This window comes from Notamacropus eugenii, chromosome 3 (genome assembly GCF_028372415.1).
Source record: "Notamacropus eugenii isolate mMacEug1 chromosome 3, mMacEug1.pri_v2, whole genome shotgun sequence".
NCBI lineage: Eukaryota > Metazoa > Chordata > Mammalia > Diprotodontia > Macropodidae > Notamacropus > Notamacropus eugenii.
In genome coordinates, this window is record NC_092874.1 from 43,495,051 (window position 1) to 43,639,229 (window position 144,179).

The 144,179-nt window shown below is 39.1% G+C and overlaps 2 protein-coding genes across 4 annotated transcripts; one reads left to right on the forward strand and one right to left on the reverse strand.

The window, feature by feature from the left end:
- Positions 1-459: 459 nt before the first annotated feature.
- Positions 460-64,538, reverse strand: KIF15 (kinesin family member 15). Of its 3 annotated transcripts, none has more exons than XM_072651413.1 (35): positions 64,310-64,538; positions 57,932-57,974; positions 57,060-57,246; positions 54,167-54,243; positions 52,948-52,985; positions 51,589-51,686; positions 50,590-50,769; positions 47,047-47,256; positions 45,682-45,807; positions 45,396-45,518; positions 41,742-41,850; positions 38,897-38,973; positions 38,458-38,667; positions 36,832-37,009; positions 34,242-34,383; positions 33,521-33,662; positions 31,453-31,650; positions 30,144-30,251; positions 29,661-29,766; positions 24,712-24,877; positions 21,575-21,725; positions 19,526-19,611; positions 18,978-19,047; positions 18,517-18,603; positions 16,054-16,158; positions 15,184-15,306; positions 11,486-11,632; positions 10,883-10,984; positions 10,188-10,352; positions 7,320-7,426; positions 6,474-6,549; positions 4,938-4,975; positions 3,435-3,600; positions 3,031-3,162; positions 460-1,146 (listed from the first exon to the last, which is right to left on the reverse strand). In XM_072651413.1, exons 1-35 carry the CDS (start codon positions 64,326-64,328, stop codon positions 1,060-1,062), a joined length of 4,179 nt encoding a protein of 1,392 aa, XP_072507514.1. In that variant the 5' UTR covers positions 64,329-64,538; the 3' UTR covers positions 460-1,059. The 3 variants fall into 3 exon arrangements, with proteins under 3 accessions (XP_072507514.1, XP_072507515.1, XP_072507517.1); XM_072651414.1 differs by having other exon boundaries at positions 57,932-57,970; positions 64,306-64,437; XM_072651416.1 differs by lacking the exon at positions 64,310-64,538 and adding an exon at positions 59,787-59,807.
- On the forward strand, positions 64,204-101,333 carry KIAA1143 (KIAA1143 ortholog). The gene is made up of 3 exons (XM_072651417.1): positions 64,204-64,794; positions 71,566-71,707; positions 100,148-101,333. Exons 1-3 carry the CDS (start codon positions 64,402-64,404, stop codon positions 100,357-100,359), a joined length of 747 nt encoding a protein of 248 aa, XP_072507518.1. The 5' UTR covers positions 64,204-64,401; the 3' UTR covers positions 100,360-101,333.
- The last annotated feature ends 42,846 nt before the right edge of the window (positions 101,334-144,179 follow it).

Consider the following 144,179-nt stretch of genomic DNA (forward strand, 5'->3'; position numbering starts at 1 on the left):
CTTTAAGGATCTATTTCCAGACAAGAGGTGGTAGGATGAATATATCCATTACCCCAGATCTCTGATTATGTTTCACAGTTAACCATACGAATCACAGAACTGTAGCTCTATATGAATGTTTGAGGAAAACAACACATATGCACCCTGCACACCCATTTTTATATAATGAGCCTCTTATTAAGACACCTATATTGGTGTCAAAATCACAGATATTTTCCATTAAAAAGATGACAGGATAAGGTACACTAAAGGGAAGAAACAAATTCTGTCTCAGGAAATTTATTTCTACGTTAGAGTATCAATCAAGTGGTTCCAATTCATATGTGAGAAATTATTCTTTAAAAGGCAGAAGTCTGGATTTCGGGGGAGAATAGTACCTTTCCCCCCATTCTCTAAGCCATTGTCAGGTACCATCTTTGAAATTATTTTATTCCCACATAATTGAGAAAAGTATAAACATTTCCAAAATCTTATTTTATTATGTTCTACCAGATATGCTTTGCTAGTACACAGTGCTATAACAAGTATTTTCTGCTCAACAGACTATACAGTATTCAAAACCTCATCAAATTTTATAAACATGTCAAATATTTGGTTCAATGACACCAAAAGAGTCTCTAAAAACAGAATGTGATGCTAAAATAAGTAATTAGAAAAGCTGCTTTTGAACACTCATAGGACCAAATACTACAGAAAAGAGTAGAGAAGAATAATGACAAACTGAGGCACACCAAGAGTGACTCCTCCAACCTGTACACCAGGAGCCTCAAGTAAAATCAAAAAGCAACGGTAGCACCAGAGTCCCCATGTAAACCACAGTTACAGCTTGTACTTTAATTTCAAAATGGAACCAAACCAAACCAAACCAACCAACAAAGAAGCCGAACAAACAAAGCAACCAACTCCCTCCAGCATTTGCAGCTGGAAGGTCTTTTCCAGGAACCTTGGAATGGCACCAGAAGGTTGTTAAATACAGGGAGACAAAAAGCTCCATTACACGTTGAGCTGCCACTTCATTTTTTATGTCAAAGGAAACAGACACCAAAACCACGATGACTTTTAGGGGATTTGACTAGAATCTCGACAAATGTCATATTTTCTGCTTTCTTTTAAGAAGATATTTTCAACACGTAATTTTTCAGCTTCCTGCAAAACAGAGAATAAAAAAATAAAGCTCTAATTTTCAAAGACATACATATATTTCTGGCATCATTAAATTTAAAATATTGAATTAGATTTAGCAAAACTTTCAGTTTTTCAAACTACTTGCTATACAATTAAAATTAAATGCCTGGATTCCTGCTCAGAGCAGAGATTGCAGTTGGAGCTCTAGCCCCCCTGAGAAGTCTCCTGGAAGGACCTCAAAGGAAAAGGCAACATACAGTGTTTACCTTCACTTTGTCAACCAAGCAGAGACGTTTCAGAACTCCCAAAGACAAACTGAAGAAAGAAGTGAGAAGGTTATGGAAGGGGGAGAGAAGGAAGGAGAATCACAGAAAGAGGAAAAATCAAGAAACCAGCCTAGAGATGATGAAGCCTCAATCTCAGGCTCCATGTTGACCATAGGTGCCACCATGACAGTTTACCATGATCCAGAGAACAGTGGGAGTGAACAGAATGCTGATGAAGAATTCATCTGCTTTCTTGGCCCCCTCAGCTTCTCCCAGAACATCATGAAGACCTGAAAGATACCCTTACGGGTGCTAAGTTCTGACCTGCCTACCAGAGTGACAGCGCTGATGTTAGTGATGGTGATAATTCTGATGAAAGCAATGAAAAGCATGACAGCAGCAGTGATCCCAATGACAATCACAGCCATGATGATCACGTCAGTCATGTCTACAGCAATGACCATGTGAAAGTTCAAGAACAAGGAAGGCACCCTGGTGACTTCCACCTTCACAACATGCAAGCTGAGTTAGAAGACACATACACAAGTGCTATAGGGAGAAGTGGAAAAGCTGTAGAAGTGAAAGAGGAAGAGGAAGAAGAGCGCCAAGAGAGTGAAGCAAGAAGTCAATGGAGAGATCAGGAAGTCCCACTGCCAGGCTCCACTTCAGGTGATGGTGACACTATGTCTACTTCAATTGACCCAAAGAGCAATGGAAGTGAAGGGAGTTTTGATGAAGAACTATCTATAGCTCCTTTGGCTCCCTCATCTGTCCCAGGACAATTAGATGATTTTGAAGATGACCTTATGCATCCCAGGCTCCCACCAGGAATCATTCTTTGGATGTATGGGGCCAGGAAGGTGTCCCAGCTGCTTTTTCCCTTTTGATCTTTCCCTGTGTAGGTTGAGCTGAGGGACTCCAAGTGCCAATTTCCAATGCCAGTAGGAAACCCCATACAGCCAATGTGCATTCAGACTCAAGAGTCTGCCAGTGACCAGAGATGCTGCAAGAGAATGATGGGGCATTTCCTCAGATTCTCTCCCTCTTTCTTTCTGGCTTTTCTTTTTCTCCAGTGGCTAGCTGGACATAAGGGAAGTCTTTACACTAAGGAAGCCAGTGTAGTATGGTGCACCTGCCTACCCTCTCCCTTCTTGAGGCAGCTTTTAAGACTATTAAGAATCCCATCTCAAAACTTGGCAGATATGGGAGGTTTGGGGCTTTATGTTGGTGTTTTTTGTGGTTGTTGTTGTTTTGTGTGTGTGTTGGTCATTTGAGGTGACTTCCCCTTTCACCCCCTGAAGAAAAAATCACTGGTAATCTGAGATGACTCTCTGGGACGGGATGAAGGAGGAGTGTGGGGTAATTCTGGTGATGGAGAGAAAGATTTCGATAAAATTTATTTTAAAAAACCAAATAAATAAATAAAATAAAATTAAATGCCTGATAGTTATGTAACCAAAATAAACTAGACAGGAGGCATATTTGTTGTACAGTATGGCAAGGACCTACATATTTTTACAATTACATATTTTTAAATGCCTTGAAGTGAGTGGGTTCTTTTAGTCTACACCAGTTCAATAACAGAACTTAAACATGCATGAAAAATCAGTGTATTAATGATCTCAACATTAAAACATACTTCAGTTAGTCTGGCATTGTCTTTCTTCAGTTTCACTAGGTACTGAATCTTCTGATTCGGATTTGTGTGACCTACTAATTTGCCATTTTCTTCTGCAAGAAACTCCACCTGCTTCCTTAGCATGTTAATCTCCTGTAATAAAAGAAGAAAAAATGAGAACTGGTTTTTGCCCTGTTATTTATGCCTCGAGTATTGTGAGGGGCATTTCACTAGAAGACAGAAGAGCACATAGACCTGAAGCACCAAGTATGGGTAAGGTCCTTCTCTCTAATCAGAAGCTTTATTTATTACAAGTGCTACAGCAATTTCCAACCATGGAAAAATGAACACAATAAACAGAAACAGAATACAGAATACAGAAGAGTTCTACAAATGCAAGTGGCCCAGATAATACTGACTCAAACCTGTAACATTTTGTCATTTCCTTCATAGAGTTCTTCCAGCTTGGATCTCAACTGTTCCTTCTCCTGGAAGGCTTTCGATTCCAGAGCTCTTGTCCTTTCTACTTCCTCCATCATTTTAAACCAGTCAAGCTCTTTGCCTGTAAGGACATCTTTGACTTCTTTTAATCTAAAAGGACAAATGTGGTTTTATGAGTAAGTGTGATGTTAGAAATACTGGATGGTCTTCATATGTGTGAGTTCCCCTCAAAGGGGCCTCCATATCAAACCAGTCACAAGGAATGTACACTGAAGATCCTTGCTTACTTCAGGCACCTGTGATTTCACTGGTAGCTTCTCTGTATATAACTTAAGATATTCATGAACTGTTATGACTGAGAAAACATCATTATGATTGTTCAAAACTCTGGTGATTGACCTTGATACACTTAGCTGGTCTGGTCCTTAATCAAAGTTAATTAGTAGGCCCCCAAGTGAAGGCCCAGAAGGAAATCACTTAATGCCAAGTACAAGTGAATTCTAGTCAACTAAAGCATATTTCTAGGGCCCCCTGATGAAGAAGCACAGGGTTCCTCCCTTCCCAAATCTATTTTATCCATAGAACCCCAAGAAGTCTTAGTACCGAGTGTTGGCAAAGATATAGAAAAACCAAAATTCTGTGAAACTGATTGAAGATAATGAGAACTCTCACACATACATTAAGGGCATGGGTGCCCTAGAGAAGAGGAGTCACCCTCAAACAGAAACGGGAGTCATCAGATTATACTGAAGGATCCCTTTGGGCTGTATATTGAATTAACTATGTTCTCATGTATTCTTTTATTTGACTAAATATTCCCCAATTACATTTTAATCAGGTTCTGGTGTGAGTTGCATGTTTGACAAGTCTGGTCTACAGGAAACCATTTTAATAATAACCTAATTTACAATGTTATTTGAAGGCTCAGAAACAGGTAAGGGGGGAGGGAGTGAAAAGGAGGCTAAAACGCTACAGCTACAGGAGGGCATTTGAGAGCCAACCACAAGTGTTCTTTTAGAATCAAAAAATCACCATCATTTTAAGGATAAGTCAACTTAGCAATAATTTGATTTTAATTTTTCTGAATACAAACAGCAAGTGACTAGAATGAAGATATGACACTTTCCCAAGTTTTTAAAACTCTAACACTGATCAAAAATCTCCTTGTTTTTGACTAATAGGACATTGAACTTGTATTCTTTCTGACTAGTAAAAACATACTGGTATGACTGTGCAAGAATATTACATATAACATATATGTAATATAAATATGTAAATACATATATATAATTCCTCTTTAGTCACATAGGAAGACACTGTATGTTATAAAATCAGATTTTTTTATTACACAAAAAGTTGCTGTATTGCCAAAGTTCATACCTTATTAATCTAACAAATGCTTCTTCCTCCTTTATGACTGAAGAAGGAAAATAAGGAAAGATCTAGAACAATTAAGTTTTAAAATCATGAAATAATATTTAACTTACTCTGCTTTTATTTTCAGCATTTCTTCAATTGCTTTATTCTGTATAAGACCAAAATGGAAACATTACTTTGGTTAAGTTTCTAAAGACTTGTTTAAAATAAATTTTTTATAAAGATAGAAAAACATAGTCTACTTTGTCCCCAAAAATGCAAAGGAAAGCGAGTCTTTGCTCTAATGATCACACGCTATCATTTGCTGAGGGCGTACTAAAATTAACAGTGCTATTTACCTGCAGAAAAATAAAAAATAGCAAGTAACTGAATAACCACTTCCTTCTTCCATTGGCTCCTTCTCTTCCTGATCACGCCCTCTGTGCACCTGTCTCTCTCCCAGAACAGGCGTTCCCGAAGAAGGGATTGTTTTTGCTTTTCTCAGCGCTTTGCACAGGACTTTGCATATATTCAGTGCTTAATAAATATCTGATTCTTGAATGATTCCAAAAGCAATATCAAACCTTTACTTCACAAACTTGGAACTCAGATAACTTAGAGATGAAAGGGCCCTCTGTGGCTAGCTAGTCCAACCCATATCGGAAAAAGAATCTCATGCAACATGTTCAACAACCCTCTTTTACTGCTGTGATCATTGTGAATGCTACTGGCTTGTTTATAATCAAGATAAAGTTTATCAATACTCAATTTTAAATGGTCTGAAATGACTATCACTTCATATCTAAAATGTGGTACCAAGAAAAAGGAGATACTTTAATTATAGCCATAAAATTACAGACAAGGAAAGGGAAAAGACTTCAAGTCCGCTAGTCCACCTCTTGGGCAAATCATGAGTCGGACTAACTCCAACCTTTCCAGCAAAGAGCCATCCAACCAGCCTCTGTATGAAGGCCTTCAGGGCCATCACTTTGCTGCCCATGAGGTAATCCTCATCTGAGGGCATCTCTAAATATGTTGAGATAGGCCTGCCTTTGTAACTTCTGCTCTTCTACACTGTCCCTGCTTGGGCTTCTTTTCTCTAGGCTGAATGTCTCCAGCTCCTTCAGCTGATCCTTGAACAGCATGGCTTCAGATCTACATCCTCGCGACCTTCCTCTGGATGCCCTTCACTTCATGTTTGTTCCTTACGAAATGTGGCTTGCACAGCAGAAATAACCTTCCCAAGGAGGTAATAACAGTAGACTATGGCAGGAGAACGTGCTACTTCATTCTGGATTCTACTATTACGGAAATAATTTTCCATATCTACATCACTGCTGTTTATGGCTGGGCTGGCTTTTATCCTACAACAGGCCATCAGGACTGTACATGTAACATGCAATTAGGATCCACTGTACTTTTCCCACAAGAAGTGATTTCTACTCATCTCTGCTATTGTTCCATATTCATGTAGTTAATTTTAGAGACCAGGTGTGGGTGGAATCAAAGTACAGTTCAATGAAATTATTTTTTAAGAGTTAGCAACTGGTAGTTAATATGCAGGAAGAGTAACTTTCTAACACCAAGTGAAAGCAATAAAAATGTTTACCAAAACAAAAAAGAGGCTTTTGGATTTTTTTCCTGTCTTAAAAAGATGAGGTACATACCTTAGCGAGCCTTTCTTCAGCAATTTCCTTTTCTTGTTCCTTTTTCAGTTGATAAATATCTGGATATTCTTGATCACTATGTAAAGAAATGACAAAAAATACTGAAAAAAATTTATGAAGTGTAATTTTACATACTTCCTAAAATCAAAATTGCTTATCAGTCAATTATTAAGACTATCAGTGGCAATTTTATGGGTGGTGATGGGGGAGAAGGTCTTGACCATGATTTGATTGGTGTGGAAGATTCTCTGGTATTCAAACTTCCTCACAAAGTCAGATAAGCAACTCATCTGTAACCTGTAGTCTTACCAAGTCACCCAGCATATTGAGAGGTTACGTGATTGGTCTATGGCAGGGGTAGGAAACCTGTGGCCTTCTAGGTCCTTAGGTGTGGCCTTTTGACTGAGTCCAAGTTTTCCAAAATAAATCCTTTTATTAAGAGGATCTGTTCTGTGAAGTTTGGACTCAGTCAAAGGGCTGCACTTGAAGACCTAGAGGGGTCACATGTGGACCCTAGTCCCTTACCCTGGCCTATGGTCATACAACATATATACAAAGTGGAAGAGCTGAACTCTTGTGTTTCTGACTCCAAATTTGGCTCTTCTATACACAATAGTGTCTCTCACTAATAACAACTAAATTAAAAATTCATATTAGCAGTAAACATGTTTCAATAATTTCCAAGTACCATCAATTTATTGAAGCAGTTTTGGAAACTGCTAAACTTTATTAACTACTGCTCATAGGTGGGTGAATTAAAATTTCCTATGGAAAAAAACCTTCATTCTTTAAATAATCACAAGTAACAAACAAGGAGACTAAAGGGTTTTGTATACTTTTTCTTACCTGCTTTCCTTTTGCTTCTTAACATCAAGTTGGCTCTGTAGACTGTGATTGATCTCTGTTAATTGCTGAAGTTCTAAGCGTATGTTTTCTAATTCACATAACTGCTCCTAAAGACATATAAAACATGCCTTTCAGGCAGAGCCAAGATGGCAGGTTAGGTGCAGCCCCCCAACTCTGTCAACATTGCCCTTCAAACAACTTTAAAATAATGCCTCAAATCAAATTTTGGGGTGGTACAGCTAATAAAAAGTTGGGGGGAAATATTTTCACAGCTTTAGAAAACTAAAGAGGTACTCAAGAGAAGTCTGTAACACCTGGGTGGAGGTCTGTCCAGAGCCTACACACACAGCCACAACAGCAGAAGGTTCAGGAGCTCTCAGCCCAGATACAGTAGAGGGTTGGAGGACTGGGCAGAATGAGATTAAAGAGAATCCTTTGCAGGCACTGGGCATAGCTGGCACTGATTGACAACTACTGCCTACATGCAGTTTTAGGTTGCAGTTTCAGGGCAGAGAGGAGGGCTGGTGGTCAGTTACAAGAGAGCAGGGGTTCTGGTTCAATTCCAAGGCAAAGGAGACCCAGCACCCTTCCTTGGTGGAGACCAGAGCACAGAATAGAAGAGCAGTGACCATACTTCTCCCAGATCACACCACCTTGGAAGCACCCAAAACTTGCAGACCCCCCTGAACAAGTTCAGAAAACAGAAGCATGAAAAAGCCTGAAGCTTGGGACGACGCCACAACAACAAGCAGAGCTCAACCTTAACATAAAGTTCAAAGGCAGGAAATAGATTGGAAAACAGCAAATAACTTAGAAAGAATTTGACCATAAAAGCTACAATGGTGGTAGGGAAGACCAAGATAGAAACTCAGAAGAAGATAGCAATATGAAAAAGGCTACAAAAAAACCTCAAAGAAAATTCCTAATTGGACCCAAACCCAATAAGAATAACTGGAAGAGATAAACAAAAGGCTAAGAGTGATACAGGAAAAGAAATGAAAGTAATGCAAGAAACTTAAGAAAAGAAAATTAACAGCTTGGCAAAAGAGGCACAAAAAATACCGAAGATAATGATACCTTAAAAACCAGAACTGACCCAATGGTAAAAGAGGCACAAAAATTCACTAAACAAAAGAACTCCTTAAAAAGCAGAATAGGTCAAATGGAAAAGGAGGTACAAAAATTTATTGAAGCTAATAATTCCTTAAAAATCAGAATTGGGCAAGTAGAAACTAATGACTCCATAAGACAGCAAGAAACAATCAAACAAAGTCAAAAGAATGAAAAAATAGAAGAAAATGTGAAATTATCTCATTGGAAAAACAACTGACCTGGAAAATAGATCAAGGAGAGATAATTTAAGAATTACTGGACCACTGGAAAGCTGTGACCAAAGAACGAGCCTACATGCCTACATGCCTACTTTATTAAGGAAATTATTAAGGAAAACTGCTGTAATATCTTGGAGGGTAAAATAGAAATTGATGGAATTTGCCAATCTCTTCCTGAAAGAGATCCCAAAAGGGAAATTCCCAGGAACATTATAGCCAAATTCCAGAGCTCTCAGGTCAAAGAGAAAATACTTCAAGCAGTATGAAAGGAACACTTCTAATGTTGTAGAGCTACAGTCAGGATCACACTAGATTTAGCAGCTTCCATGTTAAAGGGGCAGATGGCTTCGAATATGATACTCTGGGAGGTAAAGGAGCTAGGATTAGAGCCAAGAATAACATTAAATTTAAAAAATGGATGCTTAATGAAATAGATGACTTCTAAGCATTCCTGGTGAAAAGACCAGAGCTGAAGAGAAAATCCGACTTTCAAACAGAAGACTCAAGAGAAGCATAAAAAGGTAAACATGAAAGAATAATCCTAAGGGAGTCAATAAAATTAAACTGTTTACATTCCCACCTGGGAAGATAACACATGTACCTCCCAAGGACTTTATTTATCATTACTAGGGCAGTTAAAGGGAGTTTACATAGAAGGCATAGGGGTGAGTTGATTATGTTGGAATGACTGCCAATAAAGATGAAGGGGTGAGAAAGGGATGTACTGGGAGAAAGATGAAGGAGAGGTAGAACAGGGAAAATCTCACATAAAAGAGGCATAGAATGGAAGGGAGAATGGGGGTGGTGGTGGTGGTAGAGGTGGCAGGCAATGAATAAACCTTCCTTTCATCAGAATTGGTTCAAAGAGGAAAGACCACACACACACACACACACACACACACACACACACACACACACGATTGTGTATAGAAATGTAACTTGCTCAACAGGGAAATAGGAGGGGAAGAGAATAAGAGAAAAGTGTGAAGGATGATAGAAGTGAAGTTGGGGTAAGGAAGGCAGTGGTTAGAAGCAACCACTTCAAGGAGGGACAGGATAAACAGAAAGAAAGAAGAAACAAAGGATTAAAAACATCACCAGGCCCCAATTCAATCTTAAGTCTCTCCTTGTCCCTTGAGGATGCTCAGGTCTCCAATGTTCTTGATCTCGTCCCCTCCTGATGCTGGCATCTGCACTCTTTCCCAATTCATTACCCACTCAACTTCTTGTAATCTGACTTTTGTCTCCATTGCTCTATGGAAACTGCTCTCTCCCAGGTCACTGAAGACCTCTACATGTCCCAGTCACATGGCCCTTTCTGAGCTTTCATCTTTCTTTCTTGTTTCCCTAGTAGTACAGTACAGTATAGAAGAGTGGTATAGACAATTTGTCTGTAGTATAGAATAGGAGAGCACCATCATCTTCTTGGGGTGATCCCTCACAGGATTATAAATATGAGATACTATAAAAAAGTAAGCTGTTCTTCTGCCCTCCAAGGATGGTCCATGTACTGTTTTTAATAGGAAAGGACAAGTACCTTCATTCTAAGGATTTCCATGTTTTTGACATCTCTTTCTTCATTCAATTTTGTTACAAGATGCTGCAAGGAGATTGTGGAGGCTCTTCTGTCTTCTATTTCTTGTTCTTGTGTTTCGAGGAGCTTTGCCAGATTTGCTTGAAAACTAGGTGGAGTTTTAGGACTCTGCAAGATATAGTAGATTTTTAATTCTTAATTTTAGTGATTTTAACAAAAATTTAATTTTAACTGCACTAGCACCACATACCCAAAAATGTCTTATTTGGTTATTGCCTTCCACTTAAAAATCTAAAGAAGAGTTTGTTCTATCAGCCAAAAGGCACAGAGAAAATAGTTTCATTACTAATGATATATGTTGTTTCAAAGTTTGCAAAACATTTTATAAACACTATTTCATTTAGCCTCATATCAACCCTGCAAGGCAAATTCTACAGATATTACTATTCCCATTTTACAGATGAAGGAATAGAGGATGAGGGAGGTTAAGTGCCTTTCCCAATAGCACAGAGCTACTGAGTGTCAAGAGGCAGGACTTCAGACCAAGGTTGCCTCTGAATCCAGCACTTTCCTGTGCTGTCTCTTAATTGTGTATGAACAATTAAAAAAGATATTTTCTAACTCTAATTTTCAAATGGGCACTTTTGTCATCTCTGAAGCTGTTATCTCTGGAAATAAAACTGTTGTTCTAAAAGTACCTGTGGAAAAACAGAAGCGGAATCCATCACACATTCTAGGTGCTTCATTTTCAGACTATATGCTTTCTTCTTCTGTTCCAATTCTTGAACTTTTTGGCTTAGCTATGAAAATAAAACAAAATATTAACTTTGAAAAGAATACAGATTTCATGTCCCCAAAGAAAATGTAAGCTTTTCAGAGGATGTGAAAATTCTTCACAATTTGAAACCGAACAAAACGTCAAATATACTACATTCATCCTCAAAAGTCCAAAGTCCTACTAGAGTTGCTGTTCCTACCACATGGTTTATTCCAATCGCTGTTAGTTGAAATTATGTTTTTTCATAACCTTGTTACCATCCACTAAACGAATAAACCTTTTATCTACTCACTATCAAGGTATTTGACACATTTCGAATGGCCTATTGTTAGCAAGAACAAAGCTGCCTTTATATTAGAAAATCTCCATGTTTCCAAAGATTCAAAATTCGATATTCTCCAGTTTCACTTAATAATTTTCTGGAAATTATCTAAAAGCTGTCCCCGAGGCTTATGTGAATTAGCCAAATTTAAATTACCATTTCATTTAGAATTCTTACAGAGATGGCCTCATCTAAGTATACCTGTTCCTGAAGTTCCTGAATGAAAGCTTCTTTCTTTGCAAGCTCTTCTTGGGCAGACTGAAGCAACACAGAATGTTTTGTGGAGGCTTCTGTTAATTTGTTTAGCTGGTCAGTGGCGTGTGCCAAATCTTCACACAACATGTCTCTCTGTTAGAATACAATACCCCACAAGCCCAAAGGAAAAATGCAATGTTATCTGTGCCAACACCACAAGGAGTCAGTAATCATTACTTTATATATTCTATTTAAAAAGTTAAAATTAAATATTACTTTAAATTTTTCTTTAATTTTTCCACATTTTAAAGCCATTTCATTTCTTAATACAGCTCTTCCCACTTCCCTAGTCAGAGTGCTACCTGATGTAACAGAGAATGAAAAAGAAAGAAGAAAAATTAAATAACACATCGATTGAATCTGGCAGCATATAAAATGCCCCACATCCACAGTCTTGTATCTCTGCAAAGGAGAGGGCACATTTTCTCATCTCTTATTCACAGACAAGATTGGTTAATATAATTACACAACATTCAGTTTAAAACATTTTAATACTATGTTTCAAAAAGGTTTTAAAGTCACAGTCACAAAACCAAATCTCAGCTAATGCAGAAGAGACGGAATGCCTAATTCTCATAGGTTAATGACCTGAAAACGGCAGAACAACGAGCACCTGGGGCAGTCCAACTGACATCACCAGTTCTATCTGTGTTTCCTGACTTTTTAAAGCTCTTGCTTAAAAAAAATGTAATTAAGGGCTTTGACAGGAACTTAAGCTCCAAAAGGACTGGCCAGCACTTCATTTGAGGCTTTTCTCCTGTGAGGAAGCATGAACCCAATTACTGAGGCCAAACTGCCCCCTGAAACTGCAATCTGTTCCAGCATTGAGGGTCGAAAGAGGTAAGTTTCCAAATTAGGCTTGAGGTAGTACAGGAGTGCTTGCTTAAAATACAGTCCAATTCTCCTCCTAACTAAAACCAAGGAATGTTTTCATTTTCTTGGCATTTTCTAAGGCACTTCAGATAGTCAACAAGCACCTGGTAAATGCTCACTATGTGCATGGCACTGTGCTGAGAGCTGAGGTTACAAAGACATCCAAGAACAAGATCCCTGCCCTCAAGAGCTCACATTTGAGTGACTCATTTGGAGAGGGTTCTCTGGTGTAGAGCTTAGAGTTTAGAATCAAGGTATCATCTAGCCCAGCCCCTCTTCTGACTCATGGGGAAACTGAAGTCTGAAGAGAGTTACTGTTCAAGGCCATGAGAAGCATGACTAGGGCTAGAACTTAGCCTGATCAAATGCAGTGTTCTTTTCACCAGGCTATCTCTTTTATGTTATTTGAATTTTAAAAGAAAAGAAATAACAAAAATCCAGAAATAAAAAATAAGAAAAAGGCTATGACAAAATAGAATGCCATTAGCAGCTCTACCAGAGATAAGAAAATGCAGATGACCTCAAGGTGCTGGGGTGTGAGACCTGGTCCCCCAAAGCCCTAAGACTGTATCTAAGTACCCCACCCCCACCACCCTGTGAGAAAATTTTCCCTTGTTGCAGAACACATTCTCTTGTCAGGACACAGGAGAGCCTGGTCCGAGGAGTGTTGTCCCTGGCTGGCCCAAGGACTCTCTTGGCATCAGATTCCCAAGGTCCACGCCTCTGGCAACTAAACAAAAAACTGTCTTTTCTCCCTCAATGTTTGGTATCAACAAAGTTATCTCTGCAGACTCCATGTATTTTCCCTTCCACAGATCACTGACACCTGTTCCCAAAAGCACCTGGGCCCCTCGCATTACCTAATTAACATCCTTAACATTCCTCTCCCTGACCCTTTTCTATATAAACTTTAAATTCACTCCCATTAAGTTGCAGGTTCCCCAAAGGAACTTTGCCCATTACTATTGGCATTGCAATAAAACTTTTGCCACTTGACTGAAAGAAGGCTTGAGTGTGTGAATTTGTTCCAGGCAATTCTTCTTAGGCATTCTAAGGGTCTCAGCACCCCAAACATCTTCAAAGGCAACTCAGAAGCTAGCATGGATTCCAGAAAGTCTAAGGGGAGAATGTTACTTTTTTAAAAATTCCTATGAAAAATCGATTTATAAAAAATTTCTGTTAGCCATGTTGCAAAAACAAACAAGAAACCCCCTCCCCCGCAAATATAAAAGAAAAAGCAAGAAACAGTGAAAAAAGTATGCTTCCATCTGCACTCGGAGTTCATCAATTCTCTCTCTGGAGATCAACAGCATTTTTCATTATGGGTTCTTGGAACACTGCCTTGATCAGAGTGGCTAAGTCTTCCAGAGTTGATCATCATCACACTACTGCTGTTACTATGTACGATCTTCTCCTGGTTCTGCTCGCTTCATTTTGCATCAGATCATGAGTCCTTCCAGGTTTTTCTGAAACTACCTCCTTGTCATTTTTTATAACGTATAGTATTCCATCACAATCATATCCCACAACTTCTTTGGCCATCCCCCAACTGGTGGGCCTCTCTTCAATTTCTAGTTCTTTGCCACCACAAAAAGAGCTACTACCAATATTTTTGAACATATAGGTCCTTTTCCCTTTTCTCTGCCAATCCTACTGCACAAACCAAAATATCCCTTCTCCAAAATCACTAACCGTTATTTGATCCTGGTGCCACCTCTTCCAACTCTCCAAGCATTAGTCTCCATTTTCCTTGTATTTCTTGTCTTCTTGTAAGTCTGAGCCAACAGTCCTGAGTCCTTGGCCAAATTACTTTAGTGATTTAAACATGTTCTCTTGCCTTACCATCTACTTAAAACTACTTGCCCTCTGGCTTCTGATCCCACCAGCACAATGAAATTTACCTAATGCCAGTCATGGCCTCTTTCTAGTCAAATCTAAGTCTTAGGTGATATAGGGGATAGAGAGCTGGAGGCAGGAAAAACTGCTTCAAATCTGGCTTCAGGCACTCGCTTGATGTGCAACCCTGAAGCAGGCATGTCCTTTCACAGCCTCAGTTTCATCATCTGTAAAAGGGGGATAATGATAATAGTATCACCCTCAGAGTGGTTTTGGGATGAAATGATTGGCAGGACTTTGCAAATCTCCCCGGGCCTGTGATTGTCTTGCCTCTATCCCTCCCAGCTCTTCCAAGACTCTGCTCCCCTAACAGGTTTTGGTATTCTCTATCCATCATCTCCATCAAACATTTCCCCAGATCTACATGTCCAGTCTAACCACTTGTCCTAACTTCCAATTCATGTTTTCTGCTGCTTATGGCATATATTCATTCAGATAACCTATCAAAAGGAAATTCAACAACAAAAGCTAGACTATTTATTTCCCCCTTCTAATCCATGTATCCTTCTCATTTCCCCATTTCTGTCAATAAGATAACTACTTATCCAGTCATGAAAACTTGAGAACTTAAAAATCCTCTTGGAGACTCCTTTTTGTTTTCTCCAAACTCAGTCTAGAGTCACACAACTAATACATGAAAGAAGAGTCTGGGTCATCCTGACTGAGGCTAGATCTCTGCTCAATAGGACATCTTGCTTCTCTTGTTTAGGATTATAAAATAACCATCAAGATATACATTTTCCATGCAATCAATGTTAAACATTTCTGGAAAGAAGTTATCTGATTTAAATAAATTAACAGTAGCTGATAAAAATGGGCATATATATTGTAAGTAATCTAATAAAAAAACCCATATACAATATATAAAAATTTACCTCAATATCATCAGACAATTTTCTCGAATTAAGGGCTTGTTTCAGTTCCATAATCTGTTCTTCTTGTTTCTTTAAATCTGCTTTACAGTCATCTTTTTCAGTCAAGGTAGAGTTATATTTGCACTGAAGAAGAACATGTTATGATCAAAAGAGCTATTTATCTGAACACAATGCAAATTAAAATGTTTTAGTACGTAATGAAAACCCAGCCTGACGACCACATGAGATTACCATGTATCTGGAAAACAGAAAACTATAGGTGGCGAGAGAATGGGACATTCTGTATTGAAGGCAAGTGGTCAGAGGGATACAAATCATCACAGGTACAAAGAGACCCCTGAAGAGTCAACAGAGGGAGAGATATGAGGCCAATACAGGTGTAAACTTTTCCTGACATCATATTACAAATGAGGGCTTTTACTGTACTTAATTGCCAATGCCTACGTACTGTTATCTTGTCTATTTTGTATTATATACCATTTATATACCCCACCCTGCCCTGCCCCAATAAGAGCTATGGGCGATTTCTCATTATTACCATATACTGTTTATGGCTATAGTTTTCTCCTAGCTTACGTGAGACACATAGTATGATAATCCTAATCTTAATAACAGATCTCTGTGAAGTTTAAAGGTTAACCATGAATAAAAAGTTTTGGTTAAGACAAGGCAAAAAATGCAGCGGATGAGCAGACTGCTGGGGACAGAGGCTGCAGTCTATATAAATGAATGATATTAGAAAACCATCCAAGAAATATAAAGGAAAAAAAGGAAAATACTAAGTACTAATTTTCTATGCAGAGAATTGTAGTAAAAAAAATCCAATCCAATTTCACACAATAATAATATTTCATTATTAATAGAACTTACTGTAATGTCCTCTAGTTCTCTTGTTAACATATCTATACTCCCATTTTTCTCACTAACAGATGCTTTCAGGTCCTGGATCTGACTCATGAGATCAGCTACAGCTTCCTACAAAGGAAAGAAAAATATCATTTTGTGAAAATGAATTCATCATTCTTTGTTAATGGTAATGACCAGGAACTCCTAGTTCTGAGTTGTCTGTTTTCATTTAAAAGGAGACAGTTCTAATCTATACCTCACTTACGTTCCACATTATTGTACCCTGCTGTGTACCAAGGGTTCTGTAAAGTTCCATAGAAGTGCCTTAGATGTGAAAGACTGTACAGGCTAGAAGAGCTTACCCAACCACCAAAATTGGTGCATGTGTCTACTTCTCTCACTGACAACTTAATTATTAGTACAATTCAAGGTTCTGAACTTCAGATGTAAAGACAACAGTCTCTCCAGGATCTCACAACAATGAAACTGGCCACCTGAGTAAAGCCACATGACCTGCAGGTGCTGATTGGGAAAGTGACTACTCTCGGCCTCAAAACACAACATCGATGGTGGAAGTTTTGAGAAGACATAGAGTATCTAATATTTCTTTGGTCTTTCATATAAACTCCAACCAATTAATTAATCAACAACCATTTATGAAGTGCTTGTTATTTGTCAGGCACAGGGGACATAAATACAATACATAAAATAATTCTTATTCCCAAGCAGTGTTTAGCAGGGTTGACGTGTATGTGTGTGTGTGTGTGTGTACACACGCACACGTGCACACACACGCATGCACACACACATGCGCACACGCACACACACAGACACACGCAGACACACACGCGCGCACACACACGCGCAGACACACACAGACACGCGCACGCGCGCGCACACACACAGACACACACGCGCGCACACACACAGACACACACGCGCGCACACACACACATGCATATGCGCACGCACACACACGCATGCACACACGTGCGCACACGCAGACACACACGCGCACACACACGCAGACACACACGCAGACACACACGCGCGCACACAGACACACACATGCGCACGCGCACACACACAGACACACACGCACGCACACACAGACACACACGCACACACACATGCGTGCGCACACACACGCACGCACACACAGACACACACACGTGCGCACACACAGACACACACATACACACATGCACACACAGACACAGACACACACACACGTATCTCTAGAAAAAATAGTTAAAGAATAAGTACAAAGCAGAAATATGAGGTAGCTGGAGAGAGAGGACACCAGCAGTTGAGGGGCTGAGGAAAGAGTTCAATGGTGAAACCATTTTTGGCTTTGTCTTAAAGGAAAAGAGGACGTCTTTGAGGTGACGCATTCCAAGCATGTCTGGGAGAGAGAGTGTTGTGCTCTAGAAGCAGAAAAGGCCAAGGGCCCGGAATGCATAGGAAGGAGAGGAAATAATGCGGGGGAAAGATTGTGAAAAGCTTTAAAAACTAAACAGAAATGTTGATATTTGATTCTAGGGCAAAAAGGAGACACTGGAATTTATGGAGTAAGTATGTGACATTTTTCAGTTCTATACTTAAGAAAAATCACTTCAGTAGCTGTATGAGAAATGGGTTGGAGTGGGGAGACCCTTGAGAAGCCAGTGCAATTTGGAGGCCACTGCCTCAATAACTGAGATTTCCAGCAATCAATATCCCTCTAGAACATATCACCACATGCTGTGAAAATGATCACTGGTAATTTGTAACAAGGCCCTGATACTTAACTCATTAAGCTCAAATACACTCTAAAGACCACTCCTACCTAAAAGAGAATTCTTAATAAGCTTGGGTGTATGATTTCTTAGCAAAAAAAACCAAGAAGGTGAAAATCTGAAAAAAATAGAGGTTATTAGGGATGGAGGCATACTTAATTATAATTATATATATTATATAATATATGATAATAATTATATATAATTATAATCACAATTAATAAAATAACCAGGTTCTTTGGTCTATGCTTTTTTTGTTTCTTAGCTACTAAAACGGTAGCCACTCGACACTCCACAAGTTAGAAAAGGGATCACATCGTCAGTATTAACAGCATATGAAAAGCCAGTCAGTTGACAAACATGCATTAAGTGCCCACTACATGCTGGGTGCTGTGCTAATAAGCACTTGGGGATACAAAGAGGCAAAAGACAGTGCCTATCCTTGAGAAGCTCACATTCTAATGTTGAAGACAACAAGCAAACCACGTGTTATTCAACAGGAGAACTAGATAGAAGACACCAGGACACCTTCTAAGTCCACTCCATGTCCCTGCTTTACTGCATTCGAGTAGCAGTGTTTCAATACTTGTCAAACTTTAGAAAAAGAGGAAATGGAGTCCTGGTTTGCACTTCATCAGTATGACTATGTCAGGAAGGATACAACTTCACTTTCAACTTTTATGGGGTGAGAAGCCCTTCGCCTTCTTACCTGGTCAGCGGCCTTAGTTTTTTCCAGAGAGATGATGGTCTTCTCTGCCGTGGACAAGCTCTGTTCTAGCTTCTCTATTTTTGCTGTCTGGGGAGTGAGGGAGAAAACATAGGTTCTTTCCAGAATTTAAATTTTCTTCATGGATAGCATCATACCTAGATTCTATTTTAAAAGTACAATGTTTTCTAGAACCCAGATCTATTTACAAAGTTAACTGAAAATAAAACGTGACTATTGGTGCAGAGATGCAGCTGTGATCGTACAAATGTGCACAAAAGGGAAACCCTCTAAGAGACCACAGCTACATATTATATAGTATCTCTGAGTCATGGAAGGTAGGCAGCTAATTTAATAAACTAGAACGGCTAGAAATCCTACTTCCAATCTTCTAAAATGTCCTCCCAATAAACCGATCAAGAACCACAAAATCTCTAATACCGATGTAATAACATGCTAGTTACCTGCTGCTCACACTTAGCGATCTCTTTCTGTTTCTCCTGCTGTACTGAATCAAGAACTTCTAAGAACTTCCTGAAAAAGAAATATATTTCATAGGTGACTTATTTCAAACAAATATTCTATGAATCTAAGCAATCAACACTTAAAAAGCTAATTTAAAGTTACATCCCCACTATGATCATGACATAATTTATATCAGATCATATAAAGATATAGTTATAGATTAGACATTTTAATAACAACTGTTTTCAATCTTCTAAAATTCAATTTTGAATACCTACTTAGAGAAACTCAGAATACTTGAAAGATAATTATTTATCCTGGTTACGGTTTTTAATTTCTTTTTAACAAAAACAACAATGACTAAATGGCAAATATTGGACAAATTAAGTTTATTTAAACTTTAAATGTTTAACAAAAAGGATCTAATATTTACTGTGAAAATTTTTAAAAAGTTACTATTTGCAATCATCAGAAATAAAAATTTAATAAAGGTATTAAATTTAAGATATTCTATAATTGTGAAGAAAAAGTACTAAACAGTACTCACTTAGAATTATTTTCTTTGTCTTCTTCCAACTGCGATATCAACTTGTTATTACGTTCTTTCTCTGTTTCTAAAAGCTCCAACACATTCTAAAGGACACAATTTGTAACGTTTAATACCAGGCATATTAACACCAATAACACCTATTCAGTCGATCTGCTTTTTCTGGTGCCCACCATGTAAAAAGTAGGGAAAACAGATGCAAGATACTCTTTATCGAGTGGGACTTCATCTGAGCACTGAACACAAGGGAAGGATTCAGATAACTGGGGCAAGGTAGGAAGAAAGGACTTACAGATGGGAAGAAAATAGTGTGAGCAACACTATGCCCCAATTGAGAAACAATGATTGGAATAGTCTGGCTGCTGCTAAAAGAAAACTTTGGAGGATAAAGTTCAAAGTGGGGTTAGGGCAGAAGCCCCCAAACTGTCTAGTTATAGAAAACAGATACTATTTCATAAACAACAGGGCACCATGGATGGTGTCTAAGGCAGGGGAGTCACTGAAGGTTTTCAAGCTGGGATACAAAATGATCAAAATGGTCACAGAGCTATATGAAATCTAGTCTCTCAGTTCAAGAAAAATTTCAGTGATTTCAATTTAGATCTATCCATTCAGCTACAGTCTCTCCTAAAACCAGTCTTGTATCACTGCCTACTGGACACCACCATCTTCCCAGTCGCCCAAGTCTGTGACTTTGGAGCAGGACTTGACTTACCTCATCTTCAACTTTTCTATCTAATCATCTAAGGCTCTTCTGTGTCTTTACTTGCCTTTCAGCTCTCCCCACCCCCTCACAATCCACTGGCCTCCACACAACTGTCAAATTGATAATCTCAATGCACAGTTCTGACCGCTGCTCAAGAAGCTCTCAGGGTGCCAGTGTCTCTAGGATAAAAGATAACCTCTTCTTTTTGGCTTTTAAGTCCTAAATCATTTGGCTCCAGGCACTTTTTCAAGCTTTCCTTCACATTCTCCACTTATAATTAATTAAACAGGCCCTCTGGCTGCACATGACCAAATAATCCACCTTCCACCTTTGTGCCTTCACACTGGCTAATCCCAATGCCCAGAATGCACTTCCTCCTCCCCTCCACGACCCCCAAATTCCTTCAAAGCTCATCTCAAGTGCTATTGCCTAGAGAAAGTTTATTTCAAGTCCTGAAGGTGCTAGCTGCTTTCCTTTAGGAAATCACTTTGTATATATTGTGTATTTTAATTTTTCATGGGCATGTTGTTTAACCATTTAGACCCTCAGGTCTTTTAGGGCAAGGCCTATCTCATTTAAATCTTTGCAGCCCCAGGGCCTGACACACACTAGGTCCCTAACAAACATTTGCTAAATTGTAGTTATTAACAGACAAGTCTAACTTCTGTAAGCACGAAGGCATAACAAAGACAGTCCATGTGTGCACGAAGATTCCCTTTCCTTCAAACCATCGTTCATTCAAGCACCTCAGAAATGAGAGCAAGAAATCACCACATGAGAACCTTGCTTAGAAGGCCGTCTGGTCTCCATGCTCAGCTCAGCCGTCATGTGACCTTCTTAACGGCAGCTAAAAAGTATATAGAACTTGGCAAGTCTTTTCCTACGTACTTTTCCATATTTATTCAAACAGCAATAATATTTCTCTTCATTTTACAAGTCTCCCAGGGCAATTTCACACATAAAAACAAAACGAAACAAAACACGGTCTTTGTGTGCATGGCAATACATAATGACCCCTAAGTGAATACAGCGGCTACAACCATCAAGCGTCTAGTAGAGATCTCTCCAATGAGTTACCATTCAGAACCTTAGCACAAGGCAAGGCTTCAAGAAAACTGTACACTGATGAGATTTAGCTTTAATAACACTCCAGTTAATTAGTGCATTTTAAGAGCCAACCATGATGGGGATGACTGGTTGTCAATTTAGCCTGAAACTCAAACTGGCAATAACATTCCAGGACAAGGGAGGAGGGTAAATGCCAGCTCCTGAATGGGACTGAGCATTAAAGATTCAGATCCCATCATCAGAGGCGATAACTAAAAACAAAAGCACGGCCTTACGCTGAGTTCAACCTGCAGAGTCTTATTTGCTTCTTGGCTGTCCTGAAGCTCCTTGGAAAGCTGATCCGTCTCAAACTTCATTACTTCCTGAAGGTTATCATAGGAGTCCTGCAGGCAGGCTTTGGTTTCAAGCACCTTTTCATGCTCTAGTCTTCATGGTGAAAATATTTTGACAATGTTAAATAGGGACTTCCGATGCATTTTAGTTACTCAGATAATTGAGGGGTATGTTATTTGCAATTTAATTACTCCAAAGCAAACACAATTCACAGTGGAAGGCACCTAATAATTTCATCTGAATTACAATTTTAAAAATATCTCAACTCCATCCAATTACTCTGTACCAGAAAATATTTGAGAGGACAAAACTTGACTCATTTTGACAGAAAGCTATTTCCAGGAAGAGGATGAGCAAGGAGATTGGCTGAGAGTCAGCTTCTTCACCACCTCCCAAGTAGCCTCCAGGGTGGTTTCATTACAGGTAGGACTTGCTTTACAAAATAGCTAGGTTTGTAAAAAAAAAAAAAAATTCTGTTTTGAAAATTAAATCATTAAGCATCCTAAGCTCACTACCAAAGAATTTTTTGTTACTCAAAATTAATATGCTTGAATCAAATGGTTTCATTTACTCACTCTTCTGGAACTCCCTTAGCTTAAAACAGCCTTTGGCCACCCAAGATAAAATCCAAAATAAAAAGTCTGTATACTTTTCCACCACAGAGCCCCTCGATTCTTTATTCAGAACCTACTTGGATTTACTCTTTCTTCTGATACAGTTCCAATAAGGTTGCAATTTGATTTTTTTTTTCTGATTTATTCTAACAATGAATATTAGAAAAAAATGGAGAGTTCTGCTAAAGAAAAATACGTCAACAACAGCATGAAATGACAAAGGACAGATGAACAGATGGTGATGAAAATATTATAAAAACGCAGACAAAAAAAGCAGATGCCATTTTAAATAGCTCAATACTATGAGGTCACTTCATATAGGAGCAAAGAAGTTTGCAATTCTCAATAGCCCCTGAAGATATTACTGTGTATGGCACAGGGTCGCAACTGATTTTCATAATAGGATGCTGAGTCATCAAGCAAAGGCTGCTTTAAATTATGGTTAGTATATTCTGCTTAAGAATTAAAGCAAGAAGATAGGTAATACTTAACCAAAATCATTAATACAATGTTTGTTTGATTTAAACCTAAGAGTAAGCTCCAGATCCTTCACCCAACGCCCTCTTAAAGGAGAACCCATCGGCATTTAGGTTGAAGGAATTATAAATGCAGAGATGCAACAGAAATCAAAGGTCACTGGAGCACAGGCTTAGAGTTAGAAAGGACCTTGGAGGTCCACTGAGTGTAATTCCCTCTTTTTACAGAAGAGGAAACTGAGGCCCAGAGAGTAAGGGGCTTGCCCCAAGGCCACACTGGCAAGAAGTGGCAAAATGAGCACTCAGGGACAGGTCTTCCAAATTCTGCATGCTTTTTACTCTGCTGGCACAACAGGATCACAGACACAGAGCAAATGACCTAAACAACTGATCAGCTAGTCCGATTCTTTTAGAGTCTTTTAGAGAGACAAGTTTACAATGATATATTAGGTGACAGAACTAGGATTCATCCCAGGGCCTCTAACATAAAATTCAGTACATGTAAGAAAGAAAGGATGGTGGTGGTTGATGTTGTTTTTAAATATTAGAAAGCTCCAAGGAATCTTCACCCTTCTTCAGCTTACAGATAGTTGTAATTATATACATTTTTTATACTAAAAGTATACAGGACTGAGAACCAGGACACCTGGGTTTGAGAAGTTCCACTTGGGACAGATACTCACAGGGTAAACTGGTGCACATTGTCTCACCCTCTCAGCATGTTTTCCAAACTGTAAACTGGGGACAAAACTTGCATTTCCTATTTCACTGGTTTTCTGAGTGAACATTTTTTTCAGGTTCTATTGGATTTCCAGGTGAGTATCTGTCATCCTAAGAAAGCCTTGAGTTATATGGGAACACACTGACTTGCAACAGGCCTCTACCAGTGAACAGGACCCACTTTAAAAGGGAAAGCAAATTTTGCTTTAATGTACTAAATCCACTGTTGTGAATAAACTAAACATAATTGTTACAGCTCTTAAAAAAATCAGACCCATTTCTCTCAGTGATAAGTCTAGATTTATAGTTATCAAAATAAAATTCCCTTTACATTTCTTTAAGCAAAATATGCATAATGAATAAGGGGTGCAAAAGCCCACAGAAGGTAGTCAGAAGGTACACAGAAAGTACTACAGCTAATTTATGTTCAGTAATACATGGCATCTATGGAGGCAGGACAAAAACTAACCCAGCGAAATGTGAAATGATCACAGTAAGAAATTCTGCCCCACAATCCATCTCCCATCCTTTACCTTCTCTTTGCTCACAGCGTCACTGCCCTAGTTTAGGCCCCTCCCATGGACTACTGCAACAGCCAAGTCTTACTCGGTTTTCCTGCTTCCAGTTTCTCTACTTTCCAATGGATCGTCCACACAGCTGCCAGACAGACATCTTTCCCTAAAGCACAACTTTGGCCATATCACCCCTTGCTCAGGAAGCTCCAGGGACTTCCTCTTAGAGACTCTAGAATAAAATACACACTCTTCTGCTTGGCTTTTAAAGCCTGTCCCACTGCTCCATAGCCTCTATCTTTTCAGGCATATTACTTAGAACAGAGTTGGTAAAAAAGAAGGGCTTGATGAATGAGGTACATACTCTTGGATTTACAGAGTACTCTGCCAAGTCAGCAATGCCAACTTATTCTGATGTCATGCAGTGAGAGTCTCCCCATCTTACAGAGGTCCCAAGGCACTCAGGCAGGAAGTGTGAGATCTAGGCCTTCATACTCTAAAGCTAGGCACCTTTCCACCACATTGGTACCTGTGTATTCTTCAAAGTAGCACAGAAAGTAGATGCAAAAATAAGACACATAAAACACAGCTTATGACAGTAAGCTATGGAAATGGCTGACACAAACAACACAAAGTTAATGTTCAAGTCATTTACAGACAAAACTTTGACAACTCTACACATAATCTCTATGATAAACTTTGGATAATCAGTCATGTAAATCATCAGGCAACTTTATCGATAACAGGAATGCAATACCTGACATTATCTAGTTGGAGCTGTACATTCATGTGTTTTTGGGAAAGTTGACTGAGCTCTTTTTCCTGATTTTCTCTTAATGAACTATATTTCAGTTTCATTGAAGACAGCTCCTTGTCTGCAGACTGAAGAACTATACGCAGGTCCTGGATTTCACTTGCCATGACTGAAAAACAATATTAATTTTGTAAGATAAATGAATTTACCTCCACTAAAAAATCTATTTTGATGCTACACTGTAGCACTGTGACAACAGTCAATTAACATTTAAGTGCCTACTATGTGCCAGGCACTCTAGGGATATAGACAAAAACATGTGAACAGTTATGTACAAACAAGAAAAAAGGGAAGATAATTTCAGAGAAAATGCTCCTTATAGAAAGTGGAATTTGTGCTGGGATCTGAAGGAAACCCAGGGAAGTCAGGAAGCAGAGATTCCTGAATCAGGGCAAAGCAGCGATCCCTGTGAAAGCAGTTTTTAATGACCAGTGGATTTTCTAAGACAGTACCAGTAGAATATAGGCTCATAAGGTCCTACACAAACCTGCCTGTGTGCCTATAGTCTGAGAACCAGCAGAATGTCAGAGGATCCTCAAAGGTGTGTCAGCTACTATCCTCTACTATAGTGTAAAGAGCTTGTGATCTCTTGGTGGAGGAAGCATCCACATGTCTCCCCTGAAAACTGAATGTTTCTGAAGTAACAAAATGAACTCAAATTTAACATATCATGCCAATGATCAGGATGACAGCAAAGCAAAAAAACCAAAAAAAAAAACCAAACCCCAACCTTTTCCAAGTATTGTCTTTGCTGAATTTCAAGTCAAGAAATTGAATAATTAAGTAGTGAATAACCTAGTACACTTGAGAACTCAAAGTATTCCTCTTCCTTTACTTCTGGGCCTGTGATTTTATGTAGGATTTCTTTTGTAAACACTAATTATTCTTAAAAAGATAAAGCCAACCCATTCTATTAGCATTTAATAAGGATCTACTATGTACCACTGTGCTAAGCACTGGGACTGTAAAGACAGAAAACAGCCCCTGCCCTCCAGAAGCTCACAGTCTGATGAGGAGGCAACAAGTAAACAACTGTGTACAGATAAGATACAGACAGGATAAACTGAGGAGAGGCTCGGAAATCAAGGGGGATCAGGAAAGGCTTTTTGCAGAAAGTTGAATTTGAACTGAGACTTGAAGGGAGTGCGTTGTAGAAGTGAGGCCTAGCCAGTGATCATAGATGGAATTGGGACTTATCTTGTGGGAGGAATGGCAGGGAGGCCCATGTCCCTGGGTTACAGGGTATGTGGAGGGCAGGGGCTGCATTATTACTCATTTGGCCCTATCACCAATCCTATGAGGGACATAAGGTAAGCATTTTATTATCATTTCCTCTGGAAGAAACTGAGGATCAGAGAGGATAAGGACCTGACAAAGGTCTCAGTCATAGTAATTGATGAAATCCTGAATCAAATCAAAGCCAGATCTTCTGACTCCAAATCAATGGGTCTCCAGTGTCACTTCTCCGCCCACTCCATACACCCTCTACACAAAGGCCACAGTTACTTTCCTAAAGTCTGAGCAGGCCACCACATTTCCCAGATTCAGGAACTCCAATGGCTGGAGCCCTGAGGATCACATGGGAATTGCTGCAGGTGTCAGATGATGTCCTTCCCAATCTGGTTACCATCTCCTCACACACTGTGAGACTGGACCAACTCTGGGCCTTTCAGGTATTTCCTAAATGAGGTCCATAACCACATAACAAAGGAGTTCAATGTAACAATGCACAGGAAAAACTAAGCTGAAAAAAGAATGACCACTGTCCAAACTAAGACGTCCATAAACCTTGGAGAGATACTATAGATAGAAAATTAAGCAGGTTGGCAAAGTAGACATAAAAAAGAAAACGATGACTGTTGGAAGCACTACAGGAAAACAGACACACTGATGCCCCTCTGCTGGAACTGTGTACTGGGCTAGCTACTCTGGAGAGCAGTTTGGAACCATATCCCCAGAGTTAGTAAATTGTGCATACCCTTTGATATAGCAAAACCACTACTAGGATTGTGACCCAAGGAGCTCAAAGAAATAAGAAAAGGTTCTGTATGTACAAAAATATTTATAGCAGCTTCTTGTGACAAAGATGTGGGATGTCTGTCAACTGGAGAAAGGACGAATAATCTAATGTGAATGTAGGGCAGCTAGGTGGTGTAATGGATAGAGTGCTCAGTCTGTAGCCAGGAAGACTCATGTTCATGAGTTCAAATCCCACCTTAGACACTTACTTGCTATCTGACACTGGGCAAGTCCCTTAGCCCTATTTGCCCCACTTTCCTTATCTGTAAAATGAGTTGGAGAAGGAAATGACAAACCACTCCAGCATCTTTGCCAAGAAAACGCCAAATGGGGTCATGAAGAGTTGGTGGACCCAACTAAACAACAATAGCAATGTGAATATAATGAAATATTATTCTGTAAGAAAGGGATAAAAACTGTTTCAGTGAAACTTGGGAAGATCTGCATGGAGTGATACAGAGTGAATTGAGCAGAATCAGTAGAACAATTCATACTATAATATAAACATTGTAAAAATAAACAATTATGTAGCTTTAAGAACTCTGACCAACGCAGTGATGATGACCTCAGAGGACCCATAATGAAGACTATGGACTAACATGCAGAATGAGAAACAAAAATTTTGGAAGTGCCCACTACAGGAATTTGTTTTGTTTGATACATATATTTCTCATAAGGGCTGGGCTTTTTTTCCCCTCCCTGGGGAGAGGGAGAAAGGAGGTAAAAAAACAAAATACTTGCTGATCTTTTAAACATTCAATTGAAAGGGGGCAGAGCCAAGATGGTGGAGTAAAAGCAGGGCCTTGCTTGAGCTCTCCCCGCAAACCCCTCCAAATACCTGTAAAAAATGACTTTAAACAAACTCTAGAGCTACAGAACCCACAAAATGACAGAGTGAAACAAATCTCCAGCCTAAGACAGCCTGGAAGGTCGACAGGAAAGGTATACTGCCCTGGGCTGGGGGTGGAGCACAGTTCAGTGTGGGCCATGCCAGAACAGGCCTCAGGAACTGAATCACTGGCAGCTGTGGCAGTTTCCAAACTTCTCAACCCACAAACATCAAAGATGGCATAGAAGGTCAGTGGGAAAACTCTGTGGGATCTGGGTGAAAGAGGGGTGCGCAGTCTAGCTGGTGTCCAGCCCCAGACCTAGGGTGGAAGATGTGGTAGCTGTGGCAACAGCAGCAGTAGTAGATAAATAAGATAGAGGGCACTGGGTGGGTTGACCATAAAGGGATCATATCTAAAAATAAAGGGGTGAAAGAGGGAATATATTGGGAGAAGGAGAAAGGGAGAGACAGAATGGGGCAAATTATCTCATATAAAAGAGGCAAGAAAAAGGTTTCATAAGGGAGGGAAAGGTGGGGAGGTAAGAGGGAATGAGTGAACCTTATTCTCACTAGATTTGGCTTAAGGAGGGAATAACATACATACTCAGTTGGATATCTTACTATATAGGAAAGTAAGGGGGAAGGGGATGTGGGGGGAGGAGGGGAAGATAGAAGGGAGAGTAGATTGGGAGGTGGGTAGTCAGAAGCAAACAATTTTGAAAAGGGACAGGAGCAAAGGAGAAAACAGAATAAGTGGGGGGCAAGATAGGATGGAGGGAAATATAGTTAAGTTTTTCACAAGATGACTATTATGGAAATGTTTTGCATAACTACACACCTATATAACCTATACTGAAATGTTGGTCTTCTCAATGAGGGTGGGTGGGGAGAGGAAGAAGGGAGATAATTTGGAACTCAAAATTTTTAAAACAAAAGTTAAAAACTGTTTTTACATGCTACTGGGAAATAAGATAAGTAGGCAGTGGGGTAAGAAATTTATCTTGCCCTACAAGAAAGTAAGGGGGAAGGGGATAAAGGAGGGAGGGGTGATAGAAGGGAGGGCAGACTGGAGGAAGGGGTGATCAAAATTCATGCCATCTTGGGATGTGGGGAGGGGAGAGATGGGGAGAAAATTTGGAACTCAAAATCTTGTGGAAATGAATGCTGAAAACTAAAAATAAATCAATTTTTAAAAATTCGATTGAAAAATTAACTAAGCCCAGAAATGAAAAGGAGCTAGATAGTGGGTTTGATTTGCATTTGGGAAATTTCAATAATTCCAAGCTTCTCCCTAAAACAAAGGCTCATATATATTTAATATGGGCCTTCTACCAGTGATGCTATATGGCTCTGAGTCATGGAATTACCCAGAACTCAACTTAGGACCTCCCAAGGAACAATGCAGAGGTACATGGCAGCAATAGGTAGGCTCTAACACACGACCAAAATGAAACTGCACCAAAGAAATGGTGTAAAGGATATTATCAGGGAGATTTATAAATAGAAAAAAAAGGTGAGATTGGCTTTATAGCAAAAATGAGTAGTAATTGATGAGTGCCCACTTGCACTCTTGGTATTCATGCCATGTTAAGAGAGCTCAAGGGTGGCTGCCAACATTTGGATGGAAGCACTTCATGGACACGTCGCAGGACAACAAACCACAGATGGGTCACACATGTGCCACTGGAGGGAGTCCTCACATCGATGATATTGCAGATGCAAGCACAAGAATGGAGAAGTAAGACACTCAAGGATTTACACATAATATTTTACAGGCACTTTTCAAGGCAGCATAAACGTTTCAAATTGTGACAATGTTGTTTTCTCCAACTGTTATAAATATTTGTGAAAACTGTTTCAAAGAATGTATTATGATTACTACACTTGCTACAATCAAAATATAAGCAGGCCAGCCTCAGCAAAAAACACAAACAGACCACGAAGACTATTATTCCCAGTAGGAAGAGACAAAAACTCCCAAGATTTGAATGAAACCATATAAAAGAAAGCCCAGCCCGCCAAGCACCCAAGTACCAGCACTCACACTCGTTCTTGTTGTGAGCATCTTGAAGCTGTTTTTCAAGGGAACTCAGGCGAGTGAGATGGTCCTGTTGCTGTTTGTGCCAACTAGTTCTTTCTGAAGAGAAGAGCTTTGGAAAAGTGGATGGCAGTTAAGAGAGAGAACAGAGGCATATCAAATCACACCTAAAATAATTCATTACTTAAAGAGCCTGGTTTTAAGGTCTTCGAAGCAATGAGAAAAAACCTGGCCATTAATTACATCTGAATTACCAAAGATTCACATTGTTCTCATCTTGAATATTTACGGAAAAAAGATGGGGGCCAAAAATCATTAGCACTATGTGATAATTCGCAGTAAGTTAGAATTTCATTCTAGCAGTCACATCCTTGTTTCACAGAATTTCAGATTCTATTTTTTTGTTTTCTCCTTCAGTCCCTAAGTCACACACCATTTTTTTCTTTACTTCACATTCTTATGTTAGATCTCTTTTCTGTAATTTTGTACCTCCTGTGTTTGTGTGGAATGATGCTCTAATCTGTCAACATGCTGCTGAAGCTTCATGTTTTTACTTTCTTCTTCATCCAGCTTTGCTTGAAGAACACTCAGCTGTTCCTGAAAAAGTGACAAAAGGCCACTCAGAGAGGAAGGCATTTCTACAATGATCACAAACGGTGCCACTACTATGATTGGGTGGCTAGGAGTCAGAAAGCCTCTACAGTTCAAATCCAGCCTCCCATATTTCCTAGCTGGATAACTTTGGGCAGGTGATTTCACAATCCGTCTGTTTCCTCACCTGCAAAATGGGGATGATAACAGCAGCACCTACTTCCCAGTACTGCTGTAAGGATCAAATGAGATAATATTTGTAAAGCATTTAGCACAGGGCCTGGTACATAGCAGGTCTTTAGTAAGTGCTTGTTTTCTTCCTTCCTACTACCACCGGTAGGAGCAGGCCCGGAGGGACACCTATGAATTGCCCAGATCCCAAAAAGAAGCCCAAGAGCCTAATTGCATAAAAACTTTTCCTTTCCTTGTCTCCATTGCTCTGCTCTCTCTATCTGGATTTGCTGCCACCACCCCCTAGCTCCTCCTCACCCCACTCCCCCTTTTCCATTGGCACAGGTTGGAGGAGCAGGGACCAACTAGCAATGTAACCTGGCATCCAAGGCCTTCCCCTTAGCCTCAATCCACGTGGCTTACCACCTGTTCCTCAGCTGACCCCTTCTAGATATGCTGTCCTCCCAATTAAAATTCAAGCTTCCCGAGAGCAGGGGCTGCCTGCCTTTTCCACTGGTACCCCAGGGTGCACATGCAAGCTCTGCACATGGTGAAATAAATACCCCTTCATTCTGCCATCACCAGAACCAGAAACACCAAAAAATCTACTAAAAAGCCCAATGGAGGCAAAGAGACACCTTATGGCAGGAAAACCCAGCTTGTTTCAGGATCACTGCTAGACTTTCTCAGCATTTGTTAATGTAGCAAAGCATTGATTTAAAAAACTACTAATTGAAACTCTGGATTAATTTATAGAGTTTTCTATAAAGTTCCTTCTCTGGAACAGGAAGGGAACAAATTCTAGATGTTTCTGTGGCAACAGATTTTAGATTCAAGTCATTAGAGTATAAGCAAACAGATACCAGCAAACCCTATGTGGGAAATTGCATAATCACTACCTTCTAATTATACCACATTTAAGATAACCTTTAAATATAAAATCAATTTTAATACTATAGGAAATTAAACAGCCAAAATTCAGGATAAAGGACTAAAACAGAGAACAGCATTGATCTTTCTTTTGGCAACAAGTTACCTGAACCATTTTGAGCTCCTCAGAAATGGCTTCACAAGCTTGTTCATTCATCTCTGGAGGAACTGGCTCGTTGAATATATCAGTATCCAAGTCATTTGTGTTCTGAGTGTCCACGGAGCTAAAGTTTAGGATTTCAGGACTTAGTCGAGGTACTAATCGAGACCGAAGCTGATAAGCCTTCGTTGGAGTAGTTATGATCTGTTGCAAAAATGATTATGAAATGTAGCATTAGTACATTTTAATATAATCATTTAAAAACTGTGTGAAGAGAGGTGTGTGTCTTGTGGTAAGGTACATCAGAGGAAAGTAAGAAATCATCTTCTACATTTCTTGGGCCAGAGTAGGCTCTAAGAAAAAAACCCTGACTTACAGAGAGAGAGAGAGAGAGAGAGAGAGAGAGACAGAGACAGAGACAGAGAGAGAGAGAGAGAGAGAGAGAGAGAGAGAGACAGAGACAGAGAGAGAGAGAGAGAGAGAGAGACTGAGAGAGAGAGAGAGAGTGAGTGTGTGTGTGTGTGTGTGTGTGTGTGTGTGTGTGTGTGTGTGTGTGTGTATTAGTTAAACCTTGAAAACCACTGGCCTTTTCTTCCTCCTCTTTCTTGGATCTTTTTCCCGTCACACTGTCAACCATGACCCACTTCTGGATCCTGTCTTTTGTCTTGGCTTCTGCATCCTTGTTCCCCTCACCCCGTCTGACCAGTTCTCTTTGCTCTTCTGAGGTATTTGCTCTCCTCCCCTTAACCCCTCTGGAGGGGTGTCCCAAGTCTCTGCCTTTAATCCTTCTTTTCTCTTCCCAAGGCTTCAATCTTCAAGGCAACCTCTTATAGATGACTGATGAAGATGCCCACATTGATGCTTGTGGTCTTGACTTTCCTCCTGAGCTCAACATGATCAAGACTCAACTAAAACTTCATGATGGTTCTTTTTCCTTTACAATTTCTGTCTGTGGCTCCCACCAGTCACCCAAATCTCCCACATTCAAAATATCAGGGTTATCTTTAACACTTGCTTATTTTAGGAAGAGTGTCAAGTGTCTGAGGTGAGATTTTTTTGAACTCAGGTCCTCCTGACTCCTGCACTGGTGCTCTATCTACTGCACCACCTTGCTGTGTGACCTTGGGCAAGTCACTTAACCCCTATCCTGGGTCATCTCCAGTCATCCTGATGAATATCTGGTCACTGGATTTAGATGGCTCTGGAGAAGTGAGGCTGGTGCCCTTGCACAGCCCTCCCTCACTCAAAACAAAGTCAAGTGCAAGTCATGTCATTATTTCTCTGATGGCGTGGTCTTCTTTGGCAATGAAGGACGAATACACACACATTTTAGGAAGACTTTAGCAAGGTTACTCTTGTGTACATAATATGTGATGTGAATTGATTTCAATTCAAAAAGCAGTTAAGAACCTAGCAGGTGTTGCTAGCCACTGTGCTGGGCACCAAGAGTTTAGACAAATAGGAACCAATGCCTGCCCTGAAGAAACTTACGTTCTACTGGGGAACAGTTAAAATTAGTTTGAAATATACTTTAATGTTGAACATAAATTTTGATTAAATAATGAAAAAAGGAAGAAGATAAAGTTACTAAAACAATCATAAACAGAAATAACTAAAAATACAAGAGTTTAACTAATGTAAGAAAATAGCCCTTTATCCTTGTTGATTGAAAAGCCAAATTTTGAAGGGATGTGGCAGAAAAATCAATTAATCTGAAAATATATCTTCCTCCATCTGTTGCCATGTTCAAAACTCCTCAGTTTCCTGGCATATCCCTGTTCATCTTGCACATTAAGCACCTAATACTTTGACTTTGAAAAGCAGTTATTGCCACAAACTCTACATGCTTTCCAGAGCCCTTCCACCTTGAGAGCTTCTTTTCCTTCTGTGTTGGCAGCTAAGTCTCTGGAAAGACACACAATCAGAGAGCTGGCACACTGGCCAGGCTGGGATGAAGGCGTGCGGTGAGGGGGTGTAAATTCTTAAGACAATGAGTGACGTAGCCAGTAGGACAAAGCACGGACTGACCGAAGATAAAAGGGTGACTTTGCCTCCCCCCAATCCTGATCCCTACCTTCAGTGTCTCTGCGTGGATCTTATTCAGCTGAGACACTTGCTGACGCCTGGACGCTTTGGTGGCCTCTAAGATGCTTTCCAGGCTCTGGTTTGCTTTGCGCAAGGACTGAAGCTCTGACTCCAGTTCCAGCTGCTTCTTCCTGTTTATATATCACCAAAGTATTAATATGCTTATTTTATTGTGGTTTATGTGAGCAATGAGAAGACATGCAATAAGACTGGCTACGTGGTAATTAACTTTTTTAGTCATAGTTTTCCTTTACAAAATGGAATTAGGTCCTAAGTCTGAAAATCTACAGTTTCTATAGCTGAAATGACAGTAATCAAAACAAGCTGATTTTTAACATATAAATTCAACATTTAATTTTTTTTAAATTAAAGATAACACTCACATAAATAGCATTTTAGGGCCATATAAAGGTTTAAAATCTTAAATTCAAGAACAGTATAATTGTTATTGCATTCATCAGACTTGTAAAAGCTGGGCTGACCTATTTTTATAGAGTAATAAAGAGCTGGAAATCGGTCATTTATATTCTGGCAAGACATAAAACTGTGGTCATGGCTGCTTGCTGGTGAACATGATTAACATTTAAAGTCAGATCCTAAATCCAAAGGAGTCAGCATTAAAACTGCAGATATACATTAATATTAGAAAAAAGGGCTCCTTATCCATTGGATAGAGGTGTGGTAAGCAGTCTGTATGAAGGTACACCTACTTGGTGAGTTCTTTGAATTCTTCATATTCTTGCTTTGAAGTACTCAATTCACCCTGTGTTTGCAGAAGTTGTGTCCTTAGCTTCTCCACTGAGGCTGACAAGCTGGACTCTGAGGAAGTCATCACAGGATGTCCTTGATGACCTCAATAACAGAGCAAAAGCAAAGAAACTCTTAACTGCTAGAGACTATTGGTTAATATACAACATTTTCAATACTTTTGTCAGCCAGTCAATAATGTTTATTAATCACTCCCTAATTGTACCATACTGGGCATTACAGGTCCAATGCATGAGGGGGAAAGGTAAAATCCGAAAACACATTTCTGACTTTGAAAAGTTTATAATCTAATTGGAGGCCCAGGATGTACCCAATGTGTTTAAAAGTAACAGAAAACACAAGCTGAGATGACATAGGATGGGAAATATCTGGTTATGGCTAGAAGACATTACGTCAGATAGGGAACAAAGAACATAGCTAAAGAGGCATTTCTCTGAATGTACAACTTGTTAACAAAATCTGTCACCAGAGATCAGTGTTGGAAGCACTTGGATTTAAAGTACAGGTAAAAAGCATTTATGAGCAAGCTTCAAACAGGAGTTATGGGTAATTACATTCCCTATTTTGTTGAAAGTGCTTCTGAGGCCATAAAAGGCCAACAAAACATGGCAAGAAAGGTCACTAGAAACAAAACATTTATGACATTTACAAATGCACAATTCAGAAATATTGTGTGTGATTTTGACCTCTACCTTAGCATGGGTAGAAAAAGTCTAGAAAAGAGAACTTAAAATGATCCAGGGTGCAAAAGAATTTGTGGAATAAGATTTAAAAAAATCAGAATTTCTCATACAATTTCATCATTAAAAAAGTAAGCTCAAGCTTCAGTTAAACTCCAGAATATTAAAGAATATCTCTTAAGGCTTAAAAAAATTTGACATGAATTATCATCATACAGTGTGGAAATAAACTTCTAGAACTCTATCCGAGGGAATGCTGCAAGCAAGAAAATATGCATATATCCAAGAAAAGTTCAATTTCATAGCAGACTGCGGCTTAATAGGTTATTGTGGGGGATGTCCAAAGCAGTTGGACTATTTTAAGCCTCACAACAAAAGAACCCATGCTAGGAGGGCCTATCTGTGTACTGTCATTCAGCTGACTGGCTCATCAGTGGGACCCAGGATGGTCTTGATGAGTCTTCTTCTTGCACTAAAATCTCCATCCATGGCCTCGGGCATGATGCAGATCTGGCCCTGGGCTCTCAAAGATTCTGGCAACAGAATATAAGCTCTGGCAGGTTCTACCTAGTAGGACAGGCTTAGGGCCTTGGCCTAATGACTAAATGCAGACCTGGTGTCCTAGGATGTGCCCAGTGATATTAATGAAGCCCCGCCGCAAGAATCTTGGCCGCAAGGTGATTATTTTTTAGAAAGCTTTCTAGAAGCTTTTGTTAAGCACGTAGAATGTGGCAGGCCCATAGCTGACCTATTTGAACTCCCAGTCCCCTGCTCACAGTCAACGGATTGTCTTAGACACCTCTCTCCTTGCCCCATGCCCTATCAGCTGTAAGGCCTGTCCTTTCAACCTTCCCAACATTGCCACAATATGCCCCCTTCTCTCCTCTGACACTGCTCCTCTCTTTCGCCTTATACACTTTAAGTGTGGGCTGCTGGCATTGAGTCTTTCCCCCTCCAGGTGTCCTCCACTAAGCTACCAAAGTGATTTTCCTAAAGCACAGCAGGGCTCACCTTTTTGACTCCCTGTTCAGTAAATGTCAGTGGCTCCCTATTGTCTCAGGGATTAAATAGGCATGTTTTTGTGTTTAAAGCCTTCATAAACAGACTCCTCCCATCTTTCTGGTCTTCTTATATACCTTATTCCATGATCCAGTGACACCGACCTTCTTGCTCTTCCTTCACAAGACCTCCATCTCTCACTGCCGGAATTTTCTGGCTATCCTCATGCCTGGAGCCTTCTCCCTGCTCATCTCCACGCCCTGGTCCCACCTTTCAAAGAAGCCTTCCCTGATGCTTCCCTTTGCTGATTATGTTCCAATTATCCTGTTCATATCTTGTATATACTTCATCCTCTGTCTGTGGCCTCTCCCCTCAGACTGGGAGCATCTTGAGAACAGGAATTTTTTTATACTTGTCTTTTTACACACCCAGCACCTAGTATATAATCTTAGACAGAGTAGGGCTTAATAAATGTTTGATGAACTGAACTTTCAGGCCAAGAACTTCAAATGAAAATATTATGTAAAACTCCAATAGCGATAAAATGGTAAGTAAAAAATGGGCATTTCACTGCTATTTCTATTATGCTACATAATTCATTATTATGATTTTAAATATTATGTTTTAGTGTTTAAAAGAAAAAAAATGATGCACATAAGTGACAGTCATCTCCACGCGCAGAAGACATAATACATAAAAAGGTAGAGTCAGCGCTTAGAGCTAAAATTAAGACCAAAGCTAGAAAAATATTATAAACACCATTTAGAAAACATGCTGTTTTTACAAGGTAAATTCCTATACTTCTGATGCACATTATTTCTTAGACCCTCTTGCCCCTCTATTTTGTTTTTACCTTTATCATTTTTCTCCATGCCAGAAATTTCAAAGAAAGCTTGCTCCAATTTTGCAACAGTCTGTGCATCCATTTCCTGGACTCTTTTCACAGATTCTAAGGACCGAAGTCTCTTGTTCTCCTCCCTAAGAGAGTGATTTTCCATGGCATACTTCACAATACGAGGGTGATGCTCTATCTGTGAGACAGGGGGAATTTACAGACTTAGATTACATTCTTACTGCAGAATACAATTTTCTAAACAAATGGGACTGCTGAAATTAAATCTCCCAGAGAAAGAGACCCAAGGTGCCTTTGGAAATAAAGTGTTAAAGTAAATTAAGCCTGCATGTGAGTGAGCAGTCAAGAGTAACGGCCTACTTCCCCAGTTTCATTCCTACAAAGAAAATACACTAACCATTTGACACCAATTATTACATATTTTACCTTTTACCTACTATAATAGTTAAGCTATGCTAATTCCACAGCCATGAAGGCTGCCAGAAATACAGGATTTTATTCTTGCCTTCTACGAATCTTTCATTTGATCCCTCAATGGCTACGTGAGATATGATATATAGCAAGAATTAACCTTTCTTTATTAAGAGTAATATTAAGTGACCATGAGGTTGCCCTGATAAAGATGACATCTTAATTATATGATCAGAGGGTTCAACCAACCTATATTTCATTAGTTCATCCCCTCCCATCCCAACACTGTTTCTCAATTCTGAGAAGTTTTCCCCTTAGTATGTCTCCCCACTGTGAGATTACCACTGCCAGGGAAAATAAAATTTTCGTTTATTTGAAATTACAGCACTCAAGACATTCCTAGAAGTATTTCTCAAGTTTGTTTTTTTTTTTCTTAAACTCATGGGTGTATCTAAAAGTAACCTGGCAGGTTACAAGGCCTAGAGTAAATCACTTGTCATCACTGTCCTCAGCAGAAATGTTACTTGAGAAAACAGTCTGCTTTTAATTTCACACTTTAGAATTCATTTTAAAAAAAGTTGAACTATATCTTATGCCCTCCTTCCAAATCAGAAAGTTTTATAGCTGTATAAAAGATTAACTTGGATTACAGAAATTAAATCAGAGCCTTAACTACGTAAGTCAATAGACAATATTAGCGCTTCAAAGTCCTTTGAAGCCCTGAAAAAATATAGTCACATTGCATCACCTGTTTTTTGAGAAAACTAGTATGACCATTATGTACCACATGAAAGTTGTATTTCTACTAAAAATTCATTAAATTTTTGAGTCACCTCCAAACAAAAAATCCTGTTAAAGCCAAACTGTTTTAGTTGAGGGGCACAAATACAGCATAAAACAAAAAGTGTCGAGTAAACAAGTTATTCAGGTGTGTCTTTTTGACCACTCACTTTGGCCTCCATCCTGGCTGAAGGACGCAGTCCTGCTCTACAGCTTACCTCTTCCCATTTCAGACTGAGAGAGACCGAAGGAAATCAACTAATGAAACAGTTACCTGAATTAAACAGCTCAAGTGGGCTAACCTATAAGATTCTTGAAAAAAAAAACAAACAAAACAGTCATTTTATCAACTCATGCACCTGGCCCATCTTGGCTCTGCTGCGTTTATATAAAGTTCTCTGCTCTCAGACAACAGCCCAAGTAACGTGGACTCACCTGTTCTCGCAGAGTCTGGATCTCTTCCCTTAACTCCTGGAGCACTTCCTCCTGTTCTTCGGGCAGAAAATGGCCCCGTGCTTCTCTTTGGAGCTTCTCTAAGCGCATTATATGATCCTCCCGAAATTTAACAATCATTTTATTGGATTGAATGAATTTTTCCTTCTTGATGCTGAGATCTTCCAACTGTGCAACTTTTTCTAATAAAGACTTGAGGAAGACATAATTTAGTAAAATTAATCACAAATGATCCTCCCTCAACATTTCTTAAGAATCCACAAAGCAGATAATAAGATTCGGTAAATACTAGCTTCAAATTAAATCTTAATTCAAATATTTTACCAGTCAAAATCTGCTTCAATTTTGAAAAGTCAGAAAAAAGGATGCCGTTTTTAGAGCCTAAATAGCTCTAATCCCACTGCAGCAAACTGTTTCTTACCTTCTTCTCATGTTCAGATTTCTTTAAGAATAACATTGCCTCTCGAAAGCAGTTCATGTACTTAGTATTTTCTTTGTCTAAAATGAAAAAAGAAAGTGATTTCTCCTTCACAAAAATAGCAAGGAACAAATTTTTCAAAATCCCAACAAGATATAACAGCAAGAGAATTTCCTTTTGCAATATAAGATTTTTCCAGTGGGATGAAAATCAGAATTTCAAGGCTGGAAACAACCTTAAAGCATCAGTTCAATCTCTCCATTTACAGGGAAATATATTTCTAGGACCTTTACTTATCAGATTCAGTAGTTATTCAATGAAGAAAATGAAGTTTTTCTTGCCCTGAGTAGGAAAACTATACACATGTATAATGTCTAAAAATTTTACTAAGATCTTTTCGTATCACGGTTATTTGACTACAGGCAAGACTACTGTTTCTTGGCTTTATGATATGAATAGCAAAAGAAAGGAGAAATGAGTGTGGGTAGAATATCTGCACTTAAAAACAAGACTGTAGACAATGTCTACAAAAATAGGTCTCATCCTTTAAAGCACTAAAAAGTAGGGACATCGGTATCAGAACTTGTTTATGAAGCAACGCTGCACTAAAGAGAAATGAGCTGTAAGTCGTATTAATTAAATATTTACCTAGAAATTTCTATGCGATTGCAAATATATGAGGGATATGAAGAGATGCATCTTGCAGATGAGCCCTTAAATGTTTATTGAATTGTATTACTAAAAAGGATGTTTTGGAGTAGGAGAAGAGAAAAATCCACATTTTGGCAATTGTGTACATCTGAATTTGCTCTAAGGTCTAATTCTAATCTCCTTTAAGGGATAAGTACAATGCTACACTCAAACTGAATTTTATTGTGAAAATGCCATTAGAAGATTCATACTACAATTAAAAATTTCTATTTTAATTTTGGCACAATAGTAATCCATAGATTGAGGCAGCTAGAAGGTTTAGTGGATAAAGCACTGGGCCTGGAAGTCAGGAAGACCTGAGTTCAGATCCGGCCTCAGACATTTTTACTAGCTGTGTGACCTTTGACAAGTCACTAAACCTCTGCCTTAATCCACTGGAGAAGGAAATGGCAAATCATTCTGGTATCTTTGCTAAGAAAACTCCATAGACAGTGACCTACAGGGTCCCAAAGAGTCAGACACTGAACGACTGATACAACAATTCCAACTGGAACCACTTGAAAGTTTTCCCAGATGTGATCTTGAAGCAGTGCAAGTATGAGAAATAAAAGAAGACGGTGGAGAAGGGACTTATTACCAGAAGCCATTAATTCTAACACCAGGAATGCTGCACATGAGAACACGTTTCACTCGTGCCCACCCCTGGACTTCGCCCATGTTTCAGCTGGCTTTCACTAGGTAGGCCATGGATACCCTGGTGCCCCTTACCCCCTTCAGCTCCTGTTAGGTGTTTTCTGCCCCATTCAGATGGGCAGAAGTGAGCTTTTGTTTTGCTCAATGTGTATTCCTAGCACTTAGTTTTCTGCTTGGCACACAGCAAGTGCTTAATATATGCTTGTTGATTTGAGATGCTGCTTAATTATTAAGGAAAACAAAGTACATCAGTTGACCTCAATGTCATTTCTAAGGGTTGTTAATTTGATTTCAATTCTAGATTTTTGAAATTCCAGGTATTAAATGTTCTTAGGATGAGGGAGAGAGGCATTGGGAACCAAGAGAGTGACTTTCTTGGTCATGGGGCTACAGAACTCCTGATGAGGAGGTTCGTTCCACCAAAGCAGACAGGCCACCACTGCAGGATCACACAGCCAGAATGAGTTAGAAGCAGGCTTGAACTCAAGCTTTCCTGATTCCGAGGCTGGCTACCCATCTACTCATTCTGCTGTTGCTTTCCAGTGGTAATCACATGTATCCATAGAGGCTTACAAGGAATTTTCTTCCCAATAGCTCTACAAGGTACACATGAGAAACTGAGGCCCACAAAGGACAAATAATTCACCCCTGCTTACCTCATTAATAAATGCTATAGCTAGGACTTCAGGCTGCCTACCTTAAGGAGGCCTGATGAAACAGCTAGTCTTTTAAAGACGAGAGGGATAAAGGTGATGGCATATATGTATGTTAAATCCTATGCTGATAGTTTAGCATGGAAAATGGAAAAAATGCTTTAGATTTTTAGTTCTTCAGATTCATAAAGCAAAAAAAAAAAAAGCCAAAAATCTGCATGCTGATGATGGAGGAGGCATTTCTGGATTCTGCATGGCCATTGGAATGGGAATGGTGATCAAAAAACAGACCCTCCACTGCTCAATATTGAGGACAAAGAGAAATAGACACTATTTTAGTATTTTTTAAGAAGATTTGGGACAAAGGATGGGAATGGGCCTACATGGGCCATGTGACTCCTGCAAAGGTCATAGGAATAAGGCAAGTCGACAGGGCTTTGCTGTATGAACAAAACCTTTCAACCTATTTTTAATGTGACCTCTGCCATTTGGGTCATGTATACATTTGGAGCTCACTGTGTACATGGTCTAAAGCTCTTTCGTCAAAAATCACTTTCCAGAGTAGCCACTAACTGTGGAGTGGAGTCCCTCCACTCAGCATGTCTTCTGGGCTGATGTGCTTGCTGGTCTGCCACTATCTTGTAACAGAGTTTGAGATCTGGTCATCCTGGGCCCCATTGGTCATTTGATCTCTATCCTTTCCCTTGTAATTCTTGGTCTTTTGCTCCTTCAAAGAGATGCTGTTCTTCCACCTCATTCTAGACATTAGACTGGGGCAGAACTAAAACGCTGGGCCAAGTCCAAATCACTTTGGAGTAAAACAGGATGAGTAAACACCCTGGCCACCTCACCTGGGACAGCACTAGTGCCCACGGCCAGGTGAGCCAGTTGTTCTTTGAGTTTTTTCACTTCTGCTTGAAGCTGGCTTACATTTCCTTGCATGTCTTCATTTACCACAGCCTGAGGGAAAAAAAATGGACAAAGATAATGAAAATTATTCTTTTGTTACATAGTTTTCCAAGTTAATTTGGCCAATGAACTTTAAATATGATGAGGCTTATAAATACTGGGGAGGACAAAGGACTTGAAATGCTCCCAGTAAAAAAAAAAAAAAAAGAGGTTGGGAGCACTTGGAAAGAAAATTAAACCTATTTTCCTGCTGAAAGATCGCTGTCATGCATACATATGCATTTGTTTTTTTATTTTTAGAGGGAAAAATATAACAGGTACCAGGATTCTTAATTAACCATCCATACTGCATAGTTTTACATACAAATTTGTATATGATGTAGAATGTCAAAAAGCAATATTATTCCACATCCAACAGCAACAAAATACCTGGAATAAAAAATGCAGAGATCTTTGAGGATCTCATTGCTAAGAAAATGAAAGTCCATCAAGAAGTGACTTGCCTAAAGTCACTATTAGTCTAACATACTAGTGGAAATACGGGAACAAGAACTAAGGAGTATGAGTGCCTAACGATCTAGGACTTGAGGCCCAGTGCATTATGCCTATTATCAATCAGTCAAAAAGTATTTTTTAAGTACCCAGATGCCAGATGCTGTGCTAGGTGCTGGAGCAACATATGCTAGTAGTGATGTAGCCCTTGCCCTGAGAACGCTTACATTTTATCAGGAGGCTACAACACGTCCTATATTCACTTCTTCATGTTTATACAAAATGCAAAGTGAATTGTGTATGTCTACAAATATATGCAGGGGCACCATTAGAGGAATCAGGAAAGGTCTCTTGAAGAAGACAGCCCTGGGACTAACCCTTGACAAGAGAATCTAGAGATTCTAAGAAGAGAAGGCAATGAGGACACAGAGCATTCTAAGAACGGAAAAGTCTGTGCAAAGGCCCAGAACTGGGTAATTCAGTGTCTCAGCATCTGAACAAGCATTAGAGTGACCCAGCCAGCCTGAGTTTGGTTGTGTAGGACAAAACTAACAAGGGACCTAAACAGCATCTTTTGGTCCAGAGCTTGCAGAGTGAAGAGAGCTCCAAGTGACCTTGCTGGGTACTTACTCCAGATTTCCTGAGCCTACTTTCAATTTTGATTTGGGATTCCTATATTCTTAAAGCAAACTCCCTCTTTTTCTCCTCTCAACTTTTTCTCCTACAGAGAGGGTAAAAGCCATTGGAGTTCTTGCCTCCGTTACCTCACCCTAGAACAAGTCTGGGGCTACAAAATCTGCCTCAAGGAAATGGCTTTTTAAAAACAGATTCCTAGTCTCACTGGACAGCCTTTCCTCACAGCCTGCCTCCTGACAGGTTTTTTCCCCATTCTAGTCATCCACTACAGTGAGGCCAGGCCCCCAATTTCTCTTCTGCCAAATAGTTCTGTTCTGCTAAGTTGGTCCCCTTTCTATGGAGTTTCTATACTTGCTCTAGTATTTCAAGGATCATGATTTTGTCAGTATGGGTACAATCTCTCCACCAACATAGACTATACCTCTCAAGCCACCTTACGTCAGATGGCTTTTGTGAGTTTCTGTGGCTGAAAACTTCACCATCCCACAGACAGACAACCTTCTCCGAAAACTGCACGTGAAGTCTGTCACCAGGCCCAAGTTCACAGTTTTTCTGGCTTGTTAGGAGCTTACAATCCTCTGGCTGAACCTTTAGGACTTCAGAATTACTTTCACTCCACACTGAAGAATGGGAGGTCTTCCAGGAGAATTTTTCACACGCCTCGTAATCGTGGGAGGTGTGTGCTGACTTCAACTCTACTACGGGGACAGTTTCCTCATGGTCAGTGGTCATGTATCTCTTACTTGATTAAGTTAACCTGTACCATGGTTGGGAACTGGCAAAGGATCCCTCCCACAGAGAAGACAATTTGCACAGAAGGCAGCAAAGAGAGTAACAGCGGAATCCTCCTCTGGTCTTCAATGGTTTCCAGGTAAATAGTGAGGGCCTCTCACTGCTCTTGCTGAGTTTAAGTCACTAGGGCCAGATGATCCATATCATGGGATACTCAGAACTATAGAAAGGTACTAGAGAATTGGATTGTTTTAGACAAAGGAAAGAGTATGATCTGCCAACTAAGCCAATAAACTTGACTTGTTCCTGGTGAAATCCTCAACCATATTATTAAAGAGGATGAAATGAAACGGTAATTACAAATGAACAGTATAACTAGATCATGAATATCACATGCCAGATTAACCTAATTTCCTTTAAAAAAAAATCATTATTTGAGATTAGGAAATAAGGATGATGCTGTGGATACAATTTACCCAGATTACAGCAAATACTTGACAGAGTACTATTCTTATGAACAAAATACAGAGAAATGCAGGTGTATTAGATGTATTTAGAACTGAAAATGTCTGGATCTTAAAAAGGCTGATTAATGGTTCTGTGTCATCCTGGAAACAGATCTTTAGTGATATGACCCTGGAATCTGTGCTCAGCCTTGCATTGTTTGATATTTTTATCAATGACTTGGATAGAGGTAGAAATTATCTGCAGATGACACAATGCTATCACAATTCCAACCTTCAGCCAAGCCTGAAGCCTGCAGAAGAACAACCAAAGCAGGAATCCCAGGCCAAAGGGGCTCCTGAAGTAGGGCGACTCAGAACCAGCAGAGCTTTTTACCTGCCTGATAACAGTTAGGTCCAGCCACAGTCTACTGGAGCTTCCAACCAGGGACAAGCCAACAGGATGTAAGCACATGGTGAATGGTCACCCAGATCTGGGCCAGCAATCTGCAGAGCTCAGATAGGTGTGCAGCAACCAGACCTTGCTGTGGGGAGCACTGATAGTTTGTAGGTCCCCAGCTTGAACTGTCCCTGAGATTCTGTAATAATACAACACTTGATAGCCAAGATAGCAGCAGGCCAAGCGTACCTGGCTCTAACATAACAAGTCTGAAGTCAGAAGGCAGGCTAGAAAAACCAATGACCAAAATATCTCACCAGAAAAAGTTATTCTGATGACAGAGACACTCAAGCTATAAACCCAGGAGAAGAGAACAACTCCAAAATGTCTACAAACAAAGCTTCACAGAGAAAGCCGCATGGGTACAAATTCAACTAGAATTCAAATATGAGCTGGACTGGACAGATGGCCTCTGAGGTTCTTGATATCTTTGAGATGAAGGATAAGTTAGAAAATTTAGCCTCAGGTATCAGTTATACTTAAGTTCAACTTCCTCCGGAAAGAGAAAACAAAGCAACCTTTCTAAAGCCACACCCCACAAGAAAGCTCCTAAACATAAGAACTACTCAGACAGAAAGTATGCCCTAATGGTCAATTCTGCGGGTTCCTTTTTATATGTCTTTCCCCATCTGAATGTAACCTTTTGTCTTGATTTTCCTTTTATTTGTACCCTCTGAGATTAGCACAGTTGCCTGGCATACTGTAAAAGCTTAATAAATTGCTTATTTGATTTGCCCATAAAACAAATGGCCAGCATTCCATTTTTATGGCATTGGATGAAACAATTTTTATTTATTTTATGGGTAATAAAAGATACTCATACAAACATGTACCTTGTTTTTAATCAGCTTGGCTCTCTGAGCAAAGTTCAGAGTTGAAAGAGTTTCTCCGAAACACTTGGATCCAGGGTGGACATTGGCAATTATGGCTGTTTTGGCATTACCTCCAAGAGAATCCTGTTTAATAATATTAATTATTAGTTTAAAAAAAAAATCAGACAATAATTTTCTCCTATAGCAAACTTATAACTGGCAAATAGAATAAGAAAAACTTGCTTCCATGATCAACTCTTTTAGTGTGACTTTTAAAATAGTACGTTCAACAGACATCCCACTTTACCCGTAGTAAGAAAGTAAGTTTGGAGTCCCGGTAGCACACATGTCTCTGTTTTCCATTACCAACGTCTACAAGCGCTGTAATCACTTGACCCAGGCAGCTCAGTGATCGATTTATATTACCTGCTTCCTAAATCACAAAGAAAAAGAGGAAATGCTTAGATTAGCACAGACTACTTGTTTTGTAACTAACAGAATCACAAATAGCAGTAGCTGAAACTTTGACTGGCAAGTGACAAAGAACAACAGTACCAGCAGTGATTTTCTTAAAATAACAAAAAGAGAGTGCCTGACCACATTAATTTTTTCCTACATTTACCTTTTGTGCAATTTTTAGTACTTAAAGGGAAGCAAAGAAACATTTTTGTTCTTCGGTCATTTTTTTTAGTCGTGTCTGACTCTTCGTGACCCCGGGTTTTCTTGGCAAAGATACTGGAGTGGTTTGTCATTTCCTTCTTCAAGTCATTTTCAGAATGAGGAAACTGAAGTAAACAGGGTTAAGTGACTTGCCCAGGGTCATGCTGCTAGCAAGTATATAAGGCTAGATTTGAACTCAGGAAGATGAGTCTTCCTAACTCTATATCTCTATGCACTATGGCACCACCTAGCTGTCCAAGGAAACATACTAGATTTAATTTTATAAAATAGAGTGGACCCCTGTGTAATAACTGACTTTTGGAGACGGAATGAATACATACCTATTAGGTTTTTCGAAGTTGTTTCAATAATTTGACTTGAGATTTTAATAGAGTTTTGAAAGGAATATATCAGAAAGCAACAAATATTGGGGCTGATTACCTTTTGTTTACATTGCTTTTATCAGCAGAAGTATGAGCTTTAGGAGAAGGTATGGAAGGAAATGAGAGGGTTCAAGTAGTTAAAGATCACTTTTACTTAGTTCCTCTATAATCTGGCTCCATCCTATCCATCCAAATTCTTTTCCTACTTCTCTCTAAAGTAAAGTCTCTATTCTAACCAGGATGGATGATGGTCTCACCATTTTCTGAAAATGCCATGCCCACTGTACCATCCATATAGCTACCTCGATCTGGGATGAGATATCCTCTTATCTAAATCCTACCTAGTCTTCAGTTTTTTCCCAAGTCTACCTCCCTCCTGAAGCATTTCTCAACTCATTCCTGGTCAATCTGATCTCTCCCTTTTCTAAACCACTTCTCAACTACAGTACCAACTTTGGCACTTGATAAATTGAAACATTAAAGTGATAAGTAACATCTTCTCTGCCCAGTAAGAGAGTAAGCTCCTCAAAAGCACGTGCTGTATGTCATATTTTTCAGCCTTTAGCCCACTCCTACAGTAAGGGGTCAAATATTCAAGGTCCACTGAAGATCCCACACTGAATTCTCACCTTCAATCTTAATCCTTCCGTATGTGTATCTTTTTGTCTTTCAGATCCAGCTAAGTCTACCAGGTTGAGTTGGGAGGACCGAATGTTGACAACATCGTTGTTTTTCTCCATTGATTCTACTGTAACTGTAAAGACAGCATGAGACCTGGAAGACTCTCTGTTCATAGAGGTAGCTGCCACACGTCTATTTCGCCATCCTCCAGATAATACCTAGGAAGAAAGAAAGATATAAAAAAATCAGCAATAGGCTGAGAAAGAAAACTGGTATTACTAACCAGGAACTTGAGAATAACTTTTTTTAAAATAAGAAAATTAAGGGACAACTCCAAGAAAGTGTAACTACACATACACACACACACATATTTATATGATAAATGTTTCAATTCTGGAACAGGGCAGAGAAACATACTACCTCCATCTTAATTCCACTTGGCCTTCTAGTCAAATGCCAAAGGTACTGTACTCTATGATTTTTAAAGTTCCTTCTAAGCCCCAAAATTCTGATATTATGGTGATATCCTATTTTGTACCAATATATGCAATAACACCACCATTTCAATGTCATGAACACGCAAAAGAGTTACATGACAGAAACCATTTAACTAGTTTTAGGACTTTGGGCAAGATACTTCACCTCTTAAGCCTCAGTTTACTCAGCCACAAAATGAAAAACTGGGCTAGATCATCTATAAAATTCCTCCCAGAGCTAAAAATCTATGATCCATGGGGTATCACAGTACTTTCACCATAGCATGAGCTGAATTAATGCTGAACAATATAATCTTCAACTTGTTATGCCTGACAAGTGGTCAGGAAGCCTCTGCCTAGAGATCTCCACTGATCCCCACTCCCTCCCATGGGAAAGAATCCCCCTGCGGATTACTCAAATTATCAGGAAATGATTTCTGACAGAAACTTGCCTTACTGCAATAACATTGTTTTCACTTCTGCCCTCTGGGGGCAAAATAACATGAAATTCACCTTTCAAATACTTGAAGGCAGTCATACCTGCTCCCAAAAGTGGAGAAGGAAATTGGTCTTAGACATTCTGAGCTGGATTTTTGTGACGCTGCTTTCTTGTACTGCCCTTTCTAAGTCTCTTTGTTGGTTCATCATCCATATCACGCCCCCTAATTGTGGGTATACCCCAAGCCTCTGTCCTGCACCCTCCCTCTTCTCTGCTCTACACTGTCAGTGACCTCATGAACTACCATGACTCTAGACATCACCTCTATGCATATGATTTCCACATCTATTAAAGAACTAGTCTCTTTCTTGCATTCCAATTACACTTTTCCAACCGTCTATCGTATATTTCAAACTTCATATGTTCAAATTCATTATCTTCACCCCAAACTCACTCCTTTTCTGAACTTCCCTATTTCTGTTGAGGGGTACCTCCATCCTTCTGGTGAAACAATGGCAGTATCCTTCGCTCTTTACTCTCCCTCACCCTACATATCTCCAATCAGTTACCAATATTGTGATTTCTACCTCCACAACATTTCTCTCCTTGGACCTCTTCTCTCTTCTCATGTAACCACCCTGCTAGGCCTCACCTCTTGCCTGCACTACTGCAAGAGTCTCCTAATTGAAAAGCATTGAACCTGGAGTCATAAAGATCTGCTCAAATTCTGCACCAGATACTAGTTAATGAACGGAGGCAATTCATTTACCAGATTCACATTTCCTCATTTGTAAAATGGGGATAATAATAGCTCTCAGGGTTGCTGTGAAGATCAACTGAGATTTGTAAAGTGCTCTGTAAAACTTGCTACCTAATAATTGGCCTTCATGCCTCCCCAACAGCTGCCCAAAGAATGTACTAAAGTATAGGTTTGATCGGATCATTCCTCTACTCATTAAATTTCAATGCTTCCCTAGCAGCTTGATGTTCAAATATATATTCTTTTGAATTCCTTTTAAAGCCCTGTCTTTCTAACCTCATCACCCATTACTACAGTTCAGCCCAATTGCACTTCCTGTTTTCTTCAAACCCATCTTTCAGCATCTTTGGATTCATTCTAATAAGAGAAGGCAACACAGAGGAATGGTTCTACTGAAAGGCAGATGGAAAGGCACAGTCATCCTCAGGTTCAGTGGTAAAGGAGATAGTAATGGATCCTCTTTAATATCGCCACTGATAAAACCACAACCATTTCTGATGCTGAACCACTTGCCAGTGCTAAGGACTTTGGTGGTGACAATTTCTTTTCTAGGTCATCTGTAGTTATGACTGCTAAGGAGGAAAGGGAGGGGGAGAGCTGGTTGGGCCCGCAGGATAGTCAACAAGCAGCTTCTCCAGAAGGGCTGATTCCCTGGATGATGGCTGTCAGGGCTGAGCTATCCAGGGATCTTTTGTCTCATCTTAATATGCCACAACATACATGTTTCCCTTTTACCTTGCTGGTTTATATTTATGTCAACCACAAATAGTTACTGTATCAGGCAGGAAAATGCCTACACCCTGCAGCTCATAGACAATTTAAATCAACAACAAGCATAAGTTAGGCACCTATCATGTGCCAGGGCCTGTTTTAAGTGCTGGGGATACAAAAAAATCTCTGCCCTCAAGGAACTCACAGGTTAACAGGGGAGAGACAGCAGGCAACCGACTGTGGGGAAACAAATCTCATATGTTATGCAAATGAGCAATATATCAAAGGCAGAAGAGAATGTTTTGAAATGAGTATGACAGCTTAGGTAAAACACAGAGTATGTGAGGTGTAGCACCCAGCCAGACCAGTCTAGAAAGGTAGGCCGATGTCAGACTGAGAAGGGCACTACGTGCCAAACAGGGCACTTGGCGTTCCTCTCTGGGCTTTCACCATCAACTTCTCTCTTCTGGAAGCTCTGTCCTTCCTAAAACATGGCACCCAGACTTAAAATAAAGCACTCCAGCTGGGCTCTCTCCTAGTGTTCTGTGGCTCCATCACCTCCCTAGTCCTTGACACTAGGACCCTGAACATAGCATTAACCTTTGTGGCTTATCAGTCACATACACTGAGAGCCTGGAGTCCATCAAAATCCATAGTTTTTTCAGATTAACTGAAATCTGGACACATTTCTCTCATCTTATACTGAGATACTGGAAACTGCATTTTATATTAATCTCTATTAAGTTTAATCTTAGTAGGTGGTTTAAAGAGGAAACACATAAGGAAATGCTTTAAAATAATTTACTTTTAAAAGAATGGTTGAAATAATTAAAAATGATAATGCTACTATAAAGTTGAAAGAAATATTTGCCAGTCATGCTACTATGTGTGGGAATTTTGGCAACCAGACTCCCCTGGGAATTAATAAGGACAAAAATACTTGATACTAAATATTTAAATAACATTTTACCACCAAAAATGTTTATTTTTTTCATGCAAAGGTAAAACCTATGAAAAGCTATATTTTCCTTTTTTTATATGTACATTGTCTATTACTCCTTGGCAAAATATCTATCAGTTTTATTTCTGGCACTTTTACTTCATAGTGCGTGCCTCAATTACACGGGAATGCTGCCCAAACACCAAATAACACAAGACAGGTTACCTGATAGGCTTCAGCAGCCGACGTTACCACCTGTTCAACGGCGCCGACAACACACACACCCTTCTTGATATGTTCCCTTAATAACAGCCCAGTAGAGGCAGAATCCAAGAGATCAAATATCTGCTCATTGTAAATTTCAATGAATGAGCACTTACAAAGGAAAGTCTTTCCAGCACCAGCCTGGAAAACAGCATTTTACACGGATGTGTCATTTTTACAAAAGCACTTCTCTAGCATAGCTGCAATCATGACAATCATATCTTACAGTCACTTTATAAGGCCAACATCTCCTGTGATAGTTAACAAAATACAAAAAGCACCCTCCATATTTACATTAGCTACACATTTACATATCTCAACTACTACACAGCACTGAAGTTAAGTGACAGTCAGGTAGCAGGTACCTACCAAACAGGAGGGGACAGAACAAGTGGCGACAGTCGTAAGTTGAAAGTTCATGTTACATGGGCTCTACAACTTTGGATTCCCTAAAGCAGAACTCCAAACAAGAGAAGGAAAGGGAGGAAGGGCACCGGGAGGATCCAGGTCTCTAATGACTGTGATGGAAGCCTACAAGCAGCCCCCGCTGGGAGATCCAGATACAGGGGTGAGGAGGTCTGTCCAATGGCAGAATGAGGTGGGTCTACACACGGCATGCAGCATGGCAAAGTGAAATTGGGCAGAGGGCAAACAAAAATATTTTAAGAATATTATTTCTTTTCAGAAGTGTGAGACCAAAGTAATTATTTTCTCCATTTTCATTAACTTGTAGTTAGGATTTATTTTTACTAATAACCAAATTAAAGTCATGTGTAACTATGTTGAATCCAATTCCTTTCTCTTCCCTTGAGAACTGGGTTCAATATCATACTACTATTATGTTTTTGCCCTTTCCTTCCCTCATGTTTTGATCATGTTCTTATAAATAGCATCACTTTTACATTCTAATATGCTCAAAATCTTATATCCTATGCCTCTTAACATAAAAATAAAATTTACCTTCTCCTTTTCACGCTCAATTAAAAAAAAAAGATATTCAAAACTTCTGGGAATTACTCCTCGAAGGTTATGAGTGAAATTATCAGATTCAGATGGTCCTAAAGAATATAAAATTTGAAAAGGTTCATAAAATCATCAAGTATTTGTTTCTATGGCACTAGACTAGTTATTTCACAAGACTGAAAAACAATCAACACATTACTGAAAATAAAGCAAATTTTACCTATAAACCTGTTTTCTTATTTATGCTTCAGCATAAAGGTTAACTTTAAAAATTTGTAGAAAATCTAAATTATAACCTAAAGCAAAAGTACAAGAGAGGACCCATAGGGACCAATCTAAATCATTTCTTTAAAAGTTTTGAACATCTGTCACTTCTTTGCTGTGGGTTCTATATTCCAATAGCAAAAGATCACCAACTAATTGATTTTTTTTTTCAGTCATAGCAAATGGTACCTCCTGGAAAACATGTGGGGAGGTGCTCTGGGGATCTGGCCCTATTTGGGCTGAATACCAAGTCTCTGACCATAAAACTTTTACAGAAAGGCAGAACTCAGCAGAGCTTGCAGTCACTTTGCCATAGCCTTCTAGACCCTAGGGCTACCCCCACATCATGAGGAGGAACTGAGCTATCACATTCCTGTGTTATTTTAACAAAGAAAAAGAATTACAGGCCCTGGATTTGACAATCTACTAACTTCCAAATCTCAAAACAAATGTACTTTATTCCAGAGGACATTCAGCTCTTCCAGGCGGTGAAAAAAATGAAGCAATAGAAACTACACCTCAAGATCTCAAAAAATTATGCAGGAGAACAGAAAAGGGTAAAGTGGGTATTTATTGCCTATTAAAAAGAGAAAGATTATAGATAAACAAGGTAAGATCTTGAAGAGAAAATGATTTAAACTCTACTTTAAAAAGATGACTGTCTCCAAATTAACAACAATAATCCAAGAAGAGTCCAAGAAGTCATCCTAGACATTGATCAATGAACCAGTGGCCAAAAAAACCAGAAAAAATATTCAGGAAAAGGGAGGAGGATAGACATAGCTACAATATAAATCTTAACTTTTATTAAATGATGCCACTTGTGAAACATAAAATATAGTTCATCACCTCTCAAAAGCAGGCATAAGCTAGAAATTTTTAAAAAATGTATAAAGGGTTTACTTTAATTCATGGATGACAAAACCAAAAATAATTAAGAGATAAATTTTGCTATGTTCCTATATTCTGAGGTTAATAACAAATAAACTGTTTCTTCCTAGAAAATATCCCTGGATACCATTCTCAAAAAACAACAAAAAACGAACCTTAGCTGGAGAAACCACTATCTGATTCAGTAGAATTTTTACTTACCCATCATAGTAAATGTTTTTCCTGAGCCAGTTTGTCCACTAGAAAAGACAAATTTCAAAAATAATTCTTAAAAGACTACTTAGAAATGGTGCCCACTTCCTTTTAATGATATCTACCAAATACATTCATTTTTTTCAGAGCTAAGTATTCCTTAAAATCAACCCACTAAATACTTTCACACAAGACTTTGGAGTTTACAGGCATATAAATACCTTCTTTCTGTTAAGCTCTTATTAAAGCTAATAGGAAGACCAAGAATGGAGGAAAAAATGTCTATATACATGAACCTGACTCAGAGAGAAAACTCAATTCACTTAGAAATTCTAAGAGTACATGACAGTATAATTCTTATACTTTTCCATCTTGATGAAAAAACTCTTTAGTTACATAACATGAATACTGGTTGCACTGAATTATAGTTTTTGAGTTTCCTGTAGCTGGGACATTTATTTTTTAAAATTATTTGAACTAGGTACCACTGAAAGCCTTTTTTAAAAAAAGTCCTTATATACTGTGCAAGCTAAGCATTACAATTAATGACTGCAATCTACAAAGATAATGGTCTTGAAAATAAAATATTTCAAGCTACTATGTTTTTATTCAAAATTAATTTTTTAAAATTCTACTACCAAAAATATTCCCTAAAATCATTACTCTACTGGGAAAGCAACATTAGAAAAGTATTATCTGCCTCATTATCCAGGAAAGGAAGTTTAATTCTTTGGAATAAATTACTTCACTTTTTATAGGAGGATGAATGAATAGCAAAAATGAATCTTCCTTGTACAATGGGTAAAATATGAGAACTGTTATTTATCATGTCTTTTGACTTTTTCTTGTTTGGGTCATTTAAAGAACCATAATAAAGACATAAATTCAAGAGATCTTAAAATATTATGTACAATTCATGACATTCTTTGTCCCTGGAAGAATAAAAAAGTTTGTCAGATGCTATAGAAAAAGTGCTGTGCTACTGCACGCTGAAAAACTACATAGACATTTTATATACACTGCTGGAACAAATTACTCTGCAGCTGTACTAACATTTATCTACAAAGTCACATTTTGCTACGCTAATCCCATAAACTACTTGTCATTTCTAACATCAGGATTGCACGAGACCAAAATTCTCAAAATACTAAAAAAAATCATCCTATAATTTCATTAATATTTCTAGTAACTTTTTTTTTACATCTTACAGAAACTAAATTAGACTTACTATGCAAAGATGGTCCCATTGTAACCATTCATGCAGGATTCAACAATGCCTTTGGCCACATTTGAGAACACCGATTCCTGTGAATTAAATACCAAAATGTATTGTTAAAATTTTATAATTAAAAAAAAATCCGAAACTATATTATGCTGGTTGAATCGAATTTTAATTTAAGTTGGAGGATGAAACACAAATTCATAAAATCATAACATACAGCTTTCTGTGAGGGCATTTACAAAGTAAAGGTATGTGAGGTTTGAGGAAAAATGCTGTTAACAATTCAGATCATTCTTTACCATATTAATATTAATCAGTATATTAATAAAGAATTTGAATGCATCGGTTTCCATGAATTAAATTTATTTTTTGAAGAAGATGGTGTTTCTATGGAGTTATAACATTGGTAACAAATGCAGTCAATAGGAAAAGTTTGTTTACAAATAAAAACTTTTCAACATCAAAATTCGAAAAACAGAAAAAAATCCTGCAGCTTCATGGTCAGTTTTACAAGGTGACTATGCCTACTTTAGTGCTGTGCATTCAGTGAAATACTTTGAATACAGGAGTGCTTAACCTTTCTCTTTTTTGTCACAGGCCTTTTTGGGAGTCTGCTTAAGTCCTATGGATCCCTCCTCAGAATGTCTTTAAGTGTATACAACAAAATACATAGGATTATGAAGAAACTATACAAAAGTACAGTTATCAAAATTCATTTTTTTACAAGTTCATAGGCTTCAAGTTAAAAACTCCTGTTTCATTACTAATTGCCTTTATAAGAGACTCATGCCCATCCATATAACTGTTATTACGCAGTAGTTTGAATAACATTTAACGTTACTAGAAGGGCAAAGCATTTAATTTGGTGACCATGAGATCCCTTTTGACTCAGGTTCTATGATTCTAAAACAAATGATTTTGGTTTTAGATCCTTATAGCAATTTATATTAAGCTATCTAATCACATAAAATTCAATTCATTAAGGGATATTACTCAGAAGTCACATCAAAAGGAAATCACACCTTCATAAAACTTAATCTGAACTAGGTTTGTTACAGGAAGAACAAACATGCATGTGGAAATCAAAGACAGAGCAAAGAGTTCACGCTCCTTACAGAAGTTTACATTTTTATAATAGCAGGAAAAAAGGGATATCAGGAAGGGGCATCACATGGGAGGTGGAAGGTAAAGATTGGTAAAAAAGAGAAGACCACTCCTCATGGGGAGAAGCAAGGTAATGGCAAAAGCTGCATTCTTTTCCCTCAGGAACTGCAAGTCTATGAAGACAGGAGGGTCTACTTATTTGCAAAGGATCTAAGCTGCACAAGCATTATTGTAGCCTAGCACAGATTGGCTGGTGCGTGTCTTGCCTCACAAGGATACACAGGCACAGGGAGTCCAGCTTGGGGTGCAACAACAAACTGTCAGCTTGGGGCGGGGGACTTCATCCTTGACACATTCAGGACCTATGGCATGCTCTGGGTCCCGTATTTCTAGAAGCTATGGCAACTCAAAAAGAGAAGTTCAGGGGACTCCTTAACAGTCACAATAACCAAATGTTGTCTATTGCCATTTATAGATAATGCAATTATTCAGGGACTGATTATTTTATAAATTACTATGTTAATTCTCATCCCTTTCAAATTTGGAATTTGCAAAATTGTGGGTATGTGATTCTGAATCAATAAGTGGAAAACTTTCTTACTTTTCAGATTCCTGGGGATCTACTCATGGGCTAGAAAATTCTTGTTTTAAACATTCACAGATCAAGGGCTCAAAGTATTAAGTACAGATTAAAGAGATGCAAATCAAAACTCACACCTATCATCACATCTAACATGACAAAACAGGAAAACAGTAAATGTTGGAGAAGATGTGGCAAAGCTGGAACACTAATTCATTGTTGGTAGAACCGTGAGCTGATCCAGCCATTCTGGAGAACAATTTGGAACTATGTCCAAAGGGCTACAAAAATGTGCATACACTTTGACCCAGCAATACCGCTTCCAGGACTGTATCCCAAAGAGATCATAAAAATGGGGAAAGGCCCCACAAGTGCAAAAATATTTATAGCAGCTCTTTTTGTGGTGGTAAAGAAGTGGAAATTGAGGGGATGCCCATCAATTGGGGAATGGCTGAACAAGCTGCGGTATTTGATTATAATGGAATATTTTAAGAAATGACAAAAAGGTGGACTTCAGAAAAACCTGGGAAGACTTATATGAACTGATGCTGAGTGAAGCAAGCAGAACCAGGAGAACATTATACACAGTAAGAGCCGTAGCATACAAGAACTGATTTTGATGGACTTAGCCCTTCTCAGCAATGCAAAGACCTAAAATATTTTCAAAGGACTCATGAGGCAAAATGCTATCCACATCCAGAGAAAGATTATGGAGTCAGAATTCAGAATGAAGCAGACTACTTTCTCTTGTTAGGTTTTGTTTTGTTCTTCTCATGCTTTCTCCCATTTGCTATAATTCTTCTGCACGATATAACTAATGTGAAAATGTGTTTAACGGGATTGTACATGTAAAGTCCATTTAAGATTGCATGCCATCCTGGGGAGAGAGGGGGGAAGGAAGGGGAGAAAATTTAAAACTTATGGAAGTGAATGCTGAAAACTGAAAACGAATAAATTAATAAATTTGGAAAAATAAAAAAAAAAGTAAAGTAGACTAGGCAGTTTCAGTAAAAGTTTTGATGAAAGAGAATCAAACTATCAAAATTAGTCCTCTTATTACTTGCAAATTTTAAAAAAATCTTTTTTATTTCATATTACTCATGCTAACAGGGAGCAAAAGGTAATCACTAAAACCAATACTTGAAAAACTCCATAAAATATGGAACAAAACTACTGGATCTTCATTCCATATAAATGCTCTCTTTTTCAGATTACCTGAGTGGTGTCCATATCTGCAACATGATCAAACGTGAAGATCTTAGGCTCAGGTTTAGAATGCAGACGGAGGGTCTTGGAGGTGAGCACTGATAAGCACATGCCAGGACGTTCTCCATCGTTTAGTATGGGCCCCTCTGTAGGGGGACGGACTCTTATAAAAACTTTGATGACATCATCATCATTACTAGAGGAAAACAAATATTTAAAGACAAAGTCTAACTAAAGATGGGCTTCTAGTTAAAAGATACTTAAACATATTAACTTTAATCTACTTGAAATTTCTTCATTCAAAAAATCAACCTCAACATCACTCTATCTTATCTGTTCCCTCTCGGCACCCCCAACCCCCCAATCCCTGCCAATAACCATAACATTCTACTGTAAGTTACAGGTATCCAAGTGTTTCTTAGAGTTCAATCTGGCATCACTTCAAAGGAAGAAATATCACAATACTTTCACAAAGATTAGATTAAATTAGACTATAGGTTGGAAGTGATGGGCCCAAAGTTCCAGCTAATCAAGGAAAAAAGAGCAAGTAATAGGAATAAGACCTCACTATACCATATTTAAACAGCCCTTCAGTTTCCAAAATGATTCCCTCATAAGAACCCTGTGAGGCAAGCAGTATAAGTAACACTACTCTCTTTTATAAGGAAAAAAAGATGAGTCAGAGATTCGGTGGCTTGCCTGTAGTCATTCGGCTATCAGATGTAAGACTCTGGCTACTAATCGATGTCTCTTGACTTAAAACCTACTCCTTTCATTAAGGCCCTACTGCATCTCCAGTCTATGCTGCTTCTTGAGAGTAAATGGCTCAAGAACACATTTCCACACCATCTTCAAAATGCCATCAACAAAGTTTTTCTTACCTTACTTGGTTAGATCGTGATGGTGTTATGGCACGTAAACTGTCTGGAAAACAAGATGGGAAAATATCATTAAATATGAATTAAACAGGCACCAAAAGACACTCAGATACTGATAGATTTTTTCTACTCTTACTTCCTCAACAGTTAACAGATAAAATAGTGAAAGTGAGATGGTGAAATTAAAAATTATCTTTACTTTTCAATTAAGATAGTGACATATATTCTCAATGAAAAGTAATTTCTGACTGCACAAAGTGCCATATAACAAAACCTCAGTTACTCCAATCCATACTTCTAGCAATCAACCTACAAGTATATGGATAGTTCTAGACTCAAGCACAGATTTTTAAAAAATAGTTTTGGACAGCAAAGTTGTACTTTCTAGGTTTTCTAAGTAACAAAAACAGAAGCATAGGATAGCTATGACTGATTGCTCACATCCAGAAGAAAAAAGCAGTCTTTTTACACAAGAAAAAAGAAAAAGTAGAGGAAGGAAAATCACTTATACATTTCTTGGTGTATTAAATACCAATACCTATGAAGTCATAGATCTTTGTAATACAGAAGAAATGAACTGTCCTGTAACTGCAGTAGTGAGTTTGAGTTAAACTCTGTGACCACATTTAATTGATCTATATGAGCATTACAGAGCAGAGACAGTGTGGTCAAATAGAGACATGAAGTGGGTTCAAATCCTGACTCAGGCACGTAGTAGCTGTGTGACCAATGGCAAAGTGCTTAGCCTCTTGGCACCACAGACAACATTCTAAGACTGTCAGTACTGGTGAGGTGCTGACCTCACATTGGAGTAGTTTCTACATTGAGAAGGAGTACTTTATACATACTACAGGTCCAAAATTAGGTGGGGAAAAAAGAAAGAAAATAATGAGGGCTAAAAACAGCCTAGGTACAGAAATAAAAACCTGCTTCCAGTTTTTCCTGTTCTTTTGAAACCATTAAATTTCCCACAAACCAGGTATTTTAAAGATAGCCCCTTCATATACTTCAAACAAAAGAACACATAGCAATAGATTGAATGCAAAAGCAGAGCTAAGAATCTGTCTTCTATTAAGCCAGTGTTAGATTTTTAAAAAAATGTAAAACAATACCACTCTTCGCACTAAACTTTTGTTTTGGAAAACATTTTCATAAAACATGTTATTTATGTTAATGCAATGGGCTTGTGGTTATTTTAAATTTAAAACATTTATCAATTTTAATTTCTAAAGAGTAAATATTGATACACAGGATTCTGGTTCCGGGAGACAAAATGGCAGAGTGATTGGTAAACTATATACTGCTAAAAGGCACCATAGACAATGAAGCAATATCATTATTAAACATATACGCTCCAAGTGGTATAGCATCCAAAGTCTTAGAGGTGAAGTTAAGGGAGATGTAGGAAGAAATAGACAGCAAAACTATGCTAGCGGGGGACCACAACCTCCCCCTCTCTCAACTTGATAAATCTAACTTCAAAACAAACAAGAAAGAAGTTAAGGAGGTGAACAGAACTCTGGATAAGGTAGATATGATAGATCTCTGGAGAAAACTAAATGCAGAAAAAATGGAATACACCTTTTTCTCAGTGGTACATGGCACATACACAAAAACTGACCATGTACTAGGCCATAAAAGCCTCACAATCCAGTGCAGAAAGGCAGAGATAATCAATACATCCTTCTCAGATCATAATGCAATAAAACTTATATGTAATCAAAGGCCATGGAAACATAAACCATAAACTAACTGGAAACTAAACAACGTAATCCTAAAGAATGAGCGGGTTAAACAACAAATCATAGAAACAATCAACAACTTCATTCAAGAGAATGACAGTAATGAGACAACCTACCAAATCTTATGGGATACTGCAAAGGCAGTTCTTAGGGGAAGTTTTATATCTTTGAGTGCCTACATGAATAAAATAGAGAAAGAGGAGATCAATAAATTGGGCATGCAGAAAAAGCTCAAAAAGAGCAAATTGAAAATCCCCAAGTAAATACCAAATGAGAAATACTGAAAACCAAAGGAGAGATCAATAAAATTGAAATTAAGAAAACTATTTAACTAATAAAACTAGGAATTGGCCTTATGAAAAAACCAATAAAATTGATAAACTTTTGGTCAATTTGATTAAAAAAAAGAAAACCAAATTATCAATATCAAAAATGAAAAAGGTGAACTCACCTCCAATGAGGAGGAAATTAAAGCAATCATAAAGAAATTACTTTGCCCAACTGTATGCCTATAAATTCGACAATCTAAATGAGAAGGATGATTATTTTAAAAGATACAAATTGCCCAGACTAACAGAAGAGGAAGTTGAATATTTAAATAACCCCATCTCAGAAAAAAACATTGAACAAGTCATCAGTGAACTCCCTAGGAAAAAATCTCCAGGACCAGATGGATTCACAAGTGAATTCTATCAAACAGTTAAAGAACAGTTAATTCCAATTCTATATAGACTATTTGGGAAAACTGGGGAAAAAGGAGTCCTCCCAAATTCTTTTTATGATGCAAATATGATTTTGATACCTAAACCAGGAAAAGTCAAAACAGAGAAAGAAAATTATAGACCAATTTCTCTAATAAATATAGATGCAAAATTTTTAAATAAGGTTTTAGTAAAAAGAATATAGCAACTTATCACAAGAATCATACATTATGATCAGGTAAGATTTATGCCAGGAATGCAGGGCTGCTTCAATATTAGGAAAACTATTAACATTATTAATCATATTAACAACAAAACTAACAGAAACCACATGATTATCTCAATAGATGCAGAAAAAGCTTTTGACAAAATATAACACCCATTCCTATTGAAAACACTGGAGAACATAGGAGTAAATGGAACTTCCCAAAAAATAATAGGCAGTATCTATCTAAAACCTTCAGCAAGCATTATATGCAATGGGGATAAGCTAGATGCATTTTCAATAAGATCAGGGGTGAAACAAGGATGTCCATTATCACCACTATTATTTAATATGGTACTAGAAATGTTAGCTGTAGCAACAAGAGAAGAAAAAGAATTTGAAGGAATTAGAATAGGCAAAGGATAAACTAAGTTATCACTCTTTGCAGATGGTTTGATGATCTACTTAGAGAATTCCAGAAAATGAAGTAAAAAAACTACTTGAAATAATAAACAACTTTCGCAAAGTTGCAGGTTACAAAATAAACCCACACAAATCTTCTGCATTTCTATATATTTTACCAACAAAGCCCAACAGCAAGAGATAGAAGGAGAAATCCCATTTAAAGCTATGGTAGACACTATAAAATATCTGGGAATTTACCTGCCAAAATAAACCTGGGGACTATATGAACACAAATACAAAACATTTTTCACACAAACAGTCAGATCTAAGTAAGCAGAAAAACATCAGTTGCTCGTAGGTGGGCCGAGCCAATATAATAAAAATGACAATTCTACCTAAATTAATTTACTTATTCAGTGCCATACCAATCAAACTATCAGATAATTATTTTGTAGAGCTGGAAAAAATAATATCAGAATTCATCTGGAAGAACAAAAGATCCAGAACATCAAGGCAACTAATGAAAAGAAATGCTAGGGAAGGTGGCCTAGTTCTACGAGATCTCAAATTGTATTATTAAGCAGCAATTATCAAAACCACTTGGTACTGGCTAAGACACAAAAGGGTAGACCAGTGGAATAGGTTAGGTACCCAAGACACAGTAGTCAACGAATACAGCAATCTATTGTTTGATAAACCCAAGGACCCCAGCTTCTGGGATAAAACTCATTGTCTGACAAAAATTGCTGGGAAAACTGGGTAATAGTATGGTGGAAACTAGGCATAGACCAATGCCTGACACTGTATAGAAGAATAAAGTCCAAATGGGTACATGATCTGGGTACAAAGATTGATATTATAAACAAATTAGTGGAACAAGGAATAATGTATTTATCAGATTTATGGAGAAGGGAAGAACTTTTGATGAAATAAAGAGATAGAAAACATTACGCAATCCAAAATGGATAATTTTGATAAAATTGAAAAGTTTTTGCACAAACAAACCCAATGCAACCAAGATGAGTAGGGAAGCAGAAAACTGGGAAAGAATTTTTGCAACTAGTATCTGTGATAAAGGCCTCATTTCTAAAACATATAGAGAACTGAGTCAAATGTATAAGAATACTAGTCATTCCCCAATTGATAAATGGTCAAAAGATATGAACAGGCAGTTTTCAGAGGAAGAAATCAAAGCTATCTACAGTCATACGAAAAAATGCTCTAAATCACTATTGATCAGAGAGATGCAAATCAAAACAACTCTGAGATACCACATCACACCTATCAGATTGGCTAACATGACAAAACAGGATGATGATAAATGTTGGTGAAGATGTAGGAGAGCTGGAACACTAATTCCCTGTTGGTGGAACTGTGGGCTGATCCAACCATTCTGGAGAACAATTTGGAACTATGCCCAAAGCGCTACAAAAATGTGCATATTCTTTGACCCAGCAATAATGCTTCTAGGACTGTATCCCCAAGAGATCAAAAAAATAGGAAAGGGTCCCACTTGTACAAAAATATTTATAGCAGCACTCTCTGTGGTGGCCAAAAACTGGAAATCAAGGGAATGCCCATCAATTGGGGAATGCCTGAATAAATTGTGGTATATGAATGTAATGGAATTTTATTATAGTATAAGAAATGATGAACAGAAAGACTTCAGAGAAGCCTGGAAAAACTTATATGAACTCATGCTGAGTGAAAGGAGCAGAACCAGGAGAACTTTATACTCAGCTACAACCACAGTGTGCAAGGATTTTTTCTGGTAGGCTGAGAACTTCACTGCAATGCAAGGACTTAAAAAATTCCCAATGGTCTTTTAAGGCAAAATGCCTTCCACATCCAGAGAAAGAACTATGGAATTCTATTGCAGAACGTAGCAGATCATTTTCTTTTGTATTATGTTTTGGTATGTCTTATGATTTCTCCTATTCATTTTAGTTCTTCTATGCAACATGACCAAGGTGAAAATGTATTTAATAGGAATGTATGTGTAGAATCTATATAAAATTACATGACGTCTCAGGGAGGGAGGGGGGAGGGATGGGGAAAGGAGGATGGAGGAGGGAAGGAGAGGCAAGGAGGGGTAGGGAGGGGGAAAAATCAAAGTTATATGGAAGAGGTTGTACAACGCTGAAAACAAATAAAATAAATTTTAAAAAACCAAAAAATATTGATAGGATTCTCATAAGCAAAAGCTCTTAGAGCTTCTCAATAGTTTTCAAGAGTATAAATGGGTGGTGAGACTAAAAAATTTGAAAACCACTAGTCTAGTGGTCACCTGCCTCCTGCAAACTTCCCAGAGAAGTTGTGATCAAATTCTGTTTTAATTTGTGTTTCTAGCACCTAAAGCAGTGCCTTTTATCAGGCGCTTTATGTACATGTGTTCAATTGAATTAAGTACCTGTGAACCTACAACAGATAGTTTAGTGAAAGCATTTATCAAGCTTAATAACAATATTTTAAAACTCTACTTTGCTTCCGTTTCCTCATCTCTAAAAAGAGAAAAACAGTTCCACCAACTTAACAACAAGAACAAAGTGTAACAGCCCTTTCAAGATGTCAGATTTAGACCTAAGGGTTCAGCAGTTTCTATTCTGTCATTTTTCAAACGAGGAAAACTGAGTCAGAATTCACAACCAGGACCCAGCATCCCATATTTAAGGCTGGAAGGGACCCCTTCATTTCACAGGTGAGGAAAGAAAAACAAAGGAAAATGAAGACTGGTAATCATGATAATCATTAAGGCATTTCTGTAGCAATTACAGATTTGCAAAGCATTGTAAATATATTTTTTTATTGGTATACATGTTGATACATCCATATCTTTCATCTGATTATTGGTCAGTCGGGCCTGAGTCTTTGTGACCCCATCTGGGGTTTTCTTGGCAAGGGCAGTGGAGTGCTTTGCCATTTCCTTCTCGGGCTCATTTTACAGATGGGGTAACTGAGGCACACAGGCTGCAGCGGCGGATCTGAACGCGCGTCCTCCTGACTCCGCTGGACCCTCCACCTAAGCACCACGCGGCTGATCAGCGTTACAAGCCTCAGATTATTACTCGTTACGCATTCTATATTACACAGGGTCACGCATTCCGTAAAACACCGCGTCACTGCGTTAATTACAACCTAATTAACGGGGCGGCCACGGTAGGAGGAGCCTGGGAAGGTCCCTCCCCTCCTCCCCCCCCCCCCCCCCCCGGGGGCTTCTGGTCCAGGCCGCGTCCAGCGGGCCTAGGTACCCCAAGTGGGGATCGCAGCCTCTGGCAGCGACGAGTCTAGGATCCCTCCTCCCCAAACCCGTACACACTCATTCACTCACCTTTGACACCAGGTGCCATCACGCTCCCGCTCCCCAAACGTGAACCCCAACCCCGGGTCTAAGGGAGAGCGGAAACCTACAGTACAAGCAAAATGGCGGTGTGTTTGAATTTGGCGCTAGGCGGCCGGAAAGGGGCGGAGCGAGCACGCCCCTGGAAGCCTCGATGGGAGCGCCATGGAACGGGCGGAAGTCAGCGGAAGGACGCAGGGCCCCTATCACGTGTCGAGGAGGTACCGTCGCGGATGACGAGTCCTTGGCCCCGCCCCCGGGTACGGAGGCCGGCGTGGGAGGAGGCGTACTCTCGCTTCCGGGAGACGAATAAGATCCGGGGCCCCTTTGCCTGTCTCCATCCCCGGCCGCTTCCTCGCAGAGAAACCATGAGCAAGCGAAACCAGGTGTCATACGTGCGTCCGCCGGAGCCCGCGTTCCTGTCCCGCTTTAAGGAGAAGGTTGGCTACAAGGAGGGGCCCACCGTAGAAACCAAGGTGAGGAGGCACTTGTCCCGCCCCTCGAGTCGCTAAGGAAACTCCGCCTGGGCCCCTTCACTTCCGGTTGCTCCTGCGCTCTGGAGTCTGGCCCAGCCCTGTGGGCTGTTGCGCATTTCTCTTCCCCAGCCGAGGTAGAGCACCCCGTCTCGGAGCGAGGGCAGCGGGGGGAGGGGGAGGCTTGGAGTGTGAATCACGTGCAAGACTCGAGTTCGAGTCTTTCCAACGACGCTTCCTGGCACGGGAGCCCTGGGCAGGTCACTCACTTTGCCGGTGTCTACCTCAGTTTCCCCGTCTGTAAAGCAGGGATAGATTAGCACCCCCCCCCCCCGTTCCCCTCACGTTTATCAGGATCAGAAGAGATACTATGATGCGCGCAAGGAATCTTGCAACTGTAAAAATGTTACATAAGCTTTGGTTATTGTTACATTGTTACTGTCACTCTTGCTTGAGGGCGGGTCCCTCACTTCTTAGTGGTAACAGTAACAGGAAAGGGGCCCCGGATATTATGTGGCACTTTAAGGTTTGCAGAGGGCTTTACAATTGTCATCTTATTTGAGCCTCACCACTGCTTTAGAAGGTCCGCAGCACTGTTATTCATCCCATTGCCACATAAGGAAACTGAGGCCAGCAGGCAGAGGTTGAGTGACACACCCAGAGGCACACATCTAGTGAGGGTCAGAGGCTGTATTTGAATTCTGGTCTTTCTGACTCCTGGCCCATTGAGCTGCCTTGCCTTCTTGGGGGGTGATTGGGGGGCAGGGAAGGCGAGGGGGACAGTGTCCTTGGGGGGAAAGGGGCGAAATTTGGACCAGTTATTGCTCTCTGAAGCTTAAAGCGTTGTCTGCAGGATCTGAGAAGCTAACTGACCTGCTTATGGTCATGTGGCTGATTTGTGTCAAATATAGGACTTGTATTTGATAGGCGGTAGTCAGAACTGTAACTAGTTTGTTTTGCCTGGCCAGCAGCAAAAATTAAAATTTTTTTAAAAAATCTACTTTCAAATTAACTTTTTCCAGAAAAATTTAGTTAGGAAGTTGAGAACCTGGAACCCAGAACAAGAAGGTTAGACTAGGTGCTCACCCCAAACTTTTAGTGTTTTAGTCCTGTAAACTTAAGTGATTTGCCCATGGTCACACAGCCCCCATGCGTAAGAGACAGGACTTTAACTGGGGTCTTCCTGACTATTCTCTTACCCTTGATCCTCTAAAGCTGCTAAGAGGGCAAGGGTCTCTCCTTGCATACTGGATCAAAATGTCTCAGGAGGAGAGAGTGAGGCTGATGACCTTGCACAGCCCTCCCTCACTCAAATCAGTTAACTGCAGTTCATGTCATCACTTCCCTGATATCATGGTCCTCTTTGAAAACAAGGACAAACACAACAGCCCTTGAGCCACGCTGAATTTCATCTAACTTCAGGAGACAATGTACTTAAAAACTACATTTGTGATAGAGACTCAGTACTGAGTAGGATGGGAATAGTCAATGACAATTCCATAGAGGAAGTAGGAGTAGTCCTGAGGCCTTGAAAGAGGTGGAGAATTTCAGCTATAGGGAAGAGGGAAAGACACCTCTACTCAGGGGCATGATACAAGCAAAGATGTAGAGGCCAAGATGGACATAGGTTTTAAGGCAGTAATTTCAGTATTCTTCAAGACGAGAAGTCTTGAAACCCCAGTATCTCCAAATAATCAAATGTGTAACCAGTGAGCCAAAGGGGAAGGGAGAGATACACATGGCACAAATTGACTGCCTCTTTTTCTGACTGCCTTCTAGGAAATCTTTCTGAGCAATTCTGTGATGGAAACCAAAGCTACAGAGCCATAATAATTAAAATTAATAATATTCACCATTAAGAGACTTTTTCAAAGGACTCTATAGTCCAGCAAGTAGTCAATCTAAAGCCAAGGACCCTTTTAGTGAGATTACTGGCCTACCACGAATATGGCATCATTTTGAGTTATTTTCCCATTCGTGGTTTTGCATTAATCGATTCACACCATTCCCATCTTTCCTAGTGGCCAAAGGCCCAGCTTTTAGGATTGAAAGGAATCTGTCTCTGGATGACACCTGAAACCTAATTGGCTCATGTGAGGATCTAATGCTCAACCTTGGCATTAGTATCAAAGAACTCTAACCATCTTCCCAGCTACCCAACTATAGACTGACATAAAACATCTGAGCTAAGCATCATCTCTTCACATGGTTCAATGTAAGCCACCCACCCACCCACTGTAGGCTGTTTAGTCAGATCTTTGAGTAAAGACATTTCTCAAAGGCTGGAAGACAGATGTTCCCTTGCTGTAACTCAATTTAAATGAAAATTCTTTTTTTTTATAACAGCCCAGACAGTCTTAGAGTTACTTCATTTTTATATCTTTCAACGTGGCCTGGGTATTGTATAGATTATTAGAAATTCAAAGCAGTTTATAAATTTCTACTCCTTACTCCCCTGACAAATCATCCAACTAAATAGAACTAATAAACATCTAATAGCAGTAGAAGAAAGCCACATAAAGGTTGAGATTTTAAAATACTGTTTTAAAGTTTTGTTATATAAACCATTTAATGAGTATTTCTCCTTTGCTCCCTGACATATAGTGCTACCTGGCACCCAGAATTTTTGTTGACATAAAATTTTTTACAATTTAATTAAAGCCTCTGGAACTGTGGGGAATATCCCTGAGATACTTAAGATTTTTTTCTCCAGTTTTTAATTAAAAATCCAGTATTGTAACTGAGAAATTTGCTAGTAATACAGAGCCTAAAGCCAGCCAGCAGATGGAGTAAAAACGTATTCTTCCAAGTATACGTTGATAGAACTGATAGCATTAAAATTATCACTAAAAAAAACCACATGTGTTTCTGTTGTAGAACTCTGATAACTCACTAGAAACAACTATTTTTAGAGTCTTGAAACCTGGTAGTGTAAATGATGGAAAAGAGAGAACAGTCTTATTTCAGGCCTCTGAGTTAACATAGCTTGGTCATAAAGGATCCCTAAATCTGGCCTTGTAAATGAAGGAATTATGGCCTCTCCTTTCTTAGGAAATAAGAATATTGCTTTTGAAATAATTTTTGTTGGGTCTGCTAAGAGAAATTGTTAGTAGATAAGAGTGAGTTTAATAGCTTCTATTGGGGCTGCCTTTTTGAAACCACTATGTTTTATGTTTTTAAGGTAGAGGAGTCTTTATAAGATATATTGCACATGAGGGTTCTCTCTGCACCCTTCCCTTCATCCCCTCCTCATTTCACAGTAATGGCCTTAATAAAGTACAGAACTAAAACCTTGAATCTGCAAAATCCTGCTCCCTTTGACAACCCTCTTCCTAGTGTCTTGTTTTTGTAGAATGTTAGGTAGGCTACACCTATATTTAGATTTTGAGACTGTTACTGTTCTCTAACACCAAATGGGAAGAGATCACATTTTTGTAGCAGACTTGGCCATGATGTAGGCAAGTGGAAACTCTGTTGTCCTCAAAAAATCTCCATTCGTTCTACTAGTTTGAAATTCTTTTGTTTTAATAAACTTCCTATTTACGTGCAGCCTCTGGAAACTTAAAACCATTAGACAGTCATACCTTAGTGTGAACATTTTAAAGAAGAGAATATTGCTTATTTTAAGAGAGAATTTCATTTGGGGAAAGCACATATGGAGAGAGCTTGATCCTGCAGTTAGGGAGAAAAATTCTGAGTGGTGTCCTGGAAACTGAGGGAGGTTCTTTGGAGGAAATTCAGGGGATCCTGGGTATGTGGGGGACAGAACACTGGGAAAAAAGGGTAGAGAAGTGAAAAGAAGGCATTACAAGGAATATGGGAAATTAATTACAGTCAACTTCGTCTATTTGACAATTTGGACTCCAACCCAAGTGTGAATCTCAGAACTTATATAGTACCTCTCCTCTTCCACTGGACTGCTTAATTGCTCATAAGGCTTTGAGGAGACAGGCGCCAATGACTAATCTTTCTGAGGAGATGGGGCACCCACAAGCCTTGCCACCATCTGCTCTGCCTCTGGCTCCAGAGGTCTTCGAGGCCTTACCATCTGCCCAGCAGCTCAACTTTGCTTTGTAAGTTGCCCAACCTAATTAGAGTGTGTGTGTTCCTTGAGGGCAGGAAGCTTTTTCTATCTTTATGCTTAGTGCTTAGCACAGAGTAAGCATGCAGTAAAAATGTTCTTTCAAATTCATTTATTCATTCCATCCCAGCTACCTAGGGGCAGCTAGGTGGTGCAGTGGATAGAGCACCAGTGCAGGAGTCAGGAGGACCTGAATTCAAATCTCACCTCAGATACTTGACACTCACCAGCTGTGTGACCTTGGACAGGTCACTTAACCCCAATTGCCTCATCCTGGGTTATCTCCAGTCATCCTGATGAATATCTAGTCACTGAATTCAGATGGCTCTGGAGAAGTGAGGCTGGTGACCTGCACAGCCGCCCCTCACTCAAAAAACAAAGTCAAGTGCAAGTAATGTCATCATTTCTCTGATGGCATGGTCTTCTTCGGCAATGAAGGATGAACACACACCCAGCTACCTGTTGCATTTTAGTTTACCCTTCAAAGAATAGTAATAAAAGACATTTCATTTTGATGGTGATTGTTGTGATTGGGTCTAATTCTAGATCAATCCTTGTTTACAAATTTGACCTGGGGAATTAAGAGACTTGCTTTTGGAGGAGTACACTGTGTTCTTTTGTACTCCTCAGGCAATGAATAAGACTAAATTCTCATTCATCTTAGTAGCATAATTGGCCCTGTTGTCTGTGCTTTCCTATGATTTGTGAACATGGGGGAGAGAGTACAGCATGAAGAGAAGTCATTCTGTAATTAAGGTTCTCAATATACCTCACTAGGCCTTTTTGGAAACTAATTCAGAAACGCTTATCTCCTTCCCAGTGACTGCTTTTGCACTTGTGTAGGGACTTTCCCTTTTGTTTTTCAGCTAGTCATTCCTGTGAAAGGATTGGTTAAAAGGAAAACCAGAACATCCAGATCTCAGTCTCACCAGTATCCCAAAGGATTTTATTTTCGTTTTTCTTTTTCTCCCTTCAGAGCATTTATTCTGTACCTAATTTACATGTGCCACTGAATCAGGCACCTTTCATAGCCATCCAACCAAGAAAACCAAGATGCAGACAGCAGTTAAGAAGGCAGACAGACACATGACAGTCACACAGTGTGAGAGCCAGAAGTATTCTTAAAGACCATCTAGTCCCACTGTCTGTTTTATAGATGATGAAGCTGAGGCCCAGAGACACTAGAGGCTTGTGATTTGCCCAAGGTTACTCTAATGGTATTTGGCCAGTTGAAGTATATAACCATGGCTTCTTACTTCAAGTCTTTACCACACATAATAGGAGAAAATAAAGACAAATAACTGGATAAGACCAAATAATAGATGTTATATAGTAGGGCTGTTATACACCACGTTCACTGAAGGGCTTAGCCTAAAAAGGCCAAGGTCTCCCACTGCATCCTGGGCCATCTCCAGTTACCCTGATGAATATCTGGTGACTGGATCCAGATGGCTCAGGAGGAGAAGTGAGGCTGGTGATCTGTACAACCCTTTCTCACTCAGAACAAAGTCAAGGGCAAGTCGTCATCATCTCTCTGATGTCATGGTCTTCGAAAACAATGCATGAACACAAGCTCTGATAGGTCTTTGTAGTGTGGGGTTCTCTGGCTGTACAGGGGAGGATGAGCTGTCACTTGGTGATAAGGTCACTGGAGTGCTGGGCTTAGAGGCAGAATGACCTGAGTCTAAATGTTACCCCCAGCTACATCACTTCTCCCCTCTCATTTATAAAATGGAGGTAATCACAGCGCCTCCCTCTCAGGGTTGTTGTGAGGAGTAAAGGAAATAACATATGCAAAGTACTTTGTAAACCTAAGAGTGCTATATAAATGCTAGTCTGGTTGTCATTATTATTAGGACCCAGACTGAAAAGACTTAGGATAGGCCGGGTAGTAGGCTAGGCTAGGCTAGTTGGGTTTGCAGAGGCTCTTCATGAGCTTGGCCACAGTGTTACTAAAGTTGGTCATTGTGCATTTATTAAGCACCTACTATGTGTGAGATATGGTGCTAAGTGCTGAAGATACAAAAGTGAAAGACAGTCCAAGGAACAGGCAGTCCGGGGGGGTAGGGCCAAGAAAACTGTCTGCTAAGTTATAAAGGGGTTATAATCTTCATTGGTGGAAAGCATGACTGGACCAATGAAATCACAAATTCCTGAAGTGATGGAATTATAATATACAGTACTTTCTAAGTGTTAGTTCTTATTGTTTGGTTGGAAATGAGAAAAGAGAGATGTGGAGGTTTTGAATGTACCCAGAGTAGGGCTCAAGAAAGATATAACGTCTTCAGATTGCTACAAGAAGATTGTATAGAAGGGGTGGTGAGAGAAATGATTATTTAAAATTGGTCATTGATAATCATTTCTCCTGTCTCTTAGTCTTTTCATTTGTCTCAGTAGGATTATAAGAGTGATGGAATTCATACATGTTAGGAAATTGAGAAAATCATCTAAAAGAAGGAAATGAACAACTGTTTTAACAAGTGGAGGAAATGAGGTAGGAGGGATCAGACATGGTATCTGTTTGCCTTTAAGTCATTGTGAAATTCATTGTGAGCACTTATTTACTTAGGGAGGTATTTGTAAGGTCATATTCTTTACTTAGTAGGTTCTATTTTCCTTTCATTTTGCAATTTCAGAGATGTAGAGTTGGTTGAGGTTAGTGATCTGCCTTGTATTTGGGGATTTTCTTCTAGAAAATTCAACCTGAAATCCCAGAAGGAGATGACAGGAGTGACAATGAAGATGAGCAGCCTCAAGTGGTTGTGCTGAAAAAAGGAGATTTATCAGCAGAAGAAGTCATGGAAATTAAGCAGCAGATAAAGTCTTCCAAACCAGGTATATTCGAAGTCAGTTTCATTTTTCCAGAAGATAGCAATAACCTGAAACATGAAATGAATTTATTTATCATATTTTCTTGAGATATTTAGTACTTATGAAATTGCTAACATTTTATTGTGGTCCTAAGTCAGTTTAGCTGAAAACTCCCCCAAAAAGAATCAAGTGAAGGTTTCTAGTCATCATGCCACCCCTCCCACCTCGCCCACTTTTGATTTAAAAGGAAAAAAAGGAAAAAAATCTTGCATAGGCAAGAAAAACAGATTCCCATATTTGATCATGTCTAGAAACTTATGTTTCATTCTTTATTGTGAATTAATCACTTCTCTGCCTAGACGTTGATAGCACGCTTCATTGGCAGTCCTCTGGAATTGTGGTTGGTCTCTGCATTGTTCAGAGTTCATTCAGCTTTCACAGTTTGTGTTGTTGTTGTGTAATTGTTCTCTGGTTCTGTTCACTTCACTCTGCATCAGTTTATACAAGTCTTCCCAGGCTTCTGTGAATCCATCTTGTTCATCGTTTCTTACCTCACAATAGTAGTTCATGTTGTTAGGAGAAATTGAGGGCCGCTGCAAGCACTTTGGGTGAACCACTGTGGCTGACTTCGTGGGGGGGATATGGATGAGAGAGGTACATAGGATAGGCAGGCATAGCTAGGTTGGGATCTGCCTCTTTGGAGGGAACAGCTGCATTGATAAGTTCTGAGGTCCGTAATAGAAGGCAGCTAGTGTTTACACATCTGGTGCAGCTTTTTAGATTTTATTTGTACCTACCAATAGCTGCCAAATTAAGATTTGTCCCATTTTTACCTTTCCTTTGTTGATAACCCCAGTTTTTTCTCTAGTTCTCATAAGAAGTAATTTTTAAAAAAAATTAGCTCTTCCCTCCAAAAATAATCAGCCATTAAAAAAGCATAATCTTTATGCAACTCTGTCCAATTTTAATTAGATTTTATATTGTAGTTATACCACAAATTATAAATACTAAATTAACAATGCAACAATGTTTAGGGATCACCTCCTAGAGAGGACTAACGAGATATTTTTGTCCTAGTCAAGAAGTCAAGTCAAATCTACAAGCCTTCAATAAATGCCTACTATGTGCCAGGTACTGGGGATATGAGAAAAGGCAAAAGACAGTTCCTCTCAAGGAGCTGGCAGTCTGATTCCTATAGAATTGTTTGTTAAATTGCCTTTTTTCAATCTTCGTCCTTCTAGAGCTCCTGAAGGCTTTTGCGCTGCTTTCTACCCCCTCCTCCAAATTTTTTTCATTTTAGAGACACCATACTCACCTGATTCTCCTTCTGCCTCTCTGATGGTTTCTTCTCTGTCCATTTCGCCAGCTCCTCATTCTCTCCCTGTGTTCCCCAAGGCTCCATTCTCTTCTCCCACATTCTTCTTTGAGAATCTTATATTCTACTACGGTTTCCACCATCATCTCTTTGTAGATGACTCCAAAGTCATTTTTATCTAACTCTGAAATTCTTGTACTCCAGACCTGCACCTCCAGTTGCCCACAGGATATCTTCACCCTGATGTCTCACTGTTCCTGCAAATTTAATATGTTCTAAACCAAGCTCATTATCTTCCCCCTGAACTTGCCCCTTCTATCTATCTTGTTTTTCTCTATGATTTTCCCATTCATCCTGTGGTTATCCTTGTGAATAACCTTGGGGTTATAGCTGACTCTCCTCTCTCTTACTCTGCATATCTGTTTGATCAGTTAATAAATCATCCCATCATTTCTTCCTGCTGCCACCCCAGAATTCAGCTCTTCATTACCACCTGTGTACATTATTGCAGTAATCTCTCTGTGGGTCCTCCGGACTCCATCCTCTTCCTACTCCAATCCAGCCCACATATCTTTTACTGCAATGATAATCCCTCTTAGATGTTTTCTTCTCTTCAGTGGTTTCTGCTGGCCTCACTCTGCCTGACATTACAGGTATATCACAGCTTAATCTTACTTTACCTTCCTCACCTTCGCTCATACTACTTCCATCTATGTATTCTTATTTTCCAACCAAACCAGATGGCTTTCTGCTATTGAATTTGCATTGCACCATCATCATACCGTCTTGCTTTTGCTCAATAAGCCCTCAGTGCATGTGTATGCATAACATGTGTGTAATAACATGTATACCTATGTACATGCAGAAAAGTATATATACATTTGTGTATGTGTATACACATATATAAGAACAATCAAGCAAAAAAACCTAATGGTTTTAGTACAGCTGGTTAGATAATATTCTTGGAACCTTTGGGCCAGATTGAGTCTTGGATTCATTAAGAAGACCACCTATTTAGATGACTGCAAGGCCTGTTTTTTTTTTTGTTTGTTTTAAAGCATGTGCCCAGCTTTGAGCCAAGCCACAAGGCCAAGAAAGTCATTTTAAATGCCTCTCTTATATTAAAATAAAATATTGGCCCTAACTTCCTTTGTACAGCATCCCAATGCTTCCCTTCCCATATGTCCCTAGAGCTAGGCCATCTAAATCAATCCCCAAAAGCCCTTTAAAATGTTAAATTTAAAATTATTGTTTAATTTAAAAGTGTAGTTTGGCTTTGTTTAGTTTTCTTTCTCTCATTCCCTCCCTTTTTTTCTTGTACTCTTTTATTTTTTAATATAAAATTTTGTTATTTTATTATCTCAAATCCCCTGCTAGAGAGCTATCCTTTAAACAAGGAATGAATACATAGATAGATAGAAATACAACTAGCTCTATAGGCAGTGGGAGGGGAAGGGGGAAAGAAAAGGGAAGGGAGGCTAAAAGGGAGGGAAGAAGTAGTAAGGGAAAAGGGGGGCTGAAAGAAGGGAGGGAAGACTGAGGGAGGCAGTAGTCAAAATTAAAACTGTTGGGGAGGGGATGGGAGAACTGAAAGCATAAACAAGGGGAAAGGGGATGGAGGGAAAGAGAGATAATAATCATAACTGTGAATGTGAATGGGATGAACTCTCCCATAAAACGGAGACTGATAGCAGAACAGATTAAAAACCATAATCCAGCAATATGTTGTTCACAAGAAACACGTTTGAAAAGAGGAGATACACACAGGGTAAAGGTCAAAGGTTGGAGCAGAACTTATTGTGCTTCACCTAATATAAAAAAAGCAGGGGTAGCAATCCTAATCTCAGACAAAGCAAAAGCAGAAATACATCTAGTCAAAAGAGATAAGGAAGGAAACTATATCCTGCTAAAAGGCAACATAGACAACAAAGGAATTTCATTACTAAACATACATGCTCCAAGTGGTATAACATCCAAATTGTTAGAGGAGAAGTTGAGGGAGTTACAGGAAGAAATAGACAGCAAAAATATACCAGAGGGGGACCTCAACCTCCCCCTCTCTGAACCTGATAAATCTAACCTCAGAATAAACAAGAAAGAAGTTAAGAAGGTGAATAGAACTCTGGATAAGGTAGATATGATAGATCTCTGGAGAAAGTTGAATGGGAACAGAAAGGAATATAACTTTTTCTCGTGGTACATGGCACATATACAAAAACTGACCATGTACTAGGCCATAAAAACCTCACAATCAAGTATAGAAAGGCAGAGATAGTCAATGAATCCTTCTCAGATCATAATGCAATAAAACTTATATGTAATCAAAGGCCATGGAAACATGAACCATAAACTAACTGGAAACTAAACAACCTAATCCTAAAGAATGAGGGTTAAACAACAAACTATAGAAACAATCAACAGCTTCATTCAAGAGAATGACAATAACGAGACAACCTACCAAATTTCATGGAGTACTGCAAAGGAGGCTCTTAGGGGAAGTTTTATGTCTTTGAGTGCCTACATGAATAAAATAGAGAAAGAAGAGATTGGGCATACAGCTGAAAAGGCTAGAAAAAGAACAAATTGAAAATCCCCAAGTAAATACCAAATTAGAAATACTGAAAACCAAAGGAGAGATTAATAAAATTGAAATTAAGAAAACTATTGAACTAATAAGTAAAACTAGGAGTTGGTTTTTATGAAAAAAACAATAAAATTGATAAACCTTTGGTCAGTTTGACTAAGTTGAAAATATATTTAGTAGAAATATATGTGTAGAACCTATATAAGATTGTATGCCGTCTCAGAGAGGAAGTGAGGAGGAAGAGGGGAAAGAGGGGAAGGAAGGGGAAAAAAAATCTAAGATAGATGGAAGTGATTGTAGAATACTGAAAACAATTAAAATAATTTAATAAAAGAAAAGAGACAAAAAAAAAATGCTGCCTAGAATCTTTTGGGGAGCTTCCCTGTTGTCCCAGAGAAGCAAGCTAACTTAGCTGTTTTAGAGTTTGTATTCTTTTGCATTGTTTATCTGCCGCATTAGGCTGGACTTGCTCCCTTTTCATACCCCAGCTTGAAACTTTCATCTTGGGTTACTGCCAGTCCAGCTCATGTGGTGTGAGTTTAACTGTGGGATTTAGTGCCACACATGCATCATCTCATATGTCATCAGCCTGTGAGCTCTCTGCCTTTCTAGATCACATCGACTCAGCTTTGTAAACCGAGAGCCTGTTTTCTTTGTTTAATCTCTGGTGCTGCACTTTTCATTTGGATTCAGGATACTGTTAGACTGGCCTGGCTCCTCTCATCCTCACTTCTTCTAACCTTCTTGGACTTGAGCCGGTCTTGGGAATGGTCACTCTATTTCCTTCCTGTTATGTTTCAGTGGAAAGAATCCAGCGGGAATCCCATGACCCCATGGACATGTCCTCTGGGGAGGGTCAACTGGGCTCCCTGGGGCACCCTTGTGAAGTGTCTTAGATATTTTAAACATGTTGTTACTGCTGCTGCTGCTAATAATAAAAATGATATTAATTCAGAACTGATAAAGTGTACAGAGCCCTGGCTTTGGAGTCATTCATTGGACCAGGGTTGAAATCTCATCTCTGACATACCCTGCCTGCCTGTGTCACTTTGGGCCAGTCCCTTTTACTCTTTGGCACTAGGTTTCCTTTTCTGTAACACAAGGGACTTGCACTAGAGGATTTCTGGGGTCCCTCCTAGCTCAAGTTCTGCCTATTATTAGATCTGATCCCCATAGTGACCCTGTGAAGAAGGGAGATGCTTCAGGTATTTTGATCTTAATAACGGAAGTAGCTCCGAAAGGTCATAGAGCTGGAAGGTGTATAAGGTAGAATTCAAGCCCAGGTCTCTCCCTGCTCCAAGTCAGTCCAGCACCCTACCCCGTTGCCTCGATTGCCTCCGGTGTTAAGTCTGTACAAGGTACAGTGGGAAAACATAAAGAAGACTAGAAATGATGGTTGTAACCTTCAGCAGCCAATGAGCAAGGAGCTCCCTGTTGAGGTGGAAAGATAGTTTATTATCCATTGGGAAAAAACCCCCACTAAATCATAATACAAGGATTAAATAAAGTAGAGAAATAGTATGAAGTGTGCCATGAGTCAGTCAGTCCATGATTAAGGAATCAATGAGGAGAACAAACAATATGTGTTAGAGGAATTGGGAGGGATTCCCTGTATGTGAGAGGGGTCAGGCAAGGCAGTATAAAGCTGGTGAGACTTGAAGTCTGAGTAAAATTGGGATAAGCAGAGAGAAGGAGACAGGGCATTCAGGGGGAGGTGAGCAAAGGTGTGGAGGTAGATGATTGAGGGACAATCTGGCTGGAGCAGAGGGCTGACATAGAACCAGCAAAAACTGATTAAAAATCTAGAGTAGATGCTTCATAGCACTTTAGAAAAGGAAGGAACCTTAGTCCAGCTCCTTAATTTTACAGTCTGTCAATAAATGTTTATTAAGTGCCTACTGTGCTAAGCACTGGAGATACAAAAAGAGGCAAAAGATGGCTCCTGCCCTCAAGGGGTTCATAGTCTAATTATATTTTACAGATAAGGAAACCAAGTCACAGAGTAACCAATACCTTGCTAGCTCTTAATGGAATCGGGATTAGAACCCAGGACTCTTGATTTATCACTCCTCCACACTGGACCAAGGAATTTGGCCTTTATCCAGATGGAAAGGATGTAATGTTTTTTGAGAATGAGCAATAAAAGCAGTGTTTCAGAAAAACTAATCAAAGTAATCTGCCGTGTGAATTACAGCAGAGATGGAGAGAAGGAGACAAGTGAGGAGTATTATCCAGGCCTCAAGTGACAGCATTCTGGGCTAGGGCAGCAACACGAGAATTGAGAGCAAGAGAGCAAGAAACTCTGAAGAAACAGAGAAGACTGAGTGACTAATAGGATAAGGGGTGGGCAAAGAAAAGGAAACATTTTTTAAGACTAAAGTTTCAAGCTAGCATGACTAGAAAAGGGATGTTAAATCTAAATCTGCAAGGCTAATTTAGCTATTAGTCATGTGTATGCTAGAATAGATTTCTTTTTATTCTATTACCGTATATAGTTTAATAAAGAAAAATTAAAATTTTCTTGAATGTCTGTGGCAAATCAGAGTAAGAAGCCATACGACTGTATTTCAAGTGAAAAAGGAATAGATTTCTCCCAGTATCTATTTTACTTCTGATTGCAATTTAGGCAAATTTGGAAGAGGTGAATGATTTTTACAAAGCCCAAAGGTACTATATAGCATAATACCTATATTTGATTGCTTAGAAGCCTGAGTAGCTAATATAACTTCCAAAGGTACCTAGCTGGGATAATTTAGCTCAGCATCTATGATCTTGAAAGCAGTCTTTTCATAATATTTTTTAATTTGGTTAATGGTTTTTAATAACTTAGGTTTTAGGTGGACATTGGTGAAATAAAAGAATATCAATTTGTGAATGGATGGAATATGGACTAGATAATTTTTTAAATAAAATTTTTATTGATATCATTTCTTTTCACATTAGCTATGTTTCCTACCATACGTAACTGTTCCTTATAATAACAAAGAGGAAGACAAAGTTCAACAAAACCAACTGAGACGTTGGAAAGCGTGATGCCATGTTGACCACCTCTGTACAAGACGCGGGCAGGGAGATGCCTTCTTGTGTCTCTGCCTTGGTTGTTGTGCAGCATTGATGGGGATGGTTTTATTGTTCTTGCCGCCTTTGTTTTTGTGATTGTTTTGTTTTATTAATTCTGCTTACTTACCTTCTCATCAGTCCATGTAGGTTACCATGCTTCTCTGCATTCATCATAGTCATCATTTCTTAAAGTATAATAATATTTCATTACATTTCTATGCCATACCATAGTTTGTTTAGCTATTCCCAGTTGATGGATAATTACTTTGTTTCCAATTCTTCGCTGTGACCAAAATATGCCGCTGTAAATATTTTAGTGCATATTGGGCCTTTTTTTTTTTTATCATTGACCTTGTCTCTGGGTTGATCAGTATGAGTATTGTATTCACTCTCTTGGAATAATCTCACAGGATGTGAAATTGGATTAATGTGTGATGGGTTTATTATAATCCTGCCTCTTTCCTTGTTCCCTTTGAATATGCTCAGGACTTGAAACTTTGAGCTTGTCACCAATTCACAGCTCCACCAACAATGTATTAGTGTCCCTCTTTTTCCACAATCCCTCCACTGTTGATTCTTGATAAAAGTATATAAAACTGTAATGTTGCCTATTCAGATATTTCAATTCCTCTTTCTTTTTTTGATCTTTCATATTTACTTGTCAATTACTACCTTCCGGCATTTTTTAAAAAATACTCTCTTTAGCACTTGATATAGAAATGCTGCTTTCCTTGATTTGTAGTCCTAGATTTAGCTTTTATTCAAGTTTCAATTTAAGAACTATCAGAACCAAGATTGCATCTTTAATTTCATCTCTCTTGGGCTGCTGGAGGAAAGATTTTTATCAATTTCTAGAGGTTGTCCTTGCAAACTCAAAGCAAGGTTAGTCTCATCTGTCTTCTTTTAATGTGAAAAGGTGATATGTGCCTTACCGGTTTAAAGAAGGTATTGTAACAGGCATTAACAAATCCACATTTCTTTACTTCGGTATTTCAGATGAATGATGCGATATCTTGATCATTTCATAACATGCTTGTTAAAGCGCTCCTCCTGCTGCTGGCCCTCTGTGAGTCCCCATTTCTGGGAGCAGAATTCAGTAGCTGCTCAGAATAGGAGAGGTTCTTCATTAATAGACAGTAAAAACTACAGTGATTTTGCCCCTTAAATCCCCAAATCTTCACAGATTTATTTGCATGCTTTAGGAGTGATGTGAAGACTGATATTATATAAGCTTGGTTATATAATAACCAATAACAGTTTGGTTGCTAATGTTTGTACCTCATTACTATACAATAATATGGTAATGTTAGAAATAATGTAATAATATAATATTTGCATTAAATGTATATAGTATCTTATATATTATATAATATCAATACTGTAATATAATAAAATATATTTTACTATATACTATCTTAAAATAATTTTTATAAGTATGTCTGTTCTATATGATGTTAAATTCTATACAATAGTAAAAAAGCTAGATATCTGGTAGGTTAAATTGGTGTGTTTGCTTCATCTTGGATTGTACAGTCTGTCCCTGTGCTCTGTTATAACCAGATGGGTAACCAGTAGTGAGAGGCCAGCACCTGCTTCCCACTCCATCTGGGCCACAGTCTCACCTCCTTACTGGGACCCTTGTGTACTCTGGTTTGTCTTTCTAGGACAAAGAGACCCTTACTATGCCACAGCTTTAATGTTGTTCTGCTCTCCTTCATTGCTGACCACTGAGTAGAATATGAAAAGAACTCGAGCATATTCAGGTGAGCCAGCATGTTTGGTAGACTGACAACAAGTGGCAGAGAAGACAACAGCAGCCCCTGGTGTGGGGGAAAGAAGCGTGGTAGAGTGGTCAGAGAGCCAACCTTGGAGTTGGGAAGACCGGATTCCAGGCTTGCTTTAGGCATACATTCCCTGGGAGACTCTGGGCAGGTCTCTAAGCTACAGAGCAGGCACCGACCAGCATCAGAAAAGAGAGTTCTTTGCCAGGGACACAGAAAGCACCCAATGGGGTTGACACAGCTCCCTATACCAATGAATCTCATAGGCCTGGTTGGAAAAAATAGATGGTTAATGGCCTTATTCTTTGATGTGGACATGCCACCCATGGAAAGATGCCACTCTCCTGAAGACCTCATGCCCAGTGCCCCTTTACTGGCTTGTTGACTACATTCTCTTCAAGGTTGTTGGGCACATAACTCTGTGCTATCCCATTTCACCTAAGTGGAAATTAATTTTCTTTTTATTACCTTTCTGTGCGATGTGGACAAGATAGCAGGATGTGAAATTGGATTAATGTGTGATGGGTTTATTATAATCCTGCCTCTTTCCTTGTTCCCTTTGAATATGCTCAGGACTTGAAACTTTGAGCTTGTCACTTAGCTAGCAAGTACCCATAGTGACAAGGGACTGTGGTCTTCTTTCTCTGCCTCCTCTGTTTGGTTTTTACATTCCTTCACACCCTGACTCTAAACTATCTTTCCAGTCTCTCTGTCTCTGTCTCTCTCATTCATTTATAAAAGAAAATTAAGCAGCTAGGTGGTGCAGTGGATAGAGTACCAGTGCAGGAGTCAGGAGGACCTGAGTTCAAATCTCACCCCAGACACTTGACATTCACTAGCTATGTGACCTTGGGCAAGTCTCTTAACCCCATTTGCCCCATCCTGGGTCATCTCCAGTCATCCTGATGAATATCTGGTCACTGGATTCAGATGACTCTGGAAGAGAAGTGAGGCTGGTGACCTGCACGGCCCTCCTTCACTCAAAACAAAGTCAAGTGCAAGTCATGTCATCATTTCCCTGATGGCATGGTCTTCGGCAACGAAGGATGAACACACACAAAAGAAAATTAATAAAATACATTTTATTCTGACATCAAAGTCAGGGTGGCTAGAATTGATAACCAACCTTCCTCTTTCTAGTTCTACCTGCCTGGTGATCAGAAGGGAGAAGGGCTGGCCAGGCCTGCGAATTCCATGGGAGAGGGACCTCCCAGATGAGGAAGTGCTGGTCAGCACCTTCTCTGCCACTTGGAGTCTTAGAGAGCTGCTTAGAGCACAGAGGAGAGGTAAATTGGCTTATCCAGAGTCACGCAGCCAATATGCATCAAGGGCAGGATTTGTCCTGGGTTTTCTTAGCCCTGAGGCCAGCTTTTCATCCACTTGTTCCAGGAGACCCAGGATAAAGTGGTTTAAAGGGAAGAGTAAAAAACACATGATGCTGGCAGCTGCCCTTCCCTTTCTTTGTGGCTTCTCAGCTTTCCTGAGTCAGTATGCTCCAGACTTAATCACTGGCCTGGCTAGAATTTTTCTTCTACTTTGTTTTCCTTGTCCCATTCAACCCCATGCCCCCTCCTAGTACTAGGAAGCATTTATGTAGCACTTTATGGTTTACAACGTGCTTTACAAATATTGACTTATTATATCCTTACACTAGCTTTGGGAGGTGGGTGCTATTATTATCCCCATTATACAGATGAGAAAACTGTGGCAGACAGAAGACTGTACCCAGGGTCTAGTTAGGATCTGAGGCTGAATTTGATCTTAGGGCTTCCCAATTCTAGGCCCAGTGCTCTATTCTCTTTGCCACCTAGCTATGTCCTGTTATCTATGGGATACATATGTGTGTGTTACGTGTATGTGTATATATGTATATGTATATACATCCTTTCTGAGATATACATACATATACACATACATACAAATATATATACATGTGAGTGTACACACACACACACACACACACACACACACACACACACACACACACACACACACACACACACACACACACACACACCTTTCTGAGCTACATTGCTGTGGGAATAACAAGCCAGAAGCCCAGTCAAGTGTCATTTAGGCCTCTTTGTAACTCCACGGCTAATCTGCCTTCTCCCTGGCCAAGGTCCCTATTTCTTTGTCTAATGATTGATCTGCTTTATAAAGCGCTTCTGACCTGATAGGAGATTTTGAAGCATGGATAAATATCACTGGGCTCCCCGTAACTTTAGCTCATTCAGTTGTTCCCTATAAGAGGCACTTAGTCAAGACTTGAAAATCCTCATTAACTCTGTGAGTACATGAGGTTTAAAAATGAGAGTCAGGCCAGAGCTTTTGGTTTCTCATCTTCAGCAGGCAGAGGTCACCTATTTCATGTCCCACATCACGGTGTCTAATGAATCTCATATTGGAACAATGATCCCAGGGAATGGCCTGCATTCATTTTCAGAGATGGAATTTTGACTGCTGCCTCAAAAATTGAATTTCTGCAGGATTTTCTGCCCATAAGAAATTATTTCATTACCAATTTAGAAGGTGCAAGAATAGAATCCCGTAGCCAATTAGAGCTGTGCCGCAGTGCTAGAGCTGACCATTTAGTCTGACTTCCATGCTTTGTTTCTCCTCCTTTTACCAACAAGCATGAGTAATGTTTATGTTTTTCATATGGTGACATGTTTCTAGAGACTCAGCCAGAGTGGGTAGAGCTTGGAGTCAGGGATCTATCAACAAGCATGTGTGAAGTCCCTGGTATGTGCCGGGCACTGGGCTAGGTGCCAAAATACAAAGATGAAAAAATGAAGCAGTCCCTTGTCTCCATGAGTAAATATGTGTGTGTTTGCATATATACACATTTACAGAGACACACACATAGAGAGAGAGAGACAGAGACAGACAGCAAGAAATAAGCATTTGTGTAGAGCCTACTATGTACCAGGCACTGGCCTAAGCAATTTTTACAAATATTATCTCATTTGATCTTCACAACAACACTGAGGTTGATGCTAGTATTATCCCCATTTTACAATTGAGGAAACTGAGGAAAACAGATTAAGTGGTTTTCCTAGCCTCACACAGCTAGTAAGTATCTGAGTTCCAATTTGAACTCAGGGTTTCCTGATTCCAGGCCTAGTGCTCTAACCACTGTACCACTGACTCTGTGTGTGTGTGTATCTGTATGTGTATAAATGAATGAGAGAGACAAAGACAGAGAGACTGGAAAGATGGATTAGAGTCAGGGTGTGAAGGAATGTAAAAACCAAACAGAGGAGTCTCTTTGTCCTAGAAGAAATAGGGAGCTACTGCAGTTTGAGGAGGGATATGATCAGATAGGCACTTAAGGAAAATTACTTTGTCAGAAAGATCTGAGTTCAAATCCAGCCCCTAATACATCCAGGCTCTATGACCCTGGATAAATTACTTAACCTCTCAGGGTCCCAGACAAGTCCCTAAGACTGCAAATTACCGAGAAGTTGGTCATTTTTTTGGTGGAGGGAGTTTCTATACCTGGAGTTCCTCACACCAGTGAAATCACAGATCTGGACCAAAAAATGTATGTAAATTACATAAGTACATGTATAATACATACATACACATTTCCTATCATTGTTTCTTAAAGAAACTTAAAAAAATAATCTTCAGCATAGATAATTCAGGAATTGATGGTCAAAATAACAAGAAGAACATGCCCCATAAATGATGCCAGGAAAACAGTTGTATGAGTTACAGTTGAGGGGGGCTTTCCTCACAGATAAAGAGGAGTGCTGATTCCCCCAAATGAGTATTTTTTGTGTCTCATCAGAGCTTTCTGGTTCTGTTTAGTAACCATGGTTTCTTTGTTCCTCCCAGCTCCCATAGTTCTTTGGCGTCATCATGCCCATGGTTAATGAGCAGGGGTGGTCAGACCATGGTAGCTCTCCCACTGGTTCGGGGGCCTGAGAAGAAGGGATCACTCTCATTTCTCTTGCCCCCACCTCTGTCTGGCATCTGTGCATTCAAGGGCTTCCATGGTTAATAGTTTCATTGAAAGTACAGTTATATTGGATTTGATCTGATTGTTTGATCATGCTGTTTTACATGCAACATTTTGACAGTTTTGCTAGGATGCTTTTCAGTAGATTCTGAAGTAACATTTTAGACCAAGCCATTGATTTATAAAGGATAGAAATGATTTTGTATAACTCTGCATCGATTAAAGAAGGAAAGAGTTAAGTATGTGCCGATGTAGAACAATGGTTGGGCCACGGGAGAGAGGTCGCCCCCTCCCCTACGTCATCCTCTCTGTCAGCTAGTCCACTTGTCCTAGATACTGAAAACCACAGGTCTTCCCTGAAAGCAGTGATGATGCTTCTGTTCCTCCCTGAACTGCAGGGGCAGCTGGCGGAGGCAGGGAGATGGAATCATCTGTCTTTTCTCTTCACTGTTGCACTTGGGTTAGCAATGAACCTCTGCTAAGGCTCCATGGGCAATAAGGCTTCTTATTTCTGGAGACTCTTTAAAGGCTCCTCTTACTTCTTGCCATCCCTTCTTGGTCAGAAGCGCTCCATGTGGGGTACACCTGATAAACATGAGAATGAGAAATGCACAGAAAAGCAATTGTCCATTGTCTGTGTGGAGGAGCAGTGGTGACCCTGAGGGAGCAGCAGTTAGTCTTGCACTAATAAGTGACGGGACTTCTTGTCTCTTTCCTCATGTCTTCGTTCATCTTTGTCCTTTCCCTCTGAGATTCTCCCCAATTCAGCCTGTCTCTATCTTGTTCATATTTAGCCCTTTGCATGTTATCCCCGCCTTAGACTATGAGTTCCTTGAGGCCATGGTCTATTATTTATTTTCCTGTTTATGCCCAGTGCTCAGCTCAATGCCTGGTACATGGTGGGCATTTAACATGCTACTTGACTGATTGATTTTATTATTTCTAGAAAATATGATATTTATTTTGGGAAAAATTCCAGGAGCCATAGGAAGCTTCCTTCCGAATGTCCTAAATCGTTTACACAATTAAGGAATGATGTTTTTGGTTGTCAGGAATAACCAGCAGGGGTTGCTTCATGTCCAGCTTTTGAATAAGGCAGCCACATCCTTTTTGGTTGTGAATTCTGTTTGTGTCTTGAAAAGTCTTTTGGGTGCCTCTTAATGAAAAGCCCATGATTCAAAATGTTATTTTTTCTGAAGGAATTTAAAAAATTATTTACAACGTAAATAATAAATGTGAATTATTCTTCTGCTCCACCACATCTGTATAAAATGTATTTATATTTTCTGTTTGTTAGAATGTAACCTTTCAGGGTGAATGGCCACAGTTCTCATGTTGAGGCCCTCTTAGAAACACCATATACCTGTAAGTGTAAGCATTTGAAGGAAGAATTCACCTTATTTTGAAATAGGAAAAAAATACACAATATTTTTCTAGCCTGATTTATGTCATACTAAAAGTTCCAGTGGTCAGTCTTCAGTCTCCTCGAAATAAAAATCAAAGGAATGGATTAATTATATGCGAACTAGTTACCTCCTTAGAGATCAGCTTTTCTTTCAGTTTGTCATGTTAGGTGATGCTTTGCTGTGCTCTGCTAAAATGCTTCTTTCCTAGTTTGGTTCTATATCTGTGCATCCTTAACTGAAGAGCTGATTCAGGTCTGGCCCCCAGCTTAAACTTCCCCCACTTTGCCTCGCTAATAGTTTGTTTTTTCAGTATGAACACTTTCCCACTAATAACTGGATGAAAAAGTCAGATCATTTCATATGGAGCAGCTCAGAGATATGAGATTTCAACTGTTTGGGGGCAGTGTTCTAGCACACATTGAGCTCTAGGATGGTAAAACATTGTGGGTCCCTTTGGGCCATCTGGTTCCTCCGTTTGATTGTGCTTTAGAGGACATGAAAGTATGATTTAGCATGCCAGTGTTTAAAGAAAAGATTTTCAAGATACTGTGGTCCATACTTTAATTTAAAATGATGATAGCCCTATGTTTTGGCAGGAGTTGTAGGGTACAGTGCACTGTTAGCTGACTCAACATAAGCATTTGCCGAATATTCTCCAAGCTGTAAACCATGAATGCCTTGGTGGGAGGTGCTTCAGTCTTGGAGTCTTGAATTGTTTGTAATGGAGATAGAGAAAAGGTGTGTAGAAATAGAGGGACTGTAATTAAAGAACCATTTTATGTTTGCATTGGCAAGTGAATAATTATTCTTAGAGAAAAAGCTATCAGACATTTTCTACATGTTATCAGTTGTAAATGGATAATACGGTGAAGCCTTTTCAGTGAACCTTTTATAAAACAAAGAAACTCAAATGCTTTAGTTACCATTCTTTTGATGGTAGCCCTTAATTTGATGTGGGTAAAGATTTTAAAATGCTCCTAAAACAAAAATGTAAAGAGAAAATACCAAAGTTGAAGTAAGAATATGTAAATAGTTCATCTTAAATAATACATTAAATAAAATATACCATTCAGTAACATTGGTTACTTGGTGATGAATTCTTTTGACCATGACCCCTCATGAAACAAATAAAAATGACCCCAAGTCCTTACTCCTCTTCTGGCATGTGAACTGATGGTGGCAGAAGGGTAGACATGGGGTTCAGTGTGCTAAGAATGACACAGGTTTTAGGCCACCTATAATTTTAATTTGGTTGTTGGTACTCCAAATGTGAGCTCCTTATCCACTGACCAACAAGTACATACATAACTTTTTGACCTAAATCGTATTAAATTTGATGTTCTGGCCATAAATGAAACTAGAAGAAAGAAGGAAGTTGTCTTCAAATAGAAGGATGGCTCCTCTGCTCTTCTTGGAAAGGTAAATAAAGGAATCAGATGACTTGGTTTATCATGTGCTTCAAAGCAACAAGAAACATAGCGTTCATGGATACTTTGCTCATCTCACTTTGCAAGGTCATGTATGATGTGTATTTGCAAAAAGACATCTGTGGAAAATAGTTGTTTATGCACCAGTACCTTCTGCAGCTGATGAAGTAGAAAAAATCTAGAAGGAATTGGATTTCTCCAGATTAAATCAGCATATCCTTTGATATGACTTCAATGAAAAGGTGGAAACAGATGAGTATTGTGAAAGACATGGAAAACATGAATCATGAAGAAGGAATGAGAGAGGCCAAAGACTGTTAGACTACACAGAAAACTCTGAAAACAGAATCAATAGCTAGATCCCCATTTTATAGATGAGGAAACTGAGCCTGAGAAAAATTAGATGACTTGCCTAAGTCACACAGGGAGTGTCTGAGGCCCAAATCGAGCCTGAGTCTTCCTGACTTCAAGTCTATTTTACCACTTAGTATGCAGTGGAAGCAACCTGATTCTAACCTGTACCGATAGGAGGTGGACCTTGGGGGGCCTCCATTCCTCTGCTGGTGTCTGTCAGCAGCCTGAGGGAGGAGCTCTTGACTTTGCAAGATTTTTGTTTTCTCGCAGTCAGGCTCTGTTTAAATCTCCAGGCCAATTATATCTCCAGGATAGTCTCAATATCTTTTAAGAAAAAAGTAGCTTAGGCCCTTAAATAGTGCTCCTCTCACCATGGGGACTTAGTGTGGCATAGGCTATGGTTGTTTCAAGAGCCGTAGTTTTTCTGTGTTGGCCACATGGGGAAGTTGAGAGGGAAGGTCATTCTAGCTTGGTGGGGGCTTGGGAGCTGCCTGGGTGGAGCTGTCAGATAACACTGGTACTTGTTCTGGACAGATGACCTGAGTCTTATGCATGACCCCATGGGATGATGAGTATTGTTAGACTGAACAATAACTACTGACCTGCAGTGGTATTCAGGATGACAGCAAAGAGTGGACAGTGAGGTGGGCTGGTGATTTAGCTCATCACACCAGCTAAATTAGCAAAAGGAGAGGAACAAGTGGAGGGAGAGGCTGAAAGGTCAAGGAGGGGGAAGGAATCTTAAGACTACTCACTGAGCACAAGGATAAGACATTCCAATCATGTGTAGCTCCAGGGCTGAAAAACTCCCATGCTTGGTGATTAAAGTGACAGGATTTAACTGCTTGATTAATTAAAAATCCCATCAGATTTTGATAGTTAAGGGCCATTCCCTAGTATGAAAGGAGTGTAGTTCCACATGTGGAACAGGGACATCTGGGAGGGCAATTTCTGTCATGTGACCTTATTCAGGCCTCCTCCTTATTGGTCACCACAGTGGCACTGGTTATCCATATTAGGTTTGTCCTATAGTTAGGAATCAAGTGGCACAATCCCACCCTGCCTTCCCCAGGGAGGGCAAAGTAATAGCAATTTAAGGACAAGTAAAACAACACTCAGGCTGAATCCCAGAATTTGGCTAAAAAAATTAAGAAAAGATCCAACAAAACCTTGAGGGCTCTGATTCATGTGTAGAGAGCATTTTTCTCCATCAGGCTGAGCTTATAGCCCCTGGAGCCTTTGCTCAAGATGCCTCCTATGTTGTTGTCAAGATACACATCCCTCTTGGCTCCATGTTTTCCCTCAGGTGGATAGAGATTTTTTTTTTTTTTTGGCAAGAATGCTGATTTGTATTTGGGTACCACAGAAAACCTGTCAGACCACAGCATTCATTCAGTAGAGGAGGAAATACGGCATCTCAAGGAAAAGGAAATAATAGATTGAATACATACCAGTGATGGCTGGCACTGGGTTCCCAGCACTAGAGTCCTCAAGCTGCCAAGGCCAGTAAATTGCCACTTATCACCTGTGTCAGGACTCCACTGTAGAAGCCATCCTTGGATTTCAAAAGGGAATCATGCTTTCTGACCTCAGGATAAACAGCCACTCAGTATATTTGTGCAAGGATCACATGTCAAGAAGAACTAGAAAAAATTCTAGCCTAGTGAAGAGAGATGGGTTGTGATTCCTCTTGCCAGGCAACAACCCTTCTTCTACAGGCAGAAGAAGAGGAGAGCCCTCTGAAATATCCTTCAGGAGCATATTTGTCTTCTTGCTAGATTGTGGCATTATGAAGGAAATGATATATAGTCAGCCCACTAAATGGACATGGGAATTATTTCATCTGGAAAAGGAAAAAGGTCAGAGGAGGAAGATGATGCTATTTTAGGAAACATCCTGGAAGACTCAAGGGTATAGGCAACATCCTACCCAGTTTTCTGTTCCACTCCTATACCTTGATCTCCACTAACTTTGCATCCTCAGCCAAGGAACTGATGCCCTAATTAAGGGACCTGGGAGCTGTGAGTGGTCCAACAGAAACCACTCCTCATCAAGAACCATCTGTTAGAGTAAGAGGAACACTCAGTATTTTGTGAGGTTTTTAGATTATCACAGGGAATGCAGATTTATTCAGAGGATCCCCAATCAAGGCAGGAAGATACAGGGAAGATGTGGTAGAAGAAATATAGAAGGAAATATATCCTATGAGGTTAGTAGCAGGAACAGGGGGGGCCTCTCCTCAAGAAAGTTGTCATTTCTTCTCTTTCCATTAACATGGTTGGTATTGATATATTAGGTTAGTGGGACAGCTCTCATATTGGATCCCAGACTAAGGCTAAGGAGCTTAACAGAGTTCTATAGCTCCCCCTTCCTCATCACGTTGCCAACTCTAAAAGGCATTATCTGGTCCAGGGACAGACTATCAAAAACTGACAAACGCCTGGAATTATGGTGCCTTTGACACCCCCCCCACCCATTTTGAACTTAATGTGTACAAGAACCATGGATGCAGAATTTAGACTGCCCCAAACTCAGCTTGGTCATGACCTCGATTTCTCCTTTTTCTGATGCTGTTTCCCTCCTGGAGCAGACAGGTACCGAACTTGGCACCACAGATACATTTGGCTCAATTCTTTTCAGTCCTCTGTCCCTCTTAATCACCAAAAGCTGTTATCATTTACTTAGCAGGGGCAGCAGCACACCTTCACTGTCCTACCCCAGGGTCATCTTCATTCTCTAGCAATTTGTCCTAGCTTGGTTAAAAGGGTCATAGATCATCTTGACCTGCCGATATCAGTCAGGCACACTGGGTAGTGAAGGCTGTGTGACTGAGCCAGCAGAAAACACAGTGAGTAATGCCTTCTGAGCCCTTGTGGCACACGAGGGAGAGGATGAAGATTGGACCCTTAGAAATGCAGGACCATGCCTTTATATTCCTAGGCATTAGCATACAGGGTCACAGTGGAGCAGTGTATCTTGGTTAAGAAGTTGTTTGTACATGGTGCCTCTTTACAACACAAAATGGGTACAGTAGTTGATGAATTTATTCAGTTTCTAATGCCAGCCTAGTGCCCCACCTGAACATTCTGCTTTGCCTGATCAGCCAGGCCACTGGGAAGGCTTTTGGGGTTGGAGGAGACCCATCATTGAATCACCTAACATCTTCAGGAAGCAATCTAAGCAGCTGTACCACTAGGTCTTTATGCTCCTCTTGATCCAGTAACACTTGAGATTTTGATGGTAGGCAGTGATGCCTTATGGGGCTTTTGGGAGGTTGCTTTTGGGGAAAGACAGAAGCATCCATTGAGCTTCTGGATTTAGGAGTTACTGAGCAGAGCCACCAGTTATATTCCTCTCCCTTCCCCCCCCCCAAAAAAAATCTGGTTACACTGGAAACTAATTTCTGATATAATGCTGTATATTTCTCAATAGACACTGAGAGGCCTTTTGGCCCATCTTGGCCACCATAGTGCTGTATCTGCTTCCCTATCCCATGAGGCCAACCAAGTTCAGTTCAATCTGTTATCAGATGGAAATGGCACATATAGAATAATGCCAAGAGCAGGCCTTCTGCTCCTAGCCAGGAGCATAAGCAGGCTTCAGGGTTGCCACATCCTGAGGCCCCAACTACATAAAAATGGAGCCTGTTATCCCATTAGCATCCTATGTATTAACCTAGATAAGCACTTCTTTCCCAATTAATGGAAGCTCATTGGGTTCTTTATCAGCAGTACCCAAAGTAAGGGATCATGGTAGAGTTGTACTAGTTTAACCCCCATTCAATCTGTGATCATAATTAAAGGCAGTTTATCTGCCATCCATTAGGTCTGGTTGGACAGTTAGACCTACTTACCTTGTCACCTACAGCTTAGATGAATTGTCTGGCTAGTGAGCTGCAAGTTAAGGACAGATATAAGGAAGAGACGCTTATGGGGCTGAAGATGTACAAGTTGTAACTCCCCCACACCAACACCCCTAGGCTCCTGAACCTCTGAATTTAATAAAGATGCCTACATAACCAGATGGGACTGTGATAAGATGACTATTTGGATCATGAATTCACCTGTGCCTGGACATGGTAACATGACCTTTCCTCTAGAAAAGATGAGTTGTTGCTTGCTGCTATTGAGTGATCTCACTGACAGTAGTTTCATCCATCTAGTAACCATGGGATGGAACCATCCCAAGAAGAGACTGCCACCTAGTGTGAAATGGGACCAGTGCCTCTATGGAATTTGATATTCAGGATTTGACCTTGTATTCTGTGCCTGCATGGCCAGGGCTACCTTCACAAGGAAGAAGCTCACCATTTTCATCATCTACCTGTGTGGTTTGCTTTTAAAATGGCAGACCATTGGTCTCAAAAAGTACCAGGAAACATCTAGATTGATGAATGATTAAATAGTCTCTGAGCTGCCTCCTCTTTGGAGGCATGTGACTCCATCTTTCTGTCTTTGGTCTAATGCCTTGTATTGACCTGCTCATGGGGTCAGTTTCTTGGATCAGTTCCAACACCTGATGCTCATCCAGGAGACTAATTCAGATGAGCTTTCATATTACATATGAATTATGATCAAATGCATTGCTTGATGCAATAACAAATTTTGATTGTCCTTTATGGAAGTGAATTGTCCAAGTTAAAAACGTCAATTTGTTCTCACTGCATGGGGAGTAGGGGTGTAGGGAATGGGTATATTCAGAAGGGAATGTGATATAAAAACAGAAAGCACCAATTAAAATAATTTCAAAATAAAACAGTTTACTCAATTGACCCTTCATTAGAATGTGGGCTTTTGTAAGGCAGAGGTTCTTTTGCCTTTCTTTGTATTTCTTGCACTTTGCACAACACCCACCATACAGTAGGCGCATAATAAGTGCTCGTTGATGGATTTTTTCATGCTTAGTAATGTTTTTTATTAAATATGTGTACCATATGTAGAGTATATCAGTGTATTATGTAGGAAGGCCTGGGTCTGTTTAGGACATAAGATCATACAGTTAAAGGGAAGGTCATCTACTCTGTCTGATTTCTTAGATGAGGAAAATAAAGCCACAGAAGCTGTGATTTATCCAGGATTATCTACCTGATGAGCATCAATCAGAGTCAGAGTCAGGATCCAAACTGGGGTTTCCCAACTCCAGAGCAAGGTTCTTCTTACTCCTGTTGGAAGAGAAAATTCTTACTGGAATCATCTGTGTCTGTTAGTTCAGATGAAGCCTTGTAGGAATATTTTAGAAATTGATTGGATAAAAAGGAATTGAGCTGAGTCCTTTTCCCCTACGTGCTGCTGCTAGTGAAGAGGCATTGATGACCAAGCTTTAGGGACTGGCCCTTTGGGTGAAGAAGGGGCCCGTGGTTTGGCTCTCTCTTCAGTATTAGCCATTTTCTCTGTTTTTCTCTCCTTCTTCTCTCCTTCTTTCTCTCTCTCTGTCTCTCTCTCTTCCATCTGTCTTCCCTCATTTTTGTTAGCTTTAGAACATTAATACAGAAATATTAGATTTGGTCCCTCATGCTACGTATCCAGGATTAAGTGAGCTGACCGGAAGACGTTGGGAGACTGAATCAGGAGGACTGATCCAGAGTGAATGGGTATGGGCAAAAGGCCAGCGGAGGAAAGCGTCCAAGGAGTAGATCAGCACCCAAGGATCTCTCTGTCCACAAATGGAAATCACATCAGAATTTGAAGAGTGAACAGGAGGCTGAGGAGGGCGGCCTAGCTCACAAGAGTTGATCAGTGTGATACTGATGTATCACAACAGTTGATACATGTCCCTATTATATGTTTAAAGAGCACATATATTCACAGCCTATTTAGGCTTATACAGTGTCGACCCAGATTAATTGAGTGGCACAGTTTTTCTTAGCTTTCTAGTGACAGCTAAAAACCAGACTCATTTCTGATCTCTGAAAAGTGTCATTAAATGTTAGATTCTTTTCCTTAGAAAGGAAATTAGAAAGTAGGGAGAGGGGGGCATAGACTGGAAGTGAGAAAAGCAGTGAAAAATCACTATTTTCAGCTAGAGCCCCTCACCCAAGTAGCTTTGTGGTTGCTATGACTAGTTAAGCCCAGCCTTCCACCACCTTGGAGTTCATTTAAAAAATATTCACCATTTATTTCAGCACTGCCACTGATTCCTTTGCCTTGAGTCATTTGTAATAAATATAGTGATAATACTGTTAGGAGGGCACAGTATATGTCATTAAATTGGAATCAATAAGCCCTAGACTAGTCAGACACTGCTATTCTGTCACCTGGAAGCTTCTATTACATGACTGACTTTTTTTATTTCTTTTTAAAAAATGTTTTTTTTATATAGTTAAGAAAAATGTGTTGTCCAGTAATGCTGCGATTCTTAAATGTTCTGTCACCTATAAATTCTCTAAATGGTAACCTGCTAGAAATACCAGACTCTGGGTTTTGATTCATACTTCTGGTTTTTACATTTACCAAAATTGTTCAGAAATGAAGCCTGCTTGTGATACTTCCTCTGTCTTTTCATAATTTCAGCTGTTGTTTGTATGGTGCCTCCAGATTTGCAAAGTGCTTTCCATCTATTAATTAGCTAATTTGATCTTCATTATAGCACAGATTATTAACCCTATTTTGCAGATGAGGAAACTGTGGCTAAGGGAGCCTTATCTGATTTGACCACGTAAGTGTCGGAGGCAGTATTCAAACCCAGGTCTCTCTGGACTTCAGGTTTCATGCTCTTTCCACTACATCATGGTAAGGTATTGTTTTCAAGCACAGACACAGGCTCCTGTTCTCTTAATTCAAGTTCAGGTCTTGATTTCTGTTGGTTCAAGTAGGATGAAGGATACTGAATCTATAGAATTTCAGTTTTCCGCTTTAAGCATGACAATTGAGTTTCTATTTGTGTGAAAGAGATCCTAAAAGGACGCTTGTGATTTTTTAAAATGAAGGAATGTTAGATTGTATTTATTTTTAAAAATTCAAACAACTATTTAAATAAACTGTCAGTATTAATGCACTTAACATAAGAAGGGAATGGTTAAATGGAAAAAAACAACACCACCTTTATATCCAACTTCTCTGATAAGGGTTTGGGATCCAAGTTATATATACACACACACATACATACATACATATGTATATGTATGTGAGTTTGTATGTAACTAATAGCTGTACCCATATAAATCAATGGTCAAAAGATATCAACAATTCTCAAAAGAACTTCAAAGTATTCACATCCAGATAAAAAAAGTTCCATATCACTAATAATAAGAGAAACATAAATTAAATCAACCTTGAGGTTTTATCTCATATCCTGCAAATTTGCAAAAGTGATAAGAAATGACCAGCAGGAGAATTTCAGAAAAACCTGGAAAGATTTACATGAAGTGATGCAAACTGAAATGTGCAGAACCAGAATATAGCTAGATTGTATGATGATCAGCTATGAATGACTTGGTTACTCTCAGCAGTACAGTGATCCAAGACAATTACAAAGGACTCATGGTGAAAAATGGTATCCAGATTCAGAGAAAGAACTGATAGAGTCCGAATGCAGATTGAAGCATACTATTTTTCACCTTTATTTTTCATGGGTTTTTTTGTCTGTGTTTTCTTTCACAACTTGACTAATATAGAAATATATTTTGCATGATTACACATGTATTACCTTCATCAAATTGCTTACCATTTTAGGAAGGGGGGAAAGGACTGTGTTTGTCCTTTGTTGCTGGAGAAGACCATGCCATCAGAGAAATAATGACATGACTTGCATTTGACTTTGTTTTGAGTGAGGGAGGGCTGTGCAGGTCACCAACCTCACTTCTCCTCCAGAGTCATCTAAATCCAGTGACCAGAATTCATCAGGATGACTGGAAATGACCCAGGATGCACTTGGAGACCTTGGGCCTTTTAGTCCAAGGTCTTTGCGAGTACTCACTTAGGGTGAGGCAACACCCATTCATTGAATAGACCTGTTCTATTCAATGGTCCCTTTAATGAGGCCAAGAAAAAGAAAGACTTCAGGCTGGGAGGGAAACACCAACAGCTGGTCACTCTAGAGCTAGGAGGGTCCAGAAGAGCCCTTAGGCAGGGGCCAATTGGTGTCTCAGCTTCAGAGTGCAGTAAGTTTAAGGTTTTGGGAAAGGACAGGACAGGATGGGACAGGGGAAAGGAAAGGGAAGGAAAGGAAACTAGCCAGTAAAACACAAGTCAAATGGGCATCTTTTTTGCCATCCAAATTTACCTTCCTTTGGAGAGGAGAAGTAAGGGGAGGGGGAGGTAGACAGGAGAGGAGAAGCAGTATTACCCAGCTAGCTGGGTCCCATTCAGCCAACTGCATCTACTCACAGCATTGTGTTTGTCCTTTGTTGCCAAAGAAATGCCATCAGAGAAATGATAACATGACTTGCACTTGACTTTGTTTTGAGTGAGTGAAGGCTATGCAGGTCACCAGCCTCACTTCTCCTCCAGAGCCATCTCAAGGGGAAAAAGGAGGGAGGGAGAGAATATGGACCTCAATTTTTTAAAAAAGTGAATGTTAATAATTACTTTTACATGTAATTTGGAAAAATATTATTCATAGAAAAAAACAACCAAAAATGACAACAGCTCATATTGGAGGAGCTGTGGAAGGATTGGCACACTAACATTGGTTGAACTGTGAAATGGAAAGCAGTTTGGAAATGTGCAAATAAAGTGACTAAAATGTCCACACCCATGGAACCAGGCTCCAATCCTGGGCTTATACCCTAAGGAAACCAGTGATGTAGAAGAGAATCCCCATACACTCCAGCAATGATCAGCATAGCTAAGAATTAGAAACAAAGTAGATGCCCATGAGTTGGGGAATGGCTAAACAAATTGTAGTCCATGAATGCAATGAAATAGTACTGTGTTGTAAGACATGGTATGTGCAGTGGATACAGAGAAGTATGGGAAGAGCTGTATGAACAGATGCAAAGTGTAGTGAGCTTAGCCAAGAATCAGCCTCAGGCATTTGTCAGGCTGAGTCAGGATTTGAGTCCAGTTATCCTAACTCCAGAGCCTGTGTTCCTTCCACTGTGCTACTCTCCTTTTTAAAACTGAACTGAGGACTGCTAGGTGACACAGTGGGTAGAGCACTGGTGTTGGAGTCAGGAGGACTTGCGTTCCAATCTAGTCTCAGACACTAGCTGTGCAACCTTGGGCAAGTCACTTAACCCTGTTTGTCTCAGTTTCCTCATTTGTCAAATGAACTAGAGAAGGAAATGGCAAACCTCTCCAGTTGTCTTTGCCAAAAAAAAACCCTAAATAGTGTCACAAAGAACCAGATGCAACCAAAGCTCAAGGTCAAAAATGCTTCCTACTTTTATTTTGTCATCTTAGTCTTTTCCTCTACCCAGTGCCTATTGTTTTCCAAAATGTTATTCTCAAATAACAGAAGAAAACATGGAATGCTATTATAAATAATCTTAAGAAACCAAAGGAAAGATTTATTTAGATCATCAGGTGTTTCTTAGACCTAGGTAATCTTTATTTACACACATGGTGTGGATTCTTTCCTTTGCTGAAAACAGATTGCAATCTCATCCTCATTTACTAGAAAAAAAAGAACACTAGAAAATCACATAATTCAAAATGTAGTGCACCTACCCTGCCAAGTCAAGAGTAGTACTTTTTTTATCTGCATGACTGGACTTCTGTTGAAATTGTTAGTGCCTGGAAAAGTATCATCCCAAGTATATAAAATTAATAATTTCATAACTCTTAAAAACATTGGACTGCATTTGTTTTGTTTTTAGTTTTTATTTTTAACATTACTTTTTAAAAAATATTGATGCCTTTTGTCTTTATAAGTTTCTGGAGGTACTCCCCTCACCCACCCCAAACCACAGAATTGAATGTAAACATCTAACACAATGACCACTTCTGATAATGTCTACAACATTCTACCCTAGTTGGGCAGCTGGATAGTCCAGTAGATGGAGCACTGGACCTGAAGGGAGGAAGACCTGAATTCAGATATTGCTTCAGCTACTTTCTAGCTGTGGGATCCTGGGCGAGTCAGACTGCTCAGTTTAACTCATCTGTAAAAGTAAAGATAATAACACTTCCTAGGGTTGTTTTGAGGATAAAATGAATTAATATTTGTAAACGATTTTTCAAGCTCTAAAGCACAAAATAAATGCTAGCTGCTATTAGTAGCCTGCCTCTCTGGTGTGAAGGAGATGTATTTCCTTTTCTGTTTTCTGGGACCATTATTATTATTTTTTAAAATATTTAGAATTTGGCTTCTAGTTTATGTTTCACTTATGTTTATTGTAGTCATTTTATATATTATTCCTTTGGTTCTGTTTATTTTTTCTCCATTTCAGTTCATACAGATAGATATCTTCAGTTTTCTCTGAATTTCCCATATTTGTCATTTCTTAGTGCACAATAACATTTCATTACGTTCATATACCTTATTTTCTTCATCTATTTCCCAGTTGATGGGCACTCACTTTGTTTCCATTTCTTTGTTTACACAAAGCATGCTGCTGCTTGACTGGACCTTTGTTTGTCTTTGACTTCCTTGAGCTATTTATTTAGTGGAAAGGATAGATCAAAGAGTAAGGTGATACCCAGAATAGTTGGACCAATTTACAGTTCTACCAGTAGTGTATTAGTATGGCTGTCTTCCCACAGCCTCATCAAAACTGACTTCCTGTTTTTTGGTCATTTGCTGATTTATAGGTTGCAAGGTGAAACCTTGTTTTAACATACATTTCCTTTATAAGTGACTTGGAATACGTTTTCAAATGACAGTTTATAATTCTTTTGATAATTTTGTATCCTTTGACCCCTTGTCCATTGGGAAATGGCCATCATTTACTTTTATTCCTCCTTTTTGGATCATAATTTACTTTCCCTCCTTTTTGGACAGAAATGACAAATTATACAATAAAATCGAGACTAACCAACATACTAAGGAAATAGTGTTATTCTGATCAATTAAATTTTTTCTTAACTAGAAATCCCTTTTTGTTTGAAATCTGCGTTGGTAAATTCAATATTGTAAATGTAGTCATTTTTTGATCAGTTTTGATCTTGATCAGTGATCAAGAATCATTCTTCTAAGCATCAGTTCTCTGAAATCCTTTTGTTCCTCACCTCAGAATACCCAAGGAATGATTGACTTAGAGAAGTACTTTTGCTTATTGCAAATGCAAAATTATACACAGGTAAAAGATTAATAGTAGTGTCCAAGAACATCTTCCCCAATTCCTCTCCTATTCCCTAAAATATAGAGGAGCTTAATGAATGTGGGAGTGGGGTAGGGAAGAGGACATTCATTTTCTAATGACAATGACAAGGTATAATTTAAATAAAATAATGTAACAGCAAGCACCCTGACACAATCAGGATGATTTGCCAGCACAGGTTCTTAGATCTGCTTTTCTAAAAGGAAAGCAACTTTTGAGGTGTCAGCAATCTTCTTTAATTACATATACCAATAGAGAAATAAAGACCAACAGACAGGACTTCACACTGTCTGACCATAAACAATACATACATCACAGATCAACAGACAGATCCAGCTGTCTGACCATTACATACATACATAGTTACCAGAGAGAGAAGCAGCAACATCTGGATTTTCAAAGCCAAGAGGCTTCTTAATGACTACCCAGAGTCTCATCTGGCACATGAACCTTCTTCCAAAGAGTATGCCTCAAAGCACAATGTCATCTCAGAGTGTATATATATTCACAACCCTTGTGACCCAGTGCCTCATTAGCAATTAGAAAAAAGTGTGGGCCTCCTACAAAACAAGCCTCCCCTAATCAAGCTTCCCTTAATAGGCTCTATCTGAGGCCTATTAATGAGTGGGAAAGATCTTTACATTATACGTAATTAGTACCATATTTCTGAAACATAAATAATGGGCATTTTGTGAGCTGCTCTGCAAGACTGACTACTATATGGAAAAATATTTCTGTGGAACAATGCATTCTGAGTTCCACCTGATTTAAAACAAAAATTTTGGAGCACAAATTTAAAATGGAAGGCAACCTTAGTCAGAATATCTTGGGTTCAAGTGCTCCTCTCATGCATACTGACTGTGTGATCTTGGCCAAGTCACATGAGCACTCTAGGTACTCCCAGACCAGAAATAGAACTATTGATTTTCTGAACTGGGAGACAGAGGGTGTTTCCTCACCAGGGAGACCTGGACACCAATGAAATCATTGATCTGATCACATACTGAAAAAACAACAGAAAACCTAACTATCCTTTTTATAATTAGAATTTCCTGTGCTATAGATAATGAAGTAATAGGAAACTAGGCAAAATTGGATTCTAGGACATCCCCTGAAAGTGATTTTTTAAAATTGTTATGATTAGGTTGCTTTCTTGCTATTTGTTTTTTTCTCCTAGAAGTGAAGTCTTGGGGGAAAGAGTCATGATTTGAACGTGTCTTGAACATAGTTTGCTTTGTTGGGATCCCTAGTTTTCTTTGGAAATAAACTTTGATGTTCATTATTTAACTATGCAAAGCTTAACCAGAAGAAGAGAAAATGCTAGTGTGGAATAACTTGAAAGACATTTTTAACTTTATTCTTTGCTATAGATGAAGAACCAGCTCCAGCTGATGGAAAAATTATATTCAGAAAACCAGCCAAGAGATGCTCTGATGAGAAATATTTGGGTTTGACAGCAAACTCCAGAAAGAAGAAAAAAGATGAAGAAAAAAAAAAGGAGGACTTGGTTCCCAAAAAGAGTCAGAAACAAATAAAAAATAGTAGCCTGCTTTCTTTTGATGATGCAGAGGAGGAAGATTAATAATTATACATATTTTGAACTTTTGTATTCTCTCCTTCATGGGCATTTGGGGCTGTTCCTTAAACATTTTCTTTTGGACTTTTTTTATTTTTTAAAGGATGACATATGTTGGTGATGAGTATATTTGAACTTTGATGTAATTGAAATATTTTAGCGAACAATTGAGATTGCTTAAAGAGCTAGATCATGAATACATGACCTAGGTATCCGTCACCCCCTCCTCCTTTCTTTGTGATGTCTCTAACATGATACCCATCACCATTTAGGTTAAAGACAGGAAGTCTATGTATTTATTTGAAACTATTGATTAGACCGAGAGACCAGAATCCTATGTGATTTGCTCAATGACCTTGAGAAAGATGCCGTGTTTTCCCCATTTCCAAGTGCATGATTCACTTAATTACTTTGAATTATCATGAACATCATGTTAATGCCAAATACTTTTTTTACTTTAATTCCTCAACTTCTCTCACACATGAAAGCATCGTTTCGCTCACTTGATATGTGTTTAAAGTCTGTGCTTTGTTAACGTTTTGAAACTTTTTGGCATTTTTGTCGTACTTCACCTTTCAACCTTAGAAAGTTCCTTGTAAGTTTATGAACGACTGACACCTTTGTGGCATATATTTTTTTTTAAAAGAAGATTTGAGATTTAGGATAATGTGCATTTCAACAAAAGAAATTAGGTGGATTCTAAATCCCATTTAGCTATCTAAAAGAATCTATTGTGTTCTAATTAAAACAGCAGCAAGAATTTATGGTAGATTGTCCCAGACTCTCTTGGTGTGAGAAAACATCCTGAATCTATTTTCTTATTTTGCAGCAAAAGAAGTAAAATTAATGGGGAATGTAAAGCTTTGTGAAGGAACTGATTGGAAATTGCAGCTGTTTGAGGTTTAACTGTTAATGTTTTATGTAGCTCATAAGAATGTAATAAAAGCAGAAAATGTAAATAAATAAAACTGATCCTAAGACATGTTTATCCATGTAGCTGAGTCCAAGATCCATAAAGACAAAATGGAGATCCTGATGTAAATGATTTTGCCAACCTAAGCCAGTGGTTAATTCTTTAAAAATGATTTCCTTCTTTCCTTTGTGTCCCATCAACATTTTGGATAGATTCCAGCAGTGATTCTCAAACAGTTGTGGTACCCCTTTCCACTGTTGAAAATTATTGAGGACCTCCAAAGAGCTTTTGTATGTTTAAATTATGTATGTAGATATATACTGTATTTGAAACAAAAACATGTTAGTATTATGAAAATAGTTTTGACCTAAAGGACCCCCTGAAAGGATCTGTTGACCACACTTTGAGAGATAGTGATCTATAGTAATTAGTTATGGATGTAGATGCTCTGTTACTTTGCATTAACCCTTTTGGCTCCTTGACCAGATCTCTGCCTAAAAAGTAGCAGCAGGAGAATTTGGGAAATAGGTTAAAAACTGAACAAGATGGCAGCAAATTCCTCAAGGCAAGAAATAAAAATTTAATTAAACTTTAATTTTCATTCAGTGGTACTGCTACCTATTGCTCAAGGTTGTCAGTTATATTCCAGGAATTTGGGCCAACTCATTCCAGCCAAACTCATGAAAATTGCCAACGGGCTTTTAATTTCCATGTAGAGTTTGCCAGTCCTTGGGGGTTTAGGCTTATTAGAAATCTTTATGCCTACAGTGCTGGATCTCCCTTACCCCTAGAAGATTATTATTAATAATAATAATGAATATTCACTGATGGCTCATGGTCTACATAGACTTGCCCTGGAAATTAAACTTAGGTAAATCTTCATCTCCTATCTGTCATTATTACCAAGTTCCCCAAATGTTTTACCAGCTCCTACTTTTGAGTCATCAGTAATATATCTGATGATGGTGAAGTTAAATGACCTGAAAAAAAAATGGTAGCCAGAATTGTGGGTAACATTTTTTCTTTAAATTTTAATTACAGTTCTTCATTGCTTAGTCATCTTTAGTTCTAATACAATGGTTTCAGGCTGTGGACCTGAGATAGTTGTTAAAACTTAGATGCACAGTACTTTGGAGTTGAGCTGATAATTGGTTTCAAAGAGATGCTTGCAAAAATTTGTCAGCATTGAAAATAATAATGATTCTTTTTGAAAATCCTGTACAGTTGGCCATCTTCCTAGGAAATAGTGGACAGAGGTAAGTGGAAAGGTTTCAGGTTCAAACTAGTAAAAAAATAAAATCTACATGACAGAACAAGAAAATGATAAATGCTGGAGAGGATGTGGGAGAGTTGGAACACTAATTCATTGTTGGTGGAGCTGCGAGCGCATCCAACCATTCTGGAGAGCAATTTGGAACTATGCCCAAAGGGCTACAAAAATGTGCATACCCTTTGACCCAGCAATACCGCTACTAGGACTATATCCCCAAGAGATCATAAAAATGGGAAAGGGTCCCACATGTACAAAAATATTTATAGCAGCACTCTTTGTAGTTGCCAAAAACTGGAAGTCAAGGGGATGTCCATCAATTGGGGAATGGCTGAATAAATTATGGTATATGAATGTAATGGAGTACTATTGTGCCATAAGAAATGATGAACAAGAAGACTTCAGAGAGGCCTGGAAGGACTTATATGACCTGATGCTGAGTGAAAGGAGCAGAACCAGGAGAACTTTGTGCACAGCAATGACCACAGTGTGTGAGAGTTTTTTCTGGTAGACTTGGAATTTCATAATAACGCAAGAACTTCTTAAAAAAAAAATCCCAATGGTGGTTCTCTAAGGCAAAATGCCTTCCACACTCAGAAAAAGAAATATGGAAGTCATTCGCAGAATGTAGCAGATCATGTTTGTGTATGTGTATGTGTTTGTGTATCATGTTTTGATTTGTTATATGATTTCTTCCATTTATTTTAGTCTGACTACATAGCATGACTATAGTGAAAATGTACTCAATAGGAAAGTATATGTAGAACCTATACAGAATTGTATGCAGTCGTGGGGAGGGACGGGAGTAGTGGGGGGTAGGTGTAGGGGGGATAAAATCTCAATTGTGTGGCAGTGATTGTTAAACATTAAAAAATAAAAAAAATAAAAATAAAAAAAATATAAAAATAAATAAATAAAATAAAATCTAGAAGAGCACGCTTGTGGCTTTACTTCCCCACTCTTGGTGTGAGCTGAGGTGGGGAAGTATTCTTCAGCTTCCCATTCTCCTTTTGCTGGAAATGTGGGAAGGGATATTGATATTAAACAGGGGTAAGTCTATAGTAGCTAGCTAGAGGGTGGGACTCGGAATGAGGAGAACCCAAAATCAAATTCCATTTTAGATACTTTCATATCATCTGACCCTAGGTAAGGGTCATTGCTCTTGTATCTGATTTGCTCATCTGTAAAATCAGGAGTTGGACTTGACAGCCCCTTCCTCTAAAATTATTGTCTTGTGATGTCCATCCTCCTTATGAGTTACATTGAGAAATGTTACATACTCATGGATACTACATGATCTGGAAATAGATCAATATTTTCAAAATTATGGTCAGAACCAAATGACCCCCATTTTCTTTGGCATTTTATTGACTTAATAACTTGGGAATATTTTCCTTCATGAGCCAAGGAAAATAAGGCATGGGCAACTTGATATTCAGTAAAAATCCTCCAGGGACTCTAGTATTCTTAAGAAAATGGCATTCAAAGGCTCCAAAAATGCCAGTGTATTTTTGAAGGAGGTTAGGAATCTACTTCCTTGGAAACTATTCAGAAAAAGGTAGAAAATGTCAAATTATGTTTTGTGAAGTTCTACATTAACCTGGGGGAGGGGAGGGAGGAAGATGATCTGAGGTTCTTTGCAGTCCTAGTATTTGATTTTCAAATATTGGTTATTATTCATACCTCCTACCTGGGAAGAAATTGTTGGACGTATATTCAAGGTAGAACAACAAAAACATATTAATCAGGACTATTTGTTGTTTAGTCATTTTTTCAGTTGTGTCCAACTCCTCCTGACCCCATTTTGGGGTTTTCTTGGCAAAGATACTAGAGTAGTTTACCATTTCCTTCTCTAGCTTATTTTACAGATAAAGAAACTGAGGTAAATAGAAGTTAAGTGACTTCCCCAGGGTCACACAGCTAGTCAGCGTCTGAGGCCATATTTGAGCTGATGAAAAAGAGTCTTCCTGACTCCAAGCCTGGCAGTCTATCCATTTGCCACCTAGCTGCCCTGAAAGAAATAAATTTGGCACTAGAATGTAGCTCTCTTGAAGCAGAATTTCACAGTTGAAATTATTTTACTGGTTGCTAACCATTCTCAGGACTCATTTTAAAATTGGAACTTTTATTATAAAAGTTATATATTTTATAGAATGTATAATAGAGTATTTCTACATTGTGATTCTAAGGTACTTTTAAAATGCTATGAAGGCATCACAGTATTATGCCATGTTATAATTTAAAGATACATTTTAAAGACTAATTTTTTTTAGATGTAATTTGTATGGCTAGGTAAAAATTAAGAAAAATAATTTAAATTGTAGGAAAAGAAAGTTCACTTTGATTTTAAGACTTTAAACAAAATGATGAGTTAATTATGATGCAGAAATAATACAAATTGTACAGTTATTTAATTTGATTGCTAGCTGGAAGTATGTTTCCTCGTTGCTCTGTAATTTAATATGAAGTTCTTTTGATCTCTCCTATTTTTTAATTAAAATTATACTACATTTTTAAAAAATGAGAAACTTTAAATCTTTTTAAAATCCTTAAATTATTAAAAAAGAATACATCAATTTTTTCTCTTATTGTTAATGCTTGTCTTTGGCATTTCATTTATCTCTGATAACGTAACTGGACTAGTGAAGGCTTTGCTTTTGCCCTGATCACTTTTTACTGCAGATTCTCAGGTTGTACAACATTGCTAAAATGCTGGGAGAACTTATACAATACGAACATGTGTAAGTTTTTTTTTTAAAGGGCCAGGAAATATTTTTCACCTCTTGTCAGTATTTGCAGCAATTGCTCAATGAATTTTATTTGTAACCTTGATGAAGATAACTTTCTGGTTTTTCATGTTGGGATTCCTCTGACGTTATTGTTATAGGATCACAGTGAAATTTGAATCTGATTTTTTTCCTCTTGTAACAGAAAAATCTGTTCTGTCAAATGGTAACAAGTAATACTGTGATACTTTTTAAAAAAAATACCAGTGACTCTCAAAGATGTCTTTCTTTCCTCCTGAGTTCTTAAATTGTGATGTGCATCACCCTGAGGCTTGAAGATAAGGGGCAGGAAACAATGCTAAAAATTCTTGTATATTTTCAAGGGTAACCCTTGCAAAAGCACATTACTTTTTTCAGTGAATTAAAGTGAACAGAGAAAGCAAGACTAACATGGTAAATTCACTCCAACTGACTGTGAATGATTCACTGTGATTATTTAACATGGTTTTCAGAAACATGGTCAAATTTGAGTTGGCATGAATTCAATTTCTTTGCAGGCACGCTATGCTACCACTACCACCAGTCAGCATAGACTGATGGCACAGTATCCCAGGGTTGCATTTGAATGTGGTGTGAAAACCTGGAGTTAAATAATCTTTGTGTAGAAGTTCATAGTACTATTAAAGTGTTGTATTTCTCAGTATCACTCATATTGGTAAGTAAAATATGTATTTTTTTCAAAAATGCAGTTTTAAAAATGGAAACAATTTTGGAATGATATAGATAATTGTTTTAAAATTTCTTTTTATTAGATCCATTCTTTTAAAAAATTCTGAGCTTATACATGCCAAAGAACAAAAAAAAATGTTTTATATGAAATTAGAAATCTATTTCATGTTGCTTGCTTTTTATAAAAAGCAAATAACAATTTCATATTATACTTTCAAAACTGTCCTGCTTGTCTGTGCTTCCTTTTGAACATCTGTTTTCTCAGTGTTAGAAAAAAAAAAGTTTCAGTGGCCCTCTCATTTTTTTAGCATCTCTGTTGCTGTCTCCCTCTAACCCCCACCCCATGTTCCCAATTAAAAACCAAGAGAGAAAAAAACACCACTCTTGTAATTAAAACTTTTCAACAATTAAATTTCTTTTTAGTCATCTTATATTTGTTATTTCTAATTTTTTGAAAAAAAGTATCTTGTAATGATGGGTAAAACAATTTGAAGAGAAGATTCTTTGGAGCAAGTGGAATAAATGTAGGCAAAAGATGATAGAGGCAGGTAGAGTAGTGGAAATACAGAAAAACAAAAAGCCCAAATTTAGAAAATCTAACCCACTACCTTTTTCACCGACTTTCATAAATACTGATGAAGAGGAACAACCTCTGTTTGCTTTATTTAAATGCTTTGGCTGCAGAAAGCAGGAAATCTAATCATTTGAAAGGGGTGTCTTGGAAAGTGTACTTGGAGACATGTTGAAAAAACAATTTTTCTAGAGAAAATTAGATGCTTTTAATAAGCAATAAAAGACTTTCAAAAACCAATACTGTGACATCAGAAAGATTGCTTGCATCATCTAAGGTGACTTACTGAATTGCTAAGAGTAAAAAGGTCCATTCAATATGAGAAACATTTATTCTACTTACAGTTTTTGATAATGAAATGATGCTTGGTGAATCATATTGAAAGGCCCTTCAAATGGTTCCACTTGCAAGTAATATGGTAGGGAGATTTGCCCACATGTCTGAAGACCTTGGTAAAGAGATAATTGGGGAACTGAAATCTTCCTATTTTGCATTGCAGGATAGATAAAGCATTTTTTAAGCCCTTACTATGTGCCACACACACACTGTGCCAAGTGCTTAAAGTGTAAACAAAAAGAAATACAACCCCTGACCCCTTGAGCTTGCATTCTAATGGGGAAAGACAGCCCATAAAAGAGAGCTAAGTGGGAGTAGGGGTGAAGGGGGGAGGTCTGGGGCAGGGAGGGAGATTGAGAGGGAGCAAGGTGGATGGGGCCAGATGGAGAAGTCAGGAAAGAGCCAAGGATGAAACAACAAATGTAAAGATGCTCGTTTGATTAGGTGCAGTACACTTCCGAACTGATTGTTTGGGAAGACTTTTACTTTGTAAGTTTTATTGATGACAATACCACATCTAGAGAAAATTTCAATATAATATATATACACATATGTGTGTGTGTATATATGTGTATATATACACACACACATACATATATGTGAAAATGGTATAATTTGGGAGAACTATATAGGAGTATGCACTGATAGAGCCCAGTTGGATTAAGCACCCATTTGCCATGTACAAATATGGTTCTTTTAGACTTATTCCAATTGGATAAGAACAGTTAGTAGACTTACCTTGTGATAGGATAGGAACGAGGACTGGGTCTAGGATTTATTTACCAGACTGGACTCTCAGAAGAGGAAAGTCCCTATGCTAATATGGGTCAGCACTCTCTCTAACTCACACTTTCAGATAATTGCTTTACACAGCCCTGAAAGATAAAGTAACTTGTCCAAGGACCCACAGCCAATATGGGTTAGAACTTGAACCCAGCCTCCAAGGCCAACCCTTCATTCACTACACTACTTTACCCTTCATCTTGAAACAAGTGTTTGAATCAGAAAATATTATTTTTAGACTGTGGGTTACTGGCTTATCAAACAAAATAAAAATGTTACTATCGTTTGTAACATCTTAATTGTGCAAATTGTAGTTTTGCTACTGTAGCTGTTATGAAGACAGCATATCATTCTTACTGTGGCTGAAAAAGAATTACATGTAGTAATAACAATTATGTTGTGAGAAATTTTATGCCAAAAAAGTCCTTCCATTACATTAATAATATTGTTATGGTTATTATTTCACATGTTAGAAATATTAAATTGTAAAAGGGTTCTTTAAATATCTGCATTTTGGGGGTTGTATAGTGTATGTTTAACACATTAGTGATTTATAAAATAAAAATTCATAATTTAATGCTTTATTAATATTTATAATATATAAATTCTTTTATTTGAATAAAATACAAACTAAGAAAATTATTTGTGTAGATTGATTTGTAAAAGGAGATGGAGCAGTTTTTTGGTTAAAAAAAACTGAGGTGTATCACTACACAAAAGTAGATCAGGACTATATTTGATTGCTATTTCCTTGCCCTTTTCCTTTCCATCCAATAGTGCAAATGGCAGTCTTTCTATGCCTTTGTAGAGAGGGCCTGCCCACTGAAGTGACCAGAAAAATCTCCTCACCTTTCATTCTGCCTGGTCGTCACTAAAAGGAGGCTGGCACTGGAACATCAGACATTCTTTCAATCCCTGGACCATCCTTGAGCCCTGTTTGTCCAGCTCATAGGACTGCCAACTTGCCAAGGTTTTCATTTTGCTGAGATAGTCTTTTAGGTGACCCATGGTCACCTTCATTCTCTGACAAGATATCCAAGCAGGACTTTGAGAGAGGGATGTAAGGCATGGGAATATTACTACTTTCTGTCACTGATAAAGGCCTCATTTTTCAAATATTTAGAGAACGGAGTCAAATTTATAAGGTTACAAGTTTTTCCCCAACTGAGGCAGTTTTCAGATGAAGAAATCAAAGCTATCTACAGTCATATGAAAAAATCCTCTAAATCAATATTGATTAGAGAAATGCAAATTAACACAACTCTGAGATAACACCTCACACCTATCAGATTGACTAATGTAACAGAAAAGGACGATGATAAATGTTGGAGGGGATATGGAAAAATTAGGACATCCATTATTGGTGGAGTTCTGAACTGATCCAGCCATTCCTGAGAGCAATTTGGAACTATGCCCAAAGGGCATATGTATGCCCTTTGATCCAGGGCACTACTAGGATGCCCTGTACCTACCACTACTAGGCCTGTATCCCAAAGAGATTTGAAAATGGGGTTGGGGAAGGACCTATTTGTACAAAAATATTTATAGCAGCTCTTTTTGTGGTAGTAAAGTGGAAATTGAGATATCCATCAAATGAAGAATGGTTGAATAAGTTGTATATGATTGTGATGGAATACTAATGTGCTATAAGAAATGAAGAGGCTGATTTCAAAAAAATCTGGAACTGATGCAAAGTGAAGTGAGCAGAACCAGGAGAACCTTGCACACAGTAACATCAATGTTGTAGGATGATCAACTGTGAATGACTTACTTTTTCTCAGCAGTACAGTGATCCAAGACAATTCCAAAGGACTCATACTGAAAAATGCTATCCACCTCCAGAGAAAGAACTGATGGAGTCTGAATGCAATTCAAAGCATACTATTTTTCATTTTATTGTCTTTGTGGTTTTTTCTTTTGATATGTTTCTTCTTTCACAACATTACGAATATGGAAATTTATATATTAATAATGAATTTTACATGATTGAACATATATCATATTGTTTGCCATCATAGGGAGTGGGGAGGTGAGAGAAAGGGAGTAAATTTGGAACTCAAAATGTTTTTTAAATGAATGTTAAAAATGGTCTTTACATGTAATTGGGAAAAATAAAATATTTTTAAAAAAGGAATATTACTACTCTCTTGCTGCAGACCAGAAAGAGATTAACTTTTCTCAGCTGGTATGCTGGCCACTGGCAGAGCCAAATATTTGAGCTTGCTCCTTAATGAAAAGAAGAATGTTTGACATTTTTATTATAGGAAATTTGATTATAAAGCAGCAGGCCTTTCAACTAAATCAGTAACCAATGTTTTGATTTTATTTCTGTTGATTGTTCTAGTGGTTGTAGCAGCTTGGCAAAATTATCCAATGCTTAATCGGATCAGCCTGGGATTTTTCCCCTCCAAGGTCATTTGGAGTTTTAATAATATGTACTTGTTTTTTGTAGTTTTTAATATGTATTTTAAGCCGAAAGCATTCTTGGTAAGAATTTTTATCCTAGATTAGTAGATGAAGAAAAGGGGAAGCCAAGGTGGTTCATTGGGTTGATTCAAATTGACATTGTATCAAGGTCAAGGGTAAATTGAGTTTACTTCAAGTTCACATTGTGTCTAAGTTAAGAGTCAATTGGGTTTACTTCAAGTTCAAGTTGTATCTAGGTCAAGGGTAAATTGAGTTTACTTCAAGTTCACATTGTATCAAAGTCAAAGCTAAATTGAGTGCTTCTGATACCCAACCATAGTCCTAATTAATAAGCACATTATGGTAATTTCTCCAAAAAGGAGCTAGATGTCAAGTCGAGTATGGGGGTATTCAGCATATCTTTTCTATTTGTGACAGCCTCTAACTTCTAATGTTCATCAGTAGGTTTGCTGATTTCTCAGCTGCTAAAAGTTGTAATGTATCTCCCAGTTACTTCCAGCAAGCATTATTTATATATATATATATATATATATATATATATATATATATATATATATATATATATATATATATATATATATATATACATATATATGTATATATATATATGTAGGTTGTGTTGTTCTTCGTAAGAAGGAGACACAAATGTTGTTTGTCTTTCGTTCTTGAAGAGGACCAATGACTAGACCCAAATGTATAGGGCAGTAGAAGATTAACTTCAAATCCTGCCAGTTCCTAAGAAGGAAAACTATCTTAAAACAACCATGTGCCCTACAGCATGATTAATCCTCTTGCACCACAGAGATTTCTTGTTTCCAATGAACAAGATGGTTAATTGTTTAACAGTTCAGGAGAGATATATGCATCAGCTCCTTAGAGAGTCCATTTCAATTTTTTAAAACTATTTTAGAGAATTTCAGAGTCTAAGGGGTTAGAAGAGATCTACCTACCTAAGAGATCATCTAATCTAGCCTTCATGTGACCAGGAATCCTCTCTATAATATGTCTGATAAGTGGTTAACCAGCCCCAGTTAGAATAATTCCATGACAGAGCCATTGAGGCAGCCCATTCTACTTGTGGTTAGCTCTAATTATTGGGAATGGTTTTCTTATATTGAGCCAAAATATGCCTCTTTGCTACTTTCTGCCTAGTTCTGCTCCCTGGGGTTAAGCAGATCAAGCTTGATCCTTCTCCCACACAATGACCCCTCTAATACTTAGGATCATGGGAGTTGGAATGAACTTGAGGTTAGTCCAACCTCCTCGTTTTATTTTATTTTGTTCAAATTATTACTTAATTATTTTGACATTTCTTTTCTTTTTAAATTGAGTTTCAAATTCTCTCCCTCCCAAATTAAGTCAAAGAAATTGGAGTCTGTTCTCCATAGAGATCCTTGCAATGGTGCCTTAAGCTTTGCCATGTTGTTTGCCAATTTGGTTCTGATCAATGGAAAATTACTTATGGTAGTAATACAAATATTACCACCTCTAGTACTGACATGGCATCGCACAGCACCTTTCTGTCTCATTTTCCTTTACAACTTCACAAAATAGGGTTACAGCGATGATGAGGGAAGTAGTTTGTTTACTGGGAAAGGACACAAGGGTGGGGAACCTGTGGCCTCAAGGCCACATGTGGTCCTCTAGGTCCTCAAGTGCAGTCCTTTGAAGATTCCATCAAAGGGCCTACCTCCCAGGGTTGTTTTGTTTGCTTCAGTTTCCTCGACTGTAAAAGAAAAGATAATAATAACCCTTGATAATAATAACACCTCCCTCCCACAGTTGTCATGAGGATCCAATGAGACAATATTTGTCAAGTGTTTAGTGCAGTGGTAGCACATAGTAGGCTGCCTGGTACATGATAGGCATCTAAAATGTTCGTTTCCTTCATTCCTTTTAAATTGATGAGTATTTCAGCATACTTATACAAGATGTCCCAAAATTCTTCGTGCAAGCTTTTAACTCCACTAAGACTTTTGGCACACTCTGTATAAGTACTTCCTCCTTAAAATGTGAAGCACTTGAGGGTAGAGATTGTTTCATTCTTCATATTCCTGATCAATTCAGCATCAACATTTATTTGGTGCCCATGGGCTACAGGGTTCTCTTGCTTCAATTCCTACTCGTGACTCTAGCCTGTGATCCAGTTGAGTATAAAATAAAACTTTTATTCACTGCAAAATAATTTTAACCTTTGGAAAGTCAATACTGTATGAAGGGAATAGGATCAAATCTTAGCAGACATGGGTTTCAGTTCCAGTGCATCTCCTATGTCTTTAATCTTCCCCTGTCTTGGTTGTCCCACTGGAATAATATGAGACTAGTGATGTATGTGTAAACGTAGCATTGACTTGAACTAGCAGAATTCTACTACCAGGAAGATATGACAATGGATCCTGTTGTAACCACTCAAGCTATTAATAGTTCACATTTATTATGGTCCTTTATCATTTACAAAGCACTGTATTACAGTATTTCATTTGATCCCCCCACAACTCTATGGGGATAGGTATTACACATATTATTTTAATTCCTATTTTACTGATGAAAAAACCTAACCTAGGCTTAGAGAGGTTAAATAATGATATGTCCATGGTCATATGGAAAATCCAGGACTAGAATCTTAGTCCCTTGAATCCCAATCTCATATGATTCCAAATCCAGGACATTCTTTACCATATAGATATAGACATATAGATATCATAGATGAATGGAGAAATACGTATACATACATGTGCCTAGTGGTTCTTAAGTTTCTCCACATTGACAGTTTAATTCTGTTCAGCAAAAAATTACTTGTGGTAATAATAACAACACTATATACACACACACACACTTTTGTGGTTGTGTATATATATGTGTGTATATACACACATTTGTGTATATATGTACATTTGTGTGTATATATATGTGTGTGTGTGTATATATATACTATATAAAATATAATATTTATATCCTAACTGTGTGATCTTAGACAAGTCAATTCACCGCTGTCTGCCTCAGTTTCCTCATCTGTAAAACAGGGATAATAAGAGCACCTACCTAAACCAGGGTTGTTGTAAGAATCAAATGAGATCATTGTAAAGCACATTGCCTGGCACATGGTGCTATAAAAAGGTTAGCTATTATAATTTTTATTGTTGTATATTGTTGGCTATGTAGTACAGTGGAAGGCAACTAGGTGGTTCAGTGGATAGAATGTCAGACCTGAAAAAGACTCCTCTTTGTGAGTTCAAATCTGGGCTCAGACACTTATTAGCTGGGTGACCCTGGACAAATTACTTAACCCTGTTTGCCTCAGTTTTCTCATCTGTAAAATGATCTAGAGAAGGCAATGGCAAACCACTCCAGTATCTTTGCCAAAAAAAAACCCCAAATGAGTCACAAGGAGTCAGACAGGACTGAAATGACTCAAACAACAACAGAGTGGTGCAGTGGAAAGAGCACTGGAATTGGAAGACTGGGGTCAAGTCTCCAGGCCTTCACCTACTACTACCTGTATGATCATTTTGCTTCTCTTTAGAAACAAGATGCTTGAGTGATGGCTAAGATTTCTTTCTTGCTCTACCTCTATAATTCTATAACTGTCACATGGCCCCATAAGGTGTTTCATCCCAAAGCAAGCACTGCTTGGTTTTGCCCTCAGTAGAAATGAGGAAAGGAACGTGTTCAAACATATTTATCATCATGAGGTGGAAAGCATTGAAAGCAGCTGTAGTGAGGTCATGGGAAGTGATGGAGATATACATCTTAGCAGCCTACAATGAGCAGAGTGATGAGATGCCTCTCCCTTCATCTTCTCAAGGGCATGAGCTCTCCTCCCCTAGATCAGAATAACAATCTCTATTTTCAGTTATTCAAGATGGACTTGTACAGTCATATGTCTCTCTAGTCCCTTGTCACTGAGTACACCCTTCCCAGCCTCTTTGCAACATAACCCACCAAGAAAAACGTCCCAGATGCCTGATAGCTTGCCTGATTTAAGCCTCCTGGCACATGGGATAGAGATAAGCACTTTAGACTAAATGAAACTGCAAGAACATTCTTCTCAAGGAATTAGGAGCCTTGAAATAGATTAAAGTCTTGTGGAGAGAAGTTATTGAGTCACTTGATCCTTTCAAATACTCTCTGAGTCAGGTAAGTAAATATTATTTTATAATCGGATAGGAAGGAGTGGTTAGAAGGAGTATTGGGTGATTTTGTCCAGAATTGACTGAAATGGTAACAAGGAAGGAGCCCTTCAGGCTTCAGCAGCCCAGTCCCAACCTGGGAAGCTCTTGAAATAACGTTGGACGAGGGCAGTGCCCCCTGATATAAGGAGAGCAATGCTCTGCGCCCTGCTGATCTTCCTGGGATGAACTGCTGCTGATGTGATAGAAAGGAAGGGAGAAAGACCATGAGAACCCTTCCCTAATCGCTTTTAAAATACCCAGATTCTTATTCTGATCTGAGAGCCTGGTGTCAAGAAATCTTCTCTGCCCAGGGCTCATTCCTTAGCTCAATTGGCTGCTTTCACCCTCTTATTGATCCTTGATGTGTGTGTTAGGAAGTTGAAACCTCCATAGCCCTCGAGCTTGGCATTGCAGCGCTCCCAGGAAACTTCACCTCTCCCATGAATGAAGACTCTTTCTCCCAGAGTCTTGTGATCTCTTCTATTTGTTTCCAAATTACAAAGCACTTTCACATATGGCTGGATCCTCAGTAAATCACCCAACAAGAAAATCCCAGTCTCTCTTGAGCAACCTTGAAACTACTGTAGGCACATGGTTTTAAACCCTGTTATGGAAAGAGGTCAGGTGTTGGACTTCATTCCCTCAGTACCCCCAAACCCTTCTTACCCCTTGCTAAGGGGAGGGAAGAAGCTTTTTCTTGGTGTCAGAATACTAAAGGGTATTTTTTTTTTAACATTAAGAAAGTAAACTGGAAGAAAAACCCCACAGTAGATAGAAGATAGGCTTTTTCTAATGGGAATTTCTAATATTCCATGGTTCTTTGCCTTTACCATATTGAATTGCTTTGAGTTTTTTAGATAGAATTCATATATATAGCTACACATACCCACATACACACACATATACGTACATTATATGTACGTATATATGTATATGTGTGTGTATATATATATATATATAGAGAGAGAGAGAGAGAGAGAGAGAAAGAGAGAGAGAGAGAGAGAGAGAGGGAGGGAGGGAGGGAGGCAACACAGTGTAATAGAGTTGGACTTGGAATAAGGTGGTGCTGAGTTCAAAATCTGCCTGTGATATTTCTTTGTTGGAAGAATCTGAGCAAATCCCTTGATCTCTATATATCTCATATTATTTCCCTAGGGTTGTTGTTGTGTTTGTCCTTCTTTGCTGAAGAAGACCATGCCATCAGAGAAATGATGACATGACTTGCACTTGACTTTGTTTTGGGAGGGAGGGCTGTGCAAGGTCACCAGCCTCACTTCTCCTCCAGAGCCATTTGAATTCAGTGACCTGATATTCCTCAGGACTTATCTACCCAGTTGTAGAAGAACTGACTATGTTGATGGCAGAATTCTCACATGGGAAATGTCCCACACTAAGAAAATCATTGATCCTTGCTTGTATTTTATATAATTTTAAAAATCTTACTATTTTATTCACTCAGCTGCAAAAACTACATGCCTTTTATGAATGTTGCAATGCTACTTCCTCTTTTTTTAATTTTGAAGAGACTTCATTCTGGTTTTGATTTTGCCTTAAATTATTTCCCCCATATCCCTATATATCCCATCTATTTAAATTTCTGGCTGTACCTGACTTAGGTTCATTATAGAATTATAGGCTCATGGGCATAGAATGGATCTCAAGAGATTAGAAACAGATCTCTTTCAGGAAATATCAGTCATTTCCCATGGAGGGGTTTAGGGACCAAAATCTACCCTGGTAGAGAGGCATGCCCTTATAGCTAACATGAAATTCACAATTGTTGATGACTTATTGGTAGATTCTAGCAAAGTAATCCTAACTCTCAAACTATGTGAGTGACATTGTGTAAGTCACTTAATGTCTCTCAGTCTTTCTTTAAATATAAAATGAAGTGGTTGGATCATATGGCTTCTGAAATCTGCTTTCCACCGTTATGGTTTAAATCCATGATTATATTATTCTGATAGGTAGAAATCTCCCACATATGATACTGTAAAACTCATTTATCTTTAGCATTTCTTTTTTTTATTTTAGTGTTTATTTTTTAAATATCCAGTTTAATACATAGGTATGTATGTAACTTAAATTCCTCCACTGCCAAATGTGGCACTTTAAAAGTTGAACCTCCTGGTTCAAGACCCACTTGTATCAATGTCTATGCAAAGTCACGGACTACTAGCCCACACCCATTGCTTCCTCCTTTCCCCCTCCCCAGATTCAGCCAAAGGTCACCCTGACATAAAACAAAGGCACTTAATTAAGCAGAATAAAGGCATAGTATTAATCTGTGGCTTATAGCTAGGGGAAAGTGGGACAAAGTTTACCATGTTTTTTAGGCCACTCTAGTAAAAATTAAAAATTTTTCATAGAATACATTGTTATAGGGAAGGTTCAAAATAAATTCTTTACCACAGTATCATTCAACTCAGTTTCTGCTGAGGAGGCAGAGTTCTAGGCATATTTGCCTAGCTGGAGTGGGAGAGCAGGTATGATAAGATCTAAGGATGAAAATAGGTTTTGATCATAAATCATATGATTTGAACTAAGGAATTTAGAAAAGAGAATAGTTCAAAGAAGAAGAATCGAAATAAGAATGAATAGAATCTAACTGATCTTTGCCTAAGCCTTTTTTTTTCCTTCTATGAGCAGCCTGGCTGAGGGTAGGATGGAAAACATTGACTAAATGTTCTGACTAAGGAAGAACTGTAGTCCTTGCTGTAGAAGAGAAGCTTATTAACTATAGCTCTAATCCACCAATAGATGGAGAACAGAGTAGCAGACAACCCTGAAGATTGCACCTCAGCAGAATATTATAGCTGAAGCACATTGGGGATCTGAAAAAGCTGGCTGAAAGAGTCGTAGCTAACCACAGCATCACTAGTAGATATTGGACTCTGAAGATAGAGGGATCGTTGAAGAATAGATGAAGTGAAGACGTTATGCCTGGAAGTCTTATGTGCCTGGGTCACATGTGTTTCCTAGATGTGTAAAACTTCATATCAAAATCCTGGCTTCATGTGTGTGTATGTGTGTGTGTGTGTGTGTGTGTGTATGTGTGTATGTGTACTCTTCTTTGCAGGAGCCTGACAAGTATCTCCTATACAGTCCACTTTTCCTACTGAGGGTATGTGTATTTGTGGAAATAATATATATTTTTTCTTATTATGCTATTTCATCAAATGCCTTTACAAATGATTGCATTCTTTGGATGATTCATAAAAGCAAACGCATTGGTGGTGCTTGTTAGCTACGATTTGAGATTATGACCCACAAAGCACATAGGACTTTCTGGGGACCATAAATAAGAGGGGTTTGCATGTTACAGTAGTAAGTTAACCAACAAAGGAAAACCCTTCCTATTTACATGGTATCCCATCCCATTGGTAGAAGAGGAAGTATCTATAAGGAACATACAGAGAACAGATAACCCACACTCCTAGAACTAGGTTCTAGGTGGAACTGTGTCTCCAAAGCTGCTACTTGTGGCTTGTCCTAGAGAACTGCTAATGTCATCTGCTGGACTCATTTTTATGCTAGGCTGTCTTCTCTACAGCACTGCCAATCTGATGGTTTTCTGATGAGCTTCTGTTGCCATCTACTGGTTATCCAATGAATTGTAGCTATTGCTTTTTGCGGATTTTTCCAGTTGCTGTACTACTGGTTAGTACTGTCTACTGGTTCTTCATTGAGCCACTACTGCCCTCTTCTGAGTCTGTTGAATGGCTGCTTCTCGTCAGCATCTTTGCAAAGGAGTGTTGACAAAACCTTAGGGCTATTTTATCTCTTTTGTGAGTCAGGTCTTAGCTACAAACAAAGGCTGGAAATAGTCCTTCAGAGTCAAAAATATCTTTTTAACTGCTTTGATTTTGCCTTAGAGTCAACTATTCCAAATCTGCCAGCTATTTGGATTGGGTGAATAGTTTTCTTTCAATTCCCCTCATGTCCTTAGGGGTCAACACTAGGGTCAGGTGGATTACCTTGGTTCTACATTCTTGCACCTGTACCCAAGTCCCTGCCCTCCCTCCAAGTAGTACTTCCTATTTATATCTGCATAAACATAGGCTGTCTATAACAGGGTCACTAAACTGAATTGATTCCCCCCTCCCAATTTGTCACCATTATATTGTGTATTTGGAACATAAATCAGAACTTTATATATCTTCTTGTTCTAACGGGTATTGAATTTGGATTTGCAGCCTGTGCCATTGTCTGTGAAAGTTACTAAGTTGAATGCGAAATTTTGTGAATCATGGTTTCACATCAAGCAATCAACAAGTGCTTGTTAAGTGTTCTTTATGGGTCAAGCACTGGTGGCCCTGGGGATACAAGCACAAAGAATGAATAATTTCTATTTGAAATTCATTTACATTCTAATGGGGAAGACAAGTGTATATAAAAATGTATACAACATAAACCCAAAGTTAATAAATACAAATGTATACAAAGTAGTAGTTTAGGAGCAAAAGCACTAACAGTTTGGGGGATAAGGAAAGACTTCATGAAGAAGATGGTGCCAGAGCTGCATTTTAAAGAAGAGAAGGACTCTGAGCTGGAAGTCAGGAGGAAGCACTTTCCAGGTATGGCGTATGCCAGAGGAGAGGCATGGAGCTAAGAGATGGGGTGACCTGTGTGAAGAATGGGAGAGAAAGTGACTTGGTGTATATTGCTGAGTGTGAGAGGTGGAAGAAAGAGTGAGGCTAGAAAGATAGGTTTGGGCCAAGTTTTGTAGGGCTTTAAAAATTCCACAGAGGAGTATTTTATCATAAAGGCAACAGGAAGTTACAGGAGTTGATGGAGCAGAGCGATCATGATCAGACCTATACCTAAGGGAAATTACTTTGGTGGTAGTGTGTTGGATGGACTGGACTGGGGAGAGACTGGAGACAAGGAAATTAATTAGGAGGCTGTTGCAGGAACCTAGGTGAGAGGTGATAAGGCCCTGAACTTATATGTTAGCTGTGTGAGTCAAGAGAAGCAGTCAGCTATGGGAGATGTTATAAAGGAATGTTATAAATGGCTATGTGAGGTGACAGAGGGTTAAGAGTCTAGGATAATGCCTGCATTACAAACCTGAGGTACTGGAAGGGTGATGGTGCCTTTGATAGAAATGGGGAAGTTTGGAAGGGTGAAGGGTCTAGGAGAAAAAATAATGGGTTCAGTTTTAGACATGTTGAGTCTCTAGGACATCTGGTCTAAAATGTCCAAAAGGCAATTGGTGACACAGGTTTGAAGCTCAGGATGGATAGATGGGGAAGGATCAGGATGGAAGAGAGAATGAGGATGGATATATTGAGATAGGAGTCATCTACATGGGCTGATGAGAGAGAGAACAGAGAAAAGGAGAAGGAAGGGAAGGGAAAAGAAGAGAAAGGAAGAACAGGGAAGGGAAGGTAGGCGCAGGAGAGGGGAAGGGTAAGAAGGAGAGGGAAGGGAAGGGTGGGAAGGGGAGTGAAGGGTTTTTATAATCTCACTTCCAAATCTCTCCCTTTTACTTTTTTGATAATGTAATAGTAATAACAATAAAGCTAGTAATAGCTAGCATTTCTATGGTGCCTGCTATGTGACAGGTACTGTGCTCTGCACTTTGTAAGTATTCCAGATCCTCACAACATCCTTCTTTCCTCCCTGGAAAGCAGGTGCTATTATTATCTCCATTTTACATTTGGGGAAACCGAGGCAAATCAAGGATAAGTGATTTGCCCAAGGTCACGCAGCTATTAAGTGATTGAAATTGGACATGAATTCAGGTCTTCCTGATTCCAGGACTAGGACTATCCTAAAATGTATTGCTGCATTTTGTTTTGACACAAAAGACACTTCCCACGAAACACCCAAATAACTCTGCCTACAAAATACATTGCGTTTTTCCTGTAAACAGTTTATAAACAGCTAACAGAAAGAAGGGAAGTCAAACTCCCCAGTCTCTCCATAAAATGGTGGAGAGACTCCTTACTAATTGTGGGTTACTTCAAGGAGACAATTGAAATTATTCTAAAACATTGGGCAAATGCAGACTGCTTTGGAAATGCACGTTGTTAGCCATGATAAAAGTGAAACAGCAACAGCATAAGAAGTGGCTACTATGTTCTTTTCTTTTTTTTTTTTTTTTGAGAGCAGAAAAATTGGCATTTTATACAGTTCAAATAAATCCATTATTAGATTCTGAGCAAATGAGTTACAATTGTGTAACATGGCAATTCACTGGTGAATCTCATTCTTTTGCTGTTTCTGAATGTTAGAGAATGGTTTCAGAGGCGAAAGTCAAAGGAATTGTGATTTGTATCATTCCAATTTATGGAAACGAACAAGAAGCCAATCTTTCATTTTGTTCTTCCATTCTCTTGCCTTGCCTGAGCACTCCTTTGGTGTACCTAGTGATCTGCAGGGGAACAGATTAAAGCTCAGATCTATACTACTGTGGAATCATACTGATTTTAGAACTTGGGAAAGACATCGACTTTATGGAGCACAGGACAGGATGTAAATCAATTTTATGATTTTAATAAATTATTACAGATAGACAGAATGGGTGGGGAAAGCCAATGATCTTCAAGCTGTTTATCTAGTTGACTGCCAAATAAAAACCCTTCGAATAAAAGCTGCCAACAGAAATTGAAGCAAAGCTATAAACATTCCCAATGAAAGGAAGAATCAATTCTGACCAATATTAAAGCCAGGCAAAGTTACAGGCTGGGATCATCCTAGGGTCAGCGCAGAAAAAGACTTGACTAAGATGGATTTTTCAATGCCTCCATGTTTAACTAGGGCTTTGGGGTTTTTTCATATCTAGTAGATTATTACAACACACAGCTGAATTTGCAGGATGTATTAAGATTACAAAGCCAAGGATCATTCATTTTTCAGTGTTTACTGGGGGAGATGTTCCATTCTTAATGGAGATCATTTAGATTTGTGATTAGAAATGCACCCTTCATATATATAAATATCCATCACCTTAATGAGTTCTTAATCCTGGGATTGTAGTTTGTACCTTGGCAAAATATGTTGATACAATTTCGAAGCACAATCTTGAAGCCTTGAGCCTATGACCAGGAGTGGATTTTGGCTTCCTTGATTTCCTCCAGGACTTTTTCTCTCTTGTGTAAAAGGAAATTCACTTGTTAAAGGCATCCCAAGCAGAGCATTTGACTTATCTCATTTAGAGAGCAGTGATCCCAAGAGATGACAGAAAAAAAATAGCAATGACAATGCTGCTGTTGTCACATCTCCAAGTGGTAATTAGTGTGATTCTAGGATGGATAAGAGGTAGTGTGGTGCAGTGAATTGTTCTGGGTTCAAGAGACTAATTTTCAAAGACTGGAAAAGTGAGCAGTTTTTCTGATATGTTTCCCACCATTTCGTAGCAAATGCTTTCTAAATGGGTGGCTATGCAGTAAACGTTCCAACATTAAAATTTTAACCTTCCTCCCTCCCAAAACCCTCCACTGCTCCCCCCACCCAAAACATTTTGTAATTTTACATTTTGTAACAAGTAGGGAGCACATGTGAATTTGCTCTTCCTGGTGGATTATGCAGACCATATATATCTATATCTATATCTATCTATCTATCTATCTATCTATCTATCTATCTATCTATCTATCTATATATTTGTGTGTGTGTGTGTGTGTGTGTGTGTGTGTGTGTGTGTGTGTGTGTTCCCTGCTTGGTTCCAGCTTGTGACTCAGGAATTTGAAGTGGGAGATGATGAAAAGTCCTTTAAATGGTTACTCAACCACAAGAACTAATAATTCAAAAGTTTTTTTTTAAATTTTCTCTTTTAACTAATAAACATCTGTTTTCTGTTTCACCCCATCCCTAATTTAAAAGAAAACAAGAAAAACAAACCCTTGTAACAAATCTGCATAGTCATACAAAACAAATTTCTGCATTAATCATGCCCCAAAAGTATGTATGCTTATTCTGCATTCTTAGTCCATGATCTCTCTGCCAGGAAGTGGGTGGCTTAGTTGATTATCAGTCCTCTAGAATCGTGGTAGATCATCACACCCATCAAAGTTTTTCAGTGTATCCAAGTTGCTGTCTTTACAATCTTGTTATTGGAAACTGTTCTCCTGGTTCTCCTCACTTCACTTTTCATCAGTTCATATAACTCTTCCCAGATTTCTTGGAAATCATCCTTTTTGTCATTTATTATAGCACAATAGAATTCCATTATAGTTATATATAGTACCATAATTTGTTCAACAGTTCCCTAGTTGATGGGCACTCTCAGTTTCTTTGTTACTTTAAAAAGAGTTGCTATAAATATTTTTTTTGTACATGTGAGTCATTTTTCTCTTTCTTTGATCTTTTTGGACCATAAGCCTAGGAGAGTTATCTCTGGGTCAAAAGATATTTACACTTTAGTGACTTTGGGGGCAGAGTTTCAAATTACCCCCCAGAATGAATGAACCAGTTCATAACACCAACAATAAATTAATGTTCCTGTTTTCCTGAAATCTTCCAATATTTGTCATTTTCCTTATGTGTCATCTGTACCTTTCAGATGGGTATGAGATAGAACCTCTATGTTGCTTTAATTTGTATTTCTCTAATTATTAATGATTGGGCACTTAAAAAATTGTGGCTCTTGATAACTTAAATGCCTTCCTTTGAAAACTGCCTGTTTATATGTTTTGACCATGTATCAATTGAGAAATGGCTCTTATTTTTATAAATTTGAATTGTCCTAATATATCTTGGAAATGAGACCTTTTATTAGAAAAACTTGCTGTAAAGATTTTTCCCAGTTCACCATTTCCCTTCTAATTTTGAATGCATTGGGTTTTTTTGTGCAAAACCTTTTCAATTTCAGAATTGTCCTTCTTATCTTCTGTCATTTTCTCTTTCACTTGTTTGACTAAGAACTTTCCTTTGTCCATAAATTTGAAAGGTAATTTCTTCCTTGTTCCTCTAATTTGTTTATGATGTGATTTTATATGTAATTTATTATATGTTTTTTTATGTCTGTGATGTAATTTTATATATAAAAGCTAACATTTATATAGTGCATTTAGGTTTGCAAAGTGCTTTACATATATCTCATTTTATTACTTCTTGTCTCATTTTTATATTGAAGGCATATATCCATTAGAAGCTAATCTTGTTATGTGGTGTCAATTGCTGACCTAAGCCCAATTTCTGCCATATTGCTTTCCTATCTTCCTGGCAGTTTTTGTTTCATGATGAATTCTGACCCTAGTAGTTGGAATCCTTGGGTTTATTGAACACTACAGTACTGCGTTCATTTACTTCCATGTGCTGTGTACCTAATCTGTTCCCACTGATCAACTTTTCTATATTTTAACCAGTACGAAATTGACCTGATTAATTTTGAATTGTTTTGATCATTTTTGATTACTACTGATAGAATAGTTTGAGATCTGATACTACCGAAACTCCTTTCTTCCCACTTATTTCCTCCTTCATTTCCCATGAGATTCCTGACCTTTTTGTTTCTCCAGATGAATTTCATTATATTTTTCCTAGCTATAAAAGTGTTTGGGTATTTTTTTTTTGCTGTGGCACTGAAAAAGCAAATGAATTCAGGTAGTATAGTTATTTTTATTATACTAGCCCAGCTTACCCATAAGTAATTAATAATATTCTTCTAATTAGTAAATGTGAACTGAACATGTACACTTACTTGAATCCACCGAAGTCATTCTGAGGGATCTAGTCATGCCACAAGAACTTGTATAAAAAGGTGACTTATCTCAGAACTAGAAAGAGACTTTCAGTGTGTAAGAGCACTGGAAAGAGTGGGAAGCATACAGAACTAAACTGGAAAGAACTGACAGCCCAGGGGCAACAAGTAAAAGGAGAAAGAGAAAGTGGGACTAAGCTATAGCCAACATCTGAGTAGAAGACTCTGACTGATGCCACCAGCTTTATTCAAGGACAGATGGAAATTCTGAGAAAAATGGCTTCTCTTTTCCCAATTTCTTTTTCCAATGCCTATTTACAGACTCTGTAATATAATCTGATGCTTCATTACCCAAATATTTCTGGCAACTTGAATCTTGCCTCAACCACAAAGAGGCCAATGTCTTACTAGAAATAAATGTGAATGAAAATGAAGGCAGAGAGCCAAACCTCTGCCAAAATGTGATGAATTGTCCTGACCGGGGGCTTGGAGAGGTCAGGATTGTACTCATAACTTTCTGTTTAAAATAAACACTCTAAAGCCACAAAGAAAGAAACCTCATGGACCTTAGGGCGGCAGTAGATTGTCTTTAAGCTTAAAAGGAGATACTTATTGTAAAAGAATGTTACATAAGTCTTAAATATATCTTAATACATTTATTCCTAGATGTCTTAGGTATTTTGTAGTTATTTTAAAATGGGATTTCTCCTACTATTATTTCCTCCCAGTTGTATTACTGTGTAGAAATTATGGTTTTTAAAAATTTATTTTAGATCCTACTACCAATTATTAAGCTATTCCTAGTCAATTAGTTTCATCTCTTGATTGTCTGTTCTTTAGGATTTTCTAAGTAAATCAACATTATATCTACAAATTAGGATAATTTGTCTACTTTTTTAGTCTGCTCTTTCCCTGTGTTTATGCCCTAAATGTATTTTTTCTTATATTAGCAAATCTTTCTGGAATAATATTAAACAACACTGATGAAAGGGAAAATCCCTGTTTAACAAGTGTATATAGTGGAAGAGATTCTCAAATTTGTCAATTATAAATGATACTGGCTTTCAGTTTTTTAATATATTTTTTCTTGTGTTAAAAGAGGATCCTTTCTGTGCTTATCCTTTTGGGGTTTTTTAACATAAATGGGTTTTATGTTTTATCAAAGCCCATTTCTACATTTATTGAGGTAATATTGCCTTTTTATTTCTTAATCATTTCTTAATATTTTATTTCTTAATAATTAGTCATGCTAATTGTTTTGCCCAATGTTGAACCACCCTTACATCCCTGATGTTAATCCAACTTGTTCTGTGTGAAAGCTTGGCTGATCTTTGCACTCCCTCTGGTATGGTCATTATATTTAAATGGTCATTATATTTAAATAATGACTTAAGGTTTTCCAAGAGCTTTTACATACCTTTTCACATTTTGATTCTCACAACCATCCTGTAAGGTTGGTACTATGATTATTCTTATTGTACAGATAAAGAAATTAAGACTCAGAGAGGTTAAGGAACTCACCATTAGTCACACAGCCAGTAAGTGTCAGGGATGGGCTTCAAACTCAGGTCTTTTCTGATTCCAGGCCCAATGTTCTTTGCCTGTACCATGAAGTCATTTGTATATGTTACACCTACAAGTGGCTTGGTATTATGAATAAAATAATGTACTTGAATTCTGGAAGACCTGAGATCAAATTACTTCTCAAAAACTTATTAGCTTAAAGATCCTGGGCAAGTCATTTCATCACTCTTGGCCTCAGTTTCCTCCTCTGTATATGGGAACAATAATAGCACTTTCCTCATAGAGACTGGCAAGAGTAGAACATGAGATAATGTATTTAGAGTCAATCCTCGTCATTCATGGATTTCATATTTATAAATTCATCTACATGCTAAAATTTGTTCATAACCCTAAAATCAATGCTCATTTGCAGACATGTAGCAGAGCAGTGAAAGATGTGTCACTCAACGTGCATGTTCCCAGCTGAAATCGAATACAGGTACACTCTACCTTCTTGTTTCAGCTCTCATACTGTAAACAAGTGTCCTTTTCACAGTCTATTTAGTGTGGCATTTTTTCACATTGTGCTTTTTGTTGGTGATTTTGCTGTTTCAAATGTCCCTCTCCAGTGTTCCTAAGTTCAAGAAGGCTGTGATGCACATTATGGAGAAAATATGTGTATTAGTTAAGCTTCATTCAGGCATGAATCCTAGTGCTGTTGGCCATGAGGCCAGTGTTAATGTACCAATAATTTGGTACATCCAGAAAAAAAGGGGACATTTGTTGATCTGTATGAGGCTGCTTCAAGAAATACCAAAGTATGTATAATGACCAGAGACTCACAGGAACCTAACCCTGTATTTCCCCTAGGAGCAATGGCTCAGGATTCTCTAATTCAGTGTTCACAGTGACTCTATGGAACATAACTACCATGAATTATGAGAACTGACTACATATATATGAATTATTATTATTGTCTTCTACAACAGTAATTGAGATTTAAAGTGATAACCTGGATATGTGACAAAATAGTCATTCAAACAATATCCATGTTCAGTATTCAGCCTAGCAAACATTTATTCATCACCTGCTTTGTGCAAGATACCATGGAAGGTGCCATATATGCAAAGATAAAAATGAAACAGTCTTTGTGCTTGAAGAGCTTAAGTCTACTGAGAAGATGCAACATGCCCACAGTTAGTCTAAGTCTAACATAGTCATAGTCTAAGATTTCTGTGGAGCTGTGATGTCCTCAGCTTGATTTGGAAGCTCCTTCTGTCCTCTGACAATACAAATCACATCACCCCAGTGATTCACCAGAGGGAGTCCACCCAAAATGCTTTCCTTATCTTTAGCATTGAATGGATACCAGAACAAAATGATAGCTCTCCTTTAGTCAACCCTTGCTCTTAGAACATCTCCAGAAGAACCCTGTTCTTAAAAAGATGGACTTTTGTCTCAGGGAGAAGCAGTTTCTCAAAAGCAATCTGATTCACTTTCCTTCTTCTATTCAACTCTCAACTCATATCACTGTTCACTTTTAGTGTCTGGTCTAGGATCCATGTAGTTGTTGTTCAGTCGTGTCCAGTTCTTTGTGACTTCATTTTTGGGGTTTTCTTGTCGAAGATGCTGCCATGGTTTTCTATTTCCTTCTCCAGTTTATTTTGCAGATGAGGAAACTGAGGCACAGAGACTTAAATGTCTTGCCCATGGTCACACAACCAGTAAGTGTCTGAGGTCAGATTTGAACTCAGAAAGATGAGTCTTCCAGTATTTCTATGTATTTTAGTGCCACCTAGCCATCCCACAGGATACATGTACCAAGAGACAAGCTTACCCGAGTTCAAATGCAGCCTTATAAACTGTATGACCCTGGGCAAATCACTTAACCTTGGTCTGCCTCAGTTTTCTCAACTATAATAGTACCTACGTCCCAGAGTTGTTGTGAGAATGAAATGAGATAATATTTGTTAAGTCCCTAGCACATGTTTATCGTTCATTATTGAAGAGGACCATGACATCAAGGAGGTGATGCCATGACATGCAAGTGAATTGGATTTAAGTGAGGGAGGGCTATGCAAAATCACCAGCTTCACGCTCTCTTCCAGAGCCATCTGGGTCCAATGGCCAGACGTGGATCAGGATGACATGGCCCCAGATGTAGTGGGAGACCTTGCCTTTTTTAAACTAAGGTCTTTAACAGGTCTCAGTTTGACTGAGGTTATGCCCATTCAGTGATTAAGGCTAGGTAAGAAATGAGGTGGAGAATGACTTCTTTATCTAATAAAAAAAAAAAATCAATCTGGAAGGGGAAGAATCTTCAGGTTTCTCCTAGCACATAGTAGGTGCTTAATAGATGCTTGTTCCCTTCCTCTTCCCTCCCTTTTGGACTTGGACTCATATTAGTATAGATATGGTGCTGATATCAGTACAAAATAATTTGAGGAATAGGAGAGTAGCAGAAGAAAAGACTTAGGAGAGATATATAGTGAAAGTGATATGATGTTTCAAGAGTTGACTTGAAAATTCAGTTTACCAAAAATCAAAGTTTATAAGTTAAGAGATTCCAATAAAAAATAAAAAATCCTTTGTCTCCCAGTATATCTTGAGGTTTAGATTGGTCTATCTCCATGCCAATTGCTGTTTCCACTCCCTATTCTGACCACATGGTGTTCAAGAATTTTTAAGGAAGATTCTCTTCCTTATCCACTGTTAGCATCCTTTCCCCCATCCCTTGCCAAGTCCCTTAACAGCAATCCCAAGGCTTTGGGGAAACAGGAAATAGTTTCTGACAATTTCCTTTATTTATTTTTCATATATTGTAAATTATCTCCTTTCCTCCCTCTTTTCTCCCTCTTTCCTTCCTTCCATTCTTCCTTCCTTCCTTCCTTTCTTCTTCCTTCCCTCAACTAGGTAGTTCTTCTCTAGGGGCTTCCTGGAATATTATTTCTTCTGACTAACAATTTGCTGGAACTCTCCAATTCCAGCTAACGTAGTGATTTCATACAAGTTCCAACAAGCATGATGACATCTCAGACAGTTGAAATAATGTCCCTGTCTGGCCATCATTTTGTTTTATCCAATAGTTTTCAAAGACTTTTCACATTTATTCTAAAGTCCTTGGTTGATTAGATTGAAAAGTGTTCTCACTTGGTTAAAGTATAATATAATATAATATAATAAATATAATATATTTATTAGCCTATCACCTGTCAATTTTATTTATCATCTCTATTTTTTGTTTCAAATTTTATTTCATTTCTTTATTTCTTTATTCATCTATCTATCCATTCATTCATTTATCTCTCTGTACATTCATCTATTCATTCATTCATTCGTTTGTTTATTTGAGTCTGGGTTTCCCTATCTTGCATAAACTGGAAATGCAGTGGCCACTTGTGGACTTAATCCCAATAATGATCACATGGAAGCTTCAGTCTACTCTATTTTTCTCGTCTTGGCTGGTTCATCCCTCCTCCTTCCCTTACTTAGTGTGGTGGGGCAGCTAGGTGGTGCAGTGGATAGAGCACCAGTGCAGGAGTCAAGAGGGCCTGAGTTCAAATCTCACCTCAGACACTTGACACTCACTAGCTGTGTGACCTTGGGCAAGTCACTTAATCCCAATTGCCTCATCCTGGGTCATCTCTAGTTGTCCTGATGAATATCTGGTCACTGGATTCAGATGGCTGTGGAGGAGAAGTGAGGCTGGTGACCTGAACAGCCACCCCTCACTCAAAAATAAAGTCAAATGCAAGTCATGTCATCGTTTCTCTGATGGCATGGTCTTCTTTGGCAATGAAGGACGAACACACACAGACAGTCTGGTTGTCTTCTGCTCTACATATACTATGAAAAAACTGTAATAATTCTAAAGCAACTCTCTCTAGGGACTTGGGCAGCACAGGGGAGAGTGTGTTGAGAGAAAAATTTGGACTTCTGTTCTAGCTGTATCTTCAGAGTAAATATCGTTTTGTAAAAGCTATTGAAGTTAATTGGTTGAGTAAAACTGGTACACTAACCAGTGATGGTTAACAGTGTGTGAGTGGGAAAACACTGGAATTGGAGCATAAGGAAACAGCATTAGAAAAAGATACCTCTAAACCCTCAAGGGTGCCCTAGAATCCTGGAGAGGAATGCATTTGGCCTTACTTTGAGAGAGTGAGTTCAGTGCATTGCTACACATATGTGTATGTACTTAATATTGATACTATTTCATTATCTATCACACCTTTATGCATAATGTAATTTTCCTGCTTATCTCTCCTAACTGTGTCTATTTTGATTGCTGCTTTTTTTTCTTTCTTCTGAAATCATGATTGCCATTCATGGTTTTTTGGATTTGGTTAAGGCAGAACAAATTCCACTCCAATTCAAGATTTTTAAGGTTATGTGAATTTTTATAATTTAAGTATGTTTCTTATAAACAACAAGTTTTCTTTAATGTTCCCACTTTAGGTCACCACCGTAGACACAGCTTATCTACCCACAGTTTAAAGGCAAAGCCTGACTCAGGACAATCTCTCGCTTCTGGTTTGGATTTAAAACAAGAATAAGGCAGCTAGGTGGTGCAGGACATAGAACACTGGACCACCAGTAAGGAAGACAAATTTGATCTCAGATGATTATTAGATGTGTGACCCTGAATAACCTCCATTTGCCTCAGTTTACTCAACTGTAAAATGAGGATAACAATAGGACCTATCTCCCAGGATTGTCATGAGAAGCAAATGAGATGACAACTGCAAATTGCTTAGCATAGTGTCTGGCACATAGTAGGATTATATAAATGTAAGTTGCTACCACTACTACCACTCCTACTACTAACACCACCATCACCACCACCACCACCACCACCACTACTACTGCTACTACTAGTACTACTACTACTACTACCACTACTACTATTACTACTACTACTACAACTACTACTGCTACTACTACTACTAAACCATAGAAAGTTAAGAAAAGGGAGGTTAAATAGTGTCCCTAACTTTGTGTTGGCTATGCTGGTGTCTTGGCCAAACCTGAGAAAGAACCATTCCTGCCTCCTTGTGGCCTGACTTTTGGACTTGCATCACCAAGAAGCTAAGCCTGAACCTTAGTCTTCTGAGTCAGATAAATGACGGTTCCAAGGCCTTTTAAGAAAAAGAAAAAAAAAAAACTAGCCTAGCTTATATGGCAGACGTTACATCTTCCATGATCCTGGGCCATAAAACTAGATCTAATCCCTCCTGCCCTTGAGCACATTTACTCTTCTCTCATTACTTCCATATTTTACTTAGTATTATAGTTATAAGGGAGGAGGGAGTCAGAAATAGTCCCCATAGATGCCCCCATCCTGAGAAAACCTTGCCACATATTTTTTTATGTACATATCTTATTTCCCCTACTAGACTACAGGCTCCATAGACACAGAGACCATATCTTTTTTCTATCCGTCTCAATGCCTAGCAAAATGATGGGCACCTAGTGGGTGGCCAAGAAATATTTTTAGAATACTAAATCGATTAGCAAATGAATGAATGAATGTGTCTAAGGAAAGCTTATTGCTTTACAATGTATCTTCTTTGACCAAGTATATGCCGAAGGAATCTTTTGTTGTCGCAAAAGCAAGCTGTAACATTTTTGCTTTCGTTTGTTTAAAATGGATCCTTAATAACCTTTGTGATTTTTTTTGTAACTAATTTATTCCCAAAGGGATCAGTCTCCTTTCCTAAATCCTCATGAACTCGGCAGCACCCTGCATCTCCCTCGTGTCGGCGCTTTCTCTCCCCTTCTCTGCAGTGAGATGTTTGGGGCCAATCTCCCATTCAAATCTCGCTCCCACATTTGATGCTCTCGGCCCATCACCTTCCCTCTCGCAGCCTCTCCACCTTCCTCCCGCTGCTTTTCTGCATGTGTGTCCTTTCGTTGCCGGCGATAGCTTTCCCTTTGGTGGCCCCGTTGCAGTTTTCCCTTCACGCTGTGCCTCGGGTCCACACTCCAGCTCAGCAGTCTAGCAGCGGGACCCTGGCCAGCTCTCACCCAAAGCCGTCTGTCAGCATCGCCTGAGCAGCTGGAGTCCTCTCCATCGCGTCGCTGCAAGTGACACGTTGTGGTGTTTTCCGTGCAAATGCCAGCACTGGCTAGAAACTCTCTACTGTGCATTTTGGTAAATATGAAAACACTGTTTCTTTTAATGAACTTGGCCAATGTGAGCATTTTCTTATACAGGAAACAGAAAAAGAGGACCTTGACTCTTTATTATGTACAGCTTCTCTTTAAAGCATATTTCAGATTTAACAGTTCTAACACTGCCCTTGCTTGTCTGAATCCCCTTACAATCTTCCTTCTGCTTTTTTCTGTATTTAAAAAAAATGACAGGCTTTTCCTTCTTTTCTCCCCCCACTTTAGCATCATAAAAACACCACCACTTTTTAGAGTCTTCTGTCTTAGGGGTCTATGACTTAGTCCCCTGATCCAGTTAAAAAAAAAAGAGAAGCCACCCCAATCAGGCGGTAATAATTATAATGGCTAGCCCTTATATAACATTTGCTGTGTACCAGGTATTTCACAATCATTATCTTATTTAACCCTCACTAAAACCCTGCCATATAGGTGCTATTATTATTATGATTAATGATATAAATCATAATAGCTGGCATGTATATGGTTCCTACTATGTGCTAGGCACTGTACTAAGTACTTTACAACTATTATCTCATTTGATCCCTACAAAACCTGTTAGGTAAATGTCATATTATTATTGTTAATATTAACTAACATTTATATAGTTCCCACTGTGTGCCAGGTACTGTATTAAAGGCTTTACAATTATTATCTTATATAATTATTACAATTATTGTCTCACAACAATCCTGTCAAATAAGGGCTATCATTATTATTATTAATAATAACTAACAGTTATTATTACATTTATACTATATATTATATTTATATTATATATTATAATTAACTTCTATTATGTGCCAAATAGGCATTTTTCTCATCTTTGTATAATTTCAAATGATTTGTTATATCTTATAGGTTCTATCAAATCCTATAGGTTCTATTGAAAAAATAATTTAAAGATATTTGAAACATCAGGTTCCAAATATGTGCTGTAGTCAAAAAAACATTGGTTATGATATCAGAAGTCTAGGTTCAATATACCAACATTTAGTGTGTAACCTTGGCCAAATAAGTAGATTTCTCTGGGTCTCAGTTTCCTTATCTATTAAAAAAAAAAAGCTCTTGAGCAGGGATGGACCTAATTGATCTTTAAGGCTCAATCCCAGCTCCAACATTCTATGATTCTACTTCCCTCTTTCCAGAATTCTCTCTTACTGTTATATATTGCACTATTTCCCTCTCTTGATAGGTATAAATTTTTTTGAAGTAGAAATTAGTTTAGGCTCTGACAGTATTGAATGTTCTAAGGATGGAAATGGTATTGCTATTCATACTGAAAAATAATCAATAGGATGACAAGAGAATAAACATATTTTAAACCAAGCATGCAACTTGTCCACATTTTATTTCTCTTTCCTAACAAACCCACCGTGTGTTTTCCTTTGTTTTTAAAAGCTGTCTGCTTGTAAAAAAATGTATGTAAGATTTGTCCTCCTCTATTTTTTCCAAAAAGTTTCTACATTTCTGCACTGTTTGATTGAGGATTGCAGATGCTAAGTCCTTTATCCAAATTCAAAATGAAGGCCTCTTGGATTCCCTGTTTTCTTGGCTCTTTCTCTTTTGTTCTGTTATGAGCCGGCAATATCTTTGGTGTAATTTTGCATTAGGATGAGGGATATAGCTTGTGTGTGTCTCTCTTTCATAAACAAAAAAGAATTTATTGCCTGTGGAGTTGGCATCATTTTGATATGGCACAAAGATGCATGTTTTCATTTTTAAAAATCCATGGAGGCTGCTCTGTCCATTTTAGGAAACCCAGTTGGTAATATATCTTCATTAAAGTAATAGAAGGCTGGAAACTAGAATCAGGTGCCACACATTTTCCAATATAATCAACACAAACCTGATGTGAGAACTAAACAATTATTACTCTCCGAATTGGTCCTAGATTACCAAAAATGCAATTAGACTGAGAGAAGGAACACAGTGGGGTGTCACGTTCATTCTCAGTCATTTTCTACCTCAGATTTTCATGCTGTACAAAGGAAAAAAAATCAACATCACAGTCTTTTTCCTTGTTGAACAGCACTGATATTTCACTTAAGACTAGGGAATAAGGCCACCGTCTGGATCAGACAATCCTTTGGGGGAAAGATCAAATGTTCATAGTGCCTTGGCATATAGTAGGTACTAGCCAAATGAATGAATGTTGAATGAATGAATGAAATCACACGCTCAAGGGGACCTTAAGAGAGTCATACATTGTGTTTTCCAGGATCTATGTAGCAGAGAGTAGACTCTAAATAATTTTGTTGGGTGAATGGATAGATAAGTATATGGATGGATGGCTGTTGGAATACCTTGGAAACCATTTCACATTGGAAAAAGTTCTGGGTTTAGACATAGAAGACCTGGCTAGATTCCTTTCTCCACCTCTTAGTATTTATTTGACTTTGGGTAAGCTGCTTCCCTGGGCTTCAATTTCCTCCTCTCTGAAACGAAGCAAGTGGATGACTTAGCCTTGGCAATCCCTTCTGACTCTAAACCTTGATCCTTTAAGGGTCTATCCTTTTCCTAAAAAAAAAAATGGTAGATATAACATATCTGAATTTCAGTGAAGTGTTTGACAAAGTCTATCATTTTATCCATGTGGACAAGGTAGAGAGATAGTGGCTAGATGATGATAAATATAATTAAGTAAATTTGAAGTTGACCTAACAAGTGTGTGTGTGTTCATCCTTCATTGCCAAAGAAGACCACGCCATCAGAGAAATGACATGACTTGCACTTGACTTTGTTTTGAGTGAGGGAGGGCTGTGCAGGTCACCAGTCTCACTTCTCCTCCAGAGCCACCTAAATCCAGTGACCGGACATTCATCAGGATGACTGGAGATGACCCAGGATGAGGCAGTTGGGGTTAAGTAACTTGCCCAAGGTCACACAGCGTGTGACTGTCAAGTGTCTGAGGTGAGATTTGAACTCAGGTCCTCCTGACTCTTGCACTGGTGCTCAGCTGTTCATTGCAATGACCACCCATGATTCCAGAATACTGATGATGAAGAATGCCACCCCTTCCCCACACAGAGCAGAAGGAGACATACATGACGAATGGGAAAATTTGTTTTGCTTGACTAGGCATATTGATGATGAGGGTACCCAGAGACCTCTCCTTGGCCCTGTAACTTGGATAACCACAGCGGTGGCAAACTGAATGTGATACTAAGCTGGGACAGGCAATTCATTCACTGAACTACAGTCAGGATACAAAAAGATCTTGTCAGGGTGGAATGATACATCCAAGCTAAGAAAATAGAAGTTCACAGGGATAGAGGTAAAGTCCTTCACTTGGGTTCAAGTACGCATTAGAGCACTTTACATTTGATCAGCCTTTTTTCCCCCTGGATATTAGATCTCTCTTAATGTAGCCCTAGATTGCTTTTTTTTTGCTTGTTTTGTTGTCCGGCAGTCACAGCACACTGTTGATTCATCTTAAATTTCCATTAGAATCCCATTTTTTTTTCAAAGAAACTATTCTCCATCCACTTCTAACCAATCCTGAATTTGCATAATGTAGCACTTGAACCCAAGTGTAGGACTTTACATTTATTCCTATGAAATTCCATTTTATTAGTGTGGATTCATCATTCCAGCTTCTGACGAGGTTGTTTTTTTAATCAATCAATTAAAAGGTATTAATGAGGCACACACTTTGTATGTGCCAGGGCCCATGTTAGTGTTGGCAATACAGATACAAAAAAATGAAACAATTCTATTCACAGGAATGATCTTCATTGCCCAGTTACCAATGATGGCATGGTCCTGTGCCAGTGTACAGTCAGGTGTTTTGTGCAGGATAATTCATTGCAGAGTACTTATCAGCCCGCAGGATGGGTCTCTGTTTTAATTGCCTTGTCCATCCCTTTTCCTGATGCTCAGTACCATCTGACTGTGCAGGAAAATTAATGGGGAGAAAGAAAGGAAGGAAGGAAGGGAAGAAGGGAGGAAGGAAAGGAGGGATGGAGGGGAGGAAAGAAAGGAGGGAGAGATAAAGGAAGAGAGGAAAAAGAAAGAAGGAAAGAAAGGAGGAAGACAAGGCAGAATGGAGGGAAGGAAAAAAGAGGGAAGAAAAGGAGGGAGAGAGGAAGAAAGTAAGGAAGGAAAGAAAGAAAGAAAGAAAGAAGAAAAGGAAGAGAAAGAAAAGAAGGAAGGAAGAAAACAAGCATGTTAAGCATCTACCATTTGCCTGGCAGTTTGCTAAGTGTTTTACAAATATCTCATCGGAACTGATAGAAGAAAACAGCACTGGGCTACGAGGCCCCTCTGGGGCCCTCTACAGACTTTCATTTTGTGACCTGGGATAAAGCCCTCTGTCCTTATGGATCTCAGATTCCTCACCTGGAAAACAAGGGATTGGATCAGAAGATCTCTAAGACTTTCCAGGTCAAATATCCCATGATTCTAGGTAGTGCCCTTTGAGATAAGAAAAGAAAGTGGAGAATTAAAAAAAGACAATTTCTTGACTTAGGCCACATAAACCTCTTTTTTTTTTTTTCCCTTTTAAAATGTACACAGACACCAAGTGGTATATGACCTTATTCTGGTGAAACTTATGACTTGGATGACCGAAGGGAACCAAGCAACTGTCTTGCTGGGCTCCAGTCTTGTCTGCCATGAGTGCGGAGGGGAGGGCAATCTTTTGCATTAGATTGAACATGAATCATTTGGAAGGCTCCTCGCCAAGCCATGCCCTGCCAAAGGTCACTGATCCTTAATTGCCAGCCTTGTGATTTTCAGTCACAGTCAATTGGGAAGTATCTAGTGATGGGTAATTACTGTTGTCATGTTTATAGAGTAAGACTGGGGAGAGGGACTAGGGAGGGGTGAAAGGAGGCAGGAGAGGGAAAGGTGGGTGTGTGAGCCATGTGGGCTTTGCAAAGGCCTGACTGAAGGTAGTGCCTTTGGAACAGAGTAGGGGAGGATAAACTTCTAATCTATGAAGTCCAAAGGCTCCTTTTCTTGTGGCTCAGTGGATCTGAAGATTACAGATAGGCAAACACAGATCAATCTAATCCAATTTCTTCCTCGCACACAACATCCATTTCTCTTCTCCACGCCTTTGGACTCACTGCTCTCCATGTCTCTGCTCAATACCTACATATAAATACTGCTCAAATTCTACAGGAAGGCCTCCCCGTCCCTCCAGCTCCTAACTGTGCCTTTCTGTAAAATCGCATCACATCTGTTACCAGGGTCAGGTGCATATGAAGACCCCCATCACTTTGCTCAGGTGATGTAACCTCTCCACATGAAGGAGGCTAGGAAGATTACTTCTCTAAGAGTCATGATGACTTAGAAGGAAAATGTGTTGAAGAAGACATGGGGGACATTCTGTAACTAGTTCCTGCCATGGACTCTTTGATTTACTGTAAAGCTATTTTAAATGGCCTGCAGCTTTGGCTACCTCCTCTTTGCTTCACTCACTTCTAGGAGAAGCTCTATGACTCCTTTGTTGTAAGAAGAGAGGCCTTGGTGCCTTCTTCCCTCTGAGACCCTGTGATCCTTGGCCTCTGCTTTTGATCTTTTCCCTTAGAGGGGAAAGGAATAGACCCTCTGTGATCTTGAGAGTTTGAAAGATCCAGAGGGTACCTCAGCATCCCAAAGTTCCAGAGTCTGAAACAAGGAGAAACCTTCTGGACCTAGGTCAGTGGAAGGTGGATGAGAACGGATTCAGCAGTTGTCATATTGCATCTGAACATGAACTTGGTGGGACCAGTGCTGCAACAGGACCTGAGCTAAATCTGAAACCTACTGCCTCTTTCTCCCAGACCAGGGTAGCTGGGGAGAGTAGGCCCAAGACATCGGGGAAATGTTTGGGCTTTGTTCAAATTATTATCTCCCTTTATAAAAGCCAATCAATGTTAAGCAATTAAATGGAACTGGGGTATTAGTCACTGGCACCCTAACAATTGGGAGAACAGAGCCGGTGGGGACTTGAGCTCATGGCAGCAGAGAGGAGACACCCCAACCCCTTCGGGCTAGTTCTGGGAGAAAGGGACAAAGCATAGGTGCCACATGCTTATTCTGTCTGTGTTTCTCCTATACTTATATGTGTTTATGTTGTCTCCTTGAGATCAGGGACTGTCTTTGGATCTCCTGTGGCTGGTACGTGCCTGACACAGAGTAGGTGTTCAGTAATGCTCGCTTGATTTCCATTTGAGTGATCTTTGACTAGGTCCGATGATTTCAAATAACCCAACATAACACAGAGTTCCTTCTTCCTGACCTCCCTAACTGTTATCTCAGAACTGATTCCTTCCCATCTCCTGTGATGAATGCCTGGGTACAAAGCAGGGACGGCAGTGATTGTCCTTCCTCTTCCTCTGTAGTATTTGGGCAGTATATCCCTGGGGAGGCTCTCCATCCTCACCTCCCAAGCGAGTCCGGCCGTGATCCCCCCAGGAACTAGTGACTTCCCTTCCAAGGTCACCTTGGAGGGGTAGGGAAGCCGAACTTGCTTAGGGTTGGTCCTGGCTGGGGATGGGCCAGTCTCCACGACTCATCCCCACCCTACGGCTTCTTCCCCAATTGTCCTGTAGATGGCAGCAGCGCCTCAATGAGGACCCCGCAGAATTCCTGGCCCCCTGACTTGGGCGGGCTCCCTCACTGCTGCAGAGCTCCAAAAGTTCTCCCATGCAGCAGGCAGACACGAGCAATGCAGTTAGGCGATATTTGTTTTTAAATGGATGATATTTGGGTTTCTTTTATGAATGTTCCTAACATCTGGCATTCAAAGAAAATAATCAGTCTAGACTATCAGGGCTGATACCAGTTTGCATTAAATTTTGGCGTGCCTTTCCAGTTAAAATACCAGCTTGCTTCCAAGCCCTCCTCCCTCCTCCCTCCACACTCCCTCCACACTCCCTCCCCCCCTTCTCGTCTGACCTTTTATCTCAGCAGGGGGCCTGACAAGAAAGAAGGTTCTGGAAATGTGGTGTGTTTTTTATTAGGTTTTCCAGCATAAAAAGTCACATGGCACAGGGCTGAAGGGGTTTTCCCCCCTCCCTTTTTCCCTCCCTTAGTATCTACAATAACACCTGCTACTTGGGCTTTCTTTAATTTGAAATGGATGACCAAGGACCAAAGTCTTGTTTGGCACTAAGCTAAGTAACAGTAATAATAATGATATTAATAATTATAAGAAGAAATCGGTTTCTCTGAAGGTGGATCTTTTTTTTGTTGTTGTTAGAATATTTCCTGCCTGAAATGTCTAGTGTGCCCTGCATCCCTGGTCCTGGGATGTCTTCTCAGCCCCTCCTCAGGTCTTTTTTCTTGTTCTCCCTCCTTGTCTCTATCTAGTCGTTCTTGAGCTTCAGACTGGGCTGGGGAAGGTTCTGGTGTGGAGCAGGAACTGTCCCTTAACTCCCAGAGCAGTGCCCAGGCCAAGCTGCTTGAAATGCTCCTTCAGCTCCAATTTGCAAGACACGCCATGGAGAATAGGGTGCAGGGTGACAGAAGATGACCCCAGGAGCCTACCCTGTGTCAGGGGAGGCTGTGGCCTGAGACCTTTGGACAGTCTGTGGCTGAATAATGATGAAAGCTCTCCATAACTTGGGCTCCACCTTTGCCTTAGCCAGCCCCTGTCCCAGGGGATGCCCTCTTTTCTTACCTCAGTCAATAGGAATCCATAGTTTTCTTTGACACTCCCTCAAGTACTTCCTTCTGTGCAGTCCTGCTGTGTTCTCCCCAGGTTCTAGAGCCTTCTCTTCCAAGGTTACCTTGTATCTGTTTTTATAAATATCTATAAATGTACACATTTTCTTCCCAGTAGAATAGAAGCTCCTTGAGGGGAGGGTTCATTTCACTTTTGTTTCTGTATGGTACCAGGCACATAGTAGGTTCTTAATAGTTTTTTGATTGATTAATTGAGGGGACATAGGGGAAAATAGTGGCCAGTGAAGTACCCTGGCATACCATCCAGATGTTTTCTATTTTAACTAATTCTCCTTACCGCTATAGTGGTGTTAATGAAGGAGTGTTAGGCTCATCATGGTCCTCTAAATTTCAGCATCCTTGGATAAAGCCCCTACTGCCTCACCCTAGTTGTGGCTTTGGGTATAGGCAAGATATTAAGCAGGAGTATTAGCTATCTGTCTCCTATAGGGAAGTAAAGAGTAGCCAGTGTATGCCAAAGATTTTTCCAAAGAGTGACAGTAAAGATCCAACCAGTTTCTGAGAAAGGGCCAGGGAAGGTCAGGGAGTTTGTGAACCTCTTGCCCCCAGAGTGTTTGCCAGAGGCCAAATGCTAAGTGCTTCCCGTTGTGAGCCAGATCACTCTGTGGCTTATGAGTCATCAGGGAAGAAGGAAGAAGAAGGCGGGTGCAGTGGGAGGCATGGGAATGGGAAAGGAAGCTCAGTGGGATAGACCCAGGGGATAGGAGAGCAGCCCAAACTAAGGGGAATGCCAGATCAGCGAGGTTATGTATATTCCCCAGCCCCCCCTTCTCCATGGTACCCCAACAAAAGCACACTCTGCCTGCCTGAGCCCTACACTGTCACTTGGGGCGCTCTAAGGCCTGGCCCAGCCCGTGTCCCCAAATAGGCAAATGCTTTTGGCTCACCCCCTCTTCCTTTGCATTTGGGCACCCAAATTGAAAAATGGTCTGTATAAATGACCTTTACCTATGTAATTGTAATAATATCACCTTGTACAGATAAGGAGGCCCTTTTTCTACAGGATTCATATTATGCTTTTCAGGCAAAGTTCCCTTATTTCTACAATCTGTGTAGTGGAGGAGCAAGGAGCCAAGTATTAGATCTCTGCTTTGCAAATGAGGAAACCAAAAGGTTTTGTTCTTTTGTTTTTAGAGTGTGGTGATGCTGAGCCCAGCCAGTTGTTAGTAGGGCAAGGTAGAGGAATGGAGGTTTCTGAGCCCAGTTCTTGGTCCAGTAGTTCATTTTGGCTGCACAAGTAACCCAACAGACATCCACAAATGCTAACTGTGGTTGATGGATTGTCGTCAGCTTCATCCAGGCATAACTTGCCTGGATCATCTACTCACCCAGTGTGCCAAATCAACTGGAAGCCAGTTTGGTTGTGTTCCTATCTATGGTGCTACTGTGGAGCTCCATGCACGGGCTTTGGGTTGTTTGGTTCTGAATGTGGGGCCTTGGAGTCACCATACCAGCATCAGTTTCTTAATTACATGTATACAGACACATGTATGTGCCCAGATTTTTATGGACTTAGGGCTGGAAGAAACCTTAGAGGTGATCGAGTTCCACTTCCCCCATTTTTGTTGTCCAGCCATTTTTCAGTCATCCTGACTCTCTGTGACCCCAGTCGGGGTTTTCTTGGCAGAAATACTGGAGTGATTTCCCATTTCCTTCTCCAGCTCATTTTATAGATAAGGAAACTGAGGTAAACAGGGTTAAGTGACCTGTTTGGGGTCACACAGCTAGGAAGTATCTGAGGCCAGAGTTGAACTCTGGAAGATAAGTCTTCCTGACTCCAGGCATGGCACTTTATCCACTGTACCACCCAGCTGCCTTCATTTTACAGAGGAGAAAACTGAGACCTAGGAATATAAACTGACTTGTTCAAAGTCACATAGGTGGCATCATGCCTGGGTTTGGATGCAAAGATTTCTCAGTCTAAATTCAGGGCTTCTCTCCTCCCCTCGATTATACCATACTGCCTCCCTTAACCTGATTTTCTCTTGGTTTTTCTCTATCCTTTCATTTTTCTTCTTTATCTCTCACCATCTCCAGAATATACAGAAGCCAGTATAAGTAGATTAACCCCTGAACTCATATTTCAGAAAAGTTCCAGCACCCCTGTTAGCTGAAAATTAATCAGATTTTCATTCCTGACTCTTCTTCCTCCTATTATTTAAGGTGGCTTGGGTGGGATTTTGAGAGAGGAAAAGGAAGCATTTAGCAAGGTCTCCAGTAGACTAGAATCACAAATGGAGTAACTGATCTCCAGAAGTGAGTACTTCCTACAAGTATTGCAATTTCAGCTCAAGTAGGTACTGCATGTAAATGTAGTGTTTTTGTTTTTTAAAGAGCCTTCCTCAGAGAGTTTCTGAATGATCAAAACTGGGTAGATTGCTTACTATCTGGTCTATCTCTTAGGACCTTTTTAACATCTGGGCCATCTGGTCTCGCAAGGGTTGTTTGGTCTTTACCTTTGCTCTTGGTCCAGATCAAGAACCTGCTAAAACATATTTTGTTCATAGTATAATTATTATAGCAATCATTGAATGTAATTCCGTTTTCCTGAAATGAACCTTGATCTAACAGTCATTTATTTAGTCTAACAATTGCTTGCAGAGCAGATTTATTGTTGTTGTTGTTTAGTCACGTCCAACTCTTCATGACCCCATTTGGGGTTTCCTTGGCAAAGATACTGGAGTGGTTTGCCATTTTTTTCTCCAGCTAATTTTATTGATGAGGGAACTGAGGCAAACAGGGTTAAGTGGCTTATCCAGAGTCACACAGATAGGAAGTGTCTGGGGCCGGATTTGAACTCAGGACGATGAGCCTTCCTGACTCCAGACCCCACACTCTATCTATCTATCTATGCCTTGGTTTATCCATATGTACAATGGGCAAAATCAGAGACTCAGCTTACAGTGTTACATTGGGGAAAAGATAAAATAAAAAAAGGGATGGAATAGCTGCTCAATAGATGAAATAATAATGGACAACAGGGAGGAGGGATAACTACTCGATTCACTCTGCTTTTATTTTCTTAGATAATTAATATTTGAATTAGAAAGGACAGAGCTAATAGGAAGTTGATATACAAGGGGCATGTGGATATGGTCTTTGATGAGTTCCTGATGAGGGGACCAGATGACCCCCATCCCAAGTCAGGTACTAAAGGAATTGGAAGAAGTGATCGCCAAACCCTTGTCAATGACAGCTGAATATGGAAAACCGGAGGGATGCCACAGGTCTGGGATAGAAATTTTGTCTTGATTTTCAAGAAAAAAACTAGGGGGGAGATTACAGATTATAGGATGACAAATTTGACTTTGGCTCCTGGCAAAATTCTACAATGCATCATTTGTGGGGAGGTTAATGAATATGTAGAAAAGTAAGTGATAGTCACAAAGCTCAAGCACGACTTGAAGAATGGATCATGCCTGACTAACTTTCTTTCCTTTTATGTTATAATTATTGGGCTGGAAATCGGGAGGATGCAGTAAAAATAGTTTACCTAGATTTCAGCAAGACATTTGTAGGAGTCAAGAATTAGGGATCATTGAAGGAATGGTGCAATTTTCCAATTCAATGTTCAATGCCTCATCATGATATGGAGCTCATCTTAGACTTGACAGGACACATCACAGAGTGTCTTGTGCTACCCTTTTGGACAAGATGGAGAGAAGATGGACTCGGTAAAGACAGAAGCCACAGGTAGGTAGCTTTAGAACTTGCTGAAGACATAAAAAGTAATCATTAAAGGTTTGGTGTCATTTTGGAAGAAGGTTTCTACTGCAGTTTGTATCATAGATTTAAAGCCTTCAGGGATCCCAGGGGCCAGCTTGTCTAAGCCCTTCCCAATCTTGCAGATGAGGAAACTGACACAGAAGGAGGTTAATTGCATAGCCCAAGGTCACCCAGATAAGTGTCAAGGCAGTATTTGAACACAATTCCTCTGGCTTGAGAGATAATGCTTTTTACAGTTTCAGAGCTGGGATTTGAACTCAGGTCCTATTACTCCAAATCCAGCACTTCCCACTGAACTACCCTGCCTGCAAGTCACTTACCCCTCTGAGCTTCAGTTTCCTCATCTATAAACTGAGGATAGTGATATTTGCACATGGCTGTTGCAAAGGAAGTCATTTGTAAACCTTAAAAGTACTATCTAAACATCCTGGGTGCTAATTCTGATGGGAAGAGGAAGTAAACTAGTCTTGTAGGAAGAATGAGAGATGACAGATAGAGATCCCATGTACTGTACTGATGACCGGCCCTGATATATTGAAAAAAGAAGAGGCAATTTTTTTTTTTTTTTTTAGAGTTAATAGGGTCACACAGCTAGTAAGTGTCAGAGGCCACATTTGAATTCAGGTCCTCCTCACTCCAGGGCCAGTGCTCTATCCACTGTGCCACTTACCTGCCGAGGGGCAGATCTTGAGGGTTTTGGACAGGTCCTTGAAGAAAGGCATAGACAGAGTCCTACAGCACAGGAATCAAAGTTTGTCAAGCACCAGGCACTGTGCTAGTCACTTGTGGTATAAAAACAAGCCTTTGCCTTTAAATGGCCTAAATTGTATCTAGGAAGACAGCATACACATATATGAGTATGACCAGGCTCCAGAGTGTGGCTGTGTAGACAAAAGGGACTTGTAATTAAGAAGGGCCACCTGAGTTTTTCTTGCTTGTAAAGAAAGGATGGTAAGCTGTGAGCAAAATGTGGCTGTGGAAGCATGAGCTGTGTGATGGATTTTCATTACACTAAGAGTTTATGAGTTAAGGCTAAAGCAGAGCAAGAAATAATGATGTGGAGGGAAGTCCATGGGGGTAGACAGGGTGTCTGCACAAGGAGTGCTTGATCACTGGTGTGATAGTTGGTGAACTTTCCCAGAAAGCCTATTTTTCTTCCTTCCTTTTCATCCTTATCTG

Coding starts and splice junctions, on each gene's coding strand:
- KIF15 (XM_072651413.1), bottom strand. Junction 45,519..45,681: donor AACTTACTTTCTTACTACGG/GTAAAGTGGGAT, acceptor ATTATTAAACAG/GATTCTCTTGGAGGTAATGC. Junction 19,048..19,525: donor GACAAAGAAAATAATTCTAA/GTGAGTACTGTT, acceptor TTTCTTTTTCAG/GAAGTTCTTAGAAGTTCTTG.
- KIAA1143 (XM_072651417.1), top strand. CDS start 64,402: ATGGCGGTGTGTTTGAATTTGGCGCTAGGCGGCCGGAAAGGGGCGGAG. Junction 64,795..71,565: donor GGCCCACCGTAGAAACCAAG/GTGAGGAGGCAC, acceptor ATTTTCTTCTAG/AAAATTCAACCTGAAATCCC. Junction 71,708..100,147: donor GATAAAGTCTTCCAAACCAG/GTATATTCGAAG, acceptor TCTTTGCTATAG/ATGAAGAACCAGCTCCAGCT.